Here is a 136,962-nt window from a genome sequence, read left to right on the forward strand (position 1 = left end):
TGGCTTCACATCCTTGTTGAGAACACCGCTGCTATACAGTATGCAAAGGAACAAGAAATAGGTTTATTCCATGCTGAAAAGAGAAGAAAGAAAACACAACGTTTCGGCCGTGGAGCCTTCTTCAGTATGTTGGGTGAGGTACTTTACCATGATGGCTCAAGTCCCCAGACGTGTAGGCATGTTCTCTCTGTTAACTTAACACCTTGGAAACCAGGATAAGCTCTGACGTATTACAGTTTTTGAATAATTGACTTGTTACAGTTTTCAAATGTTCCAAAAAAGGGATGACAGAAGAAGGGATGTAATTTTAGCACTGGGTTGAATTACGCCATAGTAAATTAAAAGATCACTTTACTTTAAGTCAAGGCCTTGCTTCTGTGAGGAAATGATGTCAATAAGTTCCTGTAGATGTGATTTGACAGGGAAGGTTCAAGAGATCATAATGTGGTGTACACAAACAGGGGCCGTAGAAACAGATTGGGAGTGGCTCCACTGGCCTCTCCACTCTCCCAAGACTGAGCAGTGTGTTAGGAACGATTGATAGACCAGCAAGAAGGAAATAAGCAAATGGACCACAAGACCAGCCTAAGAGTTTTCATATACGTACTCTTGGTTTTTGAGGCAATGCAAGGTAAGTCCATTTAAAAATGGCTTTTATGATGTTCTTTTTTAGTTTCTACTTAAAAATAGTACAACAGATTTCATATGACTTATTTTCACCCTAATTGATGAGAGCTGGGCTTGCCATGAACACAAAATATTTCACATGTAAAATATTTTACGCATACATTATCACCATGTTGACGTACTGTATATCATTAACATTTCACGTATATTACATCTTCTCAGCCTCAGTAGTTTTGTTATTACACCACTATTGAAAATTGAGAATTTGAATTTAGGAAGCAATAATGTTTGAAAACATATAAAAGAACTATCTTTGTTTCTTAATAGTTGTTGTCCCAGAGGTCTAAAAGATCAGTTAAGTGTGAAATAGTTTAAAACAACTTTCAATATTAAATAAAAATATATATATGTACTGTGTATATAGAATAGTTTTCAGCCAAACTCAATATCTTAAGAAGATGTTTGATGTTGTCCATACATACATCCAGAGGTGAAATAAAGGCAGTATGAGAAAGTATTAATTTTTATTTTGACTGCAGCTTCTAACTATTCACACTTCTCCAAAATACTGCTGATTTTATTTCTCTTGAACATCCCGCAATTAGAGAACCACAAAAATTCCAAAGTTCTGTTATACAACAATGTCATATGAGTCTCACAGCCATCATGGTTGTCTATACTGTCGGCTCATTCTTTTTACTGAGAGTCTTACTATTATTTACAGGCTTTGTTTCTGTAGATCTGTAAGGTCCTGTTTTTCTGTTGATAATTTTATTGAAACATTAATAGAATACCTTTTGCAAACAACAAATTAAACATTTCAGTGTCCTGTAGTATGGGTCAATACAGGCAGCCACAGTTTTGTTGTGAAAAGCAGTACTATAAGATACTAAGTGTATGTTTAAAACGAAGGTAGATTTAAGTGTATTTATTGAGAAAACAAATGAAAATGACTTTAAAACAGCTTTTTCAGAAGACATTATGTGTTCCGTAGAAAACGTACAGACTTAGTTATTTATATAACCATTGCAATATGCGAATGGCTATAAGCGAATGGCTGTAAGCACAAAGGGGGAAAATATTACAGCAATACATATTATATAATATAACAATATCCTTATTAGAATCTACCATACAAATTTAGACAGGATGTTTCTTTCTTTAAAAATGACCTCATTACAATTTTGGAGGATGTGTCTGAATACCTGTATTTACAGTATGCTTTAGCCTGGTTGCCATCTGTTGAATGATTTCACAACATTTATTCAGAATTACAGAGCTCTACTCTGAGCATGGCTTTTCAGAGGAAGCAGCTTGCAGTGCTAAAGCATGCAAACCAGGGATGTTATGAATTTTTACAGCTGTAATTATTTCTTGTATGTGTGTAAGAGGCACTGGCTACAGTGCTTTCACTGTTGCCTTTCAGTATCGGACTCCTGGATTGAATTGCCCAGGTGCATGTGTTAGAAGAATCTACATGTTCTCCCTGTGTTCACAGGGTTTTTCGCCAGGTTCTATGGTCCCACCCTGTCCCTGTGATTGGCTATTTTCAGTTTTGCTCCATTCCTGTTTGATTTCCTGATCCCCAAGAGAAAGGAAGCAGGGATCCTCATCTCTGTACTTTGCCCAATGAGAGCTTCTGGTGGGCCTTGTTATTGTAACCCAACAATATAACAAATAACATCTAACATTTTATGAATTGCCTCACTGGGTCAACCACAATTCATTTTCTTTGTTGCATTAACATTCACCAGGACTAATTTATACATTCTCACTACTGTACCTCAGAAATACAGAACAACACACAGAGGAACTTATAGATCGAGACAACAAAAATGGGCTTTTATAGTGAGATTCAGGATGATGAATTAAACTAAAAAATACAGTGCAACCTGTTCAGAAAATAAGAATGCATTTAAAACAAAAAGCAGAAGAATCAGAGACTCAATTAATAATTACAAAAACAAGTTACAACAAAATTCAGTTTTTTTCTATTTTAAAGGTGTACGTGGAACTATTTCATTTGCTGGTTTACCAAACACAGCAAACGTGGCAGAAAACAGTAATTCTGGTACTGTGGTGGCCCAGTTCCAAATGACATTTTCTGGAGGAGCCAGTATCGCACCTAAATATCCCACAATACAGAACTCAAATCCTCTGACTAAGGCTTTTCAGGTCTCAATGACTGGACTCAACAGTGGTGAGGTAAGTTAGGACATACATTAATTTTGTACTGTATACAGGATTAGTTACTGGCGTTTGAATACAGCCATGTTTTAGGCTAGCTCCAGTCTAGGATGGACATGTTTCCTTAAGGTATAACTAACAATTAAAGACTAATTATTTCATTCTAATGGTTCTGAGAAGTATCATTAGACGCATAAGTTCTTATGTACTGCATGTAATTCAGGTCAGATGTTTTATTGTGAATGTTTCATTATTTGCTAATTTTACATGTATTAGCCACTGAGAGCATATAACACTATCAATATGAAACCAACTATTCTGTCAGCTGTGCATCAACCAGGTGGAAGCAGTGGTGGATCAATTTGGTCCACATTTATACATAAAGCTCTTTGGATTTGGATTTATTATTATTAAGACGGATCTTATGTTAAGCAAAACTCTTGACCTGATGGGAGCAAAGATAGTGTAGGTGACTGGTTTGATACATACTGTGTGTGTCAAACTATCAGACAAAATTCCCAGAAGATGACCAGTTACTTATGTGACCACGATCAAGTGATATACAGTATGTGGCAGCAAGAAACAGAAAAGTAGATAGTGAATAGAGAGATGGGAAAGCAGGAGAAGAGACCAGAGTGAGCATGTTACTGCTTACAGCCCTCATTTGCCACTAGAATTAACTTTTTATGTAATTTTTTTATTTTTGTGTTCAGTCTCATTTTTACTCTAGGTATACCAGATCTTTACTAAATCAAACTTCTCAGTAAAATGAATCTATTTTCAGACTAAACGCTGAGATATTACTGCAGTTGTTGTATTTTATGTCATTGCCTTTGGTTAAAACTGTTTTATCTGTTGCATAAAATTTTCACTTGCACTTAACTACAATTTTCACATTACTCTACTATGAAGTAGAGTAAAACATTGTTCCTTATTTAGCAGTGAGATAAAACAATATTTAATTTGTTTAATAGCACAAAAAACATTTATGTTTTGGTCTCTAGCAAAATACATCCTAATAAAAAAGAGTGAGCAACCGCCTAGCATGTTTACAAAAACAATTCCAAAAAACATTTTTTTTTAAATCCCACAAATATGACTACATAAATTGCTTTATTTCATGATGAGCTTTTATCAAATCTTTCATGAACTCAGAGTGTCATTTCTCAGTCCTTTCATTTACAGCCAGGTCCTAAATACAATCAGGTCAGGTCAGAATAGCCACTAAGCACAAATTCATCAATCACGAGCAAAACGCAATTAAGCTAAATTCACCTCAGAATGAAAACTAATTTTCTGGCAATCTAAAAACAGTGTACAATAACAATTAGGAATCATGAAGAGGAGTTATTGCTTGTTGAAACATTGTTATGAATTATGTTGGATTCTTTATTTACTCTAAAATCAGAGCTTATGTTTCATGTTATGTTCTAGGTGAGGATTACTGGCAACCCAATTCTTGATTTTGAAACAGCACCCAATGTTTTTGAATTGCCAATTCTGGCTGTGGACACAACAGGAGACAGCAACATGCAAATACTGACAGTGTACCTCACAGATGTGGATGAACCCCCTGTTTTTCTGGACAATTTGAATAACCAAGGTTGGTAGTTAAATAACAAAAAGACTGATGTAAAAGACATTTTGCTCTGTTACTTTCACTATTACCTAAGGCCCAAAGCTGATATAAAAAATGAACATTATTTGAAAGAAGAGTGCTTTCATAAACACTTAGACACAAATATTAGCTTATTTAAACAACTGAAAAGCGGAAGACACAGAAACACATTTTTAAATTAAATTTATTTTAAACAATCACAAAACTCAGCTTCTGCTCTAAACATTTCCACTGTAATCTGAATCATTCGGAAAAAATACCAACGCAGGAAAGAAAAATGAGAATGTGTATAACATTCTTCTACACATTGAAATGTTGAGCAAATGTACTTTTGCACGTCCAATGAGAAAAGAGTTAAGCTCATCCGCAGTTTTGATGAGCCTCAAGAGCTGACTACTGTGACTCCCACAATTCACCCTGTGTTGATAATAGCTGTGTCGATAATAGCCTGTGTTGATAACATTTCATTTTAAATGAAACATGGAAGAAATTGTTTGTAAATGATAAAAGTGTTGTACTATGGCTACATTACAGATGAGTGTAGTCAAATAAAATGTCATCACACGTGTCACATGCCCAGTTTCTGTTGCTAGGAAGTATATATACACAAAATGAAAAGCACCTGCATAAGGGTTAGTAACTTGAAGCAGTATTGACAATAAATGTTTTATATTTTTAGATTTATTAATTTACATTCCAGAGGGTACACCACCTGGACCTTTATATGAGCCTGATGTAGTTGATCCTGAAGGCAAACCACTCACGGTAATTTGCTTTTGTTTGCATTGGTAGCTTTAGGGAATTAACATTTTCAAACCTATTTGTACTTTCTTACAACATAGGTAAAAATATATAGAGAGATTATATTTAAGGAATGAGTGGAGGAAAGAGAGTACAGAGAACCAAATGTCAGCCAGAGAGTCTCTACAGCTGTATATAGTAGTGTTGCCAGAGGATCACCATGTTTTCTATTTTTTTCTCCAGCTGAGATCTTAATAACAGGCTAATTCATTTCAGTTTCATATCTGGTTTATGTTTGCAAACTTGAATTCAGGTCACTGATCAAATGAGATTTGTAATTGGTATCAGCCCTGTACCAGTTTCCCAGTTTCTGAGTTTCAGAACGTCCCTCATTCAGATGTGTTGCTTGAAATGTAAGTTGTCTGTTAGACTGTCATTCCCACCTGTGGCTGTTCCTCATGAATTAAACTGGTCAGAACTGTCTAATCAGAATTAACAGCAACCAAATTGAGGAGAGGCTGTATAAAATTCTGTATGCTGAAGCTGGAGACAGCTTCAATACCTACATTTGGTATTTCTGACACTCAAGACAGGCCAAAGAAACTAAACTAAATAAATGTCTAAACGAGCGAGCAGATCAATTAAATCATCAATTACCACTGGAGAATTAGAGCTTACCAGGAACAAAAGCTAGCAGACAGTGTTCCTTCAGGACCAGGGCTGGGAATCACTTGTGTACAGGAAAAAGAGAGGAGATACGTCAGCAAGATGTGAGGTAGGGCACCCAAAAGAGGGAAGAGGTAAAAATAAGCAGGGATCTGGGGAATGTAGTGATGATGCAGGTCACAGGCTGACTCAGTTCTCTGCTCTAACCTCATCAGTATTTATTGATGGACTGTCTTACTTTTTTGTTTTAATCCTGAAAAGACAATTAAAATTTCATTAAAAAATGCTCTTCACTGTGATCAGTTAAGTCCCAATTTGTAAACGTTTCCATAAAAAAAAACCTTCTAAACAACTTATTATAAGAGGGAAGTGACCTATTCAAAAGCATAGAATAAAGAATTAATTTTTTTTAAACTGATAGAAATGGGAGAAAACAAATATTCTAATAAAAAAAGGTGATTATATTTTCCACATGTGAAATTACAACCCTTGTTAGGCTAGCTGTGTGACTCAAACAGTAAAGGCACTTGTTGAAGTGAAGGTTGAGCTCTAAGGTGTTGAAGGTACGAGAGTGGGTTTGGTCACTGGCCTCCTGTGGCCAGCACTTTCTCAAGCATGCAATTGTTCTGACTAATATGGGTTGAGCTGGTGCACTATGGGACACACTGTTTTATCTGTGGTGGCAATGAGATCTATAATCTGAGGACTGAAGTTAACTGTGATATTTTATGGGGAGTCTTTTCATGATAACCCATGAAGGCCAAGAACCTTAGCAAACTAGTATTTTTTGCTTTCTCTTTCTTTTAAAGTTTTCACTTAAACCAGAAAACCCTGCCTTCAGCATTAACCCAGGAAATGGATTTATTGCCTCAAAACAAACATTTGATTATGAGACTGGGAATAAAAGGTAAAGCAGAAAAAGTTATTTTCACATGTTATTGTGCTATTAATGGTTGTTTTGCAAAATAAACGGGAAATGTTTGATTAAGGTAATCAATCAATTATTGAATGTTATGTCTACATCAACTTTTGATGTTATGTGTACCAAAACATACCATTATTTTAAGGAAGTGTATGAGGCAGACCCCCTTAAACTTGACACAAGCCATTAAATGAGGCCTTCATTTCAAGTGAAAGGTAATTTCAATATGTGAAGACACGGTTTATCTGAATTTTATTATTTTCTGCAAATAATTGTTTTATGTTAATCATTTTTTGCTTGATTTGCAGCTATACTTTTAGCATGTTGGTGACTGATGGGACACACACCGTTGTGAAGACAGTAATCGTATACATTGTGAACACTAATGATGCCAAGCCTCAGTTTAAAATGTGAGTTTCTCGCATCACATTCTCACTGAAAGAAGAGGGCTTGTTTACACATTAATGTAAACAGGATCTTTGCTTTTTTCCTATTGTAAATTGAATTTTTTATGACGACTTGGATTCAGGAAGAATATCCAACCAAAGAAAATATGTAGAATGCATCAATTATTTAGATATTGTGGTGAAAATGTACTGTATGATATGCAGATAAACCTAGGTTTTGCTTTGGAATTTATTCAACAGTGGAATAGTATTCAACAGTTTTAAATGTTATAGTTTGGTAAATAACTTAAAATCCATTTTGCTGTTCTCCTGTTGAGCTAATGCACTATTTTTATTCTTATCGTTCCAGTAAAAACACATTTTTTACAGTTCCCGAGGAGCTGCCTCCTGGACAAGTAGTGGCTAATATCACAGCTGAAGATCCCGATAGCTTTAATTATGTTGGATACCTGCTCTACAGTTTAAGTCCCACGCAGTATTTTGCAATTAACAAATGTAAGTACATTAAAAATGCGAACAACGGTATATGAGGGTTTTGTACATTTCAACATGAATCCTTGGTGGTGTTATTTGTAATGTTTTAGTTTTTCAATTCTTTGATGTCCTTAGGAGTCATGATAGCAGTGTATATAATTCAGAACTGCATGTGGATTATAGATATTCTTCTAAACAGATGATTATTTTCTGCTCTCCATGATACTGGACTGTTCCTGTGACCTCTCCCCTTTAACCTCAAGGTTCACCCTTTCCCACTGTCTTTCTTTATAAAAATAAGGAGGAATCCCCTTTCTATCTCTTTCCTCTCTGGTGCGTCCAGCAGTTGTTTGCTTCTCTCTGTCTCTCCCTCTGCCCTTCCAGTTATTTTCCTGCTCTGTGATTAGCATGCCTCACTGTAATGAAAAGAGCAATAAAACTGTCAGTGAGTCTGCAGCAGTCATCTCCAGCCTGTTATTCCCCAGGCTGCTTACACAGAACCGGGTTAGCCACAGTATTTAAGAGCAAAAGCAGGGAGGCCACAATTCAATAATTTTGCTTCAAAAGTCTTCTGCTGGATTTATTCCTTCTCTGTTTTTAAATGTCTTGATTTGGAAACTGTCGTTTGGCTAGTTACCATATTTAAGAACTTCGTTACCATATTTAAGGAAATTTATGGCACTGACAACCAAATTTTCCTTCTGTGCTTTCAACTGATGGAATCATCAAAGAGACTTCCTGGCAGGTTTTGAAATAGACAGTAGAAACTAGGGAATTAGAACATGCTTCGAGTTCTGGAAGCCAAAAGACTTAATATTTATTGAATTTCCCATGTCCTAAAGATTATTTTCCTTAAATTATTGGTTTGGACACAGATCCTTCCTTGCCTGCAACAATAGGTGCAATCCAGCAGGTCAGTTTGACAGACCTGGCTCCTGATCCTCAAATAAGTGTAAAGAAGAAAATTTGTTCACCCAGGATTTTCTCAACAAATCTACTAATGTAAATTGATTTCAGTACTGCCACTCTAAAGCTGAAAATACAAGTTTGACCTATTCTGCAATCGCTGATGGGGAAACCCTGTTGAACTATTATATCACTATTAGATCTGAGTTCCACTAAAGTGCTTGTCATTCTGCGATGATCTGTGTTTCAGACAGTGGAGTTATTACCGTGGCGATGAGGATGGACCGCGATGCCCAGCCGCTTCGAGACAGTCCACTCATAACAGTGCTAGTGACAGCCAGATACAGCCCCCCAGGAGTTCACACGAACTCTATAACTCTCACCTTCAACGTCACAGACATCAATGACAATCCTCCGGATTGTAACCCTGCTGCCCAAAGGTACAGTATGTGTCAAAAACATCCACTAAATTAAGATAAACGGATAACATTGTTACAGTAGGGCAGTGAATGGCCCAGCTCCCTAGATTCATCAATAAGCAGCAGTGAGCAGGCTGGAGACAGGAGTCTTCATTTCAACAACAGGGGTTTTACTGCTGTTTAGTTTACAGTGGGTGTGTGAGAACAAGAGAGGGACCACAGTCCTCCTTATCAAGGCAATGTAGCGAAAGAGAAAGGGAAGATGGGGGAACCCCTTTATACATAGAAACCAGGATGAAGGTGGAGAGGGAAGTGGAACAGTCTGAGACCGAGGCAGTGGAACACTAGATAGCAACACCGCCCCCCCCCCCCCCCACGAGTCCTCGTTCCCAAGGATAGCTTCGTAGTCCTGGAGGTGGACTGCCCATCTTCTCTGCCTCTAAGACAGAGCCTTTCCTTCGCCCTTCACAGGGCTTTGGGCTAGGGGCACAAGAGGAGGCTTGTGGCAGTCTAGCTACCTTACCAGACCAGCTGGTCTTGGTCTTGGCAGGCGCACTCCATACCTGGTCTCTCTCACTTGCTCCACTACTGTCCACATCCCCATCAATTTGGGCTCCAGCTTCAGATTCCAAAGTGCTGACACATGGTTTGATACTGTATATCTTTGACCTTCAAGGAACTCCCAACCTGCTGAAAAATCCTTCAATCAGAGCATCACTCACCATTTCCACTTCTTGGTCTGACAGGGTTGTAGCCTTTGAGCCAGTGCATAAAGTGCTAGCACAAACTGGTTTCCCCCCGGGGTTATAAGCAGAGGACACATTTAAAAGCATAAATATGCATTGTTGTTCATTTTTTGTTTCTAATCACAAAAATCAAGAATTTGTAACAGATACAAAATACATTTAAACTCATATGTTTTTGCCACCCCAATCATTTATTCCAGACTATGAAAAACACTGTATTTGTCTACCATCTATGTGTTAGAATTATATGGTTGTCATATTTCAATTTAAGAGATTATATATATATATATTATATATAATATATACAGTATATAATATATAAATAAAAAATGTATATGATATACTGTATACAGCAGATGCTAACCCTTTTGTGAGTGCATAAACGTGTTGTAACTGCAATCAAAGTAACGTTTATGACCCTTGTCATTCGCTACACTAAGACTGGCTGAGGACAATACAAAACAATTTACCACACCTTAAATGCCCCTCAGACTATATACAAATGACAGAAACAGTGTGTATTAAACCTAAATACAAAGAGAACAAGAGCGATAGACTCAACAAGCTGAGTGGAGGGTTTCCATGGATACTTCAGAGACATACTGGATGTATTACACCTCATGGTTCTCTTTTTTAGGCAGGAAGTACCGGAGACAGAAGTAAAGGGAGCTCTGATTGCCACTGTAACATGCACAGATATAGATGTGGACCCTGCCAACAACCAGTTCAAATTCACAAACTTGTCTTGCCTGCGTTGCAATCAGATGTTTGCCTGGAGCACTAAAGAACTGGGAAATATTGTGGTAATCAGGCCAACAACAAGAGCAGTTTGGACCCTTGTGTACCTTATTGACACCTTGTATTCATATGCCTCATTTTACAGTGTAACCAACAGGATGCAGGCTCTAACACTGAATGAATTTTCAATGTATAGATTCAACAGTGCTAGGCGTTTCTGTCAAAATTCTGCTTATTCTATTTGTTAAATGCAGTTATCTAATACATGTAAGTATTGAAGTGGTTGCCAGATCTTAACAATTTGGACTAATTTGGAAATTGAGTTTTGCTTTAGTGTTGTTTACAGTGAAAGATACAGTGTCCCATTAACAAATTTCTGATGTTTTCCAAAAATACAAAAAATGTTAACTGTACTGTCTAAATATGGAGTAAATAGGTAAAGCTGTAAGATTTACCCAATACAATGCAAAAGGAGAAGAACTTAAACTTTAGAACAGAACTTTATGAGTGGTTCTGGTTTTTAACTTAGCTGCTAAGGACTATACAGTACCTTACCTACTATACAAACACATTAAATCATTATATCTCCCTGACTTAATTCCTGGGCTGTATTTAGTATTTAGAAATTTTAATTCTAATTCCATCCCAAGAGAGCAAAATTTACTGCTATTATATAGACCTGAGGTCTGATACAAAAAATTACACTAAGAAAGAACTATGTATGTTTGACAGCTCCCATAGCATGAATTTAACACCAGGCTTTTACAACTGGAATCTAATCTACTGGATATAAGAACACAGTATGTGATAGAGCACTGGGATGTATCATTGATTAATATCACATTTTCACAATATGATTTATTTTCCTTACAGTTAACTGGAAGTCTAGACATTGAAGACCCAAATAATTTCTATGTTGGTAATGAGTACAGTATTTCTGTTGTTGCTGAAGACTTAGGCAATCCTCAGATGAAAGGTACTTGCCATTTTCTAACCTTGTCTACAATGATTCGTATAGCCTGACAGAATGGCAGTTCTTCATGAATCCGATCTGAATTAATTCTGTTCTTGTCCAACTTTAGGGACTGCATACATTTACGTAACAACTACTCCTGTGAATGAATATCCTCCTGTTTTCCACCCAAGTTTATACGTTTTCAATGTTTCTGAAATTGAAGGACGTGAGTAATTTTTTTATAAATCATACTGATTTTATAAATGTATGGTTGGGATGTACATCTGTTCCAAAATAATTTATTATGCTAGCAGACAGTTCACATTTTGTATATTGTTAACCACCTATCAGTATTCAAAGCATAACCTTTAATATGTTTAAAAGTATGTTTTTAAAGATGTATGCATGGAAAAAAGCAATTGTATTTTTATATTAAGTTGTGTGAACAGTGCAAATCATTTCTTAAGCAACATATGTATGTGTTCCAGCTTCTGCAACAGTTGGAGTAGTAAATGCAACTGATGAAGATTTTCCCAGCATTGGGATAACATACTCAATTGCAGCTGGTGGAAGCACTCTTGGATTGAGCAACATATTTTGGATAGATCCCAATAAGGGGATAATAAAACTCTTGGTACGTCCGGACTATGAAGTTAAACAGCGCTATGACCTGCTCATAGAGGCTGTGGATGGAGATCCGATTAAGCCCCTCACTTCTACAGCAACAGTATGTACACTTTCCGAAGGGAAACAGACCTCTTTCTTACATCTCATCTTACATCTTAACAAGCACCATGAAAACATGCTTCTCTGGTGTTTTCATTGTGCTTTTACCTTGAAGAGCAGCTGATATCAAATAATTATAAATAAATACATTTTTTACATTTCTGATGTGGGATTATAAATTATATTATATACAGTATATAGTAATTCAACACAAATGCTATTTATTTAAGAAAAGGACAAAATTATTAGGACATCCTTGACATTGTTTGAAAATAAATGGTAGCGGAAGACAGATCCCTCGACAATATTTACTAGTTGGAGAAGAATGGTTTGGCCAGATTTTGTAAACTGTGACTGAAATTGCAGCACCTTTCTTTCATTTAAATAAGTACAAAGAATGTAAGGGATGGCGATGCTTTTTTAAAAACAAACTTTAATAAGTTTGAATTATGCTTTTTCTTTTAGGTAATAATAAATATAATTGAAGTAAATGATGAGCCACCAGTCTGTCAGCCCAATGGTACTACCTTAATTATCCCAAGTGATCTCCGACTTGGCACAAATATACGAGACTTCATCCTAACCTGCACAGATCTGGACTCTCCTCCCAGTTCCTTTAGATATGCAATGAAAGGTATCTTCTGCTTTTACATTCTTGTCCTACAGATAACCTGTATCAATAATGAAGGCACTCAAAGTTATAAGCACCACACCTCTGAGTTCTAGTAGAGACAAATAAATTTGCCACAACCTAGATCAGAAGCAGAGGCAGGAACTACTGAATTCAGTTCTTAGCTGTGAATCAAATAAAACTTTTTCCATTATCAGTTTAACATCCTTGTAGCAGAACAATCAAATTAATACAGAATTTGAGTAGGTTTGTGTTTCTTGCCCCTTGTATTATCAGTAGTTCAGTCAAATTCTAATAATAATCAAATAAGAATATGAAGTAATAACATACTTAATAGTTAAGGAATTTACAGTGGTGGAAGTAGATTAAGGAAATTACAGTGGTGGCTGAAGATCAGCTCCAACACAACCCCACTCACAAGGAATGAACCAGGGAGGCAGCCTCAAAGGTGAAGTTTGGATGGAGAGATGGGAGCTAGAATAGATGTGCACAGAATTAGAAGCAGCTGCAGTGTACAGTATTTATATGTGGGACAGCAGAAGTGCTCGTTTAGAATTCAAACTTCTGTTAAATACCGCCACTTTTCATAACTTTCATAACCATATACATAATATTAAGTTCTAAAATTAAGTTCTGGCATGATCTCTGCTGGCCAGCTGCAGTTTTCATGATTTGTTGTCTGTCAGTTTTGAAAAATGCCTATGCAATATCTTTCATGCACAGATTTGTTACCTGGTAATGAAGTATGTCAAAGAAAATATTTGGTTTTACAAAACCAAAAGCAAATTCCAGACCAATTCCATTAGTAGCATAATTTAAATTTATTCACATGATTTTTGTATGGCTTTTACAGGTGTTAGTAATGTGAACAACCACTTTGTTTTTTCACCAACGTCTGGAACAAACATCACTAGGCTGATTCTCAAAGAACCCTTTGACTACAGTGGTGGGCTCGACAAAACCTGGAACTATAAACTCACTGTTTTAATCTTTGATGATAACCTATTAGTGGGGGCTCGTCAACCTAAAGGACTGGTTGGGACTGGCACAATTATAATAAATATTCAAGTTGTAAACCCATCTCTAACCACAGTTTCAACTACCACCCCAGTAAGTATACAATATCTAGAATTTCAGTTGAAAGTGTTACAATTTTGTGTACAGACATTATTGAGGCTCAATTTAGATCAGTGGTTCTTAACCTTTACTGCAGTATGAAACCCCTTTTGTTCTCAAAATGTGTTCTTGCACACATTAAAAAATGAATTTAAGTCATTAGAGTTTGCGAAGATTAACCTTCTAAACAAATCTGGCATGTCCCCAGTTTAAGAACCACTGATCTAGATACTTTAATCATGATATCCTATCTTGATATCCTATCTAAATCATACTTAATTATACTTTTTCTACAGCAATTCCTAAAATGATCTATTATGTTTATTGATGAAATCGTTAATATCTGTATATTAAAGTGAATTTGTAACTGCAGACTAATTTGGGCATTTCTGTCTATAACTAAGGGTAATGGCAGTTCACTTGGACTTTGCCATTTTGAAACGATATTCTCCTGTAGCAGTTGTAAAGTAGTGAGTGGAGGATAACCTATCATAATTTATTTTGCAGCCAAGTATTACATACATCACCAAAAAAGAGAATGTGTATTCATCCACTGCATGGTATGTCCCGTTTATTATTGCCCTGGGCTCAATGATCTTGCTTGGGCTTTTGGGATATTTACTCTATCAACTGGGAAAGTACCTCTCAACTAAAGACTGCAGCTGTTGCGTGCCCAGAGTGAACAAGTACAAGGAATCACTGTGAGTGCTTTTAAGTTTTTATGTCCCAAAATCTCTGATCTTTTTATTGCTTTTTTTTCTTCCACCACATTTGTGATAGTACTGTACAGCTTAGGACTGGTGTTCCTCTCAAAGTGGCTCCCTAGTGAGAGTATTAAGAAACCCTTCTGTCTTGCCTTAGTACACAGATAACACCTTTGATGTACCTTTTTCATTTTATTCAGGCAACAACAGTTGCAGTGGTGCTTCCACAATTACTAAGTGTCTCTGGATATTGCATTTAATTGTTTTTAAGTTAAGTTCTTAATATTAAGTTAAGAAACACCCTGTGGTTTCTCACATATGTTTTAATCTGTATCAAATCTCAAAATGTGTCGAGCAATTCTTTTTCAGTTGTTTCTAGATAGTTCAGGTTTTAGTATTGTTCAATAAAAAAGTATTCCCAAGTAATTTTCATCTCTCTTTTTATTTGACAGGATCCCAGAAACAGGTATGGAATTAATAATTGACTTTTTGAATGTATTATCGATGTGATTTTGTCAAAGAAAATGCTTACTTACTGATTGAATTATTAACTAACTTACAGGCAATAACGCCAAGAAAGAAGTTGTAATGGTGAGTTTCCTCTACCTTCACAGCAAAAACTTCTCAAGCTGTTTGCTACTTTACAATGCTTAATATTTACTACAAATATTTATCATCATTTTCTCACTTAGGAAATGACCAAAATAAACACAGTCTTTGATGGAGAAGCAGTCGATCCAGGTGAGAAGTCTTATTTGCAGCCACCACTTTTTAAAATAATATACAGTTTTTATTTCAGAAAGAGCTAGAAAGTTGTACATATTTCCTTGGTTTTAGAAGGAAAAGCAACAGGTATAGAGATTCACTGGAAGCCATTTAATTAAAAGCTGTGTTGCAGAATTTGTCAGAATTCAACCAAGGGTGACCAGTTTTAATGGACAGCTTAGCAGTTCTTTGTAAATGCTTCAGGATAAATTTGCTCTTTCAACACATATCCTTTACGAGATATACAATATAAATACTTTGTCAAATAACAGGTTTATAATAAAAAAATATTTCAAATGAAGTGCTATCTACTCTTATCTTTCCACTCTTTCCCTGTTTGATTGACAATCCATAAGCCAATAAGAAAAGCAGTCTCTAACAGCTGCTTTATAAAATGAAACCCTATTATATAACTGTCCTCTTCAGAGACTGATACTCAGAGCCTGCCTGATCTGATAACATTTGCTGTGTGGTGTGTTCAGTCACAGGAAAGGTCTACGAATACAACACCAAGTCTGGAGTGAGGAGGTGGAAGGATACTCAGATAATCACAAAGCCTCAGCTCAAACAGCCAGAAAGCAGCACACTTATAATCCCTGTTGAGCCACCCAGCCCCATCACACCAAAAGGAAGGGCCAGCACAGCAAAGGGGCAAGAATCTAGTAAACCAGATGAGAAGGAAGCTGAGAACAAGATCCCACATGACCCTAAGGGCTGGCGCTCCCGCCTGACACAGAGGCCGGCAGGAAGGCAGTCAGCACTGCCTTCACTGAAGCCTGAACAGAAAGACCCGGAAAAGTCCATTCTGGAGAGCGGAGACCTCTCAGAAGTTTAAAACATTGTTGCTTTTTTTTGTCCTTTTTCTTCAGTATTGAAATCTCCAAAATATTTCATCCATCCATTTCTGGACCTCTTCTTCCAATTCACTGCATCGCAGGGGAGCAGAAGCCTATCCCAGCAAGCAATTGGCGCAAGGCAGGGTACACAATGGATAGGACGCCAGTCCATCGGCAGTCAGACACAAACACACACACCAGCGCCAGTTGACCAGAAACCAATTAACCGATTTGTTTGACATTGGACCATAGGAGGAAACCAGAGCACCTGGAGGAAACCCACACAAACACAGGGAGAACATACAAACTCCACACAGATAACACCCCACGGACCCAGTGCTACGAGGCAGCACTGCTAGCCACTGTGCCACCCTAAAATACTCCAACTTAACACAAAATACATTAATAGCAATTACTCTTTCCACAGACGTTTTGACAAATCCGTGCCAATTTAATGCTAAAAATCAGTGTAAGTTGTACTAAATGACAATTTCTGTGATAGTTTTGATTAGTTTGCAACATTGTGAGACTTTTGGAAAGCATTGGCTGTGCACCACTTTGTCTTCCACCTTTTTCAGATCTAACATCTTAACACTTTCGACACAGCAGAAATCAATGTGTTCACTCCTGAGTTCCTTTAAAAGACAGTTTTTCCTCAAATACCATGACTGTGATTCATCCAATGAAAGCACTTAAGCAAGGTGATTCACCATTTTAAAGCACTACTTAGAAAAATAAGAATTTTTTTTTTCCATTTATGAAGCAGTTTACTTTTCCTGATCAGTGTAAAGCTTTTGACTATGATTTTGAATGTAAACCTCAATCAGGACTCAAAAGAAAGTTCTAATTAAAAAAAAAATTGTATAATTTTATAATACTTTTAGAAACGTTTAATAAATTGTAGATACTAATATTCACTGTTTTGTCCTTTACTGTTAACTTTTTATAAGAAGTGATTTGACACATCAGTTACCTGTTGTCTTACATCTTCATTTCCAGCTGTAATTTATTAAACAATAGTTCATGAGTTGTTGTTGATACTCTATTTTTATACTTTGATACTTTTTAACCATGTATTGCTGTAATTAAGGCCATTTGGAAATAACATTAAAATATTCACCAATAGTGGTTTCTCAGCTCTCGGGTATTAAACCAAAAGAGGCACTCAGCTCAGGGACCCAGCAGTTACGAGTTCTTGTCGTGTGTTCTCACTGGTCTACCTTGACTATAATTTTGCGACATGACGCAGAGAGATTGTGAAAGGATGAACAGCTCCATGAGCTGTTGGGTCATGGGAGCTTGTCTACTCCTCGTTCTCCAGGGGGAGTACCGGAGTTGCCGCTCTACGCTCAGGAATAAAGAAACAATTGGCAATTCCAAAGCGGGTGGGTATAAAATTAAAAGTGTTGTAGAACTGGAGGCTCATCCAAGCAGAGGAATCATCTAAAACATACAGACAACAAACACTTTAACCAACACTTGTGTCCCTGGCACAGCAGCAGACATTCGGGGTTTTCTTTTACATTCCAAGACTGCCCATCTATCTCCTAGTGATAAGGCTCAGGGAGTACTCGAGACTCAGCCCATGCTTCATCTACATTCTGCTCTCTCCACACAGTGGGAAGAAGGAACGCTGCTACCTTGCCAACTGATGTCCAGTTCCTTAACGGACTAATTTCTCCAGTCAGTCCTGGTTCAGAATGCCAGCCCTTGTGATCAGTGGGGCATTTTCATAATGGATGAGCTTGGCAAATAAACTACCATGCAGCTTGTCTGTCCCGAACCTTTGACAACTCTCACTACAGACTAAACTCTATCTTCTCCAGTATCCTTAGCTCACTGAGCCCCAAGGACCTGAAAGTCAGCTCAATCCATTACTAATGAGAACTCTTTTAGAGCTGTCACTTTTCTTCCATCCAGGCTGGAGCCTAGTCATCAACTGAAACTCTTTTCCTCCTAGCTCATCTTATAAGCCTCCTAATTTGCTCAGGGGAATAGCTGATTCTAAAGAGAGCCTATCCCTCACGTGGAATTTTACTCCCATCAAGCGCCAATCACTCATTCTGACAAGATGCTCCTCATTTTGAATATTTGTTTTCAATGACCAGGAGGCCATCTTGGCTCAAGAGGTCATGCCACATACATTTTGAGCCAGAATGGTAGCTTTCTCACAAAAATATCCCTTGCTGCCTCTCACTCCTATATTCCATTTCCGGCCTTGGGCTCCGACCGAATTATCTTTAATACCTTTCAGGATTTTGGATACATCAAAATTCAAAACTATGTATATTTTTTTTTACTGTCTTTGTATGACATACTGTATTACATACCTTTTAGACCAGGAATTAATATAATGTTTCTTCCTTGACCTCTTTCCAGGAAGTATGTCCTTTTTGTAAAATGAAGACCAGTGAAGACCAGTGGTTGAGTGCATTGTACACGTACAGTATTCTAATGAAGTGTTCATTGTGTAATTCTAGTCTGCTTTTCATTTGCTATAAATCTGTGCCTTTCACTACAAATTCTAGCAGTGGCCTACATTATATTAAATTTATTTCTTAGGCGAACACTTTAACCCAATGTGACTTACAACTGCATCTGGCTGACCAGATCCATCTCTACATAAAGGTTAGACCAGACTTGCTCTGGTTTCTCAAATTCTGAAAAACTCTATAGAGAGTTAACTTAGACAGTTCAATTGAATAATGTTTGAATTTGGTCATCTCACATTAATTCCTGCTCAAAACTAAAAAGCATTAGTTTTCAGATTTCAGAGTACAGCATTCATTGAGGATGTATCTAATTGACCTTCACTGGAGTAATTTCAAAATCTGAATATTTTTTGTAAAGTGGAGACCCTTTAATTCTAAATGAGGTCATACTAGTGCATTGTACATAACGTAAATTGTTTTAAATTCTGGAATTCTATTAACTCACTATTCAAGAATTTGCCTTTACCGCATCTGCACTTTATCTAGAAGACAAAAAGTGTCCAAAAAAATGTTCTATTTGATACACAGAAAAAAAAAATCAAATCTATCCTCCTATATTGGTGACATCAGCAATTCTGTCAAGTTAATGATACCAGAGTATAGTTCAATTACATTAGGAATATCTAAGTTATTAACATAACCAGCAGGTTTTCTATGTCATTGAACATTATCAACAGATTAAGGCCAGGGAGAAGGAATAAATTAGTCCAGTCAAACATTAATAAGATCGGTTTCAAAGTTCTACTAGGTGTAGAGCAGTTTATATCTAACAGTAATTGGCTACTGAAAACCTACTGGAGTTAAGAATCTAAAGCCAGATGTGGGAAACATCTGGTCTATAATTACTTATTTAATTTTATTCTCTATAGGTAGGAACAGCAGTTGCAATCCAAAAACTACCTTTGGCTTGAGTGACTGTTAGAAGAGTCACCTGTTTTGTCAAAGTTTCTGATTGACCCATAAATAAAATGCCTCATTTTCTTTTTCCCTTTCATCCTCAACTGGTACTCTATTACTATTTCAAGTTCAAGTTCAAGTTTATTGTCATTATACCTATATGCTAGCTAGCTCTCAGACAATAAGTAGTACAAAAAACAACAATACAATTGTATAAGAAAGGAAAGACAGAGACAACAGGCAGTGTGCAAAACAACAACAGGCAATGTGCAAAAACAACAACAGGTAACAGGTAATGTGCAAAACATCAGATGTGCAAAATCATACATCAACAGAATGAAATAAAGGATAGAAAATTATGGGGTGAGCTTCTTGACATGTGAGGTAGAGACAGATTTCAATGTGTGTTTGAGTTTTTGGTAAGAAAGAAGGCACTGTGAGGTTCAGATCGTAAGTGAGAGAGGCTGGGAGTTTTATAGTTTGATAGTGTGGGAGTAAAAACTGTCTCTGAGTCTGGTAGTCTGGGCCCGAATGCTCCGGTACCGTTTTCCAGATGGTAGAGGGTCATACAGTCTGTAGCTGGGGTGTGTGGGGTCTTTGGTGATGCTTAGAGCTTTCCTCCAACACTCTGTCATAAATGTCCTGTATGGATGGGAGAGCAACCCCAGTGATGGACTGGGCAGTTTTCACCAGCCGCTGTAGGGCTTTGCGATCAACAATACTGCAGTTACCATACAACACTGTGATGCAACCTGTCAGGGTGCTTTCTGTAGAGCATCTGTAAAAGTTAGTGAGGATCTGGGGACATATCTTAGCCTTCTTTAACCGTCTTAAGAAGTACAGGCACTGTTGTGCTTTCTTGATCAGACAGGTGGCGTTGAGAGACCATGTGAGGTCCTCGGTGATATGGACACCAAGGAATTTGAAGTTACTGACACTTTCCACTTCAGTCCCATTGATGTGGATAGGGGCATGTCCGTTTTGCAGTTTACTAAAATCAACGATCAGCTCCTTGGTTTTGCTGACATTGAGGGTGAGGTTGTTGTCATCACACCACGTTGTAAGGAGATTGACCTCCTCCCTGTAGGCCCTCTCATCATTGTCTGTGATCAGACCTACAACTGTGATGTCATCTGCAAACTTGATGATGGAGTTGGTGTTGTGTTTGGCCTTACAGTCGTGGGTGTAGAGGGAGTAGAGCAATGGACTAAGCACACACCCCTGGGGGACCCCAGTGTTCAGACTTAGTGTACCAGAGGTGTAGTTTCCAAGCCTGACAGCCTGAGGTCTGCCTGCCAGCCTGAGGTCTGCCTGCCAGAAAGTCCCAAATCCAGTTGCAGAGGGTGGTGTTGAGACCCAGTGCACTGAGTTTCTTGACTAGTTTCTCTGGAATGATAGTTGATGAATAGTAGTGTTGCATATGTGTTCTTTTTATACAGATGGGATAGGGTAGTGTGTATGGCAATGGAGATTGCGTCATCTGTGGATCTGTTTGGCCGGTAGGCAAATTGGTACAGGTCCACTGTGTTCGGAATGGTGTCCTTAATGTGCTTCATGACCAGCCTCTCGAAGCACTTCATGATGACAGGTGTAAGTGCCACTGGTCAGTAGTCATTAAGACATGTCACTGTGGTTTTCTTCGGTATTGGGATGATGGTGGTTGTCTTGAAGCAGGTGGGGACTACGGCTTGGGCCAGAGACATGTTGAAAATGTTTCTGAATACACCCGCCAGTTGATTGGAGCAGGCTCTGAGGACGCGACTGGGTATGCCGTCAGGTCCCGCAGCCTTGCATATGTTCACTTTCAGCAGAGATCTCCTCACCTCATCTGCAGACAGTGAGAGCACCTGGTAAGCTGCGGAGGGTGCAGCTCTGTTGACTGGTTCTGTGTTGCTGGCTTTAAACCGAATTTCCTACACAACCTTAATTGGGCTATTAGCAAAGGATCAAGTTACTGTAAAGATTAGAATGTACTGCTTTTCACTAGACCATAGTAACAGAAGACATGTTTAAACACAGTGCTGTAAAAAAGTATGTAGACCCTTGAACAGTTTTCACATTTTGACGCTTAAAAGTTTGCAGTAATGACACTTTGAAGTATACAACATTCTTACAAAAAACAGAAAGAAGTCAATAGATAATGAAAATGATCTATAATGATCTATAGACAAAGAACATTGCAATTGCCTAAGTATTAAAACCCTTTGTTGTGGCAATCCTAAATTGATTTTGGTATACAGAATTACCTTACCTGGCTGCATAACTAATTGAGTGGTCTCTCTTTGCTTGCAATAATGGTTCACACAATTTCACAATTGAGCACCTATCTTTATAAGGTCTCTCAGTCATTTCAATCATTTCAAGCAAAGATTTAACTGTGAAGACCAAGCAGCTTTCAGAACAACTAAGGGATAAAATTGTATGAAGGTAGAGATCAGGAGAAGGGTATAAACATGCTTCAAAGGCACCTGACAATTTGAAATTATTGTATTTTTGGGAAGGCAATCTGATTAACTTCACTTTCCCCTGGATGTGGATAAAAATAATTCCTCAGTTATAAACTGTTTAACCCTGTTATCCCAGAGGCAAAATAACTATAGTTTTTTTTTTGTCAGTTGTGTAAGTTAGTTTTCCAAATTAGTAAATTATTCATATTTAGACACACATTTTCTGTTCTTTACAAGCAAAGTATGATGTGGTTTCCATGTTTTTCTTACTTCCTTTTGTAATACTTCTTTGGCAGTGTATGTATTTGTCAAAAAATTTACTTCTGGTTATGTTAACTCAGTAACACATTTCAGATTTATTCACACCTGAAGAAGGCTCCACAGCTGAAATGCTGTGTTTCTTTTCTTCTCTTTTCAATATGTAATAAACCTTTACTTGTTCCTTTGCAGCCTACACATGCTGACGCAGCTACATGTACCAACTTGAACCATTTCAGATTTATACTGTACGAACGTGCTACAAGAACTTTAAAGTCTATGAATTGTAAAACCTAAGGCTTGTGATATGCCTGTTTTGAACCTAGACCAGATTATGTTGTTTACCGTTCCTTATTGTGTATTTAAGATTGCAGCTGGGGTAGTTGCTGGGCAATGGTAGTGACAGTTGACAGCACTGACAAGAATGAATGATTTTATTTACATGGAGTACATTGCGTTACTTGTCTTCATCGAAGAAAGTTTGCACAATAGCCTCTGCTACCAATGGAAAACATGAACATAAGCATACTAATGAGGAAATATAATTTGAACTTCTACAGTTTTCCATCATACATCAACAGATTGAGCAAAACATCACAATGTTACAGCTTTTCCCACATAATAGACAGGCTATCTAACTTCTTCATCTAGTCTTTTGAAGTACCTTCAAAACTGGAACTGGAAGGAAAACTCAATGAACTCTCCATGCCTGGTTTTTCATCTCATCCCTGGGTCTCACTCATCCACTAGACACCCCAGGCTGGAGACTTTTAGTGGAAGAGCTTTTCAGAAATGGGAGAAATTGCATCCTAACTGTAACCATGATTTCTTGCTATAGTGAGCCCCTCGCTATATGAACCACTGTAATACCTTCAGACAAAAGAACATAAAATGGTCAGAAATTAGCTGAGGCTTTTCTGCCTCTTGCTTGTCTAGTTACTTGGTTTCCTGTTTTCTGATTTAAATTGTTTCAAATTTAATTTCCAGTTGTGGCCTTGGGTCTATGTGTTGCTGCTGATCTTCAAGATATCCCCAGAATCACAATGATAAGTAAGAATTATTTCCCTTTGTCTGTCCAAATATGACATTCCCTTGAGGCCAGAGATAAGACCAATTGTTCTTCTTTAGGTTAGTCTCTAGAGCAGCAACATCTTTCTTACAGTGTGCTGTCCAACACTTAAATTCTAAACTCTTAATAAACTTAATGAATCTTGTTAAACTCTTAATAACTTAGGCTACATCAAACATCTGTGTCACGAAAGCGTTCTTTCCGGACCCTATGCGGACGACACAATCCGGGGTTGAGTGAAGAAACACTGGGAAAAAGTCATGCAGGATGCGGGAATTAGGACAGGGGGGAGGGTCTTTGGAGTGCTGTTGGTCGGGGGAGGTGTGGCTGAGGCAAACGATCCAGGGATGAGACAAACGGGAAATCCAAAAAACCGGGCGAAAGTCCAAAACCAGGCGATCCATCCGAGACAGATGATTTAAAAACGGGAACCTGGTCGGAATCGGCAGGGGGAACAGGAACAGAAACTTAAAACCATAAAGGGACCAGGCGCTTCCAGGTCCCGGACTCGCCTGGTGCGGAAACCAGAGCAGAGCCCCGAACTGAGTGGGCGTGTGGCTGTTAATGGGGGCTGGAAGGAGGCTAGAACAAGGGGCAGGTTCACAAAATCAGGTCAGAAGTGAAAGAGCCGGAGGGATTACAATCGTGACAATATTGTTGCAGATACTGGTGTCATTGAGGTGACAATGTTGATAGACAGAGACAAACAACCACTGAGAGACCATCTGCTGATTTATGTGCTTGTGTCTGTTCAAGGAGGCCAACAGGAGGCCATTCCAATAGCACACTTGTAATATTCAACATCACAGACATCAATGACAATCCTCCTGTCTGTTCCCCTGATGTCTACAGGTACGCTATTTTGCTTGATCCCATTGGTGTCAAACAGCAAAGGAGCTCTTGAGGGGTGCAGGACTGGATGAGCCCAACATTCAGACATTGCCTAAGCAGTCATTAGCAGTCCTAAGCCTGCCTGTGTCTAGGCGTCCTGTGCAGTGATGCATAATAGGCAGAGTTTTACCAATATTGAGTGAGCCTGAGTCAGCCAGGGTGTCCTCACCTGCTGTTCAATAATAATCACTGTGACTTGCCAGATGCCAGTAAGCCTGCAGTCTTACCAGTTAGACCAGTATCGTGCTTTTATCTGATGTTAAGTCTGAAGATAGTAGTAGTCTGGGATTCACGTAGTAAGGCAGCACTTGGCTCAGAATTTCATTCAGAGCTGACCAGTGTCAGAACCAAACAGCATGTTGACATGGGGGTTGTAGTGCTATGCAGTAACTGATTAAAAAAGGAGAAGATGCTGTTGAGAAGCTCTAACAGAAAAAAGGCACTAGCTCTGAGTGCAGGTCGAGCTCTAACATCCTAATGATGTGAGTCTGAGCCCAGGGCATGTCATCACTCATCCAGCCACAGGTCTCACAGCTCGTGACAAGTCCAGTGACTTCCCAGACAGCTGCTGGCTTGCAGTAGCAGCACTGAGACACGTGCTACGCCACTCCATTTTGTGCTAACCCCCCCCCCTTTAGGAACTGTGGAGCTTGATGTGGGTGAGAAGCTGAATGGCTGTGAGAGTCCGTGGACCAGAGGAGCTTTCTGCACCTCCTCTTTCTCTCACTTCCACTCAGTACAGGAGTGGGTGTTGCTGATTCAGAATGGGGCGAAAAAGATCCACCCATCATCAATTTTATAACTGCTTCGTCCAATTCTGGGTCACAGGGGAGCCGGGGCTATCCCAGCAAGCAGGTAAAATGATGAAAAAAAAGGTCTATTTCAGTGTATTTATCAAAAAGAGTAGGTGGGGTATAGAACTTGAGCCTGCAGTTTTTAATTGCCAAGACACTACTTTTTTAGGTTGATAGCACCTGTTTGGCTTTACTGAACATGTGTATTGCTCCGAGTGATTTGTAAATCAAATCCAAGATGTCATCAGAATATCAGTTTTAGGGGCTAAGTGGTATGCTTATTTAGGTTTTGTTCACAAAGAATTTACAATTGTATCAACAATTCCATTTAAAAATTATACTTTTTATTAGTGCAATTAAACTTACAATCTACTTCTACTACATTATCTACTACTGTCTTGTTTAATTAAAACTTATTTACCGAGTATAATGTTATTAATATTTTATTATTTAATCAGTGGTGTCATTCTGCGGTATGAAAACTAGAAACTCCTGTTGTTTGGGTGTGATCATTTTGTTTGTCATTCTTTCCAGTGTTACAGTGGCTGAAACAGATTCCAAGACTGGATCGACAATAAGTTGTAAAGACAATGATGTTTATCCTGTGAATAAAAATTGTACATTTTGTCACTTATATGGGCTTGGAAGCCATGACAAATTTGCCCTGGAGACTGATTTGCTAGTGGTAAGATGTCCGTTACACATTCAAATTTCTTAAGATAAACAAGCAAGTACATATTTTTATGGAATACTGAGTTTGGCTTTCCTGCGTTTTCTTTTTGAAGTCAAATATATATTTGTGAGGAACAAAATGTTATAAGGTAAATATTGCTGCAAAAGTAAAGAAATTGCTAAAATGTTTAGCAATGCAATATAAAACATAATTATGTGTTTTTTTTATTTTAATGCTGTGTTCAAAAGGATAACCAAGAGTTTAGACATTTAGAAAAGGTTATTTTAAAAGTGTGTTACACTGTCACCACACAAAGGACAATTCTATCATGAATTACTATTTTGGATTACTATTACCTTTTGCCTTATACAACAGGTTTTCCAATAGTTAGAATACATGCATTATCATAAAAACATACTGTAGGAAATGTTACAAACAAGACAAGGCCATTCAGCCATAATGGTAATACTTAATGGACTTTACCCAGACCAGCTTATTAGCTTGACAGTATGACTGGGTAGTTTGTTCCAGATTTCCACATCCCCTTGTGTAAAAAATACCTCTTGAACTAAATTTTAAGTGGACCTCTCCATAGTTTCTATTAATGTATATTCGTGTTGATTTCTGAAGAAGTCCAGTGATGTTATCTTATATCTGGGGTTATCTGTTATCTGATGCATTTCAGGACCATTTTTTGTCCTGTCAATGTAGGACAATGCATCTAGTTGCTCTTATTGGTATTATTACAGAGCAGCAACAATTTTTTTTGCAACGTGGTGACACATTGTATGCAATATTCTAAATTAGTTTTTTTGAGAACATTGTAGAATTTTATCAACCCTTGGTATGAATTCCTTGCTATGTATCCTACAATTCTGTTTTCCTGTTTTATTGCTTCTTCATATTATCTAGAAGAGGAAAATATAGACAGGATAAACACGTAGGTGTTTTTAATAAGTAATTTCTTCAAGATCAGTGTTTCCTATATTATATAGATTGCAATTGCAGATGTTTGCACAGTTTTTAGCCTGACTTTTCCTTTGCTGTAACTGCAGTTGGCAAATTCTTTCATTTTGGTACTTATAAACATGAGTAGTTTACTAACTATTCTAGAATACAGGTCATCAATCTAAATTAGAAAGAGCAGTCATTCTAATACAGATCCCTGTGGTTATCCACTTATTACATCACCCAGTTCAACCATTCACCTTTATCTGTACTCCATCTGTTCTGCATTTCTCAATACAGATAACATGCATTATCATGTCGTTCATATCGGATTTAAGAATTAATGTTTATGTGAACCACCACATGCAATATTCCAAACTTTCAAAATAGGCACAATTTCAGATTTTAAGATATTTTTTGTAACATCAGTCAAAATCAATATCAGAAATGTGAAGCATAATACACTATCTGTAAATTTTACAAATGTCTATTAAAACGTCTACTAATGCTACCAGCTTACATATACGATTCTGAATGATGCTATAGGACAATTCATTGAATGCACCACTTTTGTGAAGCAACCCTACAGACTACTAAATGGAAAGTGTCAGCAAAAGATCAGTGAACATAAACAGTGTCTTGGGAGAGGAGAGTGTCAAGCATTTGACACTGGAATATCCCTGCAACAGAGAAAGACTTAATGAAACAGAAATACAGCAATATACAGCAGCTCAGCATGCTCAGAATTAAGAGTCCCTCAAAGCAAAGTCTGCCCAAACCATGACTTATGTTTTCATCACAACTGTCATGTTGATCAATGTTACACTCGGCATCAATACTTCATGAATATCTAACACATGGGTCTACTGGAGTCTTCTATAATTGCTGCCAGTGACAAACTTCTCTCTTCTGAGTCTGCAATGTTGTCATATGAGAATCAAAACTGTAGAAAGCTTCCTCCTTCTTAAATCACTCACATGGAGTAAGTTAAGACTTGTTTGACTTTTGTCAAATTGTGCTCCAATGGAGTAGTGGAAAATTGGTGTTTTTATGATCCAGGTCAAGTTACAGAGTTACTGGTCTTGATAGGGGATAGCCATGTGTAAATGACATTTCCATGGATTACTGAGAGATGCAGATCCAGATGTGTGGTATGTTTTTCACAGCCTCCTACTGCTGTAAGGCACCATCATTCTTTCAGCTACCTCCCACTGTGTGACACCATCGTGCAGCATTTTGACATCACCAACCATTTCTGGTTGATTTAGAGCCTGACTGATACAGTAACCACCAGAAAATGCCAGTAATAATGTTGATCATAAATCTCATAGTCACAGCAAGCTTCACAAACCAAACAAGCTAGAAAGCCAGGGTTTAGTGGAACATTTCTATAATTATTTTCTGTACTTGATCACACCCAGTGGCTATAAGTGGCAGCTGAAGTGGTTCCAACAGCTTTACAAGTACCAATTCCTGACCACAGATTTTGATTAAAAAATGTCAGATGCATTTCTAACATTTACAGAGGAGCAACAAGAGGTAAATTCCGATGCCAAAACTAAAGAAAGATATGTGTGCTGCTGGATATATATTTGCAGGTAATACAGCAGCTTCTGTTGCAACAAAGCATGCCTGTTGTAGATGGTGGCTGTGGGTGAATGAGGGAACTGTGGACAAGGCCGTGTAGATCAGGTAGTTGTTTCCATGTAGATGGCAGTGTGAGGTAATTGATCAGTCTGGAAAAGCATAAGTGTCATCCTGTAAAGAGTTCAGCTGATGAACATGAGATTAATAAACAGTGATAGAGTGTTAATTGTCTCAGTTAGGTTACTGTAAAGGCAGTACAGAAAAGGAAGAGTGTACAAGATGAAGGTACATTGACAGCCAATTTGAGTGATGGATGGAAGATAGAGATGTGACGCAGGAATTATATTAACATATTAACTATGTTTTAATCAATCACTTTGGCTGCAAGATCAAAGTTAAAAATTGGCTTTATTTATAAGTTTCCAGTATGTTTGTGTTGTTACTGGTGCACAGTGCTTGTAAAAGACAAAAAAGGTAGAAGATCATATTTTCTAAATTATTCTTTTTAATACTTTGTGAAAGTCAAAGGGCAAGCAACACAATATAAAATTCATCAAAATGTCAGCAAAAGGGAAAGCAATTTTAAAATTGATGTTAGAGTATGCATTTTTTGTGTTTTAGGTCACATTGCATATCATTCCCACCAACGTAAACAAACTCGTGTCAGCCCAATAATTGTGAACTAATGGTTCCATTCAATCAGTTAATATTGACCAACATTGAAGGATTCACACTCACCTGCACAGATAAGGATTCTCCTCCCTCATCTCTGCGTTACATCATTGGGTCAGGTACTGTATATTCACCCAAAGGAGAAGACACAACATAACTTGTTGTACTGTAGTTTGTGATCATGCAGCATAAAACACTTAATTAAGAAATTAATATGCCTACAGAATAAGAATTTTGTATTCTGTTTTGTTCTGTGTGTAATAAAACAATCTGGCATTTTCGAGTAGATTATTGCTTGACTTCTTCCTGTGTTCAGTCCAGTTATTTCTTCCTATTATTAGTTTGATCTAATTATGTCTAAAACCTGTGAAAGGATATACAGTAGTGTTTGGCTAACATAAACCAATGAGGAATGCAGTGTTTGCTCAAAGTGCCTTGTCTTTAGTCAAGGCAAACAGTGCAACAAGGGTTAATTGTGACAGTCCATGCATGGAATACTGGCATGGTAGTGAAACTGTTTCAAAAGCTTATTTGGAATTTAGCTAAAGTGAGCCAGGTCACTAACAGAATGTAATGACAGTTCAAATATGATTTTTATATCATGTTTAAATCATCTGTCACAGGTAACATCAACAACCATTTTGTTTTTTTGCCGACTGCGGGATTAGACACCACCGAGCTGATACTGTCAGTGCCCTTTGATTATTCCTCCGGCCTGGACAAGGTCTGAAATTAAAAACTCATTGTGTACATAACAGATGACAATTCACTGGATGGAAAGAGAGGCCCTAAAGGTTTAGTACAAACGGGAACAGTGACTGTGTACACCAAAGTGTACATTCCAGGCCTTCCCACTCCTGCTACAACACAGGTAGACCAGCAATATAAGGATGGTTTCACACAACCTTCTCAATTATGTATTTTTGTGTCCTAAAAATGTCTGTATTTGCAGGAAAATATTATGTACCTCACATAGAAGCTCAGCAATTATTCTTCAGGTGCTTGGTATGTCCCATTCATTACTGTCCTGAGCTGTTTGCTTTCACTTGGACTTCTGATATATATAATGAAACAGTCCTGCTGCCCTTCACCACCAAAACCTACCGTGGAGCAAGATATGGCAGTGCATGTTGATCAATGTTCCTGTTATCATCATACATAGCGCCCCTTTTAAATTAAAATTATTTTAAAAGGGAAGGTCCATTATATCACAGGCTTATTCACAGAAGAGGTATAGAACTTTTTGGGGTGATAATGAAAAATACATTTGCATATAATTTATGGAATATTTACTGTGATATATGTTTCATACCAGCATAACGAAATGAAAATGAAGTATTCAGTATTTAAAGATAACAAACCTAAAACATGGATATAGTGTGATAAAGCTTATCTATGCTATGGTTTTAATTCTACATGAATTTGCACTATTCAATATACTGTACTGTATGTATTACTCTTGTCTCTGTTTGACAAGGCAGACAATATATTATTTGTTGTTTTGTTCCAGTTACATCCAACTGGTACAGTGCCTTGCAAACCTGCAAAATTATTCAGACCCTTTTTAACATTTTGTTGCTTCAAAGTTTGCAGTCAAGACAATCCTAAATTTATTTAGGTGCACAAATTTACCTTAAAGAACCATAAAATTAATGGAGAAGACCCGGTGTATGTGCAATGATAGTGGTTCAGATGATTTTAGAATAAACACACCTATCAGTGGAAAGACTTGAAAACTGCTGTTCATAAGTGATCCTCCAGCAAGTTGAGAGTGCTTAAGCAAATCTGCTATGAAAATTGAGCAAAAATTATATCAAGCCTGTGTGCAACATTGGTAGTTGGTAAATTAGTCCTACGACTTCTGCCAGAGGTCCTTCCACCAAATATTGAGTTAACAGGTCTGAGTGCTTATGCAATATTATACATTATGCAACATATTTAAGTTATTTCTCTTTAGATTAGTAACTTATACCCTTTGAAGTCTTTAGTTTTATCATTCGAGTTTTGAATAAAATATTGAATGTCAAAAAAGTGTACACATTATTTTGTGATTTCACAACCTGGGGCACCATAGGAAGGGTGTGAATACTATTGCAAGACACTGTATGTTGAAAACAACTTCAACACCTTACATAATTTGGGATAAAATTATTCCTTTATGGAGTTTCTCTTCTAGTGTGTTCAGAACAAATGAATAGTTACAAACAAAAAGAGACCATTACATAGTTAGTTGATCTTCATCGAGCTATTTCTTAAAAGAAGCCAGGTATCAGCTTCACCTACATGGCTGGTTACTGTACTGCAACATGGCATGCAATAAAATATTCTGTAATATTAACTTCTCCAACTATACGGTAACCCAAGATCTGCATTGTATGTAGCCACTCTATTTTATTATGTTGCCATAAGTTAGGTATGTTCAAAATAATTGTGATTGATTTACTAATATATACTTAAATAAATGGATACAGAGCTGCATGTACAACGTGTACTGTGTAAATACTGAGAGACACTAAAAATGCAACAAGTAACAACTGGAACCAAAATATTTTGTTAATGCCTCTTGGTATGTATACTGTGTAATATTTATTATTCAATAATTATTAGGTCCTGATATGATAATATATAATAGAACATATTTTATTTCTATGTGTCTTGGGAATACCGGTCTATAAAGTCATTTTCTCACAGTGCTGAGGAAAGTAGTGATGTTCATGAAGTGCACCCCTTCTTTCTTGTTAGTGACTCCTGGGTGCTAGGAGGATTGACAAGTCTGGTTCACAAGGATGTCAAGGTCCTCCTCTGAGGACATACAGTACCTGTGATAAAGCAAGTAGGTAGCTGCGTGAGCATGCATAGGCTCCAAAGGAACAAGTAAAGGTTTATTCCATGCTGAAAAGAGAAGAAAGGACACCTGAAGAAGGCTCCACAGCCAAAATGTTGTGTTTCCTTTCTTCTCTTTTCAGCATGGAAATAAACCTTTACTTATCCCTAATATATCTGAGTAAATACTCATGTCAATTTTTGTTTTTGGTGTTCCATTGTCATATCATTTGTTTAGCAAGTACCGGTATGTTGAATTCCTACCATTTAATCATGTAACATTGTTTAAAGTTCTTTGAAAAGAACAGAAGAAATTGTTCTGTGATGCACACAGTAAATAATGAAAAACCTAACAGAAACTTTGTTTTTATTTATCAGTTTTGACAAAGGCAGCATTTTTAATAGATGTCTATAATGTCTCTCAGTGGCATGACTCCTGAAGCTGAAAAATATTAAATTCCTATTGCTTACTTGTGTCTGTGTATGAAGTCCCCCACATTTAAAAATGTAATGTCTCCTAATGGAGTTTGCATGTTCTCCCAGTGTTCATGTGGGTTTCCTTCCACAGTCACACTGGTAAGTTTACTGGCTTCTGGGAGAACATGCCCTGGTCTGAGTGTGTGTCTGTATCTGCCCTGTGGTGGACTGGCATCCTGCCCAGGGTGTACCCTGCCTTGCTGGGATAGGTTCTGGCAACCCCACAACCCTGTAATGAATAAAGAGGTTAGAAAATGGATGTATGACTCCTATTTAATTTCATTTCTTTAGATAATTTCCCTGAAAATTAACTTCTAATAGATCTTGCATAAGTACATAGTTACTCTTATTCTCTTTGTTCATCAGCCACCATTAGTTCTCATTCATATTTGCATTTGTTAATGATCAAAAACACAATGTCCATCTGTGTTGACCTAATGACTTTCATAGGCTGCACTAACAGTTGTGTCAATAAGTAACTACAAACATGTTCTACATTATATGTTTGTGTTTGTCCTGTAATGTCCTGTATATACATTGTGAAAATACGTACATTTTTTAATGTAATATATTAGGGAAGAAAATGTTTCCTTGGCAAATCAGCCCATCCACGACCTCTTGTGGCTGAGAATATAATTACAGTCTTTCACCATTCTGCAAATGTGGATGATAAAACTCAACTGTTGCTGTCCTTGCTGTGCTTTCTGTACATATACACAGCCAGCCTTTCTCACATACAAAAAATTAATACTTTGTGAATAACATCACAACATTCCATATAATTTCATATAATTTCCATATTTCAGTTAAGGAGAAAGACCAAAAATAACCCTTTGATATTTTGATTGTAAATTCTTAACTCTCCCAAGTATTAAAATATATAGGCACAATTCTATTTCACGAAAACAAACATTAGAAAGTATTTAAATACTTTAAGGTTATTTCAAAGAAACTAAGTATACAAAATTCAATCATTCGCAAATAAAGAATGCTAAAAAATTCAAGCAATGATTCATCTCAATGAGTAATTACATAGCTGATTAAATAAACGTCGTCTTTTGCACCTCAAAGATCAGACTCAGATAAATTTACTTTGAAAATGAAAATATGTCAAATACAAGTGTAACTAACCCTCGTATACCGCAGCCGGCAGAGGAATCCTACTCCGTTGGGCCCCTGAGCAAGGCCCTTTACCCCAACTGCTCCAGGGACGCTGTACAATGGCTAACCCTGCGCTCTGACCCCAAGCTTCTCTCCCTGTCTGTGTGTCTGTGTCTCATGGAGAGCAAGCTGGGGTATGCAAAAAAGACTAATTCCTAATGCAAGAAATTATATATGGCTAATAAAATGATCTTATCTTATACATCTTATCTTATACGTCATTTCACCTCTGACGGCCATGACCACTCTAATCTCTCTGTCTGTGTTCTCAAAGACGGTTTTCCGAACTCATACATCAGAAAGACTACCGAAACCAAAATTATTCTGCAGCTAGGATCACACATTCTCCCTTCTCTTAACGACAGACTACTGTTCTTTTACATTTTCTCCATTCATTGGAAGTTTCATTTCACACCTCTCTACACCTCTTCTGACTTCACACCTCTTGATTGGCCTCTCTTTCTGTCCCCTGCTCCCACCTCTCACTCCTCCTCCCTCCCTGCCTTTGTTCTCCCGCTACATTTCTTTTGCCTACTGCCTTGTCTCTCTCACACCTGAAGAAGGCTCCACGGCCGAAACCTTGTGTTCTCTTTCTTCTTTTTTTCAGCATGGAATAAACCTATTACTTGTTCCTTATCTTATATATATATATGACTGTTTACTTTCCAAATAAAATGTTTAATGGTAAATATTTCAACTCCTTCAAGTTCCTAAAATAGATACCAGTATATAAAAAATAAAAATAAATATTCTATTAAAAAGTTGATATTTTATAGAATTTATTTTTATCGTTTGTTAGTTCCATCCATTTTCTAACCTATTTATCCAACACAGGGTAGCGGAGGAGCCGGAACCTATCCCAGCAACAACGGGTACAAGGCAGGATACACTCCGAATGGGACACCAGACCATTGCAGACCAGACAAACACACACACTCACACCACACCAGAGTCAATTTTCAGAGACGCCAATTAACCTACCAGTATGTCTTTGGCCTGCTGGAGCTAACCAGAGCACCCAGAGGAAAACCACACAGAAACACAGTGAGAACTTACATACTCCACACAGGCAGCAGCCCAGGAATTGAACACAGGATCCCAGCGCTGCAAGGCAGCATTGCTAACCATCTTACTTAAATTGTCAGCTGTGGCTTGAAATTTATTGTCTGAGGGCATCTGCAGCTAGATACGTACTTATTTTATAGCTACGTTAACAAATTTGATGACACAGAGAGGTCATTCCACTACTTTTGTGATCTTTCAAATTCTTGTTTTGTACCTGAAGTGACTTTGTGGTTGTCAAAGGGGTGGAATATGTATGCATTTGAGAATCTATAGATTTTCTTTTAGGTTTTGAGCTGTATCAGTTTTGGAGTACATGGTGCAGTTTCTAAATACTTTACTATTTGGAAGTGTCATGATTGCAATCTTGACAGCAACAAAATGTAGACCCCATGCTGAAAACAGAAGGAAGGAAACACACTCGAAGAAGGCTCCACAGCCAAAAACGATGTGTTTCCTCTCTTCTCTTTTCAGCATGGAATACACATTTACTTGTTCCTTTGCAGCCTATGCCTGCTGACGCAACTACCTACTTGAACTAAAATGTAGACACTTTGCATAGCGGTTGAATACTTTTGCAATACACTGTATGACATGAAATCCTGAAAGTGAATATACTGCGAAGCATCCCGTCAAATAAATTAAGGACTTCCATGCTTTCCAGCTGTAGACATCCCACCCCATCTAGTAATTTTCCAGACATACACCAAGGGATCTGAAACAGTAACTGGTGGACCTTAAAAAGGTCCAAAACAGTAAAACACATTCCAAAAACTAGACAGGTTTATTAAGTTCTCATCTAAGATCTATGATGGATTAATACCTCCTAATCTTGATCTCTTTTTGCAAACTCTGTCCAGTATAGCAGATTTATGCAGGAGGATCCTAGCTTGCTCACTTCCTTCATGAGGTGCAAAGCCAGTGAGATTCAGTGAATCACAACTCTTTTATGACCTGATTGCCATTTGACGTCAAACTCAGTTAGAATGTGCCTGCTTATCCTCAGCTGAGTACTACAAAAGCATTACTGAAGGACCATTTCACAAGAGCCCTTTCTATGAAATGTTTGACGGAAATGGGCTGCTACCTCAAAAATGTAACAAAGTTTGTGCACAGAATGTGGCTTTTGCTACCTTGTATAATACACCAAGTGAGATTATACATTATCACCACTCTTAATTTGCTGGTGTGCGAACAGTCAATACGTCTCCTCAAAACAGCTGCCGCAAAAATGCGAGTCAGCAGGCTGCAATGTTTACGCTGCAGTCAGGTCACATGACTATGATAATTATAACCCTTCATGTAATTTATTAAAAATTTGCCTTCAAACACAAACAGTTAAAACAACTTCAGGACAAGACAAGAATCGCATTCAAAGAATGTGTCATTTGTTTCCAGTGCATTACTGGGCAGACAAATGAAAACAGGGTAAGTCACAAGGTTGATAAAAAAACAATAGCTACATTGTACAAGCAATTGTACAAGCAGGGATGCCAAAAGCCTGCATTTAGGGTTAACAGAGGAAGCTTATGTAGTTCTGCAGGGCCATAGCTCTAACAGTTATAAAGAATACAATATTATTGAATATTGTGAATATTTTCTACTATTCACTTTTTGCTAAGAAATAGGGCAAATCTAAAGAAACAGCATCTTTTAAATCAGGTTACCTTAAACATTATCTGTACATATTTGTACTACAAATATGCTAATCTGTACATGTGTTTTAATGTAATACACACATACATTGAGGAAGAGTCAGCTAGAGGTGACACTTTCCGTATTTAACTGTGTCCTTGCTGTATACATATTAACGGAGAGTGGCTCCCAATCTCCAGGAAGCAAAGTGGCCACAAAGGATCACACACTCTTTCAATTTCCCTAACTTACCACATACTGCAATATACGTAGCTGTTCACTGAAAAAGCTCTTAATGGATGTTCAGTTTTTACCTGATTTAGTTTCTTAATACAAACTGTTATATTTTATTCTGTCTTGTAAATGTATTATGCTACTTTTCCAAGTTTTTGTGTTTTCAGGTTTTGTGGGATACATCAGAACTTGTGTAAGAAAAAAAAGCTTGTGGTTTTCTTAAAAAATAACATTCCTGTAGTCCAGAATTTAAAATATGAACATGTTATACTGTAATGTCTTAATCTGGCGACAAAGTGCAGTACTTGCAAAACGATCTCTGTTGTATCATTTGGCGTTACACAAAATGATCTTCCTGTTTACTTCATTAACCAGGTCATGCAGGGGCACACCCCAACCATGCTGAATGATACTGTAATCTGCCTACCTGTAACTCAGGGTCATTAACTGTTTGGTCACTCGTCTGCGATCCGACATTAAATAAGACTCAAACACTCAGATAAAAATATAAGATAAACTGCTTTATCTACATTACAGACGGAGACATTAGTGGCACAAGAGTTCACGCTTCCTGTTTTTCACAGAAAAACACAGGTTTTGCATTTGCAGGAGTAGTAAAAAATCATTTAACATATGCAAATAAAAGAGGTTAAAACATTTGCAAATCACAATATGACCACAGTTGATGTTTTAGTCTTGTTTTTATTTCTGAACACAAAAATATTTTTTACACACTTCTTTTCAGCTCACACACTGACACTGACTTAGGCCAAATGTGTCAAGTAAGAAGGTTGCACCACAAGATGAGGCGAGATGTGAGGTTACTACCAGTCCAGAGGATGACGATAGGTCAGATGATGAAGTAAGAACCACCAAAACCTTGCATTTTACACTGATTTCCTGTTCTGAATGGCATTAACCTCTTCCTTGCTGACACTGCTGCTCCCCATAACCAAACATTAAGGTTATACAATCTGGAGCCACGTGTGCAAGGAAGAGGCAGGATGGAAGCTCCTTGTCTCTACTATGTTCTTTAGACATCTATGGCAACTGACACGTGACCTCTGACCTGGTCAGGTGACGATTTAACAACAGGAAGTGGAGGCTTCCAAAAGGGCTGCTGCCCTGCAATGTGTTCCAATGGACAGGTCCCCTGAAATGCATGGTATCAGAGAAAATAGGAAAAGCCAGTATTGAGAGACATCTAAAGATGAAACTCCTACCCCAGTAAAAAAAAGGTAAAACCATCATGGCGAACCCTGGTAGCCAAGAGGAAACCAGAGGCTGATTCAAAGCAAGTCAACAGGGAAAAACAGCTGTGGCCTCAGTTTAGGAAAGAGTCTGTGCTGAAAGTAAGCATCTTAGCAACCGGTCTCTTTAGTTAAGGAGAAACAACCGACAAAGCTGAATTTAGTTTAGGTTCAGGAGAGCTACATATTCTTTTGTTTCAATTTAATTTTCCACTACACTGTAAATAGAAAGCACCATTTCACCCATAGTGCTGTCTCTGTGTGTGTGTGTGTAGCCTAAGACTGTTGCTACAGTAATGTGGCACATTCCTGAGGCTCTAATTCTAAACAAACTGAGCTAGAATATACAGAGAAGTCTCCTGGTTACGTTCTTAAGAGGATGAAATACTGAAAGCATGTAAAGCTTAAAGTAGAGCAATACAGAAATAAGGTGCAAACTTGAATAAAACGGTGATAACGTATCTATGTAGTTAATGGTTTAAAAATATTTAACTCCATTTCAATTTTGTGTTAACTTTTTTTTTAAATGAAAAGTGTCAAACTTGAATAAGAGCAGTCATACAAGTTCATTGTGCAATCTAACTTAATCTATTGTGTGACTGAAAAATGTTGAGAAACATTCTCTGAGCCTAAGCTCTCAAGATGGTTCTATACCCCAATAAGGTTCTGTATAGATGCTCTAAAAGAAATACAAATGTCAAATTCTTCATTTATCATTACTATTGAAATTTATTTATAAAAAAACATTTATACTGTCAACCAATATAAAGAGTAAACAATTTATATTAAAATACATATATTTGTGTAAAGAGAGCGAACAACAGGAAGTGAATAAGCAGCAGTGAATAAGCTTCTCAACAAAAACTACATATTACACCTGAAATTAAAGTAATAAAAATATCTTCATGTACAAGAGCTGCTAGGTACGCAACTGCCACAAATCATCACACAAGATACTGTAGTGTAAAGGCATCCTAGTCACATCAACAGTAGAATATGATTGCCAGTTCTCTACTATATATGTTTTTCTACTAATACAGATTCAAGCAGGATTTTGTTTTTTTTACCACTAATCAATAATGAACTGAAGGGACACAAAGACCAAGTCAATACAAAAACATGCACTTTAAATATCAGAAAATAAAATCACCTATAAAAATGGTTCAATTTAAAAAAAACGTGCTATGAGTAACAAACTACGCTAAATCATTTAAATGACAGTACTTCTGTTGTTTTTTAAAGCACGGTACAAAGTAAAAAGAGAAACGGATTTCATAGGCAGAAGAGTGCAAAAGTGAACTCATTATAAGTGTTGAGTACTGTTTTCCAAATTTATGCTAAGTAACACTGAAACTTTCCCATCTATTGACAATACCACTCACTGACCAAGTTTGTAAGAGTAAGGGGCAGATCTGGCGTGCTGTTAAATACTGACAGCAAAACCTTCTGCCAGAGGCACTACCAGAGACAATGAGGGAAAGGCGATGTGGAGATGAGTGTATTTCTCCAGTTCTTATTATACCCTTGCTGGGGGAGGTCGGCGCCCTGGGCCCTGCTGTGCCGTGGTCCGTTGGTGATCAGTGTGCCAGCTTGTCTCTTTATACACAAACCATCCGTTCCCAGACCACAGAAGACAATTCAGGAAGCCCAACACCTAAAGCAAAACAGGATTAAAACAAGTGTAAAAATCCAGGCCACAGAACAAACAAACCTCTAATTGTTGAAGGAAACTGGATGTACAAAAGCAGTACAACTCCAGTCTGTCATGATAGTAAACCATGGCACCAGAGTTACTCTGTTGTTTTAAAGTGCACTGTATTATTACATTACATTCATTTTGATAATTGCAGGCTATTACTGTCACCTACTGTCTAATTATACAAGTACTATAAATACAAATTATCACACAAATTATATACAATAATTATCATAGTATTCATACATTATATCATACAAAGGAGCTGAGCTTGTAGACAGAAGTGAAAGGTGCACTGTTTAGGGGGGGACTGTGACTTGGACTTCAGTCATAATCTCACAGATGGGATGCTCAGTCAAGCACAGACACCAAATGTCTGAACCTTTAAAACCTGTTACTAAATGTCATGATTAAAAAAAAGTAAGAATGTAAAATGTAAGTTGACCACCACCCCTCAAAGATCAGAAAGTCAAATAATTCCATGATCAAACCCAAAAATTAGCAAACCCTTTTCAAACCTCTGAAACTACTTTTGAACATCATGATCCAAACAACAAATCTGTCCACATTCTATACCACAACGTAAATTTTGGTCATCTGAAGGTGGCCAGGCAAACTTACAACCTCTCCCTACAGTACACATCTAAAAGTCTTGGCCCATTTCCCCTTTAATTGCCATTTTGGATTAAACAGGCAAACAGTTCTGATGGCTGAGATGAAAGAAAATGAAACAGATTTGATGTCCATTGCATTTATGATTTTCAGAAAATACTTTTTAAAACTTGCTCATCTGAATATAGAGACTGATGATAGCCTTTAAAACAAAGCTTTATAATAATTTATTAATGCTACAAAAGGTTGGGATCATTTACATAAGACGTAAGGAGTGTGCACATTTGTGAGAATTTTTTTTTTTTTTTACTTTTTATCTTAATTTTTATTACCCACCCAATGTGAAAGTCATCTCAGCTCACAGCAACAACCATTTATCGCCACAGGAGGAGAATGAGGAAGCTCCGACAGGCTCCACTGAAATGCCCGCCCACTAAGACATTCGTTTTTGACAAGATACAAGCTCTGTTCTAACGTTTACCCTGACCTGCTGGTTTGACAACCTGAACCTGATAGGCAAGAACAAACTGGGCAGCCTTGTGAAAACTGGTGCTGATCTTCCAGCCCTCTCCACTATTTATCATACACGTGTTTTGCATGAATCAAAACCCATCAGTGACGATCCTTCACACCCCTTGTTCAATGATTTCCAATTACTCCCATCAGAACACAGATACCAACTCTCCAAATCCAAATCCAATATATTATAGTTCTCATTCATACCTGTAGCCATATCCTTACTTAACACTTGATTTTCTATGCTAATCTGTATGTATATTGTTGTTGTTGTTTTTTTTTTCTGTCCATCTGTACACCAACGCTGCCGCTGTTAAAACAAATTGTCCTCTCGGGGATAATAATGTGCGATGTGCAATCTATCAGCAATGATGTGTAAGAGGTTCGCAAGTGCCCAGGATGTAGCAGGAGCCTAATTCCAACACCGGCCACAGCATTCCTGAGCCAATTCTGGACCTCGCTTGGGGAATCCCGTTCACAATCAACGAGCGACAAGCCAGCCATGATCTCATGGCATCGGGATTAATTAATAATAATAATTGCTTACACTTATATAGCGCTTTTCTGGACACTCAACTCAAAGCGCTTTACAGGTAATGGGGACTCCCCACCACCACCACCAATGTGCAGCATCCACCTGGATGATGCAACGGCAGCCATAGTGCACCAGTACGCTCACCACACATCAGCTATCAGTGGGAAGGAGAGCAGAGTAATGAAGCCTGTTCATAGATGGGGATTATTAGGAGGCCATGATTGGTAAGGGCCAATGGGACATTTGGCCAGAACACTGGGGTTATACCCTTACTCTTTTCGAGAAACGCCCTGGGATTTTTAATGACCACAGAGAGTCAGGACCTTGGTTTTACGTCTCATCCGAAGGACAGCGCCTGTTTACAGTATAGTGTCCCCATCACTATACTGGGGCATCAGGACCCAGGTGAGCGCCCGCTGCTGGCCCCACTAACACCTCTTCCAGCAGCAACCTTAGTTTTTCTCAGTAGGTCTTCCATCCAGGTACTGACCAGCCTCACATCTGCTTAGCTTCAGTGGGTTGCCAGTTGTGAGTTGCAGAATGATATGGCTGCTGGATTGTTTAGGATTAGAGCTCAAGATGCACTCAAGAGTCAGAGCACTGACCAGCCGAGTCCCTCAGAAGACCCGAAGGAAAGCAGATTTCTTAGGGAAAAAAACATCACCGAGAGGATTAGGATTAAGCTGGTTTTCGATTGAAAATGACACAAAACTAAGGAAAGCATAACCATTTCCCCATGTCATACATTTTCCAAGAAAAAGCTATTAACTTTCTTATACAATAGCCGAGGGAGCATGCATGTAAGGTGTTCTGCGCAGTGTCACACATGCAAGTACATTCAGAAGTCTGTAAGAAAACATGTTACATGGACTGCATTCCTTCTCCTGCAGAACTCAATGGTTACAGTTGTTCAAGGGTACCACTACAAACTAATTCATCTGAAGATTACTATGCATAAACAGTTCCAATCACACAAGATGTCACCTGACCATCATGAACCCCCTGGTGACTTTCACATGCAAATGGAAATGAAAACTACATTTTTATGTTTCTGTCAAAACAGTAAGTAAACTCTGCCTTTCCCTTTGTTTCCATAACGTCAAGTGAAGAGGCATCGTCCTGTGCAAAATACATTGAACCCATGGTAATGCAGACGTAACGGGACTCTTTTTTTATTTGATACCAGCAAAACTTAAAAGAAGCTAAATCCACCATTTTTTAAATGCCAACATCCGAAGTACTCACTCTGAATGCACTTTGAGGTCCGTGATCCTCTCATTCCAGGTCATTATCTATGACTGGGATTCTGAGGCAAACAACTGCTTCAGCGTCACCAGGTGGAAGGGTTTGGAAATACTCTGCCAAGGCTCTCACAGCCCCCAGCCAAACGGCAAATCAAGCAGCTTCCGGGCTGCCTGCAGATTCCTCTAATCAGCTCAAGTCCTCTTGCTTGTCACTTCAGAGCGTGTAGCATGCCAAAAGACGAATGACCAGACTCCACCCGCCTGCCTGCCCTTCCTCATACAGAAGTCACTGCTGTGAGCCAAAAATGACAACTAGCAATTCCAATTGGGTGGGTATTTGATAAGAAAGAAGTGGTGATTCTAGATGAAAAGAAATGCCAAGCACCTTTGTATGACTTTTGTGGTCAAAATAAAGATTTGGTACTCACTGCCGACACATTCAGGCCACGCATATTAGCGTATTGTGTAACATAACAAGCGACTTCATTACACAATGATAGCATTGATTTGATTCCCTCAAGACCAGTAGCATATTTCACATTGTGAAGTCCTCGAGCCCAGGCTGAAGAGCACACAAGCCATAGGAAGGCAAAGATAACGGTTATGAAGAAGTCCTAGAGAGAAAAAGAGGCAGAAGGGTAATTTTGCATTAGTACCCCTGAAACAACAATAGGTTCTGCACTATAACTGCTTTGTATCCTATGCTGATTGGCACATTTCCTTGAAATTGATTACAAGACAGAGGATATTTAATCTATGTGCAACATTAATAAAAACAGGCCAACTCAAATTCCAGCAAGAAGGTGGCATGGCGGTGCAGCGGTTAGCATTGCAGCCTTGTGCTGTTGGGGCCTTGGTTCAATCCCAGACGTGGGGTGTTAGCTGCATGACGTTTGTATGTTATACTAATAATAATAATTGCTTACACTTATATAGTGCTTTTCTGGACACTCCACTCAAAGAGCTTTACAAGTAATGGGGACTCCCCTCCACCACCACCAATGAACATCCACCTGGATGTTCACATATGTTTCCTCCCACAATTCAAAGATATTCTGGTATGTTAATTGACTTCTGGGAAAAATAGCCCTGATGTGTGTGTGTGTGCCCTGCAATGGACTAGTGTTCTGTCTATGATATTTCCTGCCTGCTGCTTGCTGGGACAGACTCCAGTTCCCCTGTGACCCTGTATTGTATAAAGTAGTTAGAAAATGGAAGGATGGATTTTTTCAGTGGGAGAAAGCCATTCAAACATTCTTGCTCACTAGGTCACTAGCAGCTTAAGGCCCACCTGTTTCTGGAAGGAACCCAGGAAAAATGCATTAACAGCATGACTAAGAAGTTTGTTTCTATTCATCACAACTGTTTATGTAAAAGCGTGCCACCTACTTTCAGTCATAAATACTGCTCTCCTTAGTTTCCTCTCACAAATGCTTAACTTATACAAAACGTGCATAAGAAGTGTGGGTCTTCATTCTTGTCTCTCAAAATTATGATATGCTACGAGGAATGTCCACAAAAACTTACCTATCCTTTGCACTTGCAGCAGAGAAAGAAAACCAAGAAAAGAGTATTATCATGCTGGTTTCAAACAACAAACATTTGTGAAAAATGAGACGTTCGCTTATCTTTGAAAACAAAATCATAAATACAGTACATAGAAAGAGGGGGCGCAGTTTCAGTCACACAAGTATGCACTGCTTGTCACATGTTCTTGTCTTCAGTTTAAGACATCTTTAGGAATTCATTTGAATATCAGTGTTATGTAAGGCAAATTGTGACTGTAAATTCATTTTAATGAACTTGTTAATGCACAGTTCTCCTGCGCTGAAAATGAAGGTTTGGGTCGATTGTGTAACATGTTTTAGCAGAAATATCTGTCCTAAAAAGCTCTGACAAGAGGAAATAAAAGCTATATTGATCTCCTTAAAGCGAACACAGAGTGCAGCTGAGCATAGTAATCATGTGAGGAAAGCAGTCATCTGAGTACAGATCTGGTTCCATGTAAAAAAAAGCAGTGGCAACACTGAGTTTTTTTTAATCAATAGTCATAGTATACAATGTTTAAATGTAAAAAGGTAACATGAAAAATGTACCTCATTAATAGTAAATCGTCATCTACACTAAACTGCTATAAGCAATCACTGGAAATGAAAGTCTCAAATAACATTTATATACAGTATGTATAAGACACAACCATCATTAGAAGGCTTACAAAACTTTGCAAGTCTTCTCATTAAAATTGTACAATAATAATAATTTCTAAATCTTTGCAGAAGAAAAAAATATTTTATATGTCTTTTCAAAGCACATAAAAATGTTAGAAAGTTTGTTTTTATCTTGTATAAGAACCTAGTATTACCACCTCGTAACCTGATCATGTCAGATCTCAGAAGCTAAGCAAAGCTGGGCCTGGTTAATACTGGGAAGGAAGACCCCCCCCCTACAGAAAAAAACGAGTGATGTTGGTGGACCAGTAGGTGGTGCTCTTCCTTCTGTTCAAGAACCTGCTATCCAATGCACTCGTATGGTGACCAAGGACCCTGTGCTGTCCCTCAGTTGAGATGTCTAACTGATCTGCTGTGTAGTGGGTCTGTTGGCTCATAATGGGAACCTATTTATGAAGCACTTTGGGAATCCTTTTAATGAAAAGCAATATAGGGGCAGCACCGTGGAACAGTGGTTAGCATTGTAACCTCACAGCACTGAGGCGATGACACAAATATACTGAGATTTTAAATGAATTTTGCCTCATCCACAAAACATTAGAACAAGAAAAAAAACAGAACTAAGTTTAATATTAATATTTTCTATCAATGTAAATAGAAAGAAGGAGTGATTTATTTTCCTACTTACTACCATTGGCCCAAGGTTTGAGTCCCTGTAAATATGCATATATCCAATATATATGACCAAGGCAAAAATACAGTAGAGGAAAGCCAGAACAGCAATGGCAACAAAGAACTCTGCTGAAGAGGATGAGTCCCCAACTAGACGTGTTTCTGGAACAGTGCGGTTGCAAAGAATTGAATTGTTTGACACTAGCACTTCCTGGCTTAACCTGTAAAGAAAAAAAAAATATTACATAAAGAAACAATTGTCTGTTTCATGCCTGATGGTTATCCTCATGTGCTCAGTTTGAAGCTACTTAAAAGTTACTGCCTCTCCCTTCACAGTCCAAAGCACAGAGATGTGCACACATAGCAATGCATGAAATCTGCGGGTTTCTAACTAAAGTTCTGGTAGCCTAAGCAACCACTGAGTATTCCTGTTATTATTTACTGCTGGATAATCTATACTTTTCTTCCAGCAAAGCCATAAATTTGTCACATGAAGAAAGCCTGAGAAAGGCCACTATTCCTACAATAGACTGTGGGTTCATAACATCATGGCAGTGTGCCACTTACGAAAGGCATAATAAAAGAGGTATTTATACTAAGTAAGAATGCTAAGCAACATTCTATGTTTAGGGTTTTTTCTGGACACTCGCCTATACTTTACATAAAAGCCTGTCCACTGTGGTTGCAATGGTGCAGTGCATGCTGCTTCAGCTATCTCTCATATGAAATTAAATCCACAGAGCACAGAAAGTGTAATGAAAGCATCATCAAGCACTGCTGTAACTTACTTGAATGGGTAGGCAAAATTGACATTCAAGGTATCATTTCTGCCTTCTCCACACCACAAAGACACTACATTTTTTCCACTGTACCCTCCACAAGTAGCAAAGGCAAACACCCCAAAAATCTGGAAGACAAAATAGTAATGAAACTGAAAAAAAACTATAAGGGGCAAAGTAGGCTTTAACAGAATTAATAGCCGGCCTACACTGAGTGGCTTGCCCACAGAACAAATTACTAGCTGAAACACAAAATACTTAACATCAAATAAAGTTGCAGATCTCTCAAAAATAACCTCAACTCTTTCATGAAATTGCTAGAAAAAGTACCGTCCAACTAAATAACACTAATAGTAACAAGAAAAATTATAGGCATATATGGGTGATACATATAGTGCGCTACAGCGGAGTTTCATTTTCTGATAGTTTTATCATTAATTTTCAGAAGAACATCATCACCTTACTAGTTGCCATTTAACACGTTAGTTAACCTAAACATTTTCTAAATCCAGAAACTTTTCTAAGTCTTTGTTTTATATTGTTGGATGTGAATATCAAGTGAAATAGCCCACATCTGCTATGGATCTGTCCTCTCTGAATTTCTTCTGTTCTTTATTTCCTTCTGTCTAGAGAGATCTTTTTTCCCAGTTTCCCGAGTTATGATTGGTTTCTTAGGAGTGCAACGGAAGTAACAACAGATACGGACACACACAGAGTGATGAGGCTTTTGATAAAGTTCCTCTTAAAAGAGTAATTCTCAAATTATAGGCAATAGGCATTAAAGATACAGGATATACTTTGGTTAGAACTGGTAGAGTAGGTTAATGGACAGGAAAGGGATGATACAGATATGTATGAAATACTTAAAATGGGGTGATATAACTCAATTCCTGTGGCAGTACCTCAGGAATCTGTATTAACACCACTGCTCCTTTGATTTTCTACCAGCGATCTAGATTCTGGTATAGTTAGCAAAACAGTCAAGTTCACAGATTTTACCGAATTAAGAGGATTAGCAATAACCATAAAAGCTGAAAAAGAAACAAGTTTAAAAACATTTAGTCCAAATTCTGACTACACAAAAACACCTGGAAAATATCATTTAAGGTAGACAAGCAAAGAGTGCTGCATGCAAGTAACAAACACAAACTAGAAATAAAATATAAATAAAAACCAGAGCTTGAAGACACTAGTTATGAGAAAAAATAGTTTATATGCAAAAACGGTTATATGCAAAAAAGTAAGATATTACAGGATAGACGAGCCTAAATAAAAGAGTTGAGAATTAATCTAAGGATTTTATGTTAGAAATGTACAATGCGCAAGTACATTAAAAAAAACGGTTTACAATCTTGTTAAAAAAAATATACAGTATATTACTGCGCTGGAATCAATCAAAGTTCACAGTTAACAGAAAAGTAATAAGGTACATTTCCAGTCTCAAAGGAATGTCTTATAATGAGCCTAAAACAATCAAATCTTTTAGCCTTGAACAGAGAAGACTGGGAGGGTTTCCTGATTACAGTATTCAAAAGCCACAAAGTCAATGAAACATGAAATAGAGAAAACAAATGGAAACTAAGGGGAAGTAATTATAATAATTAATCCTTGCATTTATATAGCACAGATCCTTAAACATTTCACACACAGGAGGAGACCCGCTTCATTAAGTGCTGTTCCCTTCTGGGTAACATACAGCAGCCATGAGGCACTACCAACTCCCCTTGACAACAGATCAGGCAGAGGAGTTTCAGCTACTGAAGTAAGGGGGGAAGGTCAGACACAGCGTAAATCAGCCAGGACACCAAGGAATAACACCTCCACTTGGAGATCTGGAATGACTATGTAGGCTGGACCACAGTTTAAAATCTCATCACCTATAAAGACGGCACAGTGTCCCCGTTGCCATTGGGTTTCAATTTGGGAATTCATGGAAAGAACGCCCAAACCTGGACCTGCAACCTATGGGTCCACCACCTGCAGCAGCAAACTTAATTTGCTAGGAGACCTTCCATCTCAGTACTAACAGGCTACAAGGTGGCACCACTGTACTTTTAAAATGGAGACCGGAAGTGCCTCTTTTTCACAAAGGCTTCAGTGACTCTGGAATATGTTACCCAGCCATGCTGCTTGAAGCCAATATCCAGGCTTCTTAAAAGACATGTCTAGAGGAGATCCTTGGATCAATTAGCTACTATCATCCAAATGGGTATGATGGGCTGCATGGCCCCTTCTTGTTTGTAATCTTTCTTATGCTCCAGCTGATGTCATCATTTCTTTCGGAAGAAGTCCGAAATCTGTGTGTCTGGAATAAATCAAAACTTTAACCGGCCTACTAATCACATACTCCAAACCAAGAAGTTGATGGCAGCTTTCCATTGGGTAAACACAAGCAGCCTTTGGCAGAGAAAAAAACTGCCATAGAGAGATATTTAGAAATTGAAACTGCATGGTCAACGTTTCTGACCTAATCAAATATAGAAGAACAGTCAAGAATACTGCTTCCAGGATCAAAGATAAAAAAATATATTTGCAAATAGTTATTAGTTTGCAATAACCAGGGGAATACAACAGGTGCTGCAAAACAATGTAGTCAGGATAAATATCAGTAGCACTAATAGAATGCACCAATGTGACCCCATTCCTATTATGACCTGCCATAACGCATACACGCAGGAGTATGAGCTTACCATTTAGGGAAATGCTTACACCACAGGCCAAAAGAAACAAAAGAAGAATCTTAAATATGAATTAAGAAGCCAAAAGGGACACTTTACACAACATCTTACAAAAATGGCTCAAGTGGGGATGTGCGATAGTAAGCTGGCTGCAAAGGAACAAGCAGAGGTTAATTCCAAACTGAAAAGTAGAAAGAAAATGCACAATGTTTCAGCTGCTGAGTCTTCTGACATATTGCATTATTCATTCTACTTTTCATCACACAAAAATTAAATATTTAGCAATTTACGTCCAGCTTTTAGTTGAGTGGGGCAGAGGCTCAGTTGCAACATTGTGTTGTTATTCTGCCACTTACTGACATTAGTCTGGCACCAGTGATCTCATTGTAATAAACGAGCTTAGTCTTTGTCTGCACAGAACCTTTAGCAACTATCTAGTGACAAGAGACGATGTTGTTTATTATTTGACAGTGTGTTGCCTTCTGTTCAGTCTGAACAGCAAGCTTGTTCTAAAACTGTCAGGAAAATCGATCATTTTTATAATTCCACCATTGTCCATAAATTGGACATACATCTGTTCTCTTTCTCTTCTTTTCCCGTTTACAACCGTTTTTTGTGCAATATATGCCAGGGACCCGTGCAATACATTTATATTTATATCTATATCTATTTTTACATCTATATTTATATTCATATGTGTGATACGATTTTTCCGCGTACTGTTCTGTTCTAGTTTGTTCTCTGTGTGTCCTGGACTGTGAGTAACTCTTTTAGTGCACCCCTCACTGTACTGATTGTATTGTATGTATTGTACTATTATTATTATTGTATCATTCGTTACACTGTGGCTGTGTTGTCTGTGTAAAGCTGCTGTTGCACTGCAATTTCCCTCACGGGATCAATAAAGTATCTACCTATTGAAGGAAGGGGACTGCCAAATCTTAAAAAAACAAACAACAGACTTGAAAAGCTGAAAGCTAAATGCAATGTTTCATTACAGGAAATAACAAGAAGCAAAATGCAAGCAAACACAATGAAGGATTAAAATATCAGGAAAAACTATAAAGTTTTTGAGGGTGTTCCAACTAAAAGATCAACAAGTATAAAATGCTTTTATTTACAATACATGCCACTTAAATGTACAGAACAATATTTGTTACTTTTTATTTTGTAAGGACCTGTACATTTCTAACAAGTGAAAAATAAGATTGATTTCAATGAACAGATTTAAGCAGAATGTTTGACCGATGACTATATATTTGGGATAACAGTGGCACTTTCATTTTGCAATACCAGGTATAGTACCTACTGTAAATTAACCATATTCGGCATCAACTGACTCAATTTGCCAGCAGCCACATGACCCTGCAACTCACAACTGCCAACCCACTGAAGATTAAGCAGGTGTGAGCCTGGTCAGTAGCTGGATATGAGACCTCCTGGGAAAGCTAAGGTTGCTGCTGGAAGTCTGTGTGGCTCCTAATGCCCCTGTATAGTGACAGGGACATTATACTGTAAAATAGTGCTGTCCTTCGGATTAGATCAAGGTCTGGGCTCTCTGTGGTCATTAAAAATCCCAGGGTGTTTCTTGAAAAGAGTAAGGGTGTTACCTCCTAATAATCCCCATCTATGAACTGGTTTCATCACTCTGTTCTCCTCCCCACTGATAGCTGGTGTGTGGTGAGCGTTCTGGTGCACTCTGGCTGCTATCGCATCATACAGGTAGGGGCTGCACATTGGTCCAGAAAAGCGCTATGTAAGTGTAAGCAATTATTATTATCATCATCCATTTTCTAATCACTTTATCCAAGACTGGTGCAAGGCAGGATACACTCAGGTTGTAGATCCAACCAGTCAAAGGGTACATTATCTTAACACTAATTTGGGGGTTTTAAAGTCACAAGCTATCATTCAATCTTATAAAATAATCTAAAATTTTTATATAACTTTATTTACATGAGTTAGGAGTAATAAAATCTAATCCATTGTATCTCAGAAAAACCTTTTCATTTCAGAGAGTCTGAAAACAATGGGTAGTTTGCACAGGTGCAAGACAAGTAAACACAAAAGATCAAAAGGGATATTCTGGCGATTTACTCTGCTTAACCAGAATAAAGAATAAACATTCAACACAGGAAGGCAGCTTAATAAGAAAGGAAGGAAAAAGAATCACCAGGCAAGAGGACCTTGATCTGATCAGTCCTGGAAACCAGGTTCTGGCTCTGTAATTTGATCTTTATTTAAGAGAGCTTGCCATACTCATATTTCAGGCAATTGTATTTTGGGATCCTCAGACTAAAGATGTTCTCTCTTAATTTCATGATGCATTTTTAGAATAGGAAGTCAGATTCCCTTTCACCTTTGAGCATCCAAAACATAGGAAGGGAGATGTAGCTCTGAGTAATATTGTTTTACTTAGTACAAAGTTTATTTCTCTTGTTTTCCTGTTTAGGTTTTGTATGGTGTTTCATCTCTCAGGGATAGAACTCTGGGTTATCTGGGTGTGTAGAATGTAGGCTTCTGAGATGCCTTGTTCTGTAATAAGTGTAACTGGTATATGTGTTTGTGGTAAATGTTGTGTGTTGTCTAGTTGTTTTATTGTCTTGTTAGTCCTGCTGTCCTATAAATATTTGTTTGGCCTAGTTTGCCTCTGATTTATTAATCTTTTGTCAGAGCTGGACCAGAGACAAAAGAACTTGCATGCTTCAAATTACACCTACAGCTCAGGTATATCTTTGACATATTGGGGTTTTAAATTATTTTATTTGCCACACTTTCCTGACAACCACGTGTGTAACAATACAATATAAACATTACAAAATATTATTTTTTCTATATACAGACTTGGGTGTTTATGGTGACACATGGCTCACATCTTTCATATAATATATGGAAGCAATAAAAATGGCAAACAAAATGATAGGGTATATACAGTCATGTGAAAAAGAAAGTACACCCTCTTTCAATTCAATGGTTGTACATATCAGGGCATAAATAACAATCGTCTGGTCCTCACCAACTTCTATAATTAGACAAATCTAGCCTCAGATAACAAACAACACATAACACATTCACTACGTCATTATTTATTCAACAGAAAGTAAGCCAAAATGCAGAAACCATGTGGGGAAAATTAAATACACCCTTACTGCTTCCATAAGAATTTAAAAGGTAATTAGCAGCCAGGGGCTGCTAATCTAATGCACTTGATTAGTTGATCATCAGGAAGTGTGACCACCTCTATAAAAGCAGAACTTTTGGCAGCTTGGTGGTCCGGAGCATTCAGGTGTGTGTTAACACCATGCCAAAGAGAAAAGACATCAGCAATGAACTCAGAGAAGCAATTGTTGCTGCTCATCAATCTGGGAAGGGTTATAAGGCCATTTCCAAACAATTTAAAATCCATCATTCTACAGTGAAAAGGATTATTTACAAATGGAGAACATTCAAGACAGTTGCCAATCTTCCCAGGAGTGGGTGTCCCAGCAAATTCACCCCAAGGTCAGACCGTATAATGCTCAGAGAAATTGCAAAGAACCCAAGAGCTACATCTAGGGATCTACAGGCCTCGGTTAACATGTTAAATGTTAAAGTTCATGACAGTACGATCAGAAAAAGACCGAGCAAGTATGGCATTCATGGAAGGGTAGCCAGGAGAAAGCCCCTTCTCTCATAAAAGAACAAGGCAGCACGGCTTAGGTTTGTAAAGTTGTATCTGAACAAACCACAGGATTTCTGGAACAATGTCCTTTGGACAGACAAGACAAGATGTTTGGTCATTATGCACAATGCCGTGTTTGGCGAAACCAAACACAGTGCATCACCATAAACACCTCATACCAACGGTCAAGCATGGTGTGGGAGGGGTGATGATTTGGGCTTGTTTTGCAGCCATCTTTGGGCACCTTGCAGCCATCGAGTTGACCATGAACTCCTCTTTATACCAAAGTATTCTAGAGACAAATGTGAGGCCATCTGTCCGACAGCTAAAGCTTGGCCGCAATTGGGTCATGCAACAGGACAATGAACCCAAGCACACCAGCAAATCTATAACTGAACGGCTGAAAAAGAAAAGAATCAAGGTGTTGGAATGGCCAAGTCAAAGTCCAGACCTCAACCCGATTGCTGTGGCGGGACCTTAAGAGAGCTGTGCATAAAGGAATGCCCTCAAACATCAATGAACCGAAGCAATGTTGTAAAGAACAGTGCACCAAAATTCCTCCAAACCGATGTGAGAGACTGATACACTCATACAGAAAACGATCACTTCAAGTTATTGCTGCTTAAGGTGGTTCTACAAGCTACTGAATCATGGGGTGTACTTAGTTTTTCACACATGGCTTCTGCATGTTGGCTTATTTTTTGTTAAATAATGTTGTATTTGTCACCTGTGGTTAGATTTACCTAATTTTAGGACCTGGTGAGGACCAGATGATTTTTTGTTATGTCCTGATATATAAAACCATAGAATTGAAAGAGGGTGTACTTTTTCACATGACTGTAATCTAAAGTGTAGAATTTAAATCAAGGCATGTCATATTACAGTTGAATAATACATTACTTGAACCTCGTTTAGAGTATTTTGTACAATTTTAGTCATCATGTAACAAAAAAGATATTGCTGCTGTGGAAGCAGTCTAGAGAACCAGAGCACCAGGCAGTCTAAAACTTAAGGAATGTCCTACAGACAGCCTGGAGGAACTGAACCTTTTTAGTCTTCAGCAGAGAAAACAATGAGGGAAACTGTTATAAGTATTTAAAATTCTAAAAAGGCTCTCACAAAGTCGACCTTCAAAATGAGCAGTGAAAGTGTGGAAGAACTTTTAGAAGAAAGAACAGGCAGCAGCTTTTCAAAGGGTTGTAGGAGAGAGGCACAAGCTACTCAGCCATGCGGCTGAAGCCGAAATAGCAGAATGAAATCCTTGAATGAATTAAATGGCTTCCTCTCCTTTGTAACCTTTCTTATGTTCTTATAATAATTTCCTGTTTTCTAGGTTTCTCTTACACGTACAGGAGCTTTCATCAGTTGGAAAAATGTGCCATTTCATTTTACCCTTCATATTTCTCATGGGGTAGTTACAAGGAGTGCTATTTTAAAGATAAAAACTTTATATTCCGCGTCATCTATTAACTGCATTCCTCTCCCTGGCCTACGGTTTCACAGCCATATGATATACTGTACACGCTTCCGTTGGTAGAGAAATTTGTCCATGAAGCAAGTTAAAGTTTTCGAAAATTAAATTATTCGGGGGGAAAAAACACAGGCAAATTCAAGATTTAAAAAGTTGCGTGAATTTTGTATGAACTTATTGACATGGCTATGAAAAAAAAACCTTGGACCGCGTTTTAATATTCATGCAAGGCTACTAGAGTATTACCATAACGCGAAAATAACTTAAAAGTTAAGTATAGTGCACTTTAATGCATGACATGGTAGTTTTGGATATAACTGTTACAATACAAAAAGTTAACGCCCACCCTCCGAAACGATGAACAGCAGAATGGGGGAAAACATCTAGACAGATCAAAAATATGAATTAGCCATGAACTTACAGTATTAGAATATATACATATATGTTCACGAAATAAATGCAAGAAGCATACAGACATCGTAAAAATGAAAATTCAAATCTATTAAAACGACACAGTTTACGTTTTAACATGAAACTACAACTACCCGCGAAAGGGGGGGGCTGGGAGGTCTCGCAAAATTTTCCACGACGTTGATTGCTAATTCATCCGCCACCCAAACTCTGCAGACACTGGAGAGTCCCTGAAAAGACGGTGTGACGGCCACTGTACATCCTTAACGTCAGGCCTGGCGTCCCCGAGCTATATTTGAGATCTCCCCCACCCCAACCTGCTCCCCTCAATTTTCAGTTTTCATAACCAACAGGCCATTGGGGTCAGGGTGTCTCTAATTTAAAGTCCAAAACTTACCCATTCCAAGACTCTGAGGAAGCCCAGCGGCTCTTTCAGGGGAGTGAAATTTAACCGAAGTCCCGTCATCTTCTAAAATACATACAGCACACATGAAAAATCTTCAACTGCAATTTTATGAGCAGCCCAGTCAGCCAAACGTTTCCTTAAAGTGCAAAAGCCTCGATTCCCTGCAAAACCTTTTCAGTTTAAAGCAACTCATCCCGTTGCCCCCATATTTTTACCTAAACCACCCCGTCCAGAAAATCTGTTTGTCGTTAGGGACAGATGCAGACTTAACGTTATATTACCCCGCACTTCGTAGTTCGAAGTGGATGCCTCTGAAATCCCCATTAATATGGCAAAAATTGAGAGGGGGGGAACTACATTAGAGGCTAAAAAACTCCCTTCTCCACTGTCACGTCGATCCCTGGTATAAAGTTAAATTTCTCTTTCGATTAGGCGTATTGCATTATCGGTGCTGTTGCTGAATGTACTTACTGTGATGTCTCCAACCGAAATACTTTTGCTCTTCTAAAGTAATACCCAGCCTTCACCTCGACACTCCTTTAAATCTGTACCAGCAGTTCCTTCTCCTCCCGTTTGACAGAGTTGGCGAATTTGCTTTCTCTGCTTGCTCAGGAAAACGGGTCATATGACTTCTTAAAATGAATCCCGCGAACTCCCTATATCTTGAAGCAGGACTACTGTAGGCACTGCGGTGGTTTCTGAGGACTTCTGATTAACGCGTTAGCTGCTGGCGACTCAAGGCGAACACCCACCCCTCGCACTAACGTTCTCGTAAAAACAGAAAGGTTTAACTATTGTGGCACTATAAAAATAGTCTGAAATTGCGAAAAAAGAATCAATTCATTATTTTTTAGTAACCCCAATAAATTAACAATAGCTGAAAACTTTTACCGAGTACAGACTAGTCTTGCCTCAACTAGAAACCTACTATAAAGAAACTCGAAAGATTCTAACTGGGCATCAGACAAAATTTAAGTTTAAAGATTAACTTAAATATTTGCTTAAAACTTAAAGATTTGCTTACCTTTTAGCCGAAAAATTATATAAAAGATAGGCCAACGATTTAGACACTTGCAAAGTATTTTAGTAGTTTCTCAACAACAACAACAACAATAATAATAGCCTGACTGGTGTAACGAATACGCCCCTGCGTATAATAGGGATCTCGGCCCCTGTGCTCAAGTTTGTATTTTATATTAATGTCTGCCACTTTTAAAAGGTGTGTTCGTCCGCTTTAGGCTGTATATGCTAAATATGCGATCTTTTGCTTATTGTTTTAATTTTCTGATATAGTTAAATATGAGAAGAGAAACTGCTAGCTGAAGCTGAAGATGTCCAGGCTTAAGCAACACATAGACAAGATCCTCGGATCAATTAGCAGCCAGCAATTTAAATAGGCTAGACGGACAGCAAGACCTCATTTGTTACCTCTATGTTCTTGTAGTGCTTAATGTTAAGTAATCCATCCAATGTATCTTTGTTTGGTCATCAAAAGAGTGTCATTAGCTTTGCAAGTAAAAGTTGCAATAATTTTGCAATACTGTCACATGAAAGATTATCAATAAAATTACCTTAAAAGCATCTATTACCACCGTCTTAAGTTCTAACAGTCATTTTAAATATCAACCCCTATGTTGCCTCAGTGACTATTGAGTTTCTTCTTCACCTTTAATGCAAACAGGAGGCATTCAGGAAAAGATGCGAGTGGATTCTGTGTGTACAGATAAGGTGTAAAAGCTCACACCAAGGTTATATAATTAGCATGGTACGTATATAGGCTAGTATTTCATTATCTATCCAGATACTCAGTAGTAGATACGTTTAAATCAGTTGGTCTGTAATAAAATTACTGTAGTAAAGTATTTTTGTGGAAAGGGTAGACGCAGTCACAATGCTATTCATAAGATAAGATAAGGTGGGTAGCTGCATCAGCATGCATAGGCTGCAAAGGAACAATAGGTTTATTCCATGCTGAAAAGAGAAGAACACACAACGTTTTGGCCGTGGAGCCTTCTTCAAGTGTCTGACACCTGAATACAAAGAAACGTTGTGTTTTCTTTCTTCTCTTTTCAGTATGGAATAAACCTAGTACTCACAAAGGAACAAGTAATAGGTTTATTCCATGCTGAAAAAAAGAAGAAAGAGAACACGTTTCGGCTGTGGAGCCTTCTTCAGGTGTGAGAGAGACAAGGCAGTAGGCAAAGGTAAAGTAGCGGGAGAACAAAGGCTGGGAGGGAGGAGGAGTGAGAGGCGGGAGCAGGGGACAGAAAGAGAGGCCAATCAAGAGGTGTGAAGTCAGAAGAGGTGTAGAGAGGTGTGAAATGAAACTTCCAATGAATGGAGAAAATGTAAAAGAACAGTAGTCTGTCATTAAGAGAAGGGAGAATGTGTGATCCTAGCTGCAGAATAATTTTGGTTTCGGTAGTCTTTCTGATGTATGAGTTCGGAAAACCGTCTTTGAGAACACAGACGGAGAGATTAGAGTGGTCATGGCTTTTCATTCAAGATATTACTGTCTGCATAGAAATGCAAGATAGGAATTTTACATTTCAGTTGCATCTCAACACATTTTTCAAAATGTCCTATTAAGAACAATAATTTATAATACTACAAATGTAAATATAGAGGAATGCCTTTAGGATTATACAGTATCTCACCCTTCTTCTGTTGAGCCCTGACTTTAATCCAAATACACCAATGTGGAATGGATTCAAATGCAGGTTAAAAGGTTGAAAAAATTAACCTTGAAATCAGGACCAAGTCTAGAGTAGTTTGTAGGAAGTTCACACTTGCTATTATTAGAACTCTCTCACAGCAAGTGGGTGGAAACAATATACTAAATTTTATCCATGACATATTTACCCAACAAATACATTATTAATAAAATGAATCACCCCACATTTTAATTTCAGCAGAATATTGTATATTTGCATCCAAGAGACATTTGGGAAATTTGTTTTCTACATTTCAAAAAGAAAAACCTTTAAGTTTCAATTTCTGCAAAAAAATATTGATTCCTTAAAAATTAATTCATTCCCTTTTCCAAAAGACATCCTCGGACAGAAAATTGGGAAATGGTATAATTAAACTAATTTTGTTTCCCATTTCAGTTTCCTGAAATCCCATCCACATCTAGGATACGTTTTCTTTCCAAAAAATACCAACCTCTGATGGCAGTTGGGAAAGAGAATGCAATCAATTTTACAATTAAAAACAAAAACATTTCAGCAAATAGATACGGTGGTCACATAATATCTTAACAATATAGCCACAGCATGTTATACAAAATTGTAAGGGGGAAAAACTTGGAAACAACACACAGGTACATAAAACAAAACTCTTTACAAGCATTGAAAACCAAAATATTCCTCCAGCATTCATACAGTAGTGTACACTCACTCAAAGCTCAATAGCAGACCAAACAGAAAAACAGGCAAGGGGAAAATCGACAGATTACCCCTTGGTATAAAATGGGGTTATTCCGATTTAAACAGATTTTACACAATCATTACATCTTTCTTGAATCCCGTACAACAGATTTCTTCTCGAAGAGGAAAAACTGTTGGTTGTAAGTGAAAGGGCAGTTTGGCCACACCACCTTGCAAGAAGTGAGAGAATCCATGTTCTCAAAGCTTTTGCGAGATTGTTTATGATACACTTTTCATAGACGTCGGTGTATCGCGATACATTATACTCCAGTTTTTCATGATTGTACTGATTTTAAATAAAATTGCAGATGCGGAAAATTATAGTCCATCGCCATGACTGTGGTTATTTAAAAAAATGCAGACCTTCAGTTTTGATTCCTATTTCTCTATGATTCCTATTAAACATACACGTTACAGTCGAAACAAAACCAGCAGATCTACTTCACTAAATCAACTATCTTGAACATTATGACTCTCATAATTATTTACATTGTGACTGTAAATGATGCTAAGATAAAATGTTATCTACGAAAATATATAATCCGACTAATCAGAAAACCTTTATCTAACATACTTTACAGGATCTAAATAATTTTAAATTACATATCAACCTTCCCCAGCTCAGTGACTAAATTGGTTATATAATTTAATTAGCCTGTGGTGATTAAAAAAAAAACAAGAAAAGATGCAACTGAATTACGGAAGTCCGCTGAGTTCTTTTGGTGCCACCATGAGGATCGGAGAGAAATCATGCAGTAGCTAAAATGACCCTCTGCTGTTTAATCATAAAGAACTGAGCTAGATTTTCTCAGGAAAAGGTGGTTCACAAAATTGGTTGACATATTTCAGAAACATCACCTGAAATACACACTGCTTTGCCCTTGAGCTCAAACCAGTGGTGTATTGTTTAGTGGCGATTCCTGAATAACTACATGATTTTGAACCACTTCTGTGAGGATCTGGAAATGCTATTTGCAAGTTTACTGAACAGAGATGAGCCTTCCACTAACATCGCGATACGGACCAAATCGAGGTTTGTGTATATTCACGGTTGCAGCATTGAATGCATCATGAATACTGTGATACTGGCCTACTGCCTCATTCTTTACACACACATTCACTGCCGCAATTTTCAAACTATTTACCCTTTGTTTCATAAAAAAATCATTTCTCTAAAATTTCATCCAATGCTATTGTATCAAAATTATAAAATTACGTTCTTGTAAAATTATTCCAGTTTATTTTCCATGATTTAGTAAAACTGTGGCATATAATCGTTTTTCTAATAAAATAAAAGTTAAAATGTATTACTGAATATATCTGTACTACACAAAATGAAATAGTTTTAAAGACCGGTTACATTTATTTCCTTCTTATGCGCTACGTCTTTTGGAAAAGATCCTGACGTCACCAACACGTGAACTGTTGGGCTTCTACGTAATAGGCCATATCAAGGCCATTATTTGGCATCTGCAACACAAAACAGCTCCATTTTGTAAAGTTAAAAGGCAAACCGTCTGGAAAAATAAAAGGTAACAAAAATAAAAAGTGCTTTATTCCCCAATCAAATAGGTCATTTGTATAAACTATTGTTAAAACACGTCAGTGACAAGTACTAAACTGTCAGCATACACTACCTTCACACTCAGCAACATTTAACAGATATCTTTAGGTTCTACAGCTTTTTTAGAAACTTGCATAAATGTACATTTGCCATTTGTTTTCCGTTTTCTTTCAAAGGAGTATAGTTGAAAGGTTTGAGTGTATATACAGTATAAATGCGATTTATTTGTGGTCATATTGTGTTAACGTTTGTATCCCCATTAGTAACAGTACAACAAAACGTGGATTCTGAACTTTACAAGACAATCCAGATTTGTACACAAATCCCAGTTACACTCCACGCTTTAAAAAAAAAAAAAGCTCTCTTACACCACCCAGGGTTCTTTCGCGTTACAATCTCCTTCACTTGGATACAGGCGACCGAGCTCGTATGAGGGAGAGCGTGACGGAAGCCATTTTCTCAGCCCACTGCCCTGGGATGGGTGCGGAATGATATTCAGTGAAGAAGCTCCTCTAGCTCGGAATCCTTCAACTTGGCATTTTCCCTCACTTCATCAAACGTGTACGTCTTGAGTATCTTGCCATTTTTGAAAACCGTATGAAGCAGATCCTATGGAAAAAAAGAGAGGGAGAGTTCAAAATCTACCTACAGAAACATGGTGTTTACATGATGTGTAGCAGCAATGCTTTTAGATAACAGAGAATGGAGTATTGCCGTAAAAATTTTAATGAGGCCTCGCTCTGTGGCCTTGGCTACAGAACAGTCTTATTGGATTCTAGTGTGCTAAGATGAGCCTTCTCGATAAGCAAGACATCCTAGGACAGTGACAAGAATCAGGACCAGTTCTCCCCATGATGGACATCCACCAATGGGCACTTCAATTGTCAACAAACAGAGACAAGCCCATCTGGACACTGATTCCAAACTGATTCCGTTCACGGTCAAAACATCCAACAGAGGACCAACCAATCAGATATCTGAAGGGTGTGGAAACCCACCCCACCACAACCAATCAACAACTGTAATTTTTCAGGTTAAAAGACACTACCCTACTGCCCTCTTGGCTTCTCGCCACTCAATCAAACCCTGGCCAGTTGACAACCATGTGACTGCCACCACCGTTGTCTGAGACCTGAACTGAGAGCCCGTACTCTTCTCCAGGACCTGCCTGTAGCAAGACCCTGTGACTGACTAGCCAGCCATAAGTCCCCTTGATCACTGGAGTCAATATGGCTGCACTTTCGTTGACACAGCTGAATATCAATATTAAAAAGTAGCCGCTATGTTGGGAGCAAAATGGGCTTCTCCTCACCAGTGACTCACTGGGACCAGAGTCCACTTCGTGTACAAACCTTAGACTTTAGCTCAGCTGAACGCTAACCAGGAGGACCTCAGCAAGCGAACTGACTGTCAGCCCCAGATGCGTAACAATGTACATTGCTAACATCTTTAGCCTGGATTCTGTTTGGATTCCAGATGTCTCATTTCACTGCCGTTTTACGTTCTTTGTCAAAACTGAACTGTTTTGTTTCAAGGGTTTTTAAGATTCCTGGTGCTCTCTCTATGAGATAGATTTTTACGTCTTTCCATTTTCACATCTTTTCACACAGCCTCAACTAAACTTTAAGCCTAATTTCAGAAGCAAAATACAATGCAATAAACTAAAATTGGGTACTGAACTTACTGAATTAGGACTTTCTACATTAGTTTAAATGGACTTGCACAGGCTAAGCTGCAAATCACAGTTAAAATCACTTAAAATCTAGAATGCATGCCACCAGACAGTCCATTTCTTTAAAAAAGGCAAGAAATGAACAATTAGAAAACAAATTAAATTTTACACGAGCCCTACATTTTACTGTACATCAAGCATTTTCTTGTTAGTTCCCACAGAACTAATGAGAAAGAAGAAATGAATTAATCAAAGCCCATTTAGAGTGCATACCAACAATTCAAGAAATCTACAGCGACAGCAGAGCAAATACAGCAGCAGCCATTACAACAGAGCAGAAATAACAGGCCTCAGATTCTGTGAACAACTGAGAGGGCTGACTTCTATAGTTATTTATTAAAACAAATTTGACAAACTATAAATATAACATGAGGCAGGAATACAGTAATTAGATAAAATTATAATCTGAACATCTACCCAGTGATTATTCCCATTTCCTTTCAAGAGAACCAGATATACAAGTGGAAAAACACAATAATATCATGAACATACCGCTCCATATTCTTCCAGATCCCCCTTGCCTTCCTCTAAGGTAACAAATTCTCCATTCGGCTTTTTGTGAAGGGACAGACGACCTTTCTTCGACCTTTTGTTAGGATCTGCCACGGGATCCTTGAACACATTTACCTGCAAACAAACACAATGTCTTATTACAGCATAATGGTGTTTTTGTCCATATACTACAGCACTGTGTGTAGGACAACACAGTTCTGCTTAACACATTGCTTACTGTGAAATGCTTAGAAATAGTTCATGGGTGTGATTAAATAAGTGGGTCACAAAACCTCCCTGCACAACCTAACAGCCAGAAGCTCTTGAAGGTAGTTAAGAATATAGGACCATATAGAATATAGAAGGCCATGAACAGAACTCTCATGAGCTGATGTGAAAAGGCCAAACTCATCACATTCCATTAAAACCATTTGTTAGGTATGCACTGCACTCATCCAATAAAATAAAAATATATGCTGTGCCAACCCTTAAAAAGGTCATTACATGCAAGAAGATCCTTACATTTTTGTATTTGTTTTTCAAATTTAAAAAAAGACCTTTCAGGTGTGTGCCTCCTTTCAATGATAAAAGGAATGAAACAAATAGATACAGGAAGTCACCCAGCAAAACACATATAATCACAAGTATGTACGATAAGAACAATAACTTAAGAGAACAAACAGATTTTACTTACACCTAAACCATTAGTGACCACATAACTGCACTTAAAAGAACAGTTCAGAAGGTCTCTGGTTAACTTCTGCAGCAACGCTCCTCCAGATCCAAAAGAGATGTTTTCAATACTCCACCTGTGTTGTTTCATTCCTTCCACAATCTGAGAAGAAAGAAATAAATAATCTTTGAGACACACGTCAGTCACTTTACAGGTCCTCAAAGCACCCTAACCAACATCATGAGAGGTGATCATTCTGGAAAACCTATAAAATTAGAAGTAAAACAAAAAATAAAAGCAAAAAGAACAACCAACAGATGAACACCACTATAAGGAAAAAGCAAATAATGTCACAAAGAAAGAAATGCTATTTAACAAAGCATTAAAGTGATACTGCAAACACGAGGCAAAGGCCATGTGGTCAGACAAGAAAGACACAACTGACACTTTTTGGTCAAAATTAAAGAGTTACATCTCACGGAAACCCATCCCTACTGTCAAACAAGGCTGAGGCAGCGCTATGTTACAGCTCTGCTTCTCATCAGCAGGGACTGGGAAGATTTTGATTGGAACATAGATAAAGCAAAATAATTGGACTTGACTCCTATTGAAAAGCTGTGAAAATACTTAAAAGCTGCTGTTCATAAGTAATTCCCAAGTAACATGCGAGAGCCTGAGCAAATGTGCCATAAAGAATGGGCAAAAATCATACTCAACCGGTGTGAAAATGTGTTACTTTCTCAAGAAGACTTACAACTGTAATTGCCACCAATGTTGCTTTCATCAAATATTAATATTTGGGATCTGAATACTTGTGCAATCAATACACTTCCATTTTTTCTCTTTAGTTTTTGCTTTTATCAACTGTAACTTATCTTCCCTTTAGAAATCTTCAGTCTGAGCTTTCCAGATTGAATAAAATGTTATGTTTAAAAATATGTGCGCATTATTTTGGCATTTTAGAACAGTGGGACACCAGAGGAAAGGTCTGAATACTTTTGCAAGGCTACGTGCATACCAGTTTTGAAAGGTACCATGTACACTGTGTCATAGGGTAATGTGTGACATATCTAAAAACAAAATAAACTAAACTGTAAAATCACCTGGAATAGATACAAAAAGATGAGCATGTATGTAAAGGCCTTTAATCATGTCTGAAAAAGAGCAAGAGAACATCCCACAACAGCAAATCAGAAAATGCTAACAAACTCAAAGCAATAAATAAACAAAACAGCCCACACACCTCCTGTAAAGTATTAATGTCCACTCCGTCTCCTTGGATAACCCTGATATAGGGAGGCAGCACCTTAAAACCTTTGCTGTTTTCCACAGGCAGAAATTTCTTTCCCAGAATCTCCAGGACCTGGTTTAAAGAGCACAACAATAAGCCCAAGAAAGTCTGCAGAGCTTAAAGGAGTCATAATTAACTGGTTTACTGCCATGCTACGTCCATCAAATCCTCTGCATAACTGTGGACCAGCATAGTGTGCTCCAGGGTGCGTGTATCAAAATGCAGAAACAATCCTGTTTAACAATTATCTTGACTGGATATGATACATACAGGAATACATACAGAAAACTGTAACTAGTACTAGTGTCTGCAATCAAAACTACTGGGACGTCTGCAAGACCATAGCAAGCACAGTATTTAAAAAACACTGAAGAATCCAGAAAAGAAATTTAGTATAGACTCACAACACAGTGATACAGTATTAATCTCAGGAATGTAAGGACATTATTTAGGGTGTTAATGTACTACAGGAGATACAGTGTGTGTTTAAGTGTCAGTGAAATGCAATGCAAGGCAGGATGTGGTTCACCTTTAATACAGTGTCCAGGGGGTTTCCAGAATCCGGCCTGACGACAAGAGGAGCGTCTGCACTCCGAGACTCAATTAAACTCCGCAGATCTTCTCCCCAGATTTTCTCACAGGCGTTGTAAATGTCATAGCTGTCACTGACAATCGATACTGGCACAGAAGGGAACTGCTTCACAATGTGCTCAAATGCATCTTTCTCATGATCTTTCCCCCAGGCTGTGATAGTGCTACAAAAAAAGTCAGGTTTAGACATTTGAACATTTGAAATTTCTCCTTGCTACCTATGAGCAAAATGGTCAATGGCTGATATTCATGGAACCTTACGCCTTAAAATAGTGAACTAAACATACAATGTGAAATGAAAACACCACACAGATCACATTCCAGTAATCTGGACTAGAACTTCAATGGTTAATACTAAGTCACACAATAACCGTTTGCACCATCACTTAGAAATTGTTACAGACTGTTCATACTGTACATGTTCACTTGATTTGCTGGTACACAGAACACTGAAAGGAATTCAGACTCCACCAACCACTTCCTTTTGTTTCAGCATGAGAACAGAAATAAATGCAAAAGATTAGCTGCAATAACGCTTAAGAGTTTAATAAATACCTAACTGCCTCCACATCCCGGCTAAACGTGGTGAGGCAATTTGCGCAGTGAGCTCAATTTGTGATATAGTTAAGGATGCTCTAAAAACAGAACCCCTTCAGCTTAACGTTCCTAGTCACAATTAAAAATTCAAATTTGAGTGTACTTGCGTGAAGAGTGTCACTCTGTCTCTAGGGACAGCAGAGAAATTGTGCTACACCGAGAGACCCAGTGTCCCGACACAGGAGAATTCAACACGTTTCAAGGGATGATATCACCTCCCTTAGCAGGCTCAGTACCAATGAGCTGTGTTACTTTCTCCTCCTTCCCCCTCTAAATTCTTCCTTCTCCTCTGCAGCAACCTAAGGGACTAAACCACATCAGGCTCTTCAACCCTAGTCACAGCACCAATGTAACAGGTGCAGATCTGCTCCCATTGGGATTCAATCCCGGCTGCTCACAAGCAACCCTAACCTGACAGCAACGTAGCGCTGCTCCCCAGACAGTGAAGACAGTCCCAACACATCGCATGACAGGGTCTCTTGCCACAGAAGTATTCAACACTACATGGCTTCAAAGACAGTGATGTCGCCTTCGATAACGAGCTCGTACCGATGAGCTCCATTTAACCAAAACAGCGCAAAAGCCTGGAAAAAAACAGTATTACCTGTGTTCTGCTGCGGGCACTGAGAATCCCGGCACTGGATCCTTCGTCCCGTAATACTTCTTTATGACGCCAATCCCAGCCACCGTGTCTGTTCCTTTGAAGTTCACCAAGTGAGCGGATGCCCCAATTCCAGCCGTCTGAAAAGCAATTTAGTGATAGAGTCAACTATAAGGTAGAGTAAAAAAAAGTTTTCCAAAACTCTACGATTGTTATATCCCCTTATAAAATAAAACTTTTTTTTGCTCATATTATATATTGTATAATATAATAGATTTCCATAACTTATTCTGGATAATTGTTCCAAAAATAAGAAGCAAGAAACCAAAACTGCCTCCTAAACCCTTTCTACATTTCTTTAAATGGAGTAGCATATCTTGCCTTCCCAATTTAACACTGACACTGGGAAAATTGGTTTCATTGGGCAAATAACTGGAGAGCTCTCACAGCAAACTGCATTCCACCACACAAGTAAGCTGACTTTTAAAGAGTAATTCAGGGGCACAAGTGATTTGCATTCCACACAGAGGAATTACTATCTGGAGAAATCTGCAACTGTTTCTCAAGTGATGTGTCAGAGCGTGGTTTTAAAGCTGAGGGTCAGAGATCAAAGAGAACAGCAGCAACAATAACCCATAGCAGTTTACCTCCTGTGATGAGACGCCCCTGTAGCCGAAGTCATGCAGCTTGTACTCCAAGCCCTCCAAGTTCCCCGAAGTTTCCATCAAGTACTTTGCCAAAATCTTCTTCTGTTCCCTGGAGTTGGTGGCAACAGTGATGGGGTACCAAATCTGGACGAGTATAGTCTACACATTAAAACAAAAATAAAAGATCAAAAGCTTCATCTCAGAAACAATGGTACTCTTCTATATCACTATGCAAAAGATTTGCATGAAAAAAATCTTCAAAACTCAGGATTTACCTGGGTAGCATTACTTTTGATTCTGCATAAACTCCTTTACAGTATAGTGTAGTAAGCTGGAAGTAAATTAAAACAAATTAAAATAATGCAATATTTTTAATAATCATTATGAATCTTTTCAGCACAATTTTCTGTATATGCAGAATTATCTTAAAAGTGAGGTCAAATATATGATAGACAAGCTGTTGCATTAATAGAATCAGGCAGAAACAGCTGATAAGTCTTATCCCAATAAGTGTGGGACATCACTAGTGCAAGTTATCCAATTGCTTCACTGCTGCAAACCAAACCTGCTCTTTGAAAAGGAATCAGGGACTGTAAACTTCACAGTATGCACAATATTTGAATCCTGTGAAAGGATCCAAATTCCCTGCAACTTATTGTTGATGCAATAAAGTACTGAACTCAGGATAATCGCCATAGTCAATACAGTCATAGTCATAATTTCCACTAACTTTCCATCAGTCTTGAACAAGAAATAAAGTTTCTGTGTCTTACATCATTGTATTATATCACCATTCATCCATTTTCTAACTGCCTCTTCCAATTCTGGGTCGTGGGGGAGCCAGACTCGGCAAGCAACGGGTGCAAGGCAGGATACACCCTGGACAGGATGCCAGTCCATCACAGGGCACAGAAGCCAATTAATCTACCTAATTCCTAATTCAGGGTGGCGGGGGAGTCTAAGCCTATTTCGGCACGCAACAGGCACAAGGCAGGACACACCCTGGATGGGAAGCCAGTCCGTTACAGGGTAGACAGATGGGAACACAAAAACGCACACACTCGCACCAGGGCCAATTTTCCCAGAAGCCAATTAACCTACCAGCATGTCTTTGGACTGTGGTAGGAAACCGGAGCACCCGGAGGAAACCCAAGTAAACACGGGGAGAACCTACCAACTCGCTGCGAGGCAGCAATGCTAATCACTGTGCCACCATGCCACCCTAAGGTAGAACATGTAAAAGATTATTAATTTAATCAATAAGTACTTCATATCGTGCAATAATGGCAGCCTGGTTTCAGAAGTGCCACATGCCATCATGTGTGTCATGATGCAACGAGCCGAGCACTGCATCTCGTGAGGCACACACTCTTCCATGAAGAGTGAAATCAACATCGTGGCTCACTGCACAATTTCTAACAGGGCACACAAAACACCACAAACCATAAAATCCCACAAAACCGATTCAGACAAGTCATTGCCAGTACAACTGTAGCTGTGGTATAAGCAGATTTCCTTCTGCCTTCGGTAAACACAACCCAAGACCAAGAATCAGGCTGATATGACAACTACTGTTTGAACTGGATTGGATATATGAAAGGTGTGGAATAGTAAACACACAGAAATGGCTGTTTGGCTAACACAGAGTAAGGTGCTTTCCTTGAATTTAGATATGGTGTGAACATATTTGCTCTATTGGAGGGCAAATACATTATAATAAATAAGAGTTTACTATTCCTTTACATAACTGTGTCAGTTTCAGCCTTTAGTTGGCTTTAGTAAGATCCAAGATAAGCACAGACTAAATGTATATAAATGACATCATTCTTTAAAGCTATTTAATTCACAGAAGTGGATACCACTAAAAAGCTTGATTTAATCCGAGGGTCAGTAAATGAATTACACATCAACGCTTTCACAAAGCAGTCTTCTAAATTCAACACTGTGAGCACTCTAAGTACAGTATATAATTACTCTGCATAAGTTTGAACTTACTATTTGAGTAACAAATTAAAAACAAGGAATTCCTGACACAGACTGGAAATCACCACTCAGTTCATCGTGTTATAACCTACTGACCTATGCACTTCATTAAACAAAGATGATGGCCTGCTCAAGAGCTTCAGTAAATGACCGTGGGCAGCTTCCTTCTTGAAGAATGTTTACCACCAAAACATTTAAGTTACACCGGCTCACGTGCACACAGTGGAAATACAGGGCCGATATCACAGGGTTCATGAATCTCCAAGACACCATCTGGTTCCAGGCACAACTTCACACCAGTTCTTGTGCCCTTTCCCCCTGTGACACAGGCAGCCGCGCGACACATTCTGTAGAACTTGTTTCAGCGATATTTTTTCTTAGGCTGTCTGCACTCACGAAGGTAAAACAGTCCAATGCTAATTTCTACTACAAGCCATTGTTAGGTGCTGTAGATACAGTACTGTTTCTATTCCACATGCACCTCGCCAGCAATATACACATTTCTAGTAGCCATTTCTGCTTTGTTCCTAAAACACACATCACCAATAATGAAAAAGAAATTCCTCATTCCTCTTGTGCAGGATACTCCATCTAATTAAACTTGTGGGTTGCGTGAAAGAAATAAAGAAAAAGATGTGGCTTCCATGATGTGGTTTAAGCTTTTTATGCAAAAAATAAAATTATTTGTTCATAACAAATGCATTATGGTACAAACCAAAGTAATTTTTCATTATCCAAATATGACAGTAAAGAATGTAATACAATCTGTTCTTCTCTATACTGAAGGATAGCCAGATTCATCCCTAATTAAAATATTGTTAAATAAACTGATATCAAGTAATAGAGAGATGTATGGTTTGTTTCCCCTCATTCCAAATGTGGAGAGTACAGTCCTCTTAAATTTGAACTGAGACCAAGCTATTTGCAAGTGACAGAATGATAGTTACTTGAACGGGCAAGAGAGTGTAGAAAGACCAGTGTTATTTTCCTTGCTTGTGTGTGTTGTTTCAATATAAAGTTTCTTAGATTCAGGAAAGGAATAAAATCCTTTGGTGAAAGACAATAGCCTATATAATTCAAACAATAACTTCACACTTAAATTAAAATTGTAGAATTTTCAGTGTTCAGTGGTTTCTTGCCAAAATGTTTTTGTGTATATTCTGAATATATTTTATGACTAGAATTTATTACAAGGTGTAAAGGAACAAGTAAAGGTTTATTCCATGCTGAAACGAGAAGAAAGGAAACACAATGTTTCGGCTGTAGAGCCTTCTTCAGGTGTGTAACTACTAAATGTAATGTAGTCACACTGTACACTGCAGTTCTAATTTCCTTATTTCTACACACTCATCTATTTAACATTATTAATACAGGGCAATCTCTCCGTGTGTTGTTATTTCTCATTAAATTATCCTAATCACACCTTTATTCCTTGGTGTTGTAGTTTTATTTAGTAAATGCAAAGTCCCCATGCCAAACAACAGCTTCTGGGCTGGTTGTGTTTAGGGTGTGCAGTCCTCCACCGAGTCTGTGGCTTGCGCAGTTCTATAGGATGTGCTCCATGGTTTGCTCCATCCCACAGGAAGAAAATGAGACTGCACTGATCTCCCATAATACAGAGGTCGCCAAGACATGGACCATGACTAATCCTAAAGCAGTTTAGAGTGGACTACTCTTTTCTTGGAACCTGAAAGCCGAAAGGTGGGTGGGTAGAGCAAGATGCTTGGTTTGTTAAATACAGTTATTCCCATTCTTGAGCCCAGGCAGCATCTGCACTGAAGTCCTGTTGGGAAGGGGTTTTCCAGATTGGCTTTTTTGAAGGCAGACATGTCTTTGGTGGATTAAATATGTCCTTGTGTAGTGATAGGTGGGGGGACATTTTGGATGTTTTTGGCACATTTTGTGGGTGATCCCGAGTTGTTGGATGTGTGGAATGATGTTTCCCAGGATAAGGAGCCATGGAAGTGAGGTGCTGCTCAGGGTTCCAGTGATGATGTGTATGTTGGCATTCAGCTGGGTGTCTACTCTGTGAGTCTGTGGTGATCCTGTCCAGGCAGGGGCACAGTATTCTACTGCTGAGAAAGGCAGTGCAAGGGCTGAGGTCTGGGGACAGTAGTGGCAGTGCCCCATGTTGTAAGAGCAAGTTTGAGGACCAGATTGTTCCTTGTTTTGACTTTGGCTAATGTTGTCTTTCAGTACTCCTAGAAGGTAAGCATCCTGTCTAGGGTCACTCCAAGGTATGCTGGAGTACAATGGTGCTGCAATGTCCGATTGTTCATCTGAATGTTGAGCTATTTTGTAGCTTTTGCATTGTGGAGGCAAACTAGACAAGATACTGTTTTTGAGGGGCCTGGGTTTGAGTCACCATGTGTTGCAGCACTGTTCAAGTTTTGATATGTCCTTATTTAGGACCTGGTCCAAGATATCAAAATTGTGGGCTTCTGTTGCCAGACAAATGTCATCGCTATATATAAACTTTTGGGATGTGGTTTTTGGCAGGTCATTTATGCACAGATGAAACAGTGTGGGACCCATTACTGATTCCTGAGGGAGCCCATTTTGTCGGCCATGTCCATGTACTTGCTGCCGAGATGAACTCTGAATTGTCTCATGCTCAGCAGGGTTTAGATTATTTTGGTTGCCCAGTATAGAGGGCCACAGATCGCTTCAGTAGAAGTAACAGGCTGTGCCATGGGCAGCCGTGAGGTCAAGGAACACAGCGCCTGTCTTTAGGTTTTTCTGAAAGCCATTTTCATTAAGGTGTTGAGGGCAGCAATCCTTACAGAAAGCAGCCTGGTCCACACTGAGGTCTTCTTCTACAACTGGTGTTATGTATTGGAGCATGAGGCGCTCAAGGATATTGTAGGAAACTGGGTGATAGTGGACTACTTCCTTTACATTTTAAGCACACTTCATCAACTTAGATGCCAGTGAAGATACTATAGTGTATAGAATGTCACCACTGTTTTAAGACAAATATCCCCTTCTGCTTTTAACTCATCAAAACTACGCCCCCCCCGTTTGACTCAGTGTAGTATTGTATCTAGAAGGATACAATATGAAAAATGTATACAAAAACCAACACAAATCAAACTATTGCACATCTAGTCTTTCCATTTTGTTATAAACGGACCAAAGAACTGCAATATGTCACAGCTGTTTTTAGCTCCAACTAATAATTGACTGGAATAGCTCACGCCAGCTTTTTAGGCACTTTGAGACTCTGCACATGATACCAGAATATTTTTAGAATATTAAAACTAGAATAGGCTCTTTTGGTGTATAAAGCAAATTCTTTGTTTATTTCTGATCATGTCCTCGACTGTCAGACCAGTTCACAGATGCGTCGTGCTCAAAACGGACAAGCTATCCCCTCGTGTTCAGTGCACTTGGGAATGACAACAGCTATTTTTTCCCAGAATGTGGAGCCGTGAGAAACATCCTGAAATAGTTCATGGCAGCCCTGGCGCTCACATGCTCTTAACGCCAGTGTCAGTGTTATACTTGCATGTGATCTTTTCAATACGAAGCTTTTTGCTTGACTGCAATGTCCACATCATATGACACTGGAATCAGGGCACCGCAATGTCAACCTGGCTCCTAGTCTTCAGGCGCGCTGAACTGCAAGTGTGCAGAACTGCTCACCTTGGGCACGACAGATATGACAAATCAGAATGATTATTTCAAGGCTGTGAAGCCCATCGCACACAGATATGCTGGCCCTGAATGGTTATTTGAAAGCTCATTCACAAAGCATATTCATGTAGTTATAAAGCCCTTCCGCAAGCCAGGCTCTGCCAATAAGAGTGTCACAGTTTAAGAGTGCTAGGACTGTTATAGCCACATGTGTAGCCCGTCAGGAATTCTTGACAACCCGTGGCATCGCATACAGTTCCAGGACGTAACCGAGCACCCACGTCCTTGTCGCCACAAAGCGAGCTATTCACGCAATCCTGGTTCATGCCAGTTTATTCCACTATTGTAGTTACAGAATTATTGAAAGAAACTAGAGATGAACTGAAGACAAGGACATCACATGCCCCGGTTTCTCCACAATTTTAAATGTACACTCACATAAGGTGTTAAACCACACCAGCTTTAAAGCACAGCTAGTCCAGAAAAAAAGAAATCTAAGAAGATAAGAATGTTTATAAGTGCAGTTTACTAACAACAGGAGGCCCTTCCACCCATCTAGCTCGCTTCGTCTAACTGATCTATGGACCTCTTCCTTCCTATCATTTCTTACAGAAGCAATGGCATCGGATTTGGCAATGTGATTAGGTAATGTGTTCCACAACATGCCTCCTACTTAACCCTGAGTAAGCAGTGCCTCCTGTTCTCAGTTTTAAGTGCAAGTGTAATTTCAAACTTCCCTCATCCATATTGCCTCCGCAAATTCTACCCACTACACTCTTCATCACTGATCTGCCCAACATGTGCTCCCTTGTGCAGTAACTGCGATACAGAGAGGACACTGTTTGAGAATTCCATGTTTACCTTTTTAAAACAATCATTTTGTCCATGAACAAAGGTCAGTGTAACATCCACTCTATGGTTGAAAAAAGTGCAAGAAGAGTAACGTCTTTAAGCTCGTTGTTGTTGTCGTCGTCGTTGTTGTTAAGAGTCTTCATAAGTTAACTGTCTATCTTTTTTAATCGTATGGTACTGGAAGAGTACTGATAGAGTGATGTTGTTAAAATGTTGTTTATGTATTTTGGTATTGTACTGTTATCCTACTGTATTATTGTCGTACATGTTATATGTTTATAAGCTCTTGATGTGCAGGACAGATTCCCTTAGGGGCAATGAAGGTTAAGAGGTTAAGGTTAATGAATAACGTCTGCCAAACTCAATATTGTACATTCTTGAGAAACACTGATAATTGCACACCTAAAACCCAAGAGGTCACTCTGCCTCATCAGACCTACCTCATCTAAGTCCTTTAACCTTCGACAACAGCTGACATCACTCAAACCAGACTATCATCATCTTCATGACTGCCCTCGTCTGAGACTGATGAATCAAAGCAGATGGAGTAAGAAGGTGCGATCGGCCACTCTTCCCAACAACAAATATCTTCATTTAGGAAGTCTTCACAAATATCATCCTTTAGGATTTTGGGTAAAAACAGTAACAATATTTTATTAAGCTGATACGTCTATTATGTTATTATTTTGTCGTGGTAAGGTGTGCGTTATCTACAAATATGGTCTGGAGTTCTTCTTGAATCTCACCCCTAACTTTGTAAACAGCATAGAAGCTGTGATAAATTTTACAACTAGAATCTCTAAGTTTTTATGATAATTATTAAGTTGATGCAATTATAGAAAGTTTAAAGAAAATTTTAAAAATGGGCTATGAACTACATCTAAAAGAATTTAATAGGTTGAATCAGTGCATCAACACCCACTCTGTGCAATGTACACTGACGGGGGTAACTTAACGGATTTTTATCACTGCACCACATTTAAATGATAACAATTTTTTAGATGATGGGAGCACTTGTTGTAGATTGCTGACTGGCACTAATGTAAGAAAAAGTTCTGCATTGAATTTAGATAATACTAACTAGAGACATTCACCCTTACTGACTTACTGACAATTTCAGTAGATCTGACATATAATATTCATATACTAGCACTTTCTAGTGGCAAATACATTTCCAAAGGTAGATAAGCATGTTGCAGGAGTGAAAGATGTTTTTAAACATGGTCAAAGCAGAAAAATATGATACATATGAGAGAAATGAAATTTAAAGAACGGCTGTGTTCTCCATAGAAAGCTTCTTCCAGAGTCATGTATAAGACGATGGATCACATGATATTTTGCTGCAGATGCCAGGTGCTCTGCTGTGTTGTACATGACAGCTGACAGGTACGAAAGCTCTGCGCCATCTCTGACCCACCTAATGAAGTTGGCTCAGAGCCATGGGAAAAAAAGTGAAGGGGTGCTACTGATACAAGTAAATCACACAGAGCACTACACCTCCTCAGAGTGGGCCTGCCAGTCTTCATCTGCATCAGAGGGGCTTAGGGAAAATAACTCTGGCTATTTAAACTCACTGTAAATGCAGGCGAGAAAAAAAAAGTAAACATCTGGGGAAATAAAGTTTCAGAAAGACTATCTTTGACCACATAAGATGACTTGTTTCCTTGTTCTTCTTTAAGTATTAATACAATTCATAAAATGTTAAATCAGCTCTACTATTCTGCTAAAAAGCGGTCCCACTCCGAGTACTGTATGTATTCTAGTACATCGTGAGCACTTACAAAAGCAAACACTACGCAAAATCTGAAGTCCGTAGCAGGAGATGAAGAGGTTTATACAGTTGACTTTTTTAGAACCCTTCCCCAAAAGAAGTTCGTTAGGCATATCTGCGTTGGACAAACGTAACTCTCTATGCAACCTAGCAAAGTCAGTTAATACCTGTATGCAAACAGCATAACACTCAAATGAACAAACAGCCTTACCTATACTATACCTATACCTATACTATATCTATATAGCTTTAAAAGCTACATAGGGTAATAAAAGATGCATGGTAACCTTTGATTTGCTGAAAGCCAAGGACACTCCTACTTCCACTTAATTTATCCAGAATCTTTATCTTTTCCACTAATATCATAACCTTACACGTTTTGTTCTCTACACTACTACTTTCAGGTGTCTCACATTTTAATGCTCTGTAAAGGTTATAACCAAAACAAAAGTACAAAAAAAAAGTTAAAAAAGATGGATCACAGTAACAGTGTATACCAGGCTGAAAGACAGAGATGACTGTGCCTGTCTCTGGTGTGTTGGAGAGATCCCTGTAAGATTATAGAGTGCTTATACTACCATGTACGAACGTGTTCATACCGCATTTTGAGCTCGACGGATATTTGTTCCCATTGATTTTCTTGCGTGTGATCCATGTTGGAGAAGGCTTTACTACGTAAATAGCAGGCGCATTCAAGATAATTAATAGTAAACTTTATTTTATATAGCACCTTTAAAGGTGGCTTCTCAAAGCCCTTTACAGAATGACAACATCAACAACAATTAAAAATAAACAATAAAAAATACACAAGATAAACCCGATGACACTACGCAGAGGAGACAGTAGATGGTGGTACTAAATACGGCAGGAACAGAGGGGTAAAGAATGGAACCAGTTAAGTAAAAGCTCTTCTAAAGAAGAAGGTTTTGAGTCTGGATTTGAAGGAGTTTAGAGAAGGTGACTCTCTGATATCCTTGGGGAGAGAGTTCCAGAGCTTAAGGGCATAACAGGAGAAGGCCCTGTCACCCATAGAGTGCAGACGGGCTTGGGGGACAGTTAGGAGACCAGAATTAGAGGAGCAAAAGTTGCGAGATGAGGAGTAGGGCAATAACAGATCAGACAGGTACTGAGGTATCAAGCCATCCAGAGCCTTATAGGTGAGCATGAGGATTTTGAAGTTAACACGAAACTTGACAGGAAGCCAGTGCAAGGACTCCAGGATAGGAGTAATGTTATGACTTGGAGTAGACCTGATCAGGATTCTGGCTGCCTAATTTTGGACATACTGGAGTTTGTTCAATGTGGATTTAGATACCCCAGCGAGGAGAGCATTACAGTAGTCAAGATGTGTGTTTTTTAACATTTAGTGGTATGGTTTTAGACTTCTGTGAAAAGTAAGGGTGACAAAAAAGAAAAATTAAACCAAACCTGTCATAATCCAGTGAAACTGTGGGTAGGACGATAGAAACACACTAACCTCGACCCAGTTGGTGAGCCAGTAGCACTCAGGATCTGTGCTCTCAACAGTGAAAAGCACATTTCCTCTTGGAATGACGCTGCCCTCAGGGACTGCCTTGATTTCAATGGGAAGATGGCCATCATACTTCTGCAATATTACAACACATAACATGTTAAGGAGCACTTGTTTAATGTGAAGTACACAATGAAAAAAGATTTTATCTTCAATAAGGTTACTGTATAAAACATCATTTCAGGCTTAGACAATTTTTATTTGAATGTGTCTGTATAAATGATCTTCCTCATTCCAGCTGCTGCTGGAGCGATATCAAAGTATTTTGTGGGTCCCTAAATTCACTTCCTGAAAGTCAGAAAGTTACTAAAGGGCACTACAGTCAACTGTATGACTGTATTTGTAATAAGTGGTACAATGAAACCTCTCATCAGTGCTCCAACAGAAAGTGACAAGAAGAAGAGAAATCTATTGGAGCTTCAGATTAATGAAACCATAATGACGTAAAACATTATTTTCACCGCATTGCCCTTTTATTGCCATCAGCAAAATTTAAAATTCAAATAGTACAATGTTTTTCTTTTTCTTTGGGTCAGTACACACTATTCTGGGACAATGCCAGTGTGATGTACACCTGGGAAGTGGTGGCACAGCAAGTATAGAAACAGGCAACCAAAAAAGTGCTGTGTCCCGTGGGAACTCTCTGGGAAAGAAAAGCTGTTCCTAAAGATGAACTGCTGTGGACTGACAAAGTCTTATGCTCTCCTCTGTGAGGCTCCCCTGTACCTCTAAAATGTAGTTCCACCCTTTCTCATTGAACACATCATCCTGGAAATGTTCCCTATACACCTCCTTGGCTTCCTGGATTTTTTCTGGAGTCGCCACCTTGCCTGCAAAATAAAGGACGTTGCAAGGGCATTAGTATCTGGTAATACTGTGCTTCACAGATTAGTTTAGTCATTTGTTATTGCGTAACACAGCTCTCGCCCTGTAACAGAAGACCTTTGTTTTCTAGAAGTTGGAGGTACTTGTACTCATGTACTGTACCATGCAAATAACCTGCAGCTGGCACTTCTAACTGGATTTACACACTTCGGGATTTTTAAAATATAAGGTTAGGATTATTTCCGTTGCTTTGTGCTCCATTTAAAAAGCTGACTTTTTTTTTTTATTAACCACTAGGATAGCTTTAGGTTTGAAACACCTTTGTTGTGCATAACATTCTTATCTGGCTGTTTACAGTGATGGTGGATAATGAACTAGTACAGAATGTAGTTATCTACTAATTCCTTGCTGCATCATATTTTTCATAGAAGATAGTGAATCATGGGCTTCTGAGCGGTTTGCGAGCAGCCTTAAAACTGGAAACAAATACATACCTTAAAAAAAAGGGAACAAGTAAAGGTTTATTCCACGCTGAAAAGAGAAGAAAAGAAACAAAACCTTTTGGCTGTGGAGCCTTCTTCAGGTCAAACCTCCGAAACATTGTTTCTTTTCTTCTCTTTTCAGCGCGGAATAAACCTTTACTTGCTCCTTTGCAGCCTACACATGCTGACGCAGCTACCTACTAGAACTCCTTAAAAAAATAACTTGTCATCTAACACCAACGGATTAGAAATGCCCACCAGTACATCATAATCGTTAAGAACATTAAAAAAGGCTACAAACAAGAGACTGTTTGGCCCACCTAGCTTATCTGTTGCTAGAAGGTAAGTGATTTGAGGATCTCGTCTTGCCTGGCAGGGTATGGCTTCAACAACATCGCTGTGTACTTGGTTCCAAATTGTTATGCAAAACCCTTGAATATTAGAACCCGGAATATCACAACCTGAGCTGCAACCAATTAATTTAGCTTTTTTGGACATATTTGCAGAAGCCAAACAATTATTAGCAGCAAAGAAAAGAAAAGACCCAAGATGCTGAATGTCACAATAGCAAAATATCTGATCATTACTCTTGGTTATAAAAAAGAGGAAAGATCAGCAACCTTCAGAACCACAAATATTAAGACACTTGCATGTTTGATTTAAAGTATCAGTATTAAACATACCTTTTAAGTATTTGTGGAGAATATACTGCAAACCATAAAATACAGTCTTGTCGTATTTCACCTTCCTGGTCTTCGTAGCATCAGTCTTCTTTTCACGACATTCAAAATACGAATACACTTTGCTAGTGTTGGGAGGGTACTGCTTATAATGAGTGACCTAGAAAAGAAACAAGGTTTTTACTTAATTACAGTAAAGTCTATAAATATTCCAAATCATTTTGACCAACATTACTTCAAAAAACCTTAATGAACCACGTTATGTTTGAATATTTAGAAGAACGTGTGGGTGGAAAAAAGCACTCTTTTACATTGTGTGTCTGAACGGGCAAACAAAAAAATGTTTTTATATATATACACACACAAACACTTATCATTCCCAGTTCTTAGGATTGCAGCGATGTGCTAGGAGCAGCATGTCCCTCAGCTGATGACACCGCAAGCCAGCAGGCACCCAGGAAGTTGCCGGGGACGCTGTTTCTCCAGTTGCTGAGACAACCCTGGCAGACAAGTCCCAGGGCTGCACAATTGGCTACCTCCTGTGTCCGCTAAGCCAATCGAGCTCCACCAGCTGAAGAACCTCACTCAGTTTGCTTGTGACGTCGACCAAGGTCAAAGTAAACAAAAGAGTTTTAAAGGATTTGCTTTTTTGTGCACAACCACAAAATGCTGGAAGAAATCTAGAGACCTTGTTAATTTACTTAACATTTCATAGCATAACCTAACTTCAGCCACTTGCATAAAAACAGGTATTTCAGTAACAGGGAGGAATTTCTGCCAAGGGCTCTTGTGTGATATTAGTTACAATATATAATTACTAATTATATAATATCATAAATGCAGTTAAGAGAGTGATTACTACTATAGGCCTTTAGATTACTGGGCAGTTACATTAAATGCATTTCACCGCAGTATTTCATGATGTGTTCCTTGAGATTAAGGGCCTCACACAAAACCAGTTTAACAAGTGTAATCCAAGACCCCAGGTTAAGGAGAAATAATGTTTATTTAATATGCCTTATTTGTAAGGGTTTACAAAACAAAGGCCAGCACCTGTCACTCCTGATCATCTGAGGGCTTAGAAAAGACATGCCCCCCTGGTCCCGGGAGATGGGAAATGAGCTCCTGTTGTGGCCACCACCTGCTGCCTGCACACTGAAGACAGCCTTCACGGTCTCCCCGGATGCCCAACCAGGAAAGGCAGGCCTTTGGGACTACAGGTTATGCCCTTTCGTCCAGACCCCACTGGTCCATCTTCTCCCAAGCACTGCCGCACATTTAGCCATTAAGGTTAGGTGGGATGAGGTAAGACAGGGTACCCTCAGCTTACTGGACAACAGTGAGCCTAAGAGCTCATGGAGCTCATGGATTCGCGCCTCCCGAAACTGATGCTGTGAAAATGGCAAATTTTTCACAAGTGCGAGTAACTAGAGGAGGAGGTTTGAAAGGTTTCATTGTGGTTTGAAACGCACTCACCAATGCTGATTCTTTCTAACCCCAAACTGTAAAAACAGCATCGTCATTCCCCTTTAAGAAGAATGTTAAAGGAATACGCCCTGATATAAAGACATAAAAAATCCTACTGGCCTTGTTGTTATCAAAGCTAGATTTGTGAGTAAAAACAAAGGGACTGAGTTACTGTTACCCAACGTCATTTACATTATCTTCACCTTCCTCATCTTCTTGGGAAAAAGAGGAACTAGGAACGAGCTTCTTTCTCTGTGCTTTAATGCTGACTGTGTTTAAAGGAAGACCAAGAATTTCCAGGAAACTACTGCTGCATAAAATGCTTTCTGTATTACACAATGTCACTAGGCCGCCTAAGGATTAGCAATACAATCACAAGCCCTGTGCCTGCACCCTTACAGCACAATATTGTTCTGCCCCTGCCACAGCGTGCCCACAGCTCTGTCACTAAACCCATGAAAAATCCCAGCATCCTTCGGTTAATCAAACCACTGAACCCCTGATGGATTCCTACCAGCAAAATTCTGTAAGAAATGCCAGCAAATATAAAACTCCCTAAGCCTATAATCATAGCTTGGTCAGTCAATGTACTTTGGAATCCTAAGGAATAACTTTACTAAGATAAAGAAAGTTTGCAAACAAAAGGCAGACCCCTGGCCTGACTGGACATTTTACCAGCTACATGAACCTAACATTTCATTCCGCATTTCTTTGGACGTGCCCCGAGTTTGGGCCAGGAATCATTCTTCTTGCTTTTCTTTGAATTAATTCTAAAGCTACTACATTCTTTTAGTGGGAATACAATCAAAGCAAACAAAATATTCTAAATGAGCTATTACTATTACTACTATACAAAGCCTGAGCATAACTTCTGATATGTAAATTCTACACTTTTCACTGTACACCCAAGCTTTTCTGATTGCACTTTGATATTCTAATTGCTTCCCCCACCTTGGCTTCATGAGGTCATAGAAGAATCAACATATACACCCAGATCCCTTTGTGCATAGTTTCCTTGCAGCTCAAAATATGTAATATGTGTAGTGTATGTTCCTACTATCAGTGTGCATCCCTTAGCAGTTTTCAATGCTAATTTATTTTTTTCAAGTGTCTTTCCAAGTCATCGTTTTGTCATCCTACAATCCTAGTACTGATATTTCCATCTGCCACCCCTAAACTACGTATAATCTGGAAATGTAACTAGTTTTTGAACTGTATCGGAATCATCGATATAGATCTGGAATAGCAACGGGCCTAAAACAGATCCATGTGGTACACCTCTTACATCTGCCCAGTTACACGTTGTGCCCCTTAAGAGGAAGAGTTGCCCCCTGGTCATGAACCACTTCTCTGTCCATTTGTATACATTACCTTTCGTTCCTGTGCTTTTTAATTTAAGAACCAACCATTTCTGAGGAACAATATTGTGAGCCTTCTGGAAATTTAAATCATGTTGCATGCTCCAGTGTTATCTACTGCCCTTGCTGCTTGTTCAAAGAATTTGAAGTTAAACAAGACATTCCCTAACAAAATTCACCTTGGAACTTAAAACACCATTGTTCTACAAGTATTCTGATTATTTGGCATTAGCTATCTTTTTCTAACTCCAACAGTAATATAAGTATGACAGATTGGTCTACAATTTCCTTTCAGATTTGCCCCCACTCCTTCTTACAATTTGGTATTACACCTTTCCCCTCCGCTCTGTTGCTGCTTCTCCCATTCTAAGGGCAAACTATAACATTCAGGGTTCTAACACCCCTCTGCTGTAGGCTGCTGTAGAACAGTGGTTCTCAACCTTTAAAACTCAATGCCCTCCTTCCAGTTCATGCAAAACCACTAGCCCCCACCTTGGTGTATGGGCTAATCATTTTTATTTAAATTTTTATAATTGATTTCAATTGCTACTTCTGAACTTAATCTGACATCAGTGGAAAATAACTTTGACTTCAAAAAATAGTGGAACAGATTGAAGGTAGTAGATCCAAATTCACATCTGAACTTCAGTTTAATCTAAGACTTCACTTCAAACATCACTGTGAGCTCTGGCGCTGTGTATATATGCCATAAGTGTTGAAATTTTCGGTTCTCTGGAAGAAGGCGTGCAACTCAAGTCACTTTCAACATCTAGTCTCTTGTGGTGCTTATTTCTGATAATTGAAAGCGCAGAAAAATTTTGTTTCGAAGAATTTGTTAGTACCAAAACCACGTCAGGGACTTAAAACAGAATATCGCGAGAAGGTGAGCCTTAAGTTTCTATCTATAAATTGCGGTAAAAAAAAAACATTCTTACAGTCAGAAAAATGTGGTACTTACTTCAAATTAGTTGTATATGAAAAGCTCACACTCCCTTATATGCTTATCCTCATATGTCCCCAGAGGAACGCACCCCAACGATTGAGAAGCCCTGCTGTTTTTTCTGTCGGTTCTACCAAAACGACACCATATTACTGAAGCTCAGTCTATCACATGGGAGCGTCTAATTGATGTCTAAATGACAAAACACACAACCAGTCATGGTTTTCTTCCTGTACTGGGCAGGATCCAGAATCACCAGTGACCTTCGTTTTGACACCTATCAGTCTTCATACACAGCCCTCCTGTGGCCTGTCTTAGCCTGGGCAGAATGCAACGGCTAAAGGTCAGTTCATTTCTCCTGTTACAGTGGACCTTTTCACTACTCCTTCCCTTCTCTTCTCTTGGTACCAGAACTTAGAAATCTCCTATTAATACTGACCCCTCCCCGCCAAAAACATTTTTTTCTCATTTTTAGAAAACCCAAACAGCTTTATACTTGACAGACAGCTGATGTAGGCACTAAATAAAATTTCTGAAAGGCTACAATCTGTGGAGCTAAATTCATCTCAAAGATTAAATGTCATTAAAATGCATTTTAGGTATGAAACCAGTGCATCTGTCAAACCACAATGAAAACACTGAATACTTCCAATGAAGCTAATAATAAAATATGACCTTCAATTGCAAAGACAAAGAAGAAAACCCAGCGAATGTCAAGAAGTAGATGCCGATATGACTACAATTTAGCTTGTGAATTCATTATGTGCTCTGACAGCAAGAAAGCAAAAGAATGCAGCCATACACGTTCTGTTGCACAAAGTGATTGTTATAGTATGCTCCTGTTTGTTCTATCTTTAAAACGGTTACTTGATGCCTTAGATTTCTGAAACATCCTTTCACATGCAAGTTACTAAGTAGTTCTCAAAAATACCAGCACTACATTTGTATTCAAGAATTATTTTGCGAAGGCAAACTTATGATGGCACATAGAGCTTCAGAGCGGTACTTCAAATTTATTATTAGCTTTGTATTCACTTTTTCCATACGTGGGTGGTAAACTTTGAGAAACTAATAAATGTATAAAAATACTGAGAAACTATTAGCAGGAATTATCGACCTTGACACTAAACATACCGTTTATAGCTCCACGAGTTAAAAAGCATAAAGCCCTCTTATGAATAATGAAAGAAATTCTTAAACCTTTGTATAAATTATTAATTATTTGCATAATAACAAAACTATACAAGATCACTTCATTAGCCATATACAGTTTCTTGCATTAGGAATGTGTCTTTTCGCATACCCCAGCTTGCTCTCCATGAGGCACACAGACAGGGATAGAGAAGCTTGGGGTCAGAGCGCAGGGTCAGCCATTTATACGGCACCCCTGGAGCAACTGGGGTTAAGGGCCTTGCTCAGGGGCCCAATGGAGTAGGATTCCTCAGCCGGCCACGGGATTTGAACCGGCAACCTTCCAGCCACAGACACAGATCTTTAACCACAGAGCCACAGATCCACCGCTCCACCAATATAATAGAGGAAACCTACGCGAACATAGGGAGACAGCACCCCAGGAACTGGTGCTAATCACCCTGCCACTGACAGCAGACAGTTTCTACTGTTGCCCCCATCATCTCATTGCAGCCCTGGGCTGAGCCAGGAAGGGTCGGGGGGTGATCGGAGAGGTGACTCAACGCGCCCCCACCAGGGGGCTTAGGCCAGCACCTCTTCGGTTCCCCCATTCAGAAGCTCCTTGCAGTTCCTGGGGCACCAGTGGGCAGGGGAATGGCAATGCTTCAGCCTTGCTGGAGCTGTCGGAGGTCATGCCTGCAATTGTGAACTGATGGCAGGAAGCACACCGCTGAAGACTGATGTAGTGCACTGGAAAGCCAAGCCACACGTAGGTCAATGAAACAACAGCATACATGTTCTGGGTGGCTTTTTTTTTTAAATCCATGCAGAAAATCATGTCTTTGTTGCTAAGAACCATTAAAACCTTCGGAATGTGCAACATATCCATCTAACCATATCTTATGCATGAAACACGGACAGGGCAGGATACACCCTGGACAGCACGCCTGTCACAGAGAAAGAAACACACACCTAGGGTCAATTTTCCCAGAATCTAATAAACTTACCAGTAATTTTTTTAGAATGCACAAGGAAACGAGAGCACCAGGAGGAAACCTTTGTGAACACAGAAAGAACACACAAACTCCACGCAGCACCCCAGGAACTAAACCTGGATCCACTGTGCTTATTACAATGCCACATCTTATCTTTTTTTAAAAAAATGCTATTGAACAGAAAAGCAAGAAGGAAAATAATGAGTACAATATCATCTCCCCATATTTATCCTGTACAACCTCTGGCAGTTTCTCGTAAGGCGTCTCTTAACTTTAAAAGAAAAACACCACATGTGACTCATCTTCTGTTCCAAAAGGACCTTACTGTCTTGACCTGCAATGCTTTCCTTTTATTCCAGGGAACAGAAATACATCTGCATGACACTGCATGAGCTGTTTAGAACATTACAGGCAAAAACCTTTTATAAAAGCAGTGGTTTTTCAAAGGATGTTCTATGTGTTGATCTGTGTGTTGTTCTGTTCTAACCTGAACACATTTCCTTAAAGATCTAATTAATGACCTTGCTGTAAGTGTTCTCTGGATATTTATGGGCATAAACATAAGCACACATACTACAAGTTGCAACAAATCAGAACGTAAAAAATACATCCTACGCACTAGGTGAAAAGGTTTTGAGACAAACCACAATACTCTAATTTAAATATCCATAGTGACAGTTTAGGGAGTAAATCATTGCATGACCTTTGCAAAATCTTTCCAAAGAAATACAGTGGGCAGCTTGTGGGTAGTCTGACTTGTATGGCCAGTAATGTATTACATGACTACTGCCGGTGTGTTGTCAAGCACAAACAAAAGTATTCTGTAACAAAGTCCTAGTATGCCCCACAAGGATGGCCAATGCCTGGGATTGGGGTTGAACAGGAAAACAGAAAAAGATTAGGTTTTTTGTTGAGGGGTTGGAAAAGTTATTTTCCCCTTCACTAAGCTTTTTGAAATGTAGCAGTTTTTTTTAAGAATAGAGTGAACCCACCCACTGTATCCAACAACAACATTAGCATCACTTCACAAAACAGTTCTTGAAATGATAACTGTGTTTATTTACAGTAGTTTAACTACTGGTTGAAACGTCCCTGACTTCTTAACACCAAGATACTCACCACACTCATGACTGAATGAAATGCTGTTTTCATCCTATTCTACATCTGCCATCTATTGCTATGAGATGAAACTTTAAGAAACATGAATATTTTTAATCTATTCGTGTTTTTATTTATTTAAAATGAGAAAAATCAGAAACCACTATTTGATTTCTTCTGAACACAACTGCAAGCATGTAAAATGCATTAATACAATTTCTACACCATATGAGTAATAGAAATGTAAGTTGTTTCATTAGCTCATAGCTTTCTGACATCTTTTTGCCCAGCCCAAGTTAAACTACACACTGTGAAGTACTGAAAAAATATTTTGGACTGGATTTTCTGGAAGTGGTATAAGAAATAGAACTGGTTTCCAATATTAAACACTCTACTGAATTCAAAGACTTTTATTCCAAGAAGACATCAGATGGCAAATCATCTAACCCTTTTAAGACACCTACCTAAGCAAAACCAAGCTAAGCTCTATTAGAAATTTTAAAGGGTCTTACTCCTCACCTTGTGGTGAAAAACATCAAGAGCTAAAAGAACAAATAAAGCAATAGAAAACACTAGTTATTAAAATTATCCATCCATAAATTTTCTAACCACTTTATCCAAACTCCACACAGATAGCACTGCAGGAATGAAACCCAGGGCTCCAGCCCTGTGTGTGAGGCAGCAATGCTTACCACTGCACCACCATGTCAGCCCAATTGTGAAAACTAAATTCATAGTATTATATATGAATATGAACTGGTAAACGTTTATTCCATGCTGAAAACAGAAAAAAAGAAACAACGTTTTGGCTGCGGAGCCTTCGTGTGTGGAATAACTTAAACATTGTTGTGGTAAGCTGCCGCTAGAAAAATAAAAGCACTACAGTTTGAAAGTTGCCTTGCAAGCCGCTCAGTTTACTACAACAGTGAAAACCTTTGATAGAAAACTGCTCACATTACACCACCAAGTAAAAATCATGGTTAAGCCTAAAAGATACGTACTGGGATTCAAGGTAAAATAGTGCCCTCTATACAGAGAATAAATCAGTTAAGGTGAAAAAGAATGGTTTGAGTGGGCACACAATTAGCGTAACAGTCTCCATCTGTGTGTAATTAAAGTGGTTTTAACATGACCTCAGAGTCGATGCATTTTCCCCTTAAGGTTTCATTCGGTAGTGAAATGTCAAGCTATAATTCACATAATGATACAACGAATCAATCATGAAGACCAAGGAGCATTCGAAACACGTCAGGGATGAAGTGGTGAGAGACACAGAATTAATCATCAATTCACAATCATTAATACGCGGAAAGGAGCATCACAGAACCCCGACACTACCTACATCAGGCCACCCTTCCACACAGTCTTTAATACAGCAGGGTAATCAAAGTACTGGCTGCCAGCAGTGGGATGCCACTGTGAAGCCAATAGTGACCCTGAAAGATAGGCGAAGCTCGATATCTGAAACAGGAGTTACTCGCTGTTCATACAACATTTCGGTCCCCACACAAATTTGCCTGAAGAAAAAAAAAAAGCCATTGTTGAGCAAGACTCATCTTCAATGGCCGTGCCCAGGCCCACGACAATACCTTCACCATGCTTCCGAATCTGCAGAGTAGTACAATACAGCCACGGGCGTTTTGGAGCAAGCAGCCAAGGTTAAAGTGTGGCAAAAGAAACGAACTGCAGACGCTTCAAAGAACACCGCCTCATCATCGTGAAACACAGTGGAGAGAAGGTCAAGGCCTGGGCCAGCACTGACTCGCTCGTCTCTAACAATCATAGCACCACCAGAATGAAGTTTCCAAAAACAGTTTATCAGCTTAGGAAGAAGAAGATGCTTCCGTACTGACTGTATAAGGAATTCATTTACATTCAATTACAATTTATTACTGATGTCTCTCAGTGCTGTGTGCACTGATAAAAAAAAAATCCCCCATCTCATTTAAGTTCAGGTTTCATTTTTAGAAAAGACTGACAGACACTGAAACCGTGCAGAATAGGTGCTCTATTTTCCTCCAGCCTCCCATAGATCAGCACATTAGGGTCAAGATGGGGATGTAAGTCAACCTAAGCTAAGCTTGGAGTGCAGGCACACACAGGGACAACTTCAAGACACCAGCACCAATCAACGTTTGTGTATGTGTGTGCCCTGCGAGGTTAGTTTGACTGGTATCCTGTCCAGGGTGTAGTTCCATCTTTCACCTTGTGTGGGCAAGAGTTTTCTTTGTGGTTTCAAGAGAAAAAGCTAACAGCTCATCAGTCAAGGTCCATCAACTGTTCAAAAAAAGGAAAGTGGATCTTGCACAACATGAAACATCCATCCATTTTCTAACCGCTTCCTCCCATTCAGGGTGGCGGGGGAGTCTAAGCCCATCTCGGCAAGCAACAGGCACAAGGCAGGACACACCCTGGATGGGAAGCCAGTCCGTTGCAGGGTAGACAGACAGGAACACAAAAACCTACACATGCACACCAGGGCCAATTTCCCCCCAAGCCAATTAACCTACCAGTATGTTTTTGGAAAGTGGGAGGAAACCGGAGCCCCCAAAGGAAACCCACCTGAACACAAGGAGGACTTACAAACTCTGCACAGACCGCACCCCAGGTCCAGAACTGAACCCAGGGCCCCAGTGCTGTGAGGCAGCAATGCTACGCCCTGCGCCACCATGCCTCCCACAATATGAAACAAAATGAATTCAAGTCAAGACAGCACAGTCACAAAAAAGAATGTTAAGAAATGGCAACCGAGGAAAGCAGAAGGTAATAAACCTGAACTAAGGCTGAAGTTGTTTTGGGATGAATCATTTATGTTACTGTTTTATCTCCTACTGGAATATGAATTATGTGACACCACAAAAAAAGAACAATGAACTGAAAAACCTTTAGATCAGTTTATCGGCATTCATAATGTATTGTATCTTAAAAGAAAATGAAGTATTCTCTGACACAGAAGCGACAACTGGGAGCTGTTCTTCTGCATTCTGGGGGTGTGACAAACTCAGCTGTGCAAGAGGCAAGGCGTTTGGAAATATTTAAACTGCTGTGCTTAAATAAAATGCATTAAATCAGTGTTTTGAATGCGTTTCTTGCCCTAGACACAGTTTTAGCAATATGCATCTTCACAGACTAAAGTGCCCCAGGTGTCTGTAATGCAAAATCACTGTGTGACTTCTGCATATTTCATGGAGTTATGTTATTTTGTCTTGCTAATTGGGTTGCTTTTTCTCACCTCACCCAACACTTTATTTTACCCTTTTTTCCCTCAAATCAACTGCAGCATCGACTCACTGTGCTTCAAGGAGACAAACATCCTTTACAGGCAGCAAACTAAAACAAAAATTGAGATGCACCAAAACAAGCCCCGGTTGATCCACCAGCAACACGTTTTCTTAGGTAATTTCCAGTATTTGTTGTATAGAGCACTGCTAAGGATGCCACACAACTGCCCGTGTGTAATTCAGTAACATTGTAAAAACCTGCAGTTCCTTAATGACATATTGTACGTAGTTGATCCTTAGTCTGACACGAAAAGAACAAAATACTGTATGTAATGGATACTACACAAGTAAAAACAATGGACCACAGTGTTAATTACAGGCACGTTACCCGCAACATAAAAAGGAAATATTTTGAGTTACTGTTTGAGCGCTATCAAATGCAGAATTCTACAGGAACACAATTTGATCTGTTGTATCTTAAACAATAATCTGACTTCTCCACTTGACATTTAATTCAGGACTAATCATGCACACACATAACGTGTTTTTTTTTTTTAAATCCATGGCACGTATACTATAAACTTGCCACGAAATGACACGGGACCTTTATCTCTTAGTAATTAAATACAAGAACAAGGTGTAAATGGAAAACAAAAAGTAATACTACAGATTAGTACAGCATTCGACGGAGCTGTCGCTTGAAAAGGATAATACATTTGCTTTTTCTCCACTAATTCGTCTTGGAATTGATTAACCTCATTGAGAGAGCAATCTTAAAACAGACCTCGTTTCGTCAAGCGTACTTTACTTTCAGTTTTGTTTCTCCTGAAAAGAAGGCACAACCAGCGCCGCAGCGATTCAACAGCCCATGAGCAATCGCAGAGATAACACTTCGCCATCGTCTCTTTGTACGGGGTCACTCCTTTGACCTGCTACATTCTAACATTCCCCCACCCCCTTTCCGATTATTATTATAATAAGCCTACGACCCCCCCCCCCCCCCGATTTGCGAGAGCAATAAAAAACGTGTCAGGCACACAAGATCTTGGTGATCGCTGAGCGTCGACAAATCTCTTCATCCTGCCACCCGATGACCAAATACCTCAGCCGCTACACCCCCTTATAGGGGTGCCCGATACCTGCTGTCCTAACCAGCACTTGGCCTACCAAAACTGGCACACAGAGCAGCCAAGACATGCGTGACGGCCTTGGGAACACACACCACCTTGCTTTCTCCCCACTCCCCTTTCAATGCACTGTCTTGGGGAAATTGCCAGACCCAAACCGCAGCCTGCCCTCACCTTATATGAATCGGTGGCTAGCAATAAATTGAAGTCCGTGCCCGTGTGCTCCATCTTCCCCTTGACTTGCGCCGCGACCCCCTGAATTGTCGTTGCTGCGCTCCGTACCGGGGACTCAACCAAGCACCGCTGCTGGGGAAGAAATGATGAACAAATTAATGGAGGCGTGTCTAATGCAGTCCTCCCGTCAGAGGCAGGCGGGGGGGCGGGGAGAGGCGCGTCATTGGCAGCCGGTGGTCTGGCGAAATGCGCGATTGCGGCCGGCGGTTCTGATGTCATCGTCAGGTGCTACAATGTGTGCGTGCGGGGCTGAGCGTGGAGGAGCAGGAACAGAAGACGGGTACCGTCCCGGCGAGGGAAGGTAGGCTGGCCGTCGGGCTCGGATGGATGGGCGGGGTTCTCATTTTCATTTGAGCAGCAAATCGCAAAGCCCCACTGGAAAAGTTTAAAATACGGTTGTCAGGGGTTCCCGAAGGTGGCGATGTTAGTGGAACAGCCACACGCCTTGAAACAGGGAGTCGTCTGAGGTTGAGGTAGTTACAGTGATGCCTTGCTAAACGGTGCCTGTAGTCAATATAATATATATTATCCTCCTCTTGTCCACACCCGCCTCACCCTCGAGTGTCGATACGAGCTAGAGCCTAACCTAACAGGCAAGGGGTGGAAAGGCAGGTCTACACCCTGGACAGCACGTCAGCCCGTCGCACAAAACAGCTGACGCACGCAGGAACAGTTTCGAGACTTCAGTTAACCCCGTCTTTGAAAAGCGGGAGGAAACTGGAGCACACGTGAACTCCACAGACAAGACACCCTAATCCAGAATGACACAAGTGGAAATAAGCTACATTATTTTAGCTAAAATGTGATGGGATCACAGTATTCAAATTCTTTTTCTCTCTCTCTTAATGCTGCCTCTCCATGACAGCCTGCATGTGATTTGATTGCTGCCTGCAAGACATGCACGAATACACTACATCTACATGACTAAGAGATGAAGACTGCAACTTGTCCTACGTTTGGGTTCCCGTGGAGTGGAAAGGGACCGGAAACACTGCTTTTGAGTTCGGGGTGCTGTTGTTGTTCTGGGCAGAACCAGCATTAGGAGGAGCCCTAAAAGTTGTTGCCTGGCATTTGGTGAAAAATAAAAAAATGAGCATAATCCCTGTCTTTTTCATCCATCTGATTTAACGTGAATTGATATAAGTGTGATTATATTCATAATAGTAGTATTATTATTAATACAAAATGATCAAATCCTTGCATAGTCATATTTAGCATTTGAAGTAACAAGTCAGTATAAGTTTTATATGCGCTCATGGATCTTGTCCTTCCCATTTAAAAACACTTTATCACCATCTTTCTTACGAAAGCAGCAGGTTCTCTCCTCTCCTGTATTTAACACCTTACTACGTAAAAATATGTAATAGTAATAAATCTCAATGTGTGATTCTCATAGAAATATGTAATACCAATACATCTTAATGTGTGATTTTAAGTCAGCAATGGCTAACCAGTTGCCTCTGTAAGAATTTTTCACTGTTACCATTTAGCTTTGTCATGCTGGCCGGGTCACTCTAATAATTAATAATTATACTCCTGATACTTTACTCTAAATGTGATATTCTTGTTTTTTTAATACTGGCACAATCAAAGTCAAAGCCTTGTGCCATTCATATTACTGAGTTTTCTAACTTCTGCACTCTGAGAAACGATGAGTTCCAGTAGGATGTTCATGCTCTAACGCAACACGTAGTAAAACATGTTCACAGGTGCAGAGAGGAATCCTAGTTTCTAATTTGATCTGATGCTGGTGGACAGCTTGCACAAGATGAGTGTTTTTTTTTTTTTTTACCTGCTCAAGTTAGCAAGACTCCTATAGCCCAACAGTTTGGTAAACATTTCAAGCTTTAGTGTGCTCTGATAACTTAAAAGGCATTGGTATTTTTTTTTGTCTTATTACAGTATTTTCAATACATTTTCAAGACAAATATTGAGGTAATATTTTAAAAATAAATGTTTCCTGCATCATCAGTGCAGTGCACACAAGATCATAAAGCTCATTAACGTTAAGTGGTTTAAACTGGATAGTGCTATTTGTTCCCCTGCTGAATGTATGAATAGCAACTGCCTTTAACCGGTGTTTGAACAAAAACTGCCCGTCACATTGATAGGTTACTTGGTGATCATGAAAACATCAAATATTGATTTCTGTTAGTAGCCATTTCCAATTAAAAAATAAGTCAGTATTTTGTCTCCATATTAAAAAAGTCTACTTACGAAACTAGCCTCACTAACCTATATTAATGATGTAAAAATAAGAATCCGACATTTCCCACCTGTCCAACGAAGTTTAGGTTCCTATATTCCTTGCCAACTATGTGTTGTAGTTGAAAAGCAATGCTTTAAAAAAAGAACAAATTCAAAGTGCTGTTTTCATTTATTTTTTCCCATTTCCCTCTTGCTGTTCTCACCTCACGCTTCAAGCAAGACTTTTTCACTTTGAGCAGCCCTTCAGGTGTTGGATGAAGAAAAAAAAGATGAGGTACAGTACTGTATATTCCTCAGCAAGTGAAACAATGTATCTTTCCAGGTGAGTAAAAAGACAAGTCTTGTTTAGTACCAAGCATGTACTAAAACATTAACAAATGACAGACTCACTCTATTTCTGGCTTTTTTGTTGTCTCTAATTCCTTTCTTGTAAATAGTGACATTAAGGATTTAGCACAGCCCTCTCAGTGAGTGAGTTCACAGAAACAGCACAGCAGTCCCCTTACTTTGATCTGAATTTGTAAACTCTCATAATGTGACACATAAAACTGAAGTTAATGGATAATTGTTTTTCCAAACCATATACCATGTACACTTGTGGCTGTAATTGCTGACAGAGGTGCTTCCAGTAAATATTGAGCTGGTCTGAATACTTAAACAGTCAATATATTTATTTTTTTGTCTTTATTTTGTGCTGAAACTTAATGTATTTACTTATTTTACCCTTAGAAGTTGTCAGTTTGAGCATTCATGTTTTGAATAAAACAAAAAGTTTAAAAAATGTGTATACATCCTTTAACGATTCACAGAATGGGACACCAGACACTACCGAAAGGGTCTAAATACTTTTGCAAAGCACAGTGGCTTTGGAAGAAACATCGCTGTAAGTTTGTAACATGTACGTTTTTGAAAACTAAAAACTACGAGAGGGCAGCATGGTGGCACAATAATTAGCATCGCTGCCTCACCGCGCTGAGTTCAGTTTCAGGCTTGGGTTGTTGTCTGTTCACGTGGGTTTTCTCCAGGTGCTTTAGTTTCCTTTCACAATCCAAATACGTACTGGGAAATTGACCCTGCTGTGTGTGTGTTTGTGTTTGTGCCTTGCACCCATAGCTTGCCAGGATAGGCTACTGCTTTCCTGTGACCCAGTATTGGAAGAAAGGAAAAATGTATGGATTTTAAATATTGATTAAATGTTTTGCTGTCATTTTGATTAATTGATCATCCTTGACTGACTGTGGTATACTCATGGATTGGAGTGTTGCATAAGACCTAAGCCTGTCATTAGAGAGAGTGTTGATTGGGCACAAATGAAGAGGTGATTTGGCCTCTTGAATGTCAAGCCTGATAAGAATCAAGAAAATACACACAAAGAAATCAATATGCCCAGTTTTACTTTACTTTTCTAAACACATACACTTGTGAGAGTGAGAAGTTTCTTTAAACACTCAGTATATCTGTGCACACAGCCCAGTCCACACTCGACTGGTTTCCATAATATCTAATCAGACTGTCTGAAAATCTGACAGGTGATTTTTGTAGACAAGCGTAGAATGTAATCTACAGGTAACAAAAACAAACTGAATACTAAGTGGGGAAATCATATGCTCCAAGAAATTACCCATGAGAACAATTTAAGAGTTGGTGCTGATGCCATTTAGAGCCTCCAGACAATGTGGGGACACGAAAAAGGCAAATAATGCTTTATAAGTAAAAAAATATATAGAAATTGAATCTGTACATCATCCCTGATGAATCTGTACAACATCTGAAAATTGTACATCAGCCCTGAGATGGACTGGTGTACCCCACCTTGAGCTGAGGTAGGCTTCAGCTCCCCCGTGACCCTGAATTGAATGCAGAGGTTGGATGGATGGTTCAATGGTCTAATAACACCCTAATACAATTAAATCAATTTTTAAACTTACTTTTACAGTTTTAATCTGTTTGCAAAATTGGTATTTTGGTATCATCTGCAAACTTGTCTAAATTGCTAACAACATATTCTGTATACCAGAATCTAGAATTTTAATATAAACTGAGGAGACCAGTGATCCTAATACAAATTCCTGTGTTACTCCAAAAATTCCCTTGCCATAATTTGAGCACTCACTCACCCCTTATTCGTACTCTTTGATTTCTATTTATTAATCCGTTCCTAATCCATATATGTATATTAGGCTGAATGCCTACCACTAGCATTTTTCCATTAATCCAAATGATTAGGAACATGGACATTGTATGTGTTCTACAGTTAGCATCCTTTCTGATAAGGAACAAGTAATAGGTTTATTCCATGCTGAAAAAAAGAAGCACCAAAGGAGATAGCTCTTGTATAGCTCATTTCACCCCAAACACACTAAAAACTCTCTCCCTTTTTCACAGTTCCTTCTGCTACGACGATTATGCAGCGACGACATCGACTTCGAGAACCAAGCCCTCAAAATGTACTCCTTTTTCATCAACAGAGGATACCCCAGCAGTGTTATTGACAAGGCCCTTGCCCGAGCCAAAAACACCCCTTGGACCATCAACCCAATCAGGAACTCCCGCCGTAACAACCGCATTCCTTTGGTGCTTCCCTACCAACCTAACACACTTCCTATCCCCAGGACTATTAACAACAACTTTTCCATCCTACAGGATGATCCCTCCATTGGGGCCCTCTTTTCTGACCGCCCCATCATCTCATATCGCCAAGCACCTAATCTGCACAACCTTCTTGTTCACAGCTCCCTTGATCGCCCTCAACAACCATCCACACCAGGCACTTTCCCTTGCAACAGAGCTCGCTGTTTCACCTGCAAGTATACATACTCATTCAAGGCCCCTCAGGACAATTCCGCATCACCCAGAGGGCATCTTGTACCTCCAGCAACCTTATTTACTGTATCTCTTGCAGTAAATGCCCAGCCATCTACATTGGAGAAACAGGAAGGAGACTCGGAGACCGCTTCACAGAACATATCAGGGCTGTGAAGATTAAAGATCTCTCCAAGCCTATTGTTTCTCATTTCACCTCTGATGGCCACAACCACTCTAATCTCTCCGTCTGTGTTCTCAAAGACGGTTTTCGGAACTCATACTCATACAAGACTACCGAAACCAAACTTATCCTGCAGCTAGGATCACACATTCCCCCTTCTCTTAACGACAGACTACTCTTCTTTTAAATTTTCTCCATTCATTGAAAGTTTCATTTCACACCTCTCTACACCTGTTCTGACTTCACACCTCTTGATTGGCCTCTCTTTCTGTCCCCTGCTCCCGCCTCTCACTCCTCCTCCCTCCCAGCCTTTGTTCTCCCGCCACTTTACCTTTGCCTACTGCCTTGTCTCTCTCACACCTGAAGAAGGCTCCACGGCCGAAACGTTGTGTTTTCTCTCTTCTTTTTTTCAGCATGGAATAAACCTATTACTTGTTCCTTTGCAGCCTACGCATGTTGACGCAGCTACCCACCTGAACTATCTTTTCCGATAGTTTGTTATGAAATGTTCCAGGTGCTTTTATTAAAAAAGCTTACAGCATGAAACTCGTATTTAGAGGGCCGTTCAGATAACAAGAATTATTAGAAATGAGAAGAGCCATTCAGCCCATCTAGCCAGTTTGGTAATGAAGAAAGATACTGTATAAGATGTGAAAAAGAGGTTAACTGATTTGTTTCTGCACAAAGACTTCTTGTGACACAAGACATTCCATGCTTAGGCACCTTTGAATTATGGCAGGGATGGGAGTTAATTGATATGAGATTCCAAGTGCAAGCTAGAGACCTCCTAACTAAGGAAAGATAAAACCGATCATTAAAAGTGTTCAAGGTCTTGGGAGTGTCCAAACACAGGTGGCCCCCCCCATTACAATGGTAACAATTTGCATCAGAAGCGTCTGAAATTTGCTATATAAACTGGAAATTTTGTACCTATATTCCGAACAGTACTTTGGTATATTGTTCCTTGCATGCAGTTGTTTAAACGTCATCTCAAGATCCAGAACTTATTTCTCTGTTACAACAGTAAAGATGGTCTTTATTTTTTCATTATTGTAAATTTATACCAGGGTATAGTGTTTTCTGCACAGCAGAAATGGGAGGATATGATATTCAAATTCAACAGCAGTAGAATTTCTATGAAGGGATTCATGGATGAAATATTCAATATTTTCCGGATTTAACAGGGAAGAGTTAATGATATGTGACTGTTGATACCAAATCTGAGGAGGCAGAATTGCTTGATTTTTTTTTATCAGGTTCATAATTCTATAAATCCAATTTAAAGAGCATACAGTATATTATGTTAACAACATTAAAAATATAAGTTTATTACTTCCCGACCTATTATGTTCAGGAATCAGTTCAGTAATAGGTATTTCTTTACTAATTTTATCTTAATAATCTTGTTTTATAATACATCAAATTGCATTGTATCTCATGAGATACAGTTATGAAGGAATTATAATTATTTTAACTACTGTTTCTGTAATATCCCTTCATCCATTCACCCATGGGGAGCTGGAGCCCATCCCAGCAAGCAATGGGTGCAAGGGAGTCCACCCCAGGGCAGACAGACACACATTCTCACACCAAGACCAATTTTTCCAGAAGCCAGGTAACCTACCAGTATGTTTTTGGACCATGGGAGGAAACTCTTGCAAATATGTTGAGAACATACAAACTCCACAACACTTTGAGGCAGCAATGATAATCACTAGTCCTCCATGCCACCCTGCAGTGACACCCACTGAAGGAAATCATGCCATAAATGAAGATTTGGTCAGCCAAAACACTATATTCCTTCTTTCTGTTTTTTAACATGGAAGTAAACTTTTCTTTGTTGTATCATGCAATAAAGCCTTTAGGCCACTCTTGTTGACACTCTGAATTAAAAATAAACATTTTGCTGTGTGGAAAAAGACAAAACTGGTGATCACAGAGAAGAGCCAGGCTCTTGGGACAGTGAATACCTGAATTTCACAAACATCAATGGCATGTTTTCACTGCGCCACTTTTTGTCTGGTAAGCTATTCTAGGACATTTAGTAGTGTTATTACACAATCTTGTCTTAATGCCTATTTCACCACAACAAGTCGGGACCAGCAAAATTTGCCACCAATGTGGCAAATGCTTCAATTGGAATTGGTAACAGGAGAGTCCAAAGGCATTGGAAGACTGTAATTTGTGGTATTTTAGGGCTTATCATGACCAAAACCTTAATTATTAACTTACCTAATGTTGGATTCTAAATGGATGTAACCTTTCTCACATATAATAGGAACGTGTCAAGGTTTAATCTGAGATTTGATTCCATGTCTATCAGGGTTAGCAATCTGCACCGACCTTTGTTGCTGACTGTTGCTTTGGTGAGATCCTGAGATCCAATCAGAACTTGTTGAACAGGGCTGCATTTCTGCTTAAGGATATGTAGACAATATCCTGTGATAAGTCCTCCTCTGTTAGTGCAATGGTTGCCCTCATACAGTCAGGGTTATACAGGAATCCCTTGTGTTCACGTGTGGGGTTGGCCCTCACAATCACCCAGTATGAACCTTAATTGAACACTTGCTGTCAGGTTTGGTCACTGTGTCAAATAGCAAAACTCTCAACTACAGACGGTGGCAAAGTTGTTGAAGGTCCGTGTAGCCTGTTCATGTGTCATAGATTTCAGTTAATGCAGAAAATTCTTATTTGCAGTTTATGCTGGTTTTATCCTGAAGTAGCTAATGATACAACCAGAAATGTGAATACCTCTGTTGGAATAATTCAAGAATTTATTTTTCCTGTACAGTTTACAAAGGCACATAAGGTTACATATGTATTTTTCTGTGTCTCACAGTATTAATGTGCTTAGTCCTTCAGCAAGAAAGCAGAGTCAGAGCAGAACACTTTTGGTGTAATTATTTAAATTGAGAGGTAGTGCTTGCTCCTTTACAATTCAGAAAAATGAATATATGAAGCATTTATCTCTTTAGCACTATTTCATTCACACTTAATAATAATTAAAAATATTTATAGGGGTCAATTTTTTGCTGTGTGTTTTCTATTACCTCAAGTGTTACTTTTTCAGAAACTAATGTGCATTCCTAATTATTGTGTTGCACTATTTCTGCTTTGTTTGATCACACTAACCAAGTGTTTTTGAAGAAAACGTATTTGGTAAAATTATCTGTGAGATCAGACATAATTTGGGGAATATCATTTTTCCTGACCAAGATGCTTTTCACAATGCTTCATCTATGGACTTCAAAGTATTGTATTTTGCTAAATGTATTTTCTTTCTCAATACAAAACTTTGTGACACTTTTTCTAAAGTTCCTACCTGCTGCAGTGGATATGTATCATTTTTAATCTTTTGATGATCTGAATTTATGCAGAACACGGTTACATGTGTGATTTTGTTAGTTGTTTGTAAGGAGAGAGATAATTCCATATTTTGATACATAGTAGAGAATAAAATTAATTCAATATAATCCATCTGTTATCATATATTTCCACTGACAACTTCCATTTAAATCTTAAAGAAGGTAAACATTATTATTAAAATGTGCTTTATAAATTGTAAATGTAAAATAGTCCAATGGAATTATTGACAAATCAGGCCAATTATATTTTTATCAATATGTTAAAAAATATTTGAAAAACATGGATTACAGTGTTCTGTTAGTTTTACATTAACTGTTATTTGGAGGGAAGTGAAAGTGCCGTTTAATTCCAGTTGTATCCTTTTCAACCTTTTATAAGTTGCAGACACTTTTCAAACTTTTACTGTTGAAAAATAAAAGCCAACACTTTCAATATTATTTTAACTCCACCTCTGCCTGTCCAAATGTGTAAAGAATAAACTGACATGCATGAAGGAATCAGCACCTGGTGTTTGCTTATTTAAGGCCACATTTCCTGTGTATTAAAACAGGTAGTTATCTACCAAATTAAGATAAGTTAATTTTCAAACAGGATCTGATATAAAATCTGATAACAACAAGTGAGTCTTTTAGACTAGATTGTTAAATGGCTTTGGGCTAACTTTTCTCTCTTATCATATCTTAAATGTCTAGGAATATGCATCGATGCTAATCTTTCTTACTTGAATTTACTTGACATCTTGTTTCATTCATTCACTCAATCAATCAAACAATCAATCAAAGTTTATTTCAAATGCACAACAATACAGCGTGCAGCAGTAATTGCTGGTTATGAAATGTCTTTTCTATGAGGTCACCGGGGAGGATAAAATCACTAAATTAAAGTTACAAAACAAGGTTACATCACCGTGTGGTACGGCAACACCTCTTCTTGAGAAAGAAAGGCACTGCAGAGAATGGTGAATGTGGCCCAGAAGATCATCGGCTGTGGTCTCACCGAGATTAAACAGTTCTATGAGGACCGCTGCCGTGGTAGAATTCTGGCCATCACAGAGGACAGTCACCACCCCAGGCATGAGCTCTTCACCCCACTGCCCTCAGGCAAGAGATACAAGAGCATACAGACACTTACCACCAGAGTCTTCAATAGCTTCTATAAACAAGCAGTGCGATTGGCGAACACATTTAGCCATGCCCCTCGGACCACACCTACACCATCTACCTTATTATGATTTCTTATTTATTGCATATCTGCAGTCATTGTTTACATTCAAACTGTTTACTTGTTTACTTGTACATTGTCTACTGTTTGTTTGTATATTGTCTTGATGCACTGTCTGCACTTTGTGTTTTTACACTTGTTTTAACAATCGAGAGACTTTCTGTAAGAATTCCATTGTACCAGTACATGAACCAGTTACATATGGCAATAAAGTTCAAGTTCAAAAGTGTTGTACCCATCCAGCTGCTTGCAGACGTACAGTGGTAAAAGCATTGCCATTTTTGTCCTTGACAGGAACAGTAAGGTTAAAACTCTTACCACAGAGACGTTAGGTGATCTTATACATCGTGTTGATATTTCCCGTGGTAGCCATGTGCTCTGCTTTGCTTGCCAGATCCTCAGAATATGCACTCTCGTTGTCACAAAGCGTTCTTTCAGGACCCTATACAGACAACACAATCTGGGGGGAAGTGAAGAAAACACGGGGAAAAAGGCATGCAAGGGGGCCGGAAAGAAAACAGGGGGCGTGTCTATGGTGCGCCGGTGTTCGGGGGAGGTGTGGCCGAGGCAAACAGTGCAAGGGAGTCCCAGGCAAATCCATGAATGAAGCAAATGTCCAAAACCGGGTAATCCATCCTGACAGACAAACAGAGTTAAAAACGGGAGCGGGATCCGGCGGAGGGTCGGGGGAATAAAAAGGGGGTAACGGGACCAGACGCTCCCTGATCCCAGACCCAGATGGTCAGGACGCCGTTGTGAAGCCCATGCCGTCAAGACACTCCTGGACTCGCGGGTAGGCGGGCTTCCGGGCGTCCATCTTCCAAAGCCGAGCCCCGATAGGCAGGAACGTCTGGCTTACATAGCACGGGGGGCTAGAACCAGAGGCAGGTGCAGGAGATCAGTAGAAAACAAGTAAGGGCTGGAGCGTCCTTAAGAGGAGGGGTTTACGATTGTGACACTCGTCTCATCTGGCACTGTTTTTCACTTCCTCCTCCTTGATCTAACAGGCTTTTTTGGCCTGATGCTATGGCCTTGGTGATTGGTGTTTAATACACTTTTCCTTCAGTTGCTTTCTCTCCTCATTTTTCTGCCAAGTCACTGGTATTATCCAGTCTTTGGTACCCCTTTGTCTGAATCCCAGAATGCCTTTGGCAGTTTAAAAGTAAGTTGTTTTAGTGGCCTCCCATTTGTTGTTAATATCTTGGTTTTCTATGTCAATAGAAGCACCCAGGGCTCTGACTGAATTGAAGTTCCTTCTTCTTCATTGGGCATTTAGGTTTGGCAGTGTCTAATTGTTTTCAATATTGGCCATGTATTACTTTGAATTTTACTGGTAGCAATTAATTAAGTAATGATCACTGTAAGCACATGCATGCTAAGCTCAAATACCCTCTAGACACCTGCAGTATTTGCTGTTTATAAGGATGTGGTCAATCTGGTTGATGGTCTTACCATCAGGTGACCTTCAGGTGAACATGTGTATGTTCTTGTATGGGAATATGGTGCCTCCAGTGACACAGCTGTTATTCATATGATGCTCTCCATTGCTGTTGCATTCACCAAACCCCATATCCTGTATATTCAGTACTGTACATATATCTTGTATACAGAAGAGCTGTGTCAGCATGCATAGGGGTCAAAGAAACAGGTAAAGGCTTATTCCATGCTGAAAGCAAAAGAAAAGAGACACAACATTTTGGCTGTGGGGCCTTCTTGAGGTGTGAGGGAGAGAGGGAAACCGGCAGTTAATGAAGCACAAGAGAACAAAGACAGGGTGGTTGAGAGGAGGCGGGGAGCAGGGGAGACGGAGTATCGACACTCTGGGAGAATGGGAAGAGGTGTGAAGTCAAAACCTGCAAATGAACAGAGAGGATAAGAAGGAGACAAGTCTGTTGTTAAAGGAAGGGGGAGGGTATGATCTTAGTTTCATGATAATTTTGGTTTTGGATCTCTTTCTGTAATAGGAGTTCTGAAACTCCTTTATGAGGACACAGACAGAGATCAGTATGATCATGGCTGTTACAGGTGAAATGGGAAATTATGGGTTTGGAGAGATCTTTGATCCTCACGGCTCTGACACGTTCACTGAAACAGTCTCCCAGTATCTCCTTGCTGTCTCACCAATGTAAATAGCTGGGCATTTTCTGAAAGAGATGCAGTAAATAAGGTTGCTAGAAATACAAGACATCATCTGAGTGATCCAGAATTGACCAGAGGGGCCTTGAATGTGCTTTTTATTGGATATATATTTACAGGTGATGCAGCAAGTTCTGTTGCGGGGGAACGTGCCTGGTGTGGACGATTGCTGTGGGCGGTCAAGGGAGCTGTGGACAAGAAGGTTGCGCAGATTAGGAGGTTGGTGATATGAGATGATAGGGTAGTCAGAAAAGAGGATACCTGTGGAGGATGAGGAAGTTGTCATTAATGGTCTTGGGAATAGAAGGGGTGTTAGGGTGCTAGGGAAGCGAGTTCCTAATTGGGTTGATGATCTGAGGGCTATTTTTAGCTCGGGAGAGGGCCCTCTCAATAACGTGGATGGGGTATCCTCAGCATTTTGAGGGCTTGTTTATGGAAGTCCATGTTGTCACTGCAAAGTCTTCAGAGCCTGAGGAAAAAGGGAGAGAGTTTTTAAAATGTGTGGGGTGCAAGGAGTTGTACAGGATATAGCTGTGTGAATCTGTGGGCTTGTAATAGACAGAAGTAGAGAGTCGTGGATGGTTAATGGATAGGTTTATGTCCAGAAATGGAAAAGTAGAGGAAGATATGTTAACTGTATACTTAAGAGATGGGTAGAAGTTGGTTAAATGATGCAGGAAATGCTGTAGTTGGTCATTAGAGCATGTGGTGGCACCAACACAGTAATCGATGTATCGCCTGTAGAATTCAGGGAGGAACCCAGTGTAGGAAGTGAAGAAGCATTCTTCTACCCAGCCGACAAAAATACTGGCATAGCTGGGTCCAATATACAAGATATATATATCATGTATATACAGTATATTATCTTATACATATAAAAATACATCTTAATATCTCTTTCCTTACACTATTTCTTCTAACACATTAGATTTCACATACAGGTTCTCTAATCTGCACTTGCTGCTATTTGTTTTTATGGCAAATTGCGCATTGCATTTGTATTATTGCTTCAGTACTCTATTATTCTATTTGCTGCTCTTTGTATGAGGTCAATCGTCTGCATTATTGTATTATGTACTATTATTATCCAGCTTATTACACACATTAAATTTTTACATTTTCTAAAATAAGCCCATTATGTACTGTACTATATTTCTTGATCTGATTTATTCTTTAGTTAATGTATTTCTTCCCTTTTCTAAATGATGTTCCTGTTTTAAAGCAGAGCTGGGCTACACTCCTGGAATGCTACACTAGTTTCTGGATCTCTTTCCAACTCAGACCATAATGACTTAATTATGCCAATTAAATGGAAGAAAATTTAAAACACCTCTTTCTTCCAAAAACTAATCTCTTGAGGGTCACCTATAAATTTTTTGAACTGTTGGAATTTAATTCAAACTACTGTATCCAAGCTTTGTCCATGGTGTAAGGTGTCCTACCTTATCCTGCCAGTTGGGAAAATTCTTTGCGGTACCAAAAACATGGCAGCCAGCACAAAGTGTTGAGAACCACACAATGTCTTTTAATCTTATATTTATTGTTGTTGTGTATTGAAATTAAAATGAAACTTGTTTTATTATCTTTATTATAGGGTGTTATTTTTTAAGACTAAACAGGACACTGAACGTCACAGTTTGATCTGTACTAATTTTCACAGTTTTACAGTTAGATTAAGTTTTGTTTCTTGTTAGCAAATTTAGAACAATAGTGTCTCTGTGCCCTGTATTTTTACAGGGTTACTCAATTTCCTAACTTGGTTTATGAAATATGTAGAGGTTTTGACTGGGTTCCAGCGGGAAACTATGTCAGCATGCTTTCGATGCAAATGAACAAGTAAGGTCGGAGAAGGACAGAGAAAAACTTGGCTTGACCATTCACGTGCGGGCCAGAGGTTTAATGGTTCTGAATGGTTTGAGTGAGATGTGAGACTTGCGATGGAAGTAGAACAAAGGAAAGTGTTTGAAGACTGTTAACCGCACCCTCTGCTTCTCACACCTCCCTGACTGCTCTTTGTTCATGACAGCTCTGCAGATACAGCGTGTGTAGAGGTTAACGACTGGAGTGGCATTTGTTGCAGTGCTTTAGACAGCGGTTGCAGGATATTCATCCAGCAGTGGAGCCAGACCCCTGCTGGGTTTGATTTATACTGTAACGACTGAAGGCTACCTGGGATGTCTCGCAGGTGGCATTCTAGAAAAATATATCTAGCGAAATATTAAGGATTGACATCACCCCTCTGCTTTTCTTAGTACCACCATCCACGGTCTCCTCTATATATTGTAATTGTGTTTCATCTTGTGTATTCTTTTTATTTATTGTTGTTGTCATTCTGTAAAGCACTTTGAGAAGCCACCTTTAAAGGCGCTATATAAAATAAAGTTTATTATTTATTATTATTATATCTGACCCATAAACGGAAGCACTACTACCTGTTGGTGGGCAAGCGTCATTTATAGATAGTAATAAACAGAGGAGTTTATTTGCCATATATATATGTACAATGGGATTCGTACTCACAACGTTCTCTCAGGACATGCACAGTTTAGCAGACAACACTGTACAACAGACAACACCATACAATGTAAACAGTACATTGCAGAACAGTAAATAATAAATAATGGCAGTATGTACAGACAATAATTACAAAAAGAATACTAAACACATGGTAGAAAGTGGTAACACTTGCCAGAGCGCAGGGGGGAGAACAGTTTGTGGCCAAGATGGTTGAGAAAAATGAATTGGGCTTTACCGCGACAGTGGATTATGTGAATCTCACCAACTGATGGTAAATCACATCCTGTAATTGTCTGTGCTGTTGCCACAATGCTTTGTTGTGTATGGTAGTCATAGTAGGTAGGTAGTCATCATACAGTGACACCACTAGTGAAGACACTTTCTATGGTGCTGCGGTAAAAGGTCACGAGTAGCTGCTTCCCCATACCGCAATTCTTTAGGCACGGCAGAAACTGAAGGACCTGTTGTGCCTTTTTCAGGCTGGGTTTTGTATTCTGAGACCAAGACAAGCTGGCCGAGATCTGCAATCCAAGCTGACAGTCTCCACTGTTGTGCCCTCAATGCTGACTGGGGTGTGACTCTCCCTGGGTCTCCTGAAGTCCACAATGAGTTCTTTAGTTTTTTTGCAAAGGAACAAGTAATAGGTTTATTCCATGCTGAAAAAAAGAAGAAAGAGAACACTCTTTCTTCTCTCTCTTTCTGTGTTCTCTTTCTTCTTCTCTTTCTCTCTTTTTTTCAGCATGGAATAAACCTATTACTTGTTCCTTTGCAGCCTACGCATGCTGACGCAGCTACCCACCTGAACTACTACCACCTTTAGTTTTTTTGTCTTGTTGACAACAATTTGACCCTGAATGTCAGGGCAACATCTTGTAAGATGATCCACTTCACTCTTATGCGCGGACTCATCAGTGTTACCGATCAGCCCAATAACTGTGGTGTCATCCGCGAATTTGATAATATGGTTACTGCTGGTGAAAAGGGAACACATCCTAAGACTGAGACGGCAGCCTTGGGGAGCACCAGAGTATAGGATCACTGTGGAGGAGATATTGTTGCCAGTTTTCATCATCTGAGGTCTGCCCGTCAGGAAATCCATTATCCAGTTGCAGATCGGGGTGCATAAGCTCATATTCCTGAGTTATGGGATCATTGTGGTGTGAACAACTGTGTTAATAGCCGAGCTGCAATATATAAACAGTATCCTAACATAGGTGCCCCACCTGTCTAAATGTTCGAGGGTAGTATGTAGTGCTAGAGAAATGGCATCATCAGCTGACCTGTTTGAGCACTAAGCAAACTGAAGTGTGTCAAGGGAGTCTGAGATAGTGCAATTTATATTAGACAACACAAGGCTTTCCAGGCATGTCATGACCACTGAATTGAGTGGCACTAGGCGGTAATGGTCCCATGTTTTTCTTGAGTAGTGATACACCTCACCCGGCATCAGGACTTTGCTCTTTTACTCTGGAACTTTCATGGACTACCCTAGAACTTGTATGTTGCTCATACTGTATGCCATCATCTGTACGTAACATGTTATTCATTGTACTGTACTCTGTTGGTGAGGCAGGCAGTAATCATTTACTGATTTTTCTAGTAGGTGTGATTGCAGAGCTGAAAGCAGATCACCCGCTACTGTCTCATTTGGATTGAAGTGCAACATTTTTCTTTACATCATCCATTCAAAATCTAGGTCTTTCCTAAGGATGGGATCAAACCAGTCTTTTTTTAAAAGATCTGGATTCTTTTTTCCTGGTGCAAAGGAAGGTTTGATCTTATACAGATACAGTGATTTAAGTTGTTTAACACCATGAAAATGAGCACCAATTAAACCTGGATCTACTGTATATAAGGCTCCTTGGACTCCTTTTGATGGATCCCAATTGGTGTTGCAAGAGTTGTGTTCGTGCATCTATTCACAGAGATGTTACCTGCTGCAGTTTTTGTAAATGTCGTTCAATGCATGCATGATAAGATTACTATGCTGTTCTTTGTAAATTGGTCTAAGACTAAGTAGACGTTAAGTAGAGCTGAGCTTTCTTTCTATTCTACTATGGATGTGGTTGTGTCCTCATTTATTTCACAAAGTTATAAGGGAACTGCTGCTACTTGTTTAATTGTGTATTACCATTGCCAAACTAACATGGTCTAGAATTTACTTCGTTTCTTTTGAACACCATGTAACACAGATTCTGTCCTGCAGATAAAATATCCCAATGAATGGGCATTATTTGCTCTTTCAAACTGTGCTGTGAAGTCTTTATTGTATACAGGACTTTAATTCTTTGAAAACCTGTCCATTGTCAATTTCCAAGGTGATAGCGCAATCAGTGGGATTTACTACAGGACTGTTTGATTCAAGATAATAGCTGCAGGAAACAAAGGTTATATTCATTTAGTTTCAGGTTTGATTTTTCTTCATTTGGTGGTTCTTTTTCTGATTGTTTTCTAATTGTGTAAGTAAGGCATCTTCGGCAACCTGATTCTTTCAGTTCGCTAGTTCTGATCATGAACCTCTTTCCTGAAATGTGATGCTTTCCCCAGTTTTTTTTCCCTAATTGTGTTTTCTGCCAATATGCTGGATATTCCTCAGGATGTGTACTGTGTTTCAAATGTATCATTTCCTCATATTGATTTTCACCCCTTTGTAAATTTGAGGCTCAATATATTATTGAGAACACAGCACCATGAAGAGATCCTCGTGTATTAAAGAATGAATTTTCCTCTCTTCAGTTTTAAGTAAGCACAATAATGCTGTGATATTTTGCAATAGCAGGAACTAGGTGATTTGCAGCAATAGCTATTTTTCCCAACTTGAAGTCCCACATTTCATAAAGATGTAGCATGAATGAATTTGGTCTGAAAGTCTAGTTTACACTATAAAGATTAATGTCGCCACACATATTCAGTTATAAAATAAACATTTTGCAACTGAAAATGTGTGGCAACATTAATAAACATGAAATATACATTTTGTAACGGGACATGTGTGGCAACATTAATCTTTCAAAATAAATATTTTGTAACTCCAGAATGGAGCTCACCAGAAAGACATCAGTAGTCAAGATTATCCTTATACTTGGCTCACAATTTCTCTCTTATCTCAATAACAGACTAATTTCTTTCATTTACAGGTTTCAGGTTTTCACAAATCCCCCCCCCAAATTTGTCTTTGGATGCTCTTTCTTATCTGCTCTGTGCCCATTTTCACTTGCTCTGATTTTAGTTTTCCAATGCTTCATGCTGTAGATGGCTCTGTACCTGAGCTTCAATCAAAATTGAAAAACCTTGGGGTTATATTCGATTCTGGCTTAACATTCGACCCACATGTACAGCATACTGTCAAAACATCTTTTTTTCACCTTAGAAATATCGCAAGACTACGCCCTATACTATCATTAACTGTGGCTGAAAAGCTGATCAACATATTTGTATTCTCTCGAATTGACTACTGCAATGCTCTACTCCCTGGGGTAGCTAAATCTACTCTGAACAAGCTGCAGTATGTCCAAAATTCAGCAGCCAGAATCCTGACCAGGTCTAGTGCAAGTGTTCACATTACTCCTATCCTGGAGTCCTTGCACTGGCTTCCGGTCAAATTCCACGTAGACTTTAAAATCCTCATGCTCACCTATAAGGCTTTACATGGCTTGGCACCTCAATACCTGTCTGAACTTTTATCGCCCTACTCCCCACCTCGCAACCTCCGCTCTTCAAATTCTGCCCTCCTTACTGTCCCCCAAGCCCGTCTACATTGTATGGGCGACAGGGCCTTCTCCTGCTATGCCCCCAAGCTCTGGAACTCTTTGCCCAAGGATATTAGAGAGTCACCTTCTCTAAACTCCTTCAAATCCAGACTCAAAACCTTCTTCTTCAGAAAAGCCTTTACTTAACTGGTTCCATTCTTCACCCCTCTGCTCTTCTTAATACCACCTTCCACGGTCTCCTCTATTGTTATTGTTGTATTGTTGTAATTATAATTGTGTCCTATCTTGTGAAATCTTCTTATTTATTGTTGTAGTCTTCTTATTTATTGTTATTGTCATCCTGTAAAGCGCTTTGAGAAGCCACCTTTAAAGGCGCTATATAAAATAAAGTTTATTATTATTATTATTATTATTATATTCACATCCCTGACACTCATACTACACAACTGCCAATGTTAATCTTTACTTCCTTCACAACAAAATCAACTTAAATCTTGATTAATTGACCTTACTTGATATGATTAAGCATGCTTTACGTTTCATTACTTGGTTTTTGATATTCTACACTGGAATATTTATATTTCTCTGTAGGCTGAATGACTAATAAACTCTGAAAAGATATCACTAATATACACGTTCAGTTTATTGAATAACTTGAAGAATAATAGTGTGATTTTTTTCAGTTAGAACTGTGTGTGTGTTTATATGGAAAGGTTGCTCTCAAGGAAACTCCATAATCCCAGTAGTTGTTTCTTGTAAGAGATATGTGCCTGTTTTATTGGCCACAGTAAGTTAAAAAAGCAAAGCATCTGTCTTTGGCTTTTAACACTGACTTTATATGCACAGATGTATCATTAGAATCTGTTTAGACAGTTCCATTTCCTCACTTTGGGCCACAGATAGAAGTAATTAATATTAATTCCCACAAATCATCTGTCTGCATATATTTTTTAAAGTTTTCCCCACATTATGAAACCTGCTAAAAAAAAGCAATAGTCTGTATCTGATAAAATTGTGTTTTTTGACGCTATTGTAATATTGAGAAAGAATGTAACAAAGTAATTTGAATTTAAGAAAAATGTTAATACATCTTGAATAAAGACCACCAGGAAGACTTGTAAAACTGACGAAACAAGATTTTTTTCTTGCCAAACCAAGAAAAAAAAAACTCTTACATGGTTGAATTTTTTTCTGTTTAGAATTACTTTAACTAATTAAATATTAAATAGCAAAAATACAATACATTTTGTGATCTAAACTGCTATTGTTGCTTTACAGTTAAACAATTAGTATTCAGGAGAGTTTATTTGACATAAAACATCTCTCTGAATGGGAATAGGGTGCATTCTCAGATTTGGTCTTTGGATTATGTCTTATATGATCATTTCAAAAATAGGTAGTTTTAGTAGACCTTGTCAATAATACTGGGTAATACTTGATTTTGGCAGGTGGGGGGGGGGATTTTGCAAATTGCCTTTTTTTTCTTTGTTCAGAAAAAGATAGTGCAGTTGCTTCAAAATCATATTTCAACTAAACATTTGTGTGAGGATTTATGTAGTTTTGAATTACACTGTAGATTCTAGCGTCCTCGATTTTATAAACAACCTTTACAACGGAAACAAAATCATGGAGGCAGGGAATCCTGGGATACAAGTTTGAATTTCGAGAGGGAGGGGTTTCTGTGATGATGTAATTGAAAATTGCTTTATAAAGTCGTCACGTCCGCAGCTGTCTCAGCCATTTTGTTCCTTTCCAGAAGAGTGGATGTATATCGCGAAACTTCGGCTCTAGCGGCAGCTGGTGGTAGTGCGTCACCGAAGAGGGTCAGGAACCAAGCCAAAAAAATCAAATGGAGGAGGAAAAAGTTGTGTTCTCAAGATCTAGAAATTCACTCCTTGGAGAGACTGGGGCGCTGGAAGAAGCCTTTAAACTTTTCATTCCTCCAATCAAAGACTTTATAGCTAATTCCGAGGACGAAATATGGGATTTTCTTTGCAGCTTGAGGCACGAAGGCTTTTCTCCTGTTATTCTGAGAAGTAAGGATGTGTACGGGTATTCATCCTGCCGATCGGTCGTGCCGGAGAAGAGGAAGAGTGAAGGCGAAAGTACTTCGAAAGTTGTTTCCAAAAAGCCCAAGGCTGTAGGACGACGCGTGAAGAGGAAGCGGGGCAGAAAACCATGGACAACCAGCAAAAATAGGAAGAGGACAGCGTCTGGGTCGCGGACACGAAACTCGCAGGGCACAGCTGGCGTGCACCCCTGTCAGATGAAAGATTTGGAGGAAATCTGGAGGGCAGCAACTCCTCAATTGATTTCTGTCCGGTCGGTGACGCTGGAAGAGCTCTCTTCGGGAGATGACATACCTGCGGCGAGACGCAAAGCTGAGAAACTGATGAATGTGAACCTCACTCCCGTCCTCAGGCTCAGGCGCTTGGTTATGCCGATGTAACATGAATTCTGAAACCGGAATGGCTGCTATTACGACAAAACTGCACTTTAAACGGAATTCTTCCTGAAACTTTACCTTAATATTGTATTACCTTATGTAATTCCCTGGGAAAATAAGAAGCAATGGAAAGCAAAAAAAAAAGTGAATTCCCAATGCTGCAAACTTGTTAAAAACGCTTTTTTTCCTCATGTGTGAAAGGACGTTTTTCTTAACTTCTGGAAAGGCTTAAATAGTTAAGCCTAAATTTAACTTTTGTATTTTAATTCTTATGCCAAAATGGTAATTACCAGCTACGTTTTTGAAGTCACCAGCTCACGAGACAGTTTTTCCATTTCTACATGTTTTTACTGATGTACAAAAAACAATTTTTGAGTGACATACTTTCTACTATATTTTGGAACTCTGTCCACGAACCAGCAGTGTGAACCCCGATGGGTACAAATCTGAACTATACGTGTAGGAGTGGAAGTCAACCGAGGGCAAGAACTTTTTGTTCTGAACTTCGGCTGCGTTATCTTTATTCAGGGGTCGAGTAGTTTGCGAACTCCGCGTCACCCTCTACGTCACTGTCGCCGAAACAAAATTACAGAAGTCATTAAGAGGCGTGGATGGACAGATATATTGTCACAATGTCGGCACAGCATGTCAGTATGGCGTTTGATGTATTCGCACGTCTAAGCTGTGATAGGTTTCAGTCTAAGTGCACACTTTTAACCTAGTTGTTGCAGCCAATAAGACTGAGTTCTTTTATAAATGGTAGTTTTTTTTTTCCTCAAGTGATATAGTGTCTTATTTATTGTTCTATATGTCTCTGTAAACACTGTTTAGAATTTTGTGTCGTTCTATTTAAAGCATTTGTCAAGTTTAAAGTACAAGTTTTTTGGGGGGAAATGAGATCTCGAGAAATGTAGCAGGTATAGTGCAACTGTGTGGAATCGTTGATATTTATTTTGATTCGAATAATTTATGGAACCACCTGCAGCTGCCAAATTGGACACATGATTGCATTTCCCCTTTATTTCGGAATGTAGCCATAATGCAAATAATGGTGTAAATGAAGGGAAGGTGAGCAGGTTTTTTCATTGAAATCCTGGCATTGATGTCACAGCACGCTTTTTTTTATAACCCCGTATGTTTAAATAACTCCACGAAGTTCCTGTCGGTCTTCATTCATCTCCCACCTTCCAAAGATGTGTCGGCTGTCTTACTATTTTTGTCTCTAAATAGTCCATTTGGGCCGGGTAATGATCTGGCATCCCACCCGAAGCGTAGACCCACTTCACGCCTGTGCATCCGCTAATGGCTGTGGGTTGCTGTGACCCTTCCCAGGAATAACAGTGGTTTCTGAGAGTGGATATCTGGGCAAGGCTCAGCTAAGGCCAAGCTAAAAAAAATCAATTTTTCCATTGTCTGCTTGGTGGTTTGAAAACCTTACTGGATGTAAAGAATGTATATATCATTTGCCATTTTGACGGAAACGACTGCACTCTGTATTTTTAATACAAGAAAATCCTACCAAAAGTACAGATGGGTGTTTAACTGTATCTATTATAGATACAGCAACTGAACACGCAGCACAGAAGTGAGCAGATGCTCAGCAATGTTTGGGGAGGCTGACGAAGATACACAGGGCTGGCCTTTATCCCATGGACACGATGGATTGTTTGGAAACGATTAACATTTTAGCGGTGGTGGTACAACAGGGTTCTGCAACTTTTCGTATGCAATGTTAAAAGGGCTTTCTGAAAATGTCTTATTTATGCTTTGATCTCTTCGTTCTTTTTATATTATTTGATATGCTTTGGATTTTTTTGTACGTGGTCTGAACTGGAATCTTATATTTGAAATAAACTATTCCGTCAATTGTACGAATGTGTTGTCCTTTCTGTTTTCCTCTCCTCTCGAACGTGTGTGTGTATATACTGGTTTTGATTGTTTTACCAATAGCTTCCGGTTTTGGCTTCAAAATCCATACTTTTGCCAAATTCAACAGCAAGATATAAAGAGAACTTGCTGTCCCTGTGGTTAATAATGTATTGTTTTCAAGCCGTAATGAGGCGGACTTTAATTTCAGAAGCTGGCAACGGGAGCGTACACGTTGCTGGGGACAGTTAAACAGCAGATGGCAATATTGTTCAGTTCATTCCGACGTGCTCCATTAAAATGAAGATCGCAGGAGCAGTTGCGTATTTGGGGGTATAATAAATTTGAACGCCATCTTGGAAAGAGAGCGAAAAGATATTTGGTAGCGGCTGCATTGTGATGTCGAGCTAAACCAAAAGACGCGTTCGCACAGTTTTTAGTTCTAATAATCATGCAACGAGTCCCAATAATAACTTTTGAGATGTTTAGTAATTTCTTTTTTTAAAAGTTTATGTTCAAACCAACAGTATTGGCGTTTAAAAAGTTTAATGTTTTCTCATGTTTATGCAAGACTTTTCATCTCTATCTCAAAACGCTTGACATAGTAGAGTACTTCACCCACTGCAGACATCACACTTGAATTAAAGGGGGATTATAGTACCAGAATGTGGCAGGTTTGTTTTCAAGTTCATTTTTTTATTAGCGGGTACAGCATTTACGTAGATTAATATTTAAAATAACGTTAACCTGACACCGAATAGTCCTGGGTGTTCCTGTTCCGTAACGGCAAAGTCTTTGATAGTTAGCCCCAGAAAGTGGTATTTTCACAAGGCTCAAGTTATGCTAAGAAAGAGACACCCGTTAACCTATCTTGCATGTCTTTATAGTGTGCAAGGAAACAGTCACATCCAGGGAAACAGACGAAGGTCGCAAAGACAACATGCAGACTCCACGCAGATGATACCTCGGTCCGGAATGGAATCCAGGAGCTGTGAGGCAACAGTGGTAGCCTAACACCCGAGTGATATTCTGTCCTCTGGTAACCTATAATTAGAAATATTGTGGGCTATATCACCTGATTGGAATAGGCGTGTTGCAGCCACTGTAGTTAAATATTTAATTTTTTTCGAAAAAAAATTAAACGGATATTTTGGTCGACAGCCTAAACTAGATAAATGGTTCCTAAAGTACGGTACCAGTAATTATGTCTCAGGTCAGGGATTTACTTACACTCAAGAGCATAACACTGAGACCGTAACTGCCACTGCAATAGTCTAAATCCAACAGAAATGTCTGGCAGGATCTCAAGGGATTCTTATGGCGAAGTGCGAGTAGAGAATGAGGTTGAAATGAGAATACACGACAACAAGCAGGACAGGTCGCGTTTGCCACGTCTCAGCAATTTAGTGATAAGATGAGAAAAGAAAATGAAGAAGATTCAATAAAATATCAGTATTCACCAAATACTTAAGAGTGTATGATAAGATTTTTAGTTAATAAATTCGGCGCTAGGCTGAAGTCCTTAAATCCGGGGTCAGCAAAATTTTGCAATTAACAAGTGTCTAATTCTAGGAGCTCTGGCACAGTACATAATAGAACCACTGTTGTTCCGCACAGTGACCGCTGATACACTAAGTGGCGTCCAGTCTGTTACACATACAGTATCAGTGCGCTGAAAGGTCTATAGGGGGATATGGCCAAGTGGATTAAGGAAATGCCCCCATTCAAAAGAACAACCTTTAAGACAATATTTAAATTGCTGCAACCATTATTTTAAAGTTTATTAGAAGATCTTTGACTCTCACACGTGTACGTTGCATGTCGAGTAATTCTCAGTTTACCTGTCAACATACTGGTTATATTTAACTGTGAGCTTTCAGTCAAGATAGCCATTCTTATCTTCATTAATTTACTTCTAAAACGAATGATATTGAGAGTGTGGGATACCTTCTTCAACGTATGGATGTCATCAATGATAATACTTTTTGCGTCCTGTACAGCGGTTCAGGATTGGTATTCTCTGGTAAGGGACTACAAACATCCTGGCTTTTCACAAATGAAAGCGGACGCAGAGCGACCAATAAGATCCGAACATGTTGTTGCAAATATTACAAAGAGAAATGAAACAGGAATTGAAGGGGAGGGGTGAAGCACGTACGCAGAGACACATTGAATAAAAAAACACTTGTTCTCAGTTCTATTAGTATAAATGCCGAATACCAACCTGGCTGCCAGCCGCGCTGTACTTGTTGTGAGGTAAGATGTATTTTCAGCTTTACTTGTGAGGTGTTTACTCTGACTGAATGATACCGTTACTTTTCTTATTCGACTACCATCAATAGTTCAAGTCTGTATTATTTTGCTCTGTAAGAGATTGTTTTCTCCAAAGCACGCTCTGCCCCAAATTCTTGAAGTTTACTAAGTAGCTTCATTCGTGTATTTTCCTAAATACGCGAAACTGTGTGTTGGTGAGAGACGTTTATGTGCTGACATTTTGTCATTTACGTTTCATTTCAGAGAAGTGAGGTTGTACAGTAATTGTGGATTACTTTTTAAAGAACCGGGGCTGCAATTTAAAGTAATTATCTCAAAAGTCAGATTTTATTTTTTGAACACAAATCAAAGCTTACAACATTTTAAAATTATTTTTAAATGCTGACGAAATACTGCTTTTCACGCTTCCTGACTTGCAAGACTTCCTGTACTGTACCCGAAGAGAATGAAGAAGTACAGGCAATATTGACGCAGCCTTTATCCTCTACTATATAATTTACAAAGGCCTCTTGTGACCTATATATAAACACACTAGCAGTATAGAAAGAGGTCTGGCATGTACAGTAAGTAGACATTGAAAGAACACCTGCTTTTTCAAGAGCCACGAAATGTACTGTCAAAGTTAACAGTTAACTTTATTGAAGACATAAGACGTAAACTAGTAATTCTGGGGTTTGGAGCTGCTGTTCCTCCCTGGCTCCTACTGTACTGAGAAGCTCTACATGGTTGGTACTGTATACGCACACCTTCATTTTCTGGTCAGAGGCAGTTACAGTACATTCTTGGACTCTTTCCTGTTCAGAAAGTCTGTCTAACTGGCTACTATAGTGTATGTTATAACTATATGTTACAACGTTTCCTCTCTGCTATATTGAAGAACAAAAATCCTGCTGTTTTTAAATGCTGTTGTCATCTAAATAGCTTAAGGTGAAAAAAATAAGCAAAAGACAGTGCACCTTTTGGAACTAACCAAACCGATGTCCACTTGCATTTAGTCTATGGACACTATGAACACTGCTTTTTAATATAGATGTATTAAATCCGAGACTTTTTTATACAAATGGTTGAGTTTGTATAAAAAAAATTAAAACAGGCCCCTTCTTTCTGTAACTTGTCTGTAACTTGAAGATCTTATCTTCTTAACAGCTTTTGTAGCATCAATTTGTGAGTGTCAGGTTAATGTTTGACCTCAATATACCCTGAGACAAATAGCACAATTCACTTTCAAATGTTCAAATGACAGCACAATCAAAATGTATTAGAACTTAAGAAAACCTGCAAAAGAAAGGAAGCCATTTGGTTCATCTATCCACTGATCTGTCTAAAATTCAAAATTAGTTTGGATTTTTGTAACTAATTGATCCTAGAATCTCAGTCAGCCATTTCTTGGAAGATGTCAGGAAGATTTATTATAGAAAATATCTTACTTGTGTTGCATTTAACCTGAATCTAGGACCATGTCTTGGTAAATATATTTGAAGAGTGTTTCCAGATTGCATTTTTACCTAATTTGAAGTTAAGCATGTTCGTTTTGCTTCCATTGGCTGCAGCAATAATATACAGTGGAAAGTATCTCACACTGTATGTAATGGCTGCTCAGAAGCAAAGGGAAAATTATACTGAAAAAGAAAAGGCACCACTCATAAACATAGAAGAGCAAACTGGAAAAAATATAATTCTTCTATGAGATCATTGGTTTTATAAGCAAGCCATTTGCTGGAGTCAACATTCAGGAAATCTGTCGTATGTTAAAGACTCCAGTCATTGGTTTCTTACCGGGTTAATGCTTATTAGTCTTATTAGTCCACTAATCATCTGTTCATGTACTTTCCAGATTGGACTGGTTATGGAACAGCGTGAAGATGTTAAACAGCCTGTAGTTTTTAGAGACGAGAGTACGAGAAGAAGGAGGAAGATGAAAGCTTTTACTTCAAATTCTTTAGTCACAATGGATCAAATAACCATTGAGTTCGTATTACCCACTTCCAAGAAATTTAATAAAACACCAGAGGCCATCCTTGTTGATGTTGCAGGGAATTGCACAGTCGAGCAGGTTAAAACCCAAGTGTGGATGAAAGCAGTTGCAGCAAACCTGTGTCCTGAGTTTTATCAGAAGTACTCCCCCGATCAGTGCATTCTGCTTTATCAAAAAAAAGGACACTGGTACGAGATTTATGACAAACATCAGGTATTTCAGACCTTGGACTGTATACGCTACTGGAAAGCACTGAAAAAAGATCAAGGGAGAATACATTTGGCTTCCAGACCACAGCCAACAGACGAATCCCAGCAGTACCAGAGGTACCTGAATTATCTTATTGGGTACGATGTCACTGATGTGAGCAATGTGCATGATGATGAGCTTGAATTCACTCGAAGAAAGTTACTGACCCCACGAATGATTGAATTGGCAGAACGAGACCCAAAGCTTTATTCAATGGATCCTTGGATCACATCAAAACCCCTTCCAGAGTACCTTCTTAACAAGATCAGCAACAATCATATCTTAGTAGTTATTCACAGGCATACATCCAGTCAGACCATAAAGGTGTCTATCGATGACAAACCCCTGCAGATTCTGCAGAGTTTTTTCACCAAGATTGCAAAGAAGAGATCACTGCTTGGTATCCCAGAAGAGGTCAGTGAGCAGGATTTTGTCTTGAGGGTCTGTGGCCGAGAAGAGTACATTTTTGGTAACCATGCTATAAAGGACTTTCACTGGGTGAGGGAGTGTCTGAAAAACACAGAAGAGATCCACCTGGTCTTGGAATCCGCACCAAACCCAGACCAAGACGTTGTTCATAAGGAGGACTGGTCACTCGTAGATGATTGTACAGGGGTCGCTGGCTCTCACGAGCAGCTAACGATAGATGAAAAAGACCACGAGAAAGTGTTCACTATTTCTATGTGGGACTGCAATAGAAAATTTCGAGTCAAGGTCTTAGGCATAGATATCCCCACCCTTCCGCGTAATTCTGAGCTGATTGTGTTTGTGGAAGCCAGTATTTTCCATGGGCAGCAGCTTCTAGCTCAAGAGCGAACGTCTTCCAAGCCATTTACAGAAGAAGTCCTTTGGAATACCTGGCTGGAGTTTAATATCAAGATTAAGGATCTGCCCAAAGGGGCTCGGCTAAGCCTCCAAGTGTTCTGTGGGAAAGCTCAAACTCAGACCGGGAAGGCTGGCTTTCAGGAAAGTGTCAACTATGACTCCAAGTGCAAGAACCGGTTGCTATACTATGTCAACCTCTTGCTGATAGACCACCGTTCACTGCTGAGGCAAGGCGACTACATCCTACACATGTGGAAGGTGCCGGAGAAGAGCGAAGATCACGGCAGCATCAACGCAGACAAGCTCACCTCGGCCACCAACCCTGACAAAGACAACTCCATGGCTATAGCCATCCTGCTGGACAAGTACTGCTACCCCATTGCACTGCCAAAAGGTCAAGACTCAGTGGAGGCGGAGGGCGAGAGGGGAAGGAGGGAGATGCCCAACCACCTGCGCAAGCAGTTCGAGGAGATCGTCGTGACTGACCCCCTGCACCCGCTGAGCCCGGAGGACAAGGAGCTGCTCTGGCATTTCAAGCAGGAATGCATGAGATTCCCGAGGGCGTACCCCAAGTTTCTCAGCTCGGTGAAGTGGGGGAAACAGGAGGCGGTCTTAGCCACACACCAGCTGCTTGAAAAACACGACACCTGGGATCGCAGTCCCCTGGACGTGGGGCTTGCCATGCAAATGTTGGACTGCAACTTCTCCGATGCCAACGTCCGCACCATGGCTGTGAGAAAGCTGGAGACCCTGGGGGACGATGATGTACTGCGGTACCTTCTGCAGCTTGTGCAGGTAAAGTCTCCTGCTGTTTCCGTGCAGTTTCAGTTAATATTTGCATGCGGCTGGGATCATTTGTGAATCATGTGAAAGCCTCTTCAGAGGGAAACAAAGAACTTTTGATTTAGTATTTAAATCAGCTCTTGATGTTGCGAGAAATTTAGCCTCGAGGTGTGAGCAGGCTTTTCAAACTGTATAATAATTTAAAGACTTGAACAACGCATCATGGATGTAAGAATAAAGGTGGTCAATAGGTATTTTGAACGTTTTTCTAGAATTATTATTATTTCGCTATTGTGAACACGCTGTTTTACTAGCAGGATGTTAACATGTTAATATTTCACTCTATTTTAGATTCTACACATGCTAGTTAGAAAGAAAACAGTGTTACTTTGTTCAGTGTTTCTAGTACATATTGAACACAGAAATTATTTATTGTAAACATCTCACACACAAGTCCCTATATTTTAAAATATTATATCTTAGTTTACCATCTTGGTTTTTATTCCAATACAATTCATTAACTTCTTCAAATGAAAAGTCAAATCATTTCTGGAAGAAACTCAAATCATTGTGATGTACCAAAGATATCAGTAGTTATATCTGGTCCATCGTGACTTTCCTCTTTATTTATTTTGTCCTGTTTTTGTTGTCCTTTTCTGTTGATTTTTCTTTTTCAGGCTGTAAAGTTTGAACCATATCATGACAGTGCCCTGGCTCGGTTCTTACTGAAACGTGCTCTGAGAGTGAGTAACCTCAAAAGACCCGAGGGTATACTTAACCCCTAGTTCACTGGGTACGTTTAGTAATAAATTTCCTGACATGCTGCTTCTTCCAACAGAGCAAAAGAATCGGTCACTTTTTATTCTGGTTTCTGAGAAGCGAGATTGCTCAGTCCATGCACTATCAGCAGAGGTATGCTGTCATTCTGGAGGCATACTTGCGAGGCTGTGGAGAAGCCATGCTGCAGGACTTCAAGAAGCAAGTGGAAATCACAGAGGCCCTTCAGAAAGTAACCAGGGAAATAAAAACTATGTCAGCCGACAAATATGATGTCTCAGTACAAGGTATTTCCTAAACAAAGTATGTTAACAGGAAGTTCACTCAATTCAGAAGAAAATCAAAAATGTCCAGAAAAGTATTTACTTATTTGTATTTCCCATTAAGAAAACTATATTTAGTACAGAAAAGTATTTCCTCATTTGTATTTCCTGTTAGGATCTGTATCTGCAATCTGACAGATGTTTTATTAAATGAAAGATCATTTTCCAGAAACTTTAAGATGGGCGATTTCATGTGATCTTTTTTCTTATGAACGAAAATTAAATTCCGTTATTTTATAAATTCTGGGTGTCCTCCATGGTAATGTAAAATGAAATGTAGGTGCTTAAATTTGCTAACAAGTAAAGTTTGGTGAATAACAGTAGGTATCAGAATAATATTTTAAATGCACACAATTTTCAACAAAAAATATTTCTGTAAATATTATAGGATATTATTAGTGTATAAACCTAATTCCTAATATGAATTGATAAATTATTAAGAGATGGCAGGCAAGGTCAGTGAATAGTATAAACACTGTTCACCAAGAAACCTTTTTTATTTTCAAGTTTCCATTTCGATTAATTACTGATATGCCTTAGAATTTGCATGTTGTAATACAGCACACTTCTTGGCTAAAAACCGGAAATGATGAAAAATGATAAATAATGTGACTTGTCTCGTTGCTTGTAGCAGCCGTCGAGTTCTTATTCTAATACCATGTGTTTAAATTGGCATTTCCAGTTGTCTTTCAGCTGCGACAGAAACTCGAAAACTTGCAGTCGTCAGGTCTTCCGGAGAGCTTCAGAGTTCCCTACGACCCCGGACTGAGAGCTGGAGCACTCGTGGTAACTGGGCCCCGCCTTTCCCGGCTCCTCTTCTCTGTAGATGCATTGGCTCGCTGCCCGGTTCCGCTTAACCCCTGCCTCTTTCAGGTGGAGCAGTGCAAGGTCATGGCTTCAAAGAAGAAGCCTCTATGGCTGCAGTTCAAGCGCGCCGACCCTACCACCCTGTCCAGTGACACCATTGGGATAATCTTTAAAGACGGGGATGACCTCAGACAGGACATGCTTATTTTACAGGTACAACTGCCGTTGGCATTAGGAAGCAGAGCTCAAAACATACTATTGATTTGGGAAACGTCATCAAGCTAAACCTTGGAATTTGTCACCCTCCCCTAGAGGGCGCCCCACCTTTCTGTCCTATTCTTAGCCTCCCTGTGCCTTTTCCTGTGCTTCTGGTTCGTCTGGTGGTGGTGTGCTATTTATTTCCAGGCTGTCTTGTCTTCCTCGCTCGGCATTGGGATCGGATGTCGTGAGATTCGCCTCAACAGGTCACCCCACATCCGCTGCCTGAGGGCTCTTGTCTCTTCCCCGACTCCGCCCGATACCTTGAGCCCAGAGTGAACCCCCGCGTTTGCTCAGTTCCTGCCGCTACATATAGGGTCTTCCCATCCCGCTGGTCTCTCCACGGCTAGCCTCCGGCTTCCGTGACAGAATGCTGAGCCTGCACTGGACCCCGCAAGCGGTTCTGGCCTCCCTGGCTTCTGGTTTCTTGCCTTCCCTAACCTCTGTTTCCCTTTCTCCCTGGTCTTTTTTCTTGTTTCCTGGCCTCTCTGGCTTCTGGATCCCTGGCCTACCAGGCTTCTGGTTCCCTGTCTCCCTGGTCTTTTTATATGTCGTTTGTCCCCATGGATTCTGAGGTTTTATCGGTTGTGCATTATTTTTTACGTGTTGTTAGTTCCCCTGTTCCGTCAGGGTTCATTTATGTTGTGCGTAATTTTTTTCATGTGTTGTTTGTTGCCTCGGATTCCCGGGTTATTTCTGTTGTATTGTATTTTTTACGTATTTTGTCTGGTTTGTGTCTTTGGCCTCGGAAGCCCCGCCCAGCTCCCCTTTCCTCTACTTAATTAAGGTTTACCCCGGAGGAGGGGGTTAGCTCTCATCCATGGACTCCCGGAGGTTTCATTTCAGTTAAATTAGGTTTTTCCTCCCCCCAGTGCTGTGCAGCTTATTATTTTTTGGGTTTCCGGAGCTGCCCTTGAAGGGTGGGGTACTGTCACGACCCTCCTTCTACCCCTAGAGGGTGCCCCACCTTTCTGTCATATTCCTAGCCTCCCTGTGCCTTTTCTTGTGCTTCTGGTTTGTCTGGTGGCGGTGTGCTATTTATTTCCAGACTACCTTGTCTTCCTCGGTCGGCATTGGGATCGGATGTGGTGAGACTGCCTCCGGCTTCCGTGACAGAATTACTCATTCTGAAATTAAAATAAAGGTCATCGTGAAAAGAATTATAATTGGAAACACCTTTATTACAATTTTCAGGGCAGTTTTGGCCATACCTAAACTGAACTTAAAATATTATTTGTCGTACAATTAGATTCTTCTGATAATGGAGTCTATATGGGAAACAGAATCTCTGGACCTGTCTTTGCTACCATATGGATGCATTTCTACTGGAAATAAGATAGGTAAGTGCTTCTATTCATCATAGATTAATTATCCAGAATATTATATGGTGTGGTGGTTGAGTGGTTATCATTGCTGTCTCACAGTCCTAGGGCACTGGGTTTGATTCCTTGGGTTGAGTTTGCATGTTCTCCTCATGTTAACTTGTTCTGGGTGCTCCTGATTCCTCCCATAGTCCAAAGACATGCTGGTAAGTTAATTGGCTTCTTGGAAAATTGGCCCTGGTGTGAGTCTGTGTGTCCTGCGATGGACTGGCATCCCATCCAGGGTGTATCCTGCCCTGCATCCATTGCTGTTGAGTTAGACTACGGCTTCCCCCACAGCCCTGTACTAGATATTGTGGTTTAGAAAATGGATAGATAGAACAAAACCATTAAAACCAGATTCAATTCTGTTTCAGAAATTTCTTACAAGAGTGTTTGCCTATACAAAGCAGTCTGTTTTATTTTCTGGCCAAAGTTTAGGAGATTCCAACGTTCGCAAGAAGATAAATATGTTTTAAAGCAACATCTGAACTGTAAAATCAAGAAAGAGTTTTAATTAGTGCATTAAAACAATCTTTGTGATGTTCCAGCATTTGATTTGGAGTGTGAGTTGTGAGAAGAAACAGAGAGGCACTGATTTTCCCTGTGGACAAAAGGCAGGCAATTTGCCCATCTAATTCATTAGTGTGGTTTAGGCAATGTGCCCAGAGCCCAGAAGACTTGTTTTAGTGTATATTCTTTCCACCACGAGGACCTGAAATGTATTTATGAGCTGCTTGGTCACAGAGATCAGCCTAGAGAAGCACTCAGTGTTTACAAGCGTTGCTTTGCTTTCTGTACTTCCAGGGATGATTGAAATAGTGAAAGATGCCACAACCATTGCTAATATTCAGCAGAGTACAGTTGGCAACACTGGAGCATTTAAAGATGAAATTCTGAACCAGTGGCTCCGAGAAAGATGTCTGAATGAAGACAAGGTACACTTCCATTCTTCTGCGTTAATGTTCGCGTGCCACTCAGTTTGGGTTTGACGTTACTGCTGGGTAAGGAGACAGCAAAGATGGGACCTTGATAAAGCACAGTGAACTGTGGTGGCTTGGTATCCTGATGGTCGGTACAGGCCAGTGGACGGACTGATTGCGCCACAGGAGAAAGTGTAAAAGTGTGGCAGCTCACTTTATTTTAATTAAACAGCGCAAGAAAATAAATTTAAGACAGGAGGAAAGAGGTTTCTTTATCCCCTTGGTTGCTTCAGTAAGTGGCTTTTCTCTGTCCTGCTGTGGGGCTGTTTTGCCTGTCAACAGCCAACTCACACACCTGCTAAAGGCGGCTCCCATTTATACAGAGGAGCAGCAGATGTCCGCTATCACGGAAGTAACTACTGGCAGCTGAGTCTTCTTTCAATGGCAACCAGCTGACAGCCTGTCGCAATCACATTCCAAAACTCTGATGCATGAGACTTGCATCGACATGACACCGAATAATAATAATCCTTACACTAAAGATTAAACTAAAATAAGTTGCTTACACTTATATACCACTTTTCTGGACACTCCACTCAAAGCGCTTTACAGGTAATGGGGGACTCCCCTCCACCACCACCAATGTGCAGCCCCCACCCGGATGATGCGACAGTAGCCATAGTGCGCCAGTACGCTCACCATACATCAGCTATCAGTGGGAAAGAGAACAGAATAATTGAGCCAATTGAGGCCTTGACTCAAAAGGCCTGGGGGGAATTTAGCCAAGACACCAGGGTTAACACCCCTTCTGTTTTCGAGAAACGCTCTGGGATTTTTAATGACTATGGAGACTCAGGACCTCGTTTTACATCTCATCTGAAAGACGGAGCCTTTTTACAGTACAGTGTCCCCATCACTATACCGGGGCATTAGGACCCACACAGACCGCAGGGTGAGCACCCCCTACTGGCCCCACTAACACCTCTTCCACCAGCAACCTTAGCTTTCCCATCCAGGTACTGACCAGGCTCACACCTGCTGAGCTTCAGTGGGTTGGCAGTTGTGAGTGGCAGGGTGATATAGCTGCTGGTTACAGTGAGTCTTTTGTAGTGGGTAAACACAGGAGCTGTTGAAGAAAATATATTCATTACTTTGGGTATGGGATTGTGAGAACACGTCCAGCTTGGATTTCCCGCTGTCCACGTTGCTTTTATCTTCAAGTGAACCTTTTTTTTTTCCTGGAAGTTCATGGCTGACATTGTTTTTTCTGTCTGGTAGTTTCAGCTGGCTGTGGAGAGGTTTGTTTACTCCTGTGCTGGCTATTGTGTTGCAACCTACGTTTTGGGGATAGGAGACAGGCATAATGACAACATTATGATTACAGAATCGGGTATGTAAACTATGTCTTTCTCATCCTCCTCTCTCCATACATAAAAAACATAAGAAATATCCAAGAGAAGCCATTTTACTCATCTTTCTCACATGTTTGTTATGAACTTAATGATCAAGAAATTCCATCAGGAGGCTTGGCAAGAGACCCCGTGGAGTCATATTTATAAGTGACTGGAGAGCGGCTACCAGTACACTTCTCTGTGAAAAGAAGTGTCCTGAATGTACCTGAGATAAATTTGCACTGCTGTCCCCTGGTTCTTTGTTTTCTTTTTGGTCTTCAGGAAGCTGCTGGAGTTGACTTGGTCTGCGCCTTTCAGGAGTTTGCATAACTGAATCTGTGCCCATATAATCTTCTTTGCTCCAGGCTAAAAAGATTCAGTTCTCTTAATCTGCCTGAGTCTGACATTCCCTTCAGACCAGGAATTAAGTCTGGTTACAGTCGTTAGCAATGCCCTTAAAGTGGCAATATGTAACCAGTAATGAGCAGACATGAACACAATGTTCTTGGAGTGGTCTAACTAAAGAATTATGCAATTGAATTACTCACTTGTAATTATCTAGCCAAACATTTTGTTGGCATTTATCATTGCTTCTCCATAGAACTGTACATAGATGGGCAATTTGGCCAATCAACATAAATGTCTGGATCATGTTTTCATATGTTCCTTCTTACAGTTTGACTGTAAAATATATACTGTGTTCAACATGAAACAAGTCATGCTTGTAAGCACCAGTTTTAAACAACTAGAGAAGCGTGTTAAATTTTGAAATATGTAATAATTGTAATTGTCCATTTTGTCTTTAACTGGGACACCAGAATTAATCCAAATTCTGAATTTTATTTTAATATTTTTGTATGCTTTGTAAAGATGTGGATTGCGGAGGAATTAAAAGCAGTGCTATGTATAGAATTTGGGGAATCGTGCTCATCATTGACTCTTTCCTGTGTGCACTACTTGTACTTATTTAATCTGTTGTGTAATTAAGAGCAATGATTAAGCATCGAGTGCAGCCCAAACAAATCCAATAGAGCATGTTTTACATGATGGAAATCTAATCTCATATTTCTTTTTCCTAACACATTTAGGTAACCTTTTCCATATAGATTTTGGACACATTCTTGGAAATTACAAAAGCTTCCTTGGGATTAGCAAGGAAAGGGTTCCGTTTGTGTTAACACCAGATTTTCTTTATGTCATGGGCACTTTTGGAAAGAAGACTAGCCCTCACTTCCAGAAATTCCAGGTACAGAAATTCTGCTTCATCACAAGAATCTGCACTTCTCAGTCAAGTTAGCCTACGTTATGTTTAACAATCTTGTTTCACTGAAGTTCTTAACAACTGTTGAGTTCTGTAGTTTTGAGGGCAAATTGATTAATACCTCCAGGCAACATACTATATATCTGGGCTCAGACAGCTTGTATAATTTAAAAGTATGCATTCACAAAAGAAATTGTGTAGCAGTGTATTATCTATATTTACTTTTCTTAATTTGCTTAGTAAGTCTGATTCACGCATTGCAGTATATGTCAGCATTTTGGGTTTTTTTTAATAAACAACACATATTGTTGATGGGCACAATTTTATCTGAGAAAATGTTAATATAAAGGTCCAGTTTTATGAAGGCCTAAGCATGTTGCACAAATCAGTTACTTTAAAAATCTGTTTTAATAATTGAAAATAAAGAGCTCGGTCTAAAAAGTCATTTTGTTCATTTTCAGAGGTGGATTTTACTATGTGACAACACTGTATTTAATTCATTAAAAACACAATTTTATCCCTTTTCTCTGGATGCGTTGAAAAGTGAATAATGTTAATGTGTCACTTGTTTTCTTTGACCTTCAGGACATTTGTGTAAAAGCGTACCTAGCCCTTCGGCATCACACCAATCTCCTGATCATCTTGTTCTCCATGATGCTGATGACCGGAATGCCACAGCTGACCAGTAAAGAGGATATTGAGTACATCCGGGAGGCACTCACCGTGGGCAAGACAGAGGACGAGGCACAGAAGCACTTTCTGGACCAGATCGAAATCTGTCGGGACAAAGGCTGGACTGTGCAGTTTAACTGGTTTCTGCATCTTGTCCTTGGAATCAAGCAAGGAGTGGAGAAACGCTCAGCTTAGGGTGTTTTGCTGTGGTGCCTGTGCACAGCTCTGTGAGTTCCCTGGGTGTAGTGTCAAATCTAATACTGAAGGGAAAACGTCACCTTTCAAACCTAACAAAATCCAGTTACCTTCTATACTGCCTTACTTTTAAAGATTGTATAACTCTTTCAAAAATCTGAAACAGCAGCTCTGGCAAAGCAGCAATAAAATTCAGCACAGTGTTAATATTACATCTGGCCTGTGTTAGATACAGACTGTACTGTATTTAGCTTAAATTATGCCAGAAGACACTATGAAACATCAAGAATTTAGTTTTTAAAGAGGTTCTGGATAAGGATATATCTTCCTTATAAAAATAAGTAAAAGTTTTTTTTGCAGAAATTGAGAGATTTCTATACAAACCAAAATGTCATTTTTGTGGGTTATTTTTGTAAGGGTTGAATATTTTAATAATCAGTTCCATGGTGAAGTTTCATGTTCATGTGTCTTTTAGTGCAAAGTTGTATTTATATTGCATATGTAAAGTATTTTGAATATGTATTGAAATAGTGCCAACATTTTTTTAAGGATAGACCAAGCTTTTGTTTCTCAGTGCACTTAAAAATATTATTCTCACTGGGGAATTGTAATACATCAGAAAGTGATTAGATTGTTGGTTGCTTTGTACTTCGAGACAGCGGTAGGTTATACACGGTACAAAGACAAGTGTGCATTTTAAGTGATATCAGTCGTATGGATATTTCAGGGGGCACAGTACACTGGGGGAGAGCCCTTTCCACATGATTATGATTTTACACTGGACTCGAAAAAGACCCTAGAGGGACAGCTGCTACCCTCATTTCTTACCTTTAAGTGAGGTGGAATCGCATGATGTTTGCAGTGCATTAAAAAACGATGGCAGGCAACAGTTGTCCACTTACACAAGGGCACTGTGCACTAAGAATGTGGACCATGCTCATCCATCCATTGTCAGGAAACTTTGAATCAGGACCCTAGAGATGTGTGGCAGTGGTGCTAATCACCATGCCTATTTCTAAGTTTAAATTATGCGTTACCTTTCACATTTGCACAAAAATTTCCACACCACGACAAGTTCATGCAGCAAACATGAATTCAGATTCAAAACAATTACCAATTAGAATGGCAGAAGGAATATTAAAATGAATAAACCTGAAAAGCTTATACATTTTATAACAGAATAAAGACAAACTAGCATACTTTATGCTAACTAAGTCACATTGTAGAATTCTTGTTTTTGAAAAGGACAAATAATTTGCATGCTGAAATAAGCCACAAAACCATTTGCCTGTTATTATGTGTAGTGTTGAAAAAATGAGTAAATGGCACAATTGTGCGTGCAACAAAACAGATTTGTGCCCAAGAAAACACACAGTGACTTAGCGCCATGAGTATAGCTCTGCCTTACAGGACTGGACTAAGGTAAAAATTAACCACCATCCACCCCTCACAAACCAGATACGTACAGCCAGGGCTCCTGTGGGCAGAAGCAAGAAGCTTAATGCAAACATCAAGTACAATTTTCACGATATACATTTGATGTGTGTTTGAAGCTTTAGTTTTAATACAGGATAAATTTCCAGAACATGGATAAAATTTGACAGGGTTGTCAGTTTCTTGGGAGCATGTTCTCATTTTTTTTTTAATTGCAGTAAATATTCGGGGTCCTGTCCTAGTTTTTGTGGACCAGCTATAGTATGCTTTTGTGTCTGAGCCTCGGGATTTCAGCTTCAGTAATATTGGATGCCAAGGCTGAAGCAAAGAGCCACTAATTTAAACTGCGTCACTGTACCTTTGTGCTTCGAGCTTCCGATCTGATGAGAAGAACTGGATCTAATCAATCAATTTTCTGTTGTTTAAGAATAAAAGCAAGGAAATGAAACTGTCCAGACCTTGTCTGATTTCCTGTGTTGATTTAAGTATTATGTCACCTTTCAAGTATATTGTATACACCACTACCACTAAAACTCCAGGAAGCTACAGTTGGACAAAGCAGACCACTTATTTCATGTCTGGCTGTTTGTAATGGGCCTCAGAGGGACATTTTTGCACTGAAGTGCAAACATTGCACTGATGTCACTGGACACAAAAATTAGTATCTACTGTAGATTTTTTCTGACTTAATTTACTTTTTCCTTACACGTTCAAAAAGATTTAAGACGGGTTGCATGCAAAGATTTTAGACTTTAAAGGAGAAGTTAAAAATCTGATGTTAGCAAACAAGGGGAAGTTATATCTAGTGTTTGTCTGTGTTGAGGATTGCTTTTCCTATAGACAATTTCTTACCAATTCTCTTATTTCTTTATTATGTTTGTTCTTCTTGCTCATTAGCATTCCACCATAAAGGAAATCAGAATTTCCTAAAATACCCAGGACAGCTCTATAGTAATGTTCAGATTATTTAGCCAGAATCTTGTTTCCAAGACGGATCAGAAGAAAGTCTTCCTTCTTCTCTCTGTGTCTTCTCCTATGTTCTCTTTGCCTACATCTTTTCATCTTCCTCCTTTCTGTCTCTGTATTTATATTGTGTCTATGGCTGTTGAATGTTTATCGTTTATTAAGGTTGAGCAGAGCAAACTACTAGAAACCCCCTTTGATGTTCTTTGTTTGTGGGCCTCTTAGCCCGCCTGCAGCTGGGCAGAAATCTCAAATGACACCCATTGTTTTAAGTTTTCTAAATAAAGCCTAGAGTAGTGCAATCAGAATGCTATAGACTTTGTGGTTACTAATTGGATTGTAAGAATATGAAAAAGAATATTTGCTATGTTGAATAATATCCATCCATTCATCCATATTCTAACTGCTTCATCCAAATTCAGATTCAAGGGTAAGCCAGAGCCTATCCTGGACAGAAATGGGCATATGGCGGGGTACACCTTGGATGGGACACTAGTCAACGACAGGGCAGACACAGACAGATACACACTCACACCAGAAGTCAATTAACCTACCAGCACTACCAGCATGATTTTGGACTGTGGGAGGAAACCAGAGCACCCATAAGAAACCCACACAAGCACTTGGAGAATATAAAAACCTATAAGCCTTTGAAGAGTGAAGCATATTACTGCATTTTGGATCAATATTCAGAATCGCAAATGTAAAACCCTGGACACTGAGCTCTGCAACACTGATGGTTTCAAAAGCAATTGCTAAAATTGCAATGAAACTCTAAGTAGATCTTAAATAATTTCTTAAATAATGTTACTAAGGACACAATTCTTAGTGTTGTTCAGTGTGTGTCATTGTCATCATTTATAAATATTTGTTTAACCCAGTCTGTCTGATTTATTACTCTTTTTAACAAAGCTGAGCCGGAGAATAAAGAACTCAAGTGACTCTATACCAACTGCTTGGCACACTCTTTACAAGTTCGGGTTTATTTGTTTAAATTATTAATTTATTAATATCCTGCTCTGTATTTTTTGATCCCCCTATTTATGACATTAAAGTTGTTGTAACTCCAGTTCCCAATATGTATATGTACTGTATGTTATACTGGTAGTTGGAGGTACAAACACCTTTAAAAAATAAAAAGCAGTTAGTGGTCTCTTGAAGATGTATTTTTTAACTATGACTGGTTGATGGATGGCGTGGAGTCTTCATGTTGGTCACCATTACCTGCACAAGCTGATGAAAATGTTTTGAGGATGTTATCTGAATAACCATAAAAGCACCTCTGCCTTAATTACATCATATGGAAGCAACCTGGGCAGAAAAATGGAGCTGTACGTTTCTGACATTTTTTTAACATCTCATATTTCTTTACCCCTCTAATTTCCTTGCCGTGTTTTTTATAATATTACATTATTTACATGTTTGGCATAATTGGGGGGGTTATGTAAATATAGAAAATCAGGAACTGACTGAGCGGATTAGTCAATAATAAAACAAATATTTATAACCCCCAAATACTAAATGATTTCTCCAGGAATATACCTGAGCAGTTGGTATAATAATATAATAATAAACTTTATTTTATATAGTGCCTTTAAAGGTGGCTTCTCAAAGCGCTTTACAGGATGACAACAACAATAAATATAAAGAATACACAAGATAAAACACAATTACAATATACAGGGGAGACCATGAATGGTGGTACTAAGAAAAGTAGAAGCAGGGGGGTAAAGAATGGAACCAGTTAAGTAAAAGCTCTTCTAAAGAAGAAGGTTTTGAGTCTGGATTTGAAGGAGTTTAGAGAAGGTGACTCTCTGATATCCTTGGGGAGAGAGCTCCAGAGCTTGGGGGCATAACAGGAGAAGGCCCTGTCACCCATACGATGTAGACGGGCTTGGGGGACAGTTAGGAGACCAGAATTAGAGGAGCAAAGGTTGCGAAGTGGGGAGTAGGGCGATAATAGTTCAGACAGGTACTGAGGTGCCAAGCCATGCAGAGCCTTATAGGTGAGCATGAGGATTTTAAAGTCTACACGGAATTTGACAGGAAGCCAGTGCAAGGACTCCAGGATAGGAGTAATGTGATCACTTGCACTACAGCTGGTCAGGATTCTGGCTGCTGAATTTTGGACATACTGCAGTTTGTTCAAAGTAGATTTAGATACCCCAGCACAGCGCGTAGAGCACTACAGTAGTCAATTCGAGAGAACACAAATGTGTTGATCAGCTTTTAAGTCACAGTTAGTAATAACATAGTGCGTAGTCTAGCAATATTTCTGAGGTGAAGAAAAGATGTTTGGACAATATGTTGCACATGTGGGTCGAATGTTAAGCCAGAATCGAATATCACCCCAAGGTTTTTTAATTTAGACTGAAGCTCAAGTACAGAACCATCTACAGATAGGGTTACAGGATTGACTTTATAAAGTTGATGGAGGTGCCAATAAGCATGACTTCTGTCTTGTTACAGTTAAGATGAAGGAAATTTTGAGTCATCCAAGTTTTTATGTCAGAGATAGATAGATAGAATAGAGACAGCCACATCAGTGTCACGTTTGGTATGGATGTATATTTGAGTATCATCAGCATAGAAATGATAGCTGAGGCCATGTGGAATCTTAAAAGCTGACCAAGTGGAAACATGTAAATGCTGAAGAGCAAGGGGCCCAGTATTGAGCCCTGAGGATCACCAGACTTAACAAGACCAATTTCAGACCTGTACCCATTAAGAGATACAAAGTGACAGCGATCAGTGAGGTAAGACTTGAACCATTTGAGAGCAGTGTCAGAAACTCCAAAAACAGTCTCAAGAAGTAAAATGTCATGGTCAACAATGTTAAAATCAGCACTGAGATCAAGAAGGATGAGTATAGAAAGAGAACCAGAATCGGAAGGTATTAGAAGATTGTTAGTGACTTTAAGCAGGGCAGCTTCACGGAAGCCAGATTGGAGGGGTTGGAAAAGATTATTTCCCATGAGGTGATTATGTAAATGAAATGTGACAGCATGTTCTAGAATTTTTTAAAGAAAGGGTAAGTTGGAGATGGGGCAGAAATTGTTAAAATTGTCGAGAGCCATGTTAAGCTTTTTTGGCACGGGGGTAATGGCAGCAGTTTTGAGGACTGTTGGTACAACGCCTGTGCTCAGGGATTCATTTATAATATTGAGGACAATGGTACAGAGAGAAGAGAAACAGGGCTGAAATAAACTGGTGGGAATGGGATATAAAATAGATGTGGTGGGTTTCATGTGTGTAACTAGTTTACTGAGGGATGCTGAGTCAAGAAGAGAGAGGTTGAAGAGAAGGGAACCAGAAAAGTTGGATAAGGAGGGAGGAGGTGTGGAAATGATATGCATAGTAGAGAGAATGTGATGCCAGATGTTGTCGATCTTGGAGCTAAAGAAATCTAAGAATGTGTTGCAAAGCTGCGATGAGGCAGGTAGTAGTGGGGCAGTTTGGCAAGTTTAGCAAGCTGTTGATGGTGGAGACAAGATTTCTGTGGTTGTTATGGTCATTTTCAGTGATGTGAGAGAAGAAGGTGGATATAGCAGACTCTATTGTAACCTTATATTCATACAAGTAATTTCTCCAAGCCCGATAATGTACATTTAGGCCAGAAAGATTCCACCTACGCTCAAGTTTGTGGGAGACTGCCTTCATAGATGGTTGTTATACCAAGGGGCAGGGTGAGAGAAGGAGATGGTTAGAGTTTTTAGAGGAGCAAAGGTGTCAAGGGTAGATAAAAGAGCACTGTCAAGTAACTGTAATTTGTCGTCTAGGGGGTCAGAGGAAGAGAAACAAGATAAGGTGGACAGAACAGAATTTGCAAACCTTAGCTGATCAATTGATCGCCAGTTGCGGAAATTTACAGAGCGTGAGGGGGAAGTGTTAGAAACAGGTAATTCCAGATTGAAGAGAATGGCTAAGTGGTCAGAGAGGCCTAGTTCGAGGGAGGAGCAGTGGGAGACATTTGAATAATTTGCAATGATTAAATCTAGGGTGTGTCCTTTGTTATGTGTAGGGTTACAAACTGAGTAAGATCAAAACATACCAGTAGAGAAAGGAAGTCTTTAGCCAGACTGGAAGACCTTGAATCGATGTGTATATTAAAGTCCCCTAGAATAAAGATCCTTTTAAACTTAGGCATAAAAATGAGATAAAATCAGCAAACTCACCTAAGAAGGCTTCGCTGGGTTTGGGTGGTCTATAAACTGTGGAAATGATAATAGATTGGGGGAAAGAGACATTTAAAACAAAACACTCAAAAGAAGAGGGAAGAGGTATAGTAATAGGACTTAAATGGTAAAAAAAAGGTTATAAATAACAATAATAATAATAATTGCTTACACTTATATAGCACTTTTCTGGACACTCCAGTCAAAGCGCTTTACAGGTAATGTGGACTCCCTTCCACCACCACCAATGTGCAGCATCCACCTGGATGATGCGACAGCAGCCATAGTGCGCCAGAACACTCACCACACATCAGCTATCAGTGGGGAGTAGAGCAGAGTAATGAAGCCAATTCATAGTTGGGGATTATTAGGAGGCTATGATTGGTAAGAGCCAATTGGAACTTTGGCCAGGACGCTGGGGTTACACCTCTACTCTTTTTTTGAGAAACACCCTGGGATTTTTAATGACCACAGAGAGTCAGGACCTCACTTTTACATCTCATCCAAGGGACAGTTCCTATTTACAGTATAGTGTCCCCATCACTATACTGGGGCATTAGGACCCATATGGACCACAGGGTGAGTGCCCCCCCTGCTGGCCCCACTAACACCTCTTCCAGCAGCAACCGTAGTTTTTCCCAGGAGGTCTCCCATCCAGGTACTGACCAGGCTCACACCTGCTTAGCTTCAGGGGGGCTGCCAGTTGCGAGTGGCAGAGTGATATGGCTGCTGACAATGATGCCCCCTTCTCTGCCTGAGAGTCACAATGTCACAAATCATGTCACAATTTATGTGAATCCTCACTCTATTACGTTGTGAGACCAGGTGTTTGCCAAAACATGGAGACTTACAGTCCTTTCACAAGGTTCACTATTTTGTGCTTAATTTGAATTTTTTTTTCTATACCATCAATTAATTTATTTGTTAACAAGATTTAATAACCGGTCTGAGAAACTGGGACTGCAGTTCCCCTTTAACTGAAATAAAAACATCTTTTCTGGTCTAATTGTGTTTCTTTTGAATCTATTATTACACTGATTTCTGGGAACTGTACTTTGCCAGCTTTTAGGAACGTATAATGTCCAAGTGTAAGACAAAATTAAACCCAAATGTCCCTTCCCTAGGGGATAGGGGATAAGAGGAGAGATTGGAAAGCACCACAGAACAGCAGTGGAGTGAAAATTGTAGCATGTGAAGACCGAGAGGAGACAGGGAGGGTAATCGCACAGCTAAAAGAGAACTGAAGGGGAGAGGATTCTTCTGACCTCTAATGCCAAGCCATGATAGCCTAATCCACATAAACAATGGGCTGACGCACACTGGCAGCTTGAAGCCTCAGAAGGCTCCGAAAGACTCTTTAATTTCAGCAGGCTAATCATGTCAGTATGATGAGGACCTGTATTTTCCAAACTGAATCCTAACGTGAATCTTTTATTGTCCCTACCTTTTTTCTGATCTCTGGCTATACTTTACACTGTAGGAATTAGTTGCAGATTTGTTTTTTATTTTTGTATTTTTTTATTAATTTGATATGTAGCCACGAAACCTTGGAACCAGTCTTAAGATGCTTGTGCTTGTGTCAGAGAGTGAAAAAAATGGGAGTGGGACAACAAGTCTCAGGCACTGTGTCGACTTGAAGTTTAAGGAGGAGTGGTCAGTTTCTCCCTATGAACTGATGCATTTTCACCTTGTGCTTTCAGCACCCTCCCACTGCTCATACACTTGGTAATTACCACACAGTTCAGAGGTGATGTGTGGGATTGGGAGACACGTCTAACTTTGTCGCAGCCTGAAGTGGGGGGGATATACAATGCATCATTACAGATGGACATCTGCACATAGCAAGCTGATCAATGTGTTCTGTGTCTCATGGGTCTTTGTGTTGGATGGGCAGTGATAGAAATTGCTGTGTTGTGGGGATGTTTTTGTGTGATGAGTGAACCGTAATAAATATGTAGAATGTTTGCCTTGTCTGGTCTGTGGGTACACTGGTGGTTCTGGGAAATAAAAAGAATCTGTTGCTGGGGAAAAGGGTCCTAGCTCCTTTTAAAATTGCAATTTAAAAAGTGAAAGCAGTTCCTGCATTTCGAGGTCACCCTTCCATGACACTGTACAACAGGATTTGCAATCCATGTAGAAACAGTGGCTATTTGATGTGATAGTATATGTAGTATACTATTATACTGTTACAAGCTGGTAGTTGGATATATTGGTAGTTGACAGTGGAGGTGTCTAAGAAAAAGTGTGTAACACCTGGCAGTGTAAACATTTCAGCTTCAAAGCAGAGGGGATGTTCACTTAGATGTAGGGGGCCCAGTGTCTGTCATAAAGTTTACCTTAGTTATTGAAGTTCTGGGTAAATGACTAAGTGTCAATAAACAGTCCAGAAGCCCAGCATATAAGACAGATAATATCAGATCATAAGATGGAAAGTGGAAGACAGAAAAAACAAGGTCAGACGAGAGAGGAGAAGAGCAGAGGGAACTTGAAGCTTGTGCCTTGCTAAGAGAGCTTGCTATTCTTTAGCTTTTAGTGAATTTGGAGTTCCTGAGCGAAGAATCTCTGTTTAAAACTGCCTCTCCTGCTTGGTGCATTAAAATAGGGAAATAGGGAAATTGTAGGTTGTATTCTATTTAGTTTAGAAGGCAGCTTATCTTTTCTTTAGCCTCTGTAGGCACTAAGAGTTGAATACTTTGTAACAGTCTGGAGTTTTATGGGTGGTTAAGATGTAGGCCTTGTCTGTACATAATCTATATGTAGAGAAACTTCCTGCTCACTAGTCACTGTATTGACTTATGTAATGTATGAGCAAATAAGTAACAGAAATGTTCCAACATGATCTCCATGCAGATTTAACAAGTAGCATTTGTTGGCAGAACTGTCTTAAAATCAAGAGCAATATTCGCAAGCCTGCTTGTTTACACTATCTACCTGCTTGTTTACAGTATATATACAGTATATACCTGCTTATATACATTATATATAATATATAGAACTGTTTCTTTATGAATGGCCAAGATTTGGAAAGAGAGTCAATGGCTTCCTTGCCACAACACGAAAAGTCCACAAATTCTCACCAATCTGGAGAACTTTTGTCTTACTGTCTGTCAGTCTTTAACTTATTTATTATGGTGCAGAAAAATATTCATACTGAACCCTGGGAGATTTTGGGGGGTGCCGGACTGGACATATTTCATGTCTAAAGAAAACCTACGATCTCCCAGTGTTTTCACATTTTTTGTTTCTCAACAAAAATTGGATGACTGACTAATGTTTATTCTTCAAGGTCTCATCCCTAAATACGTTCTTTGTGCACATAAAATCAGTTTAATTCCAGTTTATATATTATGTAGAGTTTTCATCTAGAAATGTAACACACTGGTTGATGCATGTTAAACATGTAATCCAATACAGATGTAGCTCACTCTCACAGGTGTACACATAGGAATGTGACTGGTGCCCATGTACAGTACCTGTGTTGATGTAGAAATGCTCTGAGATAGACTACCTTTGGTTTTATATGTGGTGGAACTATATAACCATTGGAACTACATAAAGGGGTCCTGCACTATTTTTACCCAGTGACGATTCCCATATGGCTGTCGGTCTCTATATACAACATCTGTTGGCAGGTTTTACTATAACCAAAAATGTATCTTGTGAATCTCCATTTGAATCTCTTATGGTTGCATTCTTTCATTCTTTTCTAGATATTATTCTTATGTAGAGACAAGCATAGCCAAATTACATTATTCAGCGCCAAGAATTGTTTCATCCTTGACAGAGATTTTTTAAAAGCACACTGTTTATTTGAGTGGTCGCTTTCCTTTGTTTTTTCTTTCCCTTTTTCTCTCTTTTGTATTGAATAAAGATAATAATAACAACATTATTCTTACAATATCTGGAGCAAGCTAGCCATGTTGGCGAAGCTGATAATCTGGCTTCTTTCAAGAAACAGTTGGATGAGATCCTCAAATAAATTAACTATTATTATTGTTAACAACAACAACAATAGACATTGTCTCTTTTGTAATCTTTACAATGATATAATGTTCTTACATTCATATAAATCGAGATACATTAAAAACATAACACAAGCTACTGGCTCAAATCTGCATTTGTTGGATATTTAATACCACTTAGTATACAGTATATTGACAGTTGTAACCTTTCCAATACGTGGAACTTTCCACATTCAATTGCTGACAAAGTGCTTTAAATACTGGAGGGGCCATACTTAATCCACTGTTGAAGTTTAGCTCCCAACTAGTTGATGAGGGCATCCATTATGGTTCAGATGCCCTGTACGCCCTGTACTACACTGCAGGTCAAGTGGAGGAGTGATAAACAGCACTGCCATTGGAACTTTTAATGATCATGTAGCTAGAACCCTGGATTAATAATAATAATAATAATAATAATAATAATAATAATAATAACAACATCACTTTATTAACCCTTTACAATTTCTTGCATTAGGAATGATCTTTTCACATACCCCAGCTTGCTC

At 39.1% G+C, this 136,962-nt stretch overlaps 4 protein-coding genes and 1 long non-coding RNA gene across 6 annotated transcripts; 3 read left to right on the forward strand and 2 right to left on the reverse strand.

Annotated features, from left to right (window-relative positions):
• Positions 1-38,256: 38,256 nt before the first annotated feature.
• sypl1 (synaptophysin-like 1) lies at positions 38,257-55,009 on the reverse strand. The gene is made up of 6 exons (XM_088924095.1): positions 54,875-55,009; positions 54,395-54,466; positions 45,786-45,904; positions 45,014-45,218; positions 42,586-42,771; positions 38,257-39,208 (listed from the first exon to the last, which is right to left on the reverse strand). Exons 2-6 carry the CDS (start codon positions 54,461-54,463, stop codon positions 39,071-39,073), a joined length of 717 nt encoding a protein of 238 aa, XP_088780221.1. The 5' UTR covers positions 54,464-54,466; positions 54,875-55,009; the 3' UTR covers positions 38,257-39,070.
• Positions 55,010-57,309: 2,300 nt separating this feature from the next.
• Positions 57,310-89,436, reverse strand: nampt1 (nicotinamide phosphoribosyltransferase 1). The gene is made up of 11 exons (XM_088923392.1): positions 89,291-89,436; positions 77,783-77,939; positions 76,519-76,622; positions 75,739-75,867; positions 66,020-66,178; positions 65,376-65,512; positions 64,113-64,338; positions 63,536-63,655; positions 62,314-62,454; positions 61,620-61,754; positions 57,310-60,004 (listed from the first exon to the last, which is right to left on the reverse strand). The coding sequence occupies exons 1-11, from the start codon at positions 89,342-89,344 to the stop codon at positions 59,891-59,893; spliced, it is 1,476 nt and encodes a 491-aa protein (XP_088779518.1). The 5' UTR covers positions 89,345-89,436; the 3' UTR covers positions 57,310-59,890.
• Positions 89,437-89,556: 120 nt separating this feature from the next.
• Positions 89,557-98,014, forward strand: LOC148829671 (uncharacterized). The gene is made up of 3 exons (XR_016091479.1): positions 89,557-89,651; positions 90,216-91,880; positions 93,944-98,014. It is a non-coding gene; the product is annotated as an uncharacterized LOC148829671 (long non-coding RNA).
• Positions 98,015-109,261: 11,247 nt separating this feature from the next.
• On the forward strand, positions 109,262-111,809 carry LOC148829672 (coiled-coil domain-containing protein 71L-like). The gene has a single exon (XM_088923435.1). It carries the CDS (start codon positions 109,344-109,346, stop codon positions 109,941-109,943), a length of 600 nt encoding a protein of 199 aa, XP_088779561.1. The 5' UTR covers positions 109,262-109,343; the 3' UTR covers positions 109,944-111,809.
• A 2,114-nt stretch (positions 111,810-113,923) lies between these two features.
• pik3cg (phosphatidylinositol-4,5-bisphosphate 3-kinase, catalytic subunit gamma) lies at positions 113,924-127,762 on the forward strand. Of its 2 annotated transcripts, XM_088923345.1 has the most exons (11): positions 113,924-114,062; positions 115,915-117,924; positions 118,590-118,655; positions 118,751-118,976; positions 119,695-119,798; positions 119,886-120,032; positions 121,327-121,417; positions 122,246-122,376; positions 123,640-123,751; positions 124,841-124,998; positions 125,599-127,762. In XM_088923345.1, exons 2-11 carry the CDS (start codon positions 115,927-115,929, stop codon positions 125,878-125,880), a joined length of 3,315 nt encoding a protein of 1,104 aa, XP_088779471.1. In that variant the 5' UTR covers positions 113,924-114,062; positions 115,915-115,926; the 3' UTR covers positions 125,881-127,762. The 2 variants fall into 2 exon arrangements, with proteins under 2 accessions (XP_088779471.1, XP_088779470.1); XM_088923344.1 differs by having other exon boundaries at positions 113,978-114,062; positions 119,695-120,032.
• The last annotated feature ends 9,200 nt before the right edge of the window (positions 127,763-136,962 follow it).

This window comes from Atractosteus spatula, chromosome 8 (genome assembly GCF_055471065.1).
Source record: "Atractosteus spatula isolate fAtrSpa1 chromosome 8, fAtrSpa1.hap1, whole genome shotgun sequence".
Taxonomy (NCBI): domain Eukaryota; kingdom Metazoa; phylum Chordata; class Actinopteri; order Semionotiformes; family Lepisosteidae; genus Atractosteus; species Atractosteus spatula.

Excerpts from the sequence above, each read along its gene's own strand:
- sypl1 (XM_088924095.1), bottom strand. The coding sequence starts at position 54,463 with ATGACGGGACTTCGGTTAAATTTCACTCCCCTGAAAGAGCCGCTGGGC. Across the intron at positions 45,219-45,785 it reads AATTTTGCCTACCCATTCAA|GTTAAGCCAGGAAGTGCTAG; the intron begins GTAAGTTACAGC and ends TTTTCTTTACAG. Across the intron at positions 42,772-45,013 it reads CAAACCTTGGGCCAATGGTA|GACTTCTTCATAACCGTTAT; the intron begins GTAAGTAGGAAA and ends TTTTCTCTCTAG.
- nampt1 (XM_088923392.1), bottom strand. The coding sequence starts at position 89,344 with ATGGAGCACACGGGCACGGACTTCAATTTATTGCTAGCCACCGATTCA. Across the intron at positions 66,179-75,738 it reads GGCTCACCAACTGGGTCGAG|ACTATACTCGTCCAGATTTG; the intron begins GTTAGTGTGTTT and ends TTTAATGTGTAG. Across the intron at positions 62,455-63,535 it reads ACATTAATACTTTACAGGAG|ATTGTGGAAGGAATGAAACA; the intron begins GTGTGTGGGCTG and ends CTTTCTTCTCAG.
- LOC148829672 (XM_088923435.1), top strand. The coding sequence starts at position 109,344 with ATGGAGGAGGAAAAAGTTGTGTTCTCAAGATCTAGAAATTCACTCCTT.
- pik3cg (XM_088923344.1), top strand. The coding sequence starts at position 115,927 with ATGGAACAGCGTGAAGATGTTAAACAGCCTGTAGTTTTTAGAGACGAG. Across the intron at positions 117,925-118,589 it reads ACCTTCTGCAGCTTGTGCAG|GCTGTAAAGTTTGAACCATA; the intron begins GTAAAGTCTCCT and ends TTTCTTTTTCAG. Across the intron at positions 118,656-118,750 it reads TACTGAAACGTGCTCTGAGA|AGCAAAAGAATCGGTCACTT; the intron begins GTGAGTAACCTC and ends TTCTTCCAACAG.